Source organism: Pinus tabuliformis, chromosome 2_2 (genome assembly GCF_031772625.1).
Source record: "Pinus tabuliformis cultivar Carrire ecotype Pingquan chromosome 2_2, CPIR1, whole genome shotgun sequence".
NCBI classification, from domain to species: domain Eukaryota; kingdom Viridiplantae; phylum Streptophyta; class Pinopsida; order Pinales; family Pinaceae; genus Pinus; species Pinus tabuliformis.
In genome coordinates, this window is record NC_142300.1 from 227,963,136 (window position 1) to 228,107,314 (window position 144,179).

The following is a 144,179-nucleotide window of genomic DNA, read 5'->3' on the forward strand; positions in this document are numbered from 1 at the left end:
ACTCCAAGGGAAAGAAAACTTTCTGAGGAGGTTCATTCCAAATTACGCTGAACTTGCTAAAGGTTATACACGTCTATTGAAAAAGGAAGTGCCCTTCATTGGGGATCAGGTTGCACAAACTTCCTTTTATGTTTTAAAAGAATCCCTAATGAAAGCATCATTAATGTACACTCCCGATTATCAAAAAGACTTTAGCCAATATCTAGCTGCAGCGGATACAACCATCGCAATGGTTTTAGTTCAAGCAGACAACATATTATTTAAGTAAGAACTTAAATGATACATAAAGCAAATATTCTTATGTTGAAAAGCTAGCGCTCATAGCTGTTCAAGCGATAGAGAGATTTCGACACTATGTCTTCTTTTGAAAAACTATCGTTCTGTCAGATTGCAACCCCATGACTTATATATTGTCGCGACAGTTGCTGGGGGAAAATATTCAAAATGGATAGCGATTCTACAAGAGTTTGATCTGGAATTTGTAAAATCCAAGTCAAATAAAGCCCTGGTTTTCGTAGAATTATTATGCGATCTTCCATCATCATCCAACGATGAAACAACCGAAGAAACTATCGTGGATGAATCTTTATTTCTGATATCTTCAAGCAATCTGTGGTATGGAGATATAATAATTTATTTCCAAACCCAAAAATATAGGCCTAATACCTCCTGCTCTCAAAAAAAATGTATTCGATACCAATCAAAAGACTACATGATCGTAGGTGATACACTTTACCGTCGTGGTGTCGATACAGTTCTACGGAGGTGCATCACCCATGAGGAGGCCGAAAAAGTCCTGAATGATTGTAATTCAAGTGCATGTGGGGGGCATCAATCTGGTTACGCTACGGTGCAAACGTTTTTACGAGTAGGATACTTCTGGCCAACAATGTTCAAAGATTGCATAACCGCAGTCAGAAGTTTCCATGCCTGTCAAATTTTCGATAGAAAAACCAGAAGACCACCCGCACCTCTGCAGCCAATAGTTGTTGTTGGGCCATTTTCCAAATGGGGCATCAATTTCATGACATGTAACCCCACCTCGACCGGGGGGCATGGGTATATCATAGTCGCAGTTGACTATTTTACCAAATGGGCCGAGGTGATGCCTACATTAGATAACACTGGTGAAACAGCTGCCCTTTTCTTTTTTAATCATGTAGTCGCCAGATTTGGCGTTCCACAAGCTATAGTCACAGATCATGGATCACATTTTCGCAATCACATGATGGTCGAATTAGCTGCCAAATTAGGGTTGTCCCACGACAGCTCTACTCCATACTACCCGCAGGCCAACGGACAAGTTGAAGCAATCAACAAGGTCCTGAAGCGCATGCTGCAAAGGATGATTGGAGTCCACAAAAGGAGTTGGCACCTGATCCTGTACTCAGCCTTGTGGGCATACCGAACATCGGTAAGGAATGCGACTGGGTTTACACCTTTCCAACTGGTGTATGGCCTAGAAGTAATCTTACCAGTTCAATGTGAAATCTCGTCCCTAAAACTCGCAATTGACCTTCTCCCCGGAACATCAGAAGAGGAGGCTCGTTTCTTGGAACTAATCCAATTGGATGAAACCCGTCGTGAGGCCTCTTTGGCTAACGAAACCCATAAGAAACGAGTCAAGGCGCAGTTCGACAAGAATGTCAAACCCCGTGTCTTCTCATAAGGATACTTGGTCTTGCTTTATGACCAAGAATCCGATAAATTGGGAGCAGGTAAATTCAAGTCTTTATGGATGGGCCCCTATAATGTTAAGCGAGTGTTAGCAAAAGGAGCCTACGAGTTAATGGACTATGATGGGATTCCATTGGCACAACCTCGTAATGGGTTGTACCTTAAGCGTTACTATGCATGATTCGGTGTGGTAACCTATATGCTTCTGTTACATTTTTGTTTTCGCTAAAGTATTTGTTTTGGTCAAGTAAGTCCGCTTTTTACATTTGTCGTGGATGTCAAACCTATTGGAATCTTTTTCTGGATATGTCGACGGAGCAAGTCGTAGTTTGCGGAACCTATCTTCTGCGGTCTAGGCCATTTTCGATCCAAGCGGTGATTTAGTAAGTTTAAGAGGGGTATGTATTGGTCGATCAATGAATAACATCGCCGAATATAGCGCGTTGATATAACTTCTCTCTGATGCCATCACACATGGAATATGCCAACTGGTCGTCAGGCTAGACTCACAACTCATCATACTACAGCTCACTGGTATCTACTCTGTCTGAAATCCGACTATCTATTGCATGTTCGTAGGGGTCAAGATTTTGGAAAGGCAATTTGATTTTATTCAATATCAGCATATTTCCAGAAGCTTAAACACATTAACTGACTCATTGCCAAATTGTGTTAGATATACATTTGCAACATTTATAAAAAGAAGCATCTCATCAATATTTTCATTAGGATCATGTAACTTAACCAAAACAAAACTCCGAAAATCAAATATATATATATATATATATATATATATATATATATATATATACTATTTATGGTTTACACATCATGTTCTGTAACCAAGACAAAATTGGTCAAATGAACCAAAACTCAAAACGATAGGGGGCACCCTAGTCTAATGATGCTAGTGATAACAAGTCACCGCCTGTGCAATCATGTGTAAAAGCCTAGTCCATCAACTTGGCACGCCAGTAGTATGTCGCTGCAACCTCAAAGGCAGCTCGTCAGTCCTCACGTCTGGAATACCAAGAGTGAGGCCCTCAACCTGATCCTGTAATGCTGAAAGAGTCTCAGCCACATCAAGGTCATGAAGGACAGCCCTTCCCACAACCTCTCTTGCTGGAGCGGCAACTAGCACTCTCAGGCGCACTACTGGCCAAACGGGACCAACATCTGCATGAGCATATGAGTTCTGATTAGTCTTGAAAAAATAAAGCACAAATACACTATAAAATGAAAAACGATAAACAGAAATATGGTCAATAATTTACCAATGGCACCCCACTATTTGCCAGCCGGCAGTACCAAATCCGGGTCACCCCGCAAGTCCATACCAACATATGGATACTCGGAATAAACCATCTCCTGACGATCGAACCACCCGAAGAAGGTATCAGAAAAGGAAATCTGAGACTGAACAGCATGCCTAGACGTATGGTCGACCCATCTCTGCATACGTGGTTCAGTCGGTGGAGGTAAACCAAGTGCAATATATTGTGGCTGCATCAGTGGTATCTTTTCCAAGGCAAAGGTAGTCAAAATAGAACTGTATCCAAAGTTCTTCAATCTCCCGCTTTTCACCTTGGTCAATTGTTCTTTCATCACAAGGAGTACTGCGTCACACTAGTTGAACACCTTATGTTCGAGACATTCCAAGCAGGGAAAATTTTAAGAACCCCCCCTAAATTTATAAATATAATAAATGGGCGAATCTGCATGGTATATAGGAAAAATTGAAGGCGATTTTATCAGTAATATAATGTGTATATATAATTTTTTGGCGAATCTCTCACCAGGCATGGCGAATATTTTACTCAATTATAAAATATTGTAAGATCTTGGTGATTCTTTCACTAAATAATAAAACTTTTTAAAGTCCTAGTGAATCTTACCATAGGCTACATGTTGGTTTAATTCCCCCATTTAAATATGATACATTCCAGGTGAATACCATGGGTCAATACCATGTGCCATTTTTATTTTTATTAATTCTAATATTAGTGTTAATAATGGTTTTTTGCATGGTATTAATAACAATCTAGTCCATGGTATTTGTCCCATAGTATTTTGGCCATAGGTTTCACCTCAATATAACCCATTTTTTGAGTGTTCGCAAATATAAGGTGACTTATGGAGTAAATATAAAAAAATGTTTTATTTGTTTACCATACCTCTCGTTTATTTATATTTTTATTAATTTACCATACCTCTTTTACAAATATGGTATTTGGCCCATAGGATTCACTTAAATAAAACCTCTTTCTTGAGCCTTCATAAATAGAACGAGGGTTATGGAGTAAATATACAAAGAGGTTTTATTTATTTACGATACGTCTAGTTTATTTATATTTTTATTTATTTACCATATCGTTTGAGTAAGTATAAAAAGACGTTTTATTTATTTACCATACCTCCACTTTACTTATATTTTTATTTGTTTACACCATTACATGTATATAAGGTGACTTATGGAGTAAATATAAATTTTTTTTTATTTATTTACCATACCTCTCATTTATTTATATTTTTATTAATTTACCATACCTCTTTTATAAATATGGTATTTGGCCCATAGGATTCACTTAAACAAAACCTATTCTTGAAAATGGGCGAATGGATTCACTTAAATAAAACCTATTCTTGAAAATGGGCGAATGGAAGGTTGTAAGTCCTAATTTCAAGGGCTAAATTTACCTTTTTTACCCTCTCCCTTAAAATAAGGTGGCCTATTTGAGGTGATTTGTAAAAATGTACTATGATACAAAATATTCGCCCACTAAAAATTTAAAACCCCTTAATTTCACCAAAGGGCGAACATTCGCCCCTAAAATTATCCTTGATTTCAAGGCATACTGCATATAACATCGGTTGGCCACATGAAGAGCCGCACCACCAGCCATCCTACCAAAAGTGAACAGAATGATCCTCAAAGACCTGTCACTGATATCTCGGATGATGATCTTGCCATCTTTACTCAGCTGAGATCCCTCTTTGCAATACCTGCGAACATAATCTCTCATAGATTAACCCCCATGGGCCGAACCTGAAAAAGAGATAGGGTCACCCCGCCTCGATAAGTCGGTCAAAAAATAGATGTCCACTACAGTCAAGGGGACAGATTTGCCCCTAATCTAGAACAACTGGTTGGTAGGATCCCAAGCATCGAGCAAATACTACAGCAAATTGATTTGTTGTCTCATGCTAGAAATGCGGAAGAACTTCAACAGGCCACAGTTCCGTGATGCATTTACTGTAACCAGATCATGTAAAGAAAGCATGTCATCTTCTTCATGCTCACATTCTTGCAATGTAATGGTCATTTTGCTCCAATAAATCTCTAAAAACAAACAAGAGAAGTGTTAGATCCTGATTTGGTGAGAAACAAGAAAAAATTTCCATTAAAAATTGTGCATAAATCTCCTTCCTTGCGCTCATCGCACCTAGAGTAGTGTTCTGGGTGTGTTTCATGTCAATTGGCCAGTGGATAGGCTAACATCCAACGCACCTTTCGATGCATAAAGGGTGCGATGGAGCCAGGGCGAGTTTTTCAAACCCCAGAGGCTGAGAAAAACTAGAAATCAGGCTCAGAATGCAAAATGGAAAGGATGAAATAAAAGATCTCAGGTTTAGCTAATATCTGGTCCAGACGGCGCCGAAAATCGTCCACAGAATCTCCTAGAATCAGCTGGTGAAAAATCAAAGGGGGAAAGCACCTGCAAAGCTCCAACAAGCTAAAGTTCAAATGAAATGGTAAAATGAGAGGTAAAAGCACTTTTAAATTACTTTTACATAATTCGAGTAAAATATTAGTGTCCTAACTCATTTTTCAAAGATATATTATTCATTTCTAACTAGTTTGATGAAGCAATTGAGCATGCAGTACAATCTTTGAAAGAACAAAGCTATTAATGGTAAGTTCAAGAAATGACTATTATATCGAGCAGTTTTAACGCAGACTTCATGCTCGTTAAAAAATAAACATAAGCAATGAGCAAATGTTTCCCCCAACATTTAATATCAATAAAAAATGAACCAATTTCTGGTAAATAACCATCGTGAATGTAGTACTTTAGCCTTTAAAGCCTTGGTCATGTTCTCATCATCACCTCCACCCTGTATTGGCCGATCATTCACCTCCATTTGATTGCTTACCCCTTTTGAGGAATAGCTGCGAAGAGTTATCCTGTTAGACATCCTTGTAACACTTCCATGATTGGAAAATTCCAAACCTTACCTGGAATCAGCTACTACCCGAATTTATCACTTGTTCCTCAAAGACAAGTCTCCTTTAAGCTCTTTTCAACTGACTCATAAAATATGAAAAGATTGCTAAGCCATTGGCCTCTCCAGCTCGTTAAAGTGACCGGAAGTGTTATCCCTCCTTTAGATTTTAATCTTTTTGGACTTGCAGGATTATTACACAAAAAGATCGAGCACTTGTTTTGTTCGGCTCGTTAAAAGTATCGAAAATTCATCCCTTCTGTATTGTTTTATACTTTTTCACACATAAGGGATTAGATGACGAAAAAGGATTTTTGGAGTTTCCTTTACATCCCTCTAAAATTGAAAATGGATCGAGTTATCTTTGTCATCAAACTCGTTAAAACCTAATAGCAACAAACTTGTCCATAGCAGACAAGAATGAGTTTCACTATCGTTAGGCTTGTTAAAACATAGCGATGGGTTTGCCCGAAGGGCAAATTATAGAACATGAATATGTTATCCTCCTCAAGCTTGACAAAAATAAAGAGGTACTGGTCAGCAATGACTAGGGAAAAATTGGGAAGAAAGCTTGAAAAACATTGTTGGTAGCAAGTCGCTCTTGAACATGACACTTTCACTCCACATCCAAGTCGGGTTGGGTTGTTTCATTCACCGGTCACATCACCATGATCACATCACACCATCATCATTTGGTGTTAATGCTACCCATCCATCATGTCAATGTCGCTGATATGTTCAAGAGAAGTCACTCAGAGAATTCACCTGTGTCTCACCCGCTGCAATACATTTACGCTCGATTCTTTCATGACCGCCACCATGAACCTTATATCACCATACCCTTTTCACCTCCATTAAAATCATTTGCTGCATTCCGTGTCATTGATGTGGGATTCATTAAGGCCCTCCTATGACGGATCGCTTCTTGTCGACATCAGCCCATTATCCAAGAAGTCAATCTAGGAACACCCATTTTAGTACTTTGAAGCTTGCATGCCTCAATGGCAAGTTTCTCACTTCTGGCGACAGGTTTACATCAATGACCTTTGACCGAAAGATTTTTCATGGTGTTCGATGCCAAGTCCCTTATTCACACCACGTGAATTGTACTGCGGTACCTTGAGGATCATTATCATTATCGGTTATTCCTCTTGCGCCTGTTAACAGCTTACATCATTGGCTAGTAATCAGGCGATGTCTTTCCATGTTCGACTTCAGAACATCTCTCACATGGATCGACTTGTACTTTGAGTGAAGATCGAATGAGATTGAAGATCCCGGATCTAGTTTCATCCATCCGAGCTGCGATATATATTCAGGAAATAAAGACATCAAATGTACATCGTTGCTGCACAGATAATCATCCAATCTAAGGGATGATGACTCTACCAGAATCATCAGTCTAAACTCAGACGATTGTCTGTCCTATGTACATGAAAACAAATTTATAAAGCTGAGCATGGGAATCCCCGCCTTAGCTAGATCATGAAAATATTATGAAGATAATGTATTTTATTGTATCTTACTTCAGGTCTCCTTCCAACTTGAAAGAACTTCGGATCCTCATGATAAAGCATTTCACCCGACATCAAAAAGATTAATGACCTCATGCTTTAGGAGGCAACTGTTATAGACATTTTTGGGCATTGCAACCCCAAGCATAAAATGTCCATAAACCAAGGGCTCCTAAGTCCCTAAAATTGTTGTTCCAACCCCTAAAAGAACAAGGTTAACTGATTACAACGTCTCCCCGAAGTTCTCCATGAAAAACTACTCAGAACTAGTCAAAACTGGATCATTTCACTTGCTCCATAGGCAAAGTGCGTTGCCTCTCACCTAAATACACATAGTGGGTGCGTTGCATTTCAAAAATCCCTTCTATGGGGTGCGATGGGCGAGAAGAGACAAATGACAGTGTCAATCCGCGAGGTGGAGAAGCATGGAATCTTCCAGAAACTTCTCCTATGACACTTGCCTCTCTGAATTCGACCAAGGATGAGTAAGACATCATCAATCTCCAAGTAGAAGCAAGAACTATCAGAGGGAAGACACTAATCAAATCACAAGCTGACTCATCTCCCTTGCAAACATCTATATATGGATCCCTCATCCCAGAGATCATGAGGCTGGAATTTTGCATCTTGTAAGGAATTGTTGTTGGTTTCTTGAGGTAACATCATAGTGTTGGGTGATCTAAGCTTTTCATGAGGTGAAGAAGGGCTTACTTGCTAAGAGGATGATGCTGGGTCAAAACAACTAGTTGTAACTCTCTTGGCTCTTTCTTGATTATCAATAAAGCTATTCAAGTTTTCCTCCATACTCTTGTGTGATTTATGTTTTATGCATTTGTATGGTCAATTTACATCTGATCCTAGATTGTTTATGATAATAGATCCATGTTCTCATATAGTGTTATGCTGCTTTGGTTTTGTAGATACTTTGTGAAGCTGGGTATACAAGAAAGAAAGTATCAAAGGACTATCAGAAGAGAGAGGAATCGAGCAAGGAACCAAGCACAAGACAGAGTTTGGTCTCCCTTGTTCTTCTCTCATATATATTTTAGAAAGGAAAATGGAACTAGTTTTACATTGTTTGTTTCTAAGGTAGCTACCAGCCTTAGTGGGATTAACAGTTCTGCATAGACACTTTTCCCTGTAACACATTCCAAAAGAGACACTAGAAACCTGCTATTTGAAGGAAAACATAAATCACAAATCAGAGGTATTTTCACAAAGGATGCCTTTTCTATAATGAATATATGTATTGTGTTTCAATTCAACAACAATGGATAGATTCCCTTATTTCGTGGTTCTAATAATTTTTAAATGCAATAGATAATACTGACATCTATCTCAATGTACCGAACACCCCATTCCTCATAAGAAAAGGTCTCCATAACTAGGGACTTGAACAAGATGGTAGCAAGCAAAAGATAATGGCACATCCTTAATTTTCACCAAGAACAATCCTACCACTGATCTATCACATAACAGTGGTTATGCAACCATTTTTAGTTCCCTAGAAGCCTAAAGCCATAGTGATTCCTAATTACAAAAACACAAAATAATCACTCAATTAATGTGTTGTAGGTATACTTTAATTTGAAGCAAGATAGTCATGTAATATTTCCTACCATGCGATATGAATTCAAAATTTTAAATATAGAATCATGAATAGGGAAAGAATATACCATAACGCCATTTTACCCAGTCTGAGAATTTGTAACTAGCTTGGATACCATGTGTAAGGGTTCTACAAATTCATTTCCAACATAGAAGAGAATTTTTACGTAGAATATACCAAAATAAATACAATTACATACCTATTTCTCCCATCGGATGTGATGGATGTCATTTCTCTAATTCCTCTTCCTTCATTCCCAACCTGATTGATTACTCCCTGCATATCTAGGATCAACCTCTTTGGTTCCCAAATCTAGAGGACTTCAAGATGAACTTCCACTGGCCCTCATGCCCAAAACTCTAAGAAAATCCTAGGTTTCCCAATTTCCAAGTCAAAATAAAGCTGAAGTCGTGTTCGTCAAACTAACATTGATTCCCATCTCAGGAAGCTCTCATCGTGTTCTCCTTCCATTCTCCAACAACCTTCCCTTGAGAAAACACTTGTTCAATCCCCCATATTGGAGAGGTTTCTTCACTGCACCATAACCTCTCCCCACCACCTCTCCATTAACAATTATTTCTAAACTTTGTTAGTTGTCTCCACTTGAGAACACGATGAATGGCTTTGTCAAATCCAAGCTATCATCCACCCTTTGGTTGTTTGGAACATCATAACCATTATTTCATCGCTCACTGTTTGGTTAAATAATTATAACCCTTAATTTCATTGACCTTTGAATTTTTTAGTATTTATAACCATTAATTGATTGGTTGAGTCGCTCCTTTGAATTATTAATGAGTTATTCTAAATAATTATTTATTTAATTAATACATTTACAATTAGTTTTCGTAAATAATTTCAGCAAAATGACTTAATTAATTAATGAATTTATAATTAGGTTTGGTAATTAATAATTTTATTAATTGAATAATAGTTAATATATAAATAACTATTTAATTAATGAGTTTATGATTAGATTCTATAATTAGGTTTGATATTAAATTATAATTTACTATTAGTTAATTTACCTATGCTTAGATATTATTCATAACTAATTAGTATGTATACTAGTGTATTCCATGCAATGCACGCATAGGTATGCTAAATTTATATATTTCTTGCAATTCGAGATGGGTCATTGCAATGTCCCCAATATTTTAAAACATGTGAAAGCTATCATTAATAAATAATTTAAAATAACAAACTTAGATTACTTTCATTATTTCCTTAGACTCCAAGTATTTGAAACCAAGGGATGGATTTCCCTTTCCTAGTTTGAGAATGCATGTGAAATTTATCATTAATTTAATATGGAAGATAGTAAACCAACCCCTTCTCCTCTCTATTTTGGAGTCAAACAAGATGGCACTCATGATACACCAAAAAAATATTGAAATTTTTACATTTAGTTAGTTGGCACTATTTCAAGGTCCAAAATTTGCAGCCAAAGGAAAATAATAAAGTAATAATTAAAACAATCAAATAACAATATGAAATTTTAAAGGGGAAAAGGAAAACTACCTTTTTAAGTCATACTTGCAAATTTTGCGCTTATATATTTACTCAAATTTCAAGTGTATGACTCATTAGATGTAGAGTGAGATTATTACCCAATAAGTACATACTTTGCACACTTTCGATAGATGTAGGAGTTAAAATAGAAATACATGAATCAATATGTTTCTTTTCAAGGAAACACATTATTTTTTGTATTTCTAATTTATCTCACCATTCATCCATAAAAAGTATGTAGAGTGGGTATTCATCTAGGATAATCACATTTTTTCATGTATTTCTATTTTATCTCATTATGGGTCTACCAAAAGTATGTAGTGTGAGTGCTTGTTGGATGTAATATTTGATTTTACACACAATGAGTTCTTACGCTTGAAATTATAATAATATTAATATGAGATAGTTGTTAAGAAATATCTTTTCTTCCATTCCCTTAAAAAATATGTACCATTATGTTTGACATCATCATCTCTAATATTATTGATTCTCTTTAAGTTGATTTCAATAATATATTTTTTTCTTTAAGGGCCATTTTTTTTACCTCCACATTCTCATAGACATGATTCATATCCATCTTGATATTTTCAATGTTGTTGGTCATGTTTCGTAGTATATTCAAAACACCTCATTGCAACCATTGGAGAGAAAAAAAAATGATATTGCAATATAAATAGTATATAGTTTGGTTGGAATGCATCACAACTTAGGAGAGATGTCTTTTTTGGTTGGTTTGACTATTTTTTATTGGGCTAGTGACTAGGATGATCAAAAGTATATTATCAGTTATGTTTAAATTATTTTACTTTTTTATTTTTTTTTTCTTTTCAGTCTGTCACTTTGGCTTTTGAGAAATAAAAAGATGATGTTTTTTCTTAAATAAAACTAGAGTATTGAGAAACATTTAATGCAAGTAAAAAATCATTATAGATCTGATAAATATCATAAAATTTGGATTCCAATAGCAACATTTGAGTGCACTATCGTGTGACAATTAAAGTTCCATCGAGCTCACCAAAGAGCTAATTCAACATCATTGCAACAAAGATATTAAGTTAGACATGTACTGTAACATAAATCTAATTCATGATCACATTCTTGAAATGTTGTTTGGCCTTGCAAATGATCAAGTTACAAACATTTTCATAATCTCTTAAGGGACTAAAGTTTTCAATCATCGACTTATGTTAGGAGTCCATGAAATTTTAATTAATGTGGAATATACTTTAGCTATGAATTTTTTCTATAATTCTACCTTGTAATCCTTCAATCGTGACCCAAGTTTTTCTTAAGAGGGGAGGTTAGGATATTTAGAGACTTAAGAGTTGGGTAAGATCAATGTGGTCACATGCGTCTTAAGATAAATTATATTTCCTTAGTATGCATTTGTAGTTACATAATATAATAGTTATGATATGCTTTATACATAAATGGATATGATTGTTCATATTCTCTTTAAAATTAACAACTATATTGATCCATGGATTAACGTCACATTTGTTCAAGATTTGTTTTTAAAGAGCATAGGGAGTCATTTGGAAAATAATCGATTGTGAAAATGTTATGTGCAATTTTTAATTTTTAATTTTTACATTAATATATTGCCTCAAATAACCACTTTGACTAAGCTTATAAACCATTTCCTCTTTGAAGGTTTTAACTAAATAATATATTAATATATAACAAATTATTTTCTTTATGCAAATAATTTCTTAACTATTTAACTTATATAGCCTATGTAAATATAGCTTATTTATAATATTTAACCTATATAAAGATACTTTATATATAATATATTGAATATAAATTTTAAAAGGAAAATTAAAAGTTCTATTTTAGCATATACACCACATAAGATTATATTCATATCATGAATTGGAGAGGAAAATATGTTTATTAAAGTGTTTGTTGTAACACCCCTATGCCTATGTTCTCTAAACAAATACTAATTTTATACATTGAACTATTATTGGAGTTAATGGAGACGAAAGCCATGATGAGGCTTATGTGACGATGTAATTATTGTATTATTAAATGAGTTAATAAATAAGTTGCCTAGAAATATTTAGGAAAGAGAGCTAGAGTTTAGAAGTCTTCTTCCCAGATTAGAAAAAGTTGTTGTTGGTCAAGTCCAAGATAGACCTTCCCTAAATATCTCCTAAAAATCTCTAGGAGAAATAATTAGAAATAAGTGGATTTAATACGACAAGAGAGAAATATCATACTAAATCACTTAGTTGGGGAAATATACTAATTCAAGGTGGAATAAAGCGTTGTGGTAGAAAAAGTCAATATTTAAAGAAAAAGGAAAGAATCGTTTCCGAAAAAAAATGCCTAAGAAAATAGTTTGGAAAACCCAAAAGTGGGATGCTACCAAAATGTACTGGGAAGAAATGTTATAAAATAAACCACCAAGGAATCAATGGTTCTTGATTTCTAAATGTAAGAAGATATTCTCTTCGAGGAAACGGCCAATAATAGTTAATGGTTCGGTCGAACGTAGTGAACTTTTTTCAGTATTTTTACATTTAATTTACAGTATGAGGTTGAAAATCATAACATTCTATTTATGTTCTGATTATGCATACACAAATATATTAATATTTCTCTTGAGATAAGAGTTAAGAATTATATGTATTTGTTGTAGTAGCTACAACCACCCTCCAAATTTTTTCCTTTGCTTCGTTTTGGAGCCTCCCTCCTCAAAATATTAGCAACCATATTGTATTTCTCAAGTACTTTTGTTTCATTTGATTTTATATTTCACTTAACAACTTGTGTTCACATACTTGTTCTATCGACTAACCGCAAGATGACCCAGCGACTTAGTTCACATCTGGTCTTTGTGTTGTCTAGGAAACTGTGCAATCCTAGAGGGCAGTCTATCTTTCCCTTAGGAATGACATAGAACAACCCAATAGTTGTATTTTCCTCAGGAAAATTGTGTACAGCATGTGAGCAACCTTTCTCCAAAAAATTGCGAAGAGTAGGCAACCCAACCTCGCTATGTTAAAGTGCGTAGACCATCAAGGAAGTGAGTTGAGCCTTAAAACTATGCTGAACCAGAAGATAGCCAACCTTGCTCTAGGAAATTGTGCAGAACTTTTGACACATTCAAGGTCACTCAGCCCATAAACAACACAAAAGCTTCCCTTTAGTGGTTGTCTGTTGCATGTGCCGGTAGGTTTCTCGTTTCCCTCCAGAAAAAAACAATTCTTCCTTGCATGAATGGTAGCTTTTCCTAAAAGAGAAAAAAGAAAAAAGTGGAAAAGCATCCCTATATTTTAGGGATATATTTTTAGCACTTGGTGTTACATCAAAAGCCAATTTAGAAACTTCCTGCCAAGTGTCACTTTTTCCTAGATTTATGGCATGCATGTCATAAACCCTAAATCTAACAAATTTATTTAATGGATGTCCGAGAGCTCATTATTCAAATTCAATCTTGGAGCTTTGGCATTCCCAATGCATTTATGAAATTTCGGCACAAGTTTTCTGAGTAAGTTTTTCTTTTCATGTCTTTTGCTGCTTTTTCTGTTTCTTTTGATTTCTTGGCTTGTGTGAGTGTTTCCTTGTTTTATTGAACAATCGTTGGAGTTTCAATTTATTTTAACTTTTAGAAGTTTTGTTTCAAGTTTTTCATTTCATTTCCTTGGTGTTGCAAGAATCACCCTATTCTTCACTAACTGTCATTGTTGCAACAACTCTCTTCATAAATTTCGTTCTTTTTCCATTTGACTGATTTATGCACTTGCTTGGATTGCAACCATGACTATTCACTTAGATCTGCACCATATTTTTCCTTCGATAGATCTAGGCTACCTTGGCCCAGATCTTACTTCACCCAGCATACACTGCACATTCCCATAAGTCAAGGCTCTACCTTGCCTCTAGGAATTACACAAAGGTTGCTGACAATGGCTCCCATCTGTGCTATATGTAGTTTTGTGAGACAATGCCTAGTCTTATCCAGTGGGATTACACAATGTGTCGTTTTTGCCAGCAAGCCCACTAGACTGAATTGTGCATTAAGCAGTTCTAATCTAGAGTTAGCCTCTTTGCACTACACTCTGTGTAGTTCTAGTTAGCACTAAGCCTCACTGGTAGCTAGGATTGTGCAATGCACAATTCTAGTTGTTAGTCTCCTAACCTCTCAGACTCAATGTTGTGCACCCTTGCCTTGTAGTCACCTAGTTTACTACATGATTGATTCTTGTGTTGCTTTATGTCTTTTTGTTGACATTGGGTTTTCATGAGTGTCTTCTTTGTCTCTAGGTACAACGAGTGTTGTGTAGCTTCTTCGCACTATAGGTAACATGGTCTCCAAGAGAGTTGGATTAAATGACACAATTGAAAGAAGTACTAGAGATGTGGTCAAATAGGTGTTTATGAGCTTTCTCGCTTTTGCACACACACATCTATCCATTGAGAAAGACATCAAAATTACATGGCAAGATATAAACACTATATTCATAGGATATTTTGAGGGGAATCTAGAGGACCATCATGTCTATGTCAACATTCATAAGTCAAGATTGTACAAGGTTGCATGCAGGTATCCCACCTACCCGTGCATAGAAATGATCCACTGGATTGTCTCGCACATTGATCCTGAGATGATGATACTAAGCAATGTCAATGGATTATAGCTTTCCACTTTTATGTTGAATGATTATCAGTATATGTATCATTTTCCAGAGCTGGTGAACAAGATGGATGCACCGTTCTACACTCACATTAGCAGTAAGAACACCAGAGACATCTCGAAGTGTTGGGTAGGGCATCCATCAATGTTCAAGATGACACACACCCATATATAAAAGACAAAGAAACTTGCGAAGTCTTACCAAATCTTTGTCATCTTTGCATGTCACTTGTATGGCAAAGAGAGTACGAAGACCTTCCCACAGAGTTGGGTGGTTCTATTGGATCAACTGGAAAGTGAAGGAAAGCCTTTCAACTAGTATGACATATTGGCTCTTCAGTAGAAGGTGCATGTATTGAATGCCTAGAGTCTACCCAAGGGTCACCAAGAAAAATTATTCATGTCCACCTGCCTACTTTATTAAATCTCTGCCCACCAATAGTTTCCTGGGATGGTTTGGGTATTGAAACCTTCAGAGGATGTTGTGAATATAAATTACAAGTTACTCTCTGAGTGCATCTACCAAGGACTCAAGGCTAGACTAGTTGACCAGTTCATTGCCCCTCTATACACTTTGATCTTTTAACAAGATCTACCTTGCATGTCCCAAGCAACAATGGAGGCATTCTTAAACATTGTAGATTGGCACGCCTCACATGATGGCACCTTCCTCAGGATGTACAACATGGATAAGGCTCTGCATTTGTTTCTAAAGTTTTCCACAAACAAGATGATCATGTAGGAGGTTGCATACCACATCTTGACAGAGTTATCAACTAGACTATACAGGAAGAAGAACACACCATTGCCTATGTTTCCTTTGCAAATTGGCTTGTACGTGATCTGGAGTTTGAAAGAAGATCTGAGGTTGAGGAATTCAAGAAGTTTAAGTTCAACAACAAGAGTTTCGATCTGTACGATTTTCATGCCTTATGCAAGGACCACCATATGAGGGTGTACTATCCTTGGATCCACGGGATGTGTCATTGTACAGAGGAAGACCTTTAGAGATATTTTTATAATTCCTCTAGGCTCAATGAACCGGTCGACATGGAAGTAGAGTGGCTAGTAGCACTCAAGGTAGCAGCACCACAAGGAGGAGAACCACCACAGGGAGCAGCAACCACAATAGCAACAAGCAACAAACTTATTCAAGACAAAGGTAAGAGGAAGATTGTGAAAAGTGCACAGGTGAAACAAAGCTAAAACTTTAAGGAAGATCCACTTGTTGAGAGAGTAGCTTTGGAGATAAAATCAAAGAGGTGACAGTGAGACAAGAAAGGAGCACAAAAAAAAGAGTTAAGAAAACAATGAAAGAGACAGAGAGGAAGTTGCAAGAGGTAGAGGAGAAGCTCAAAGAAGAACATGAGTTGTGCAAAAGAGAGAAGGAAGCGGGACAGGGAGAGGAAAAAGAACAGGAACAGGAGGAAGTGAAAGGTACTCAAATAGTTCAAACTACGTTGATATAGGTTTAACAATCATATCCACCAACAATAGATGATCAAGAGGGTGAGTAGCCACATGAACAAGAAATTTCTCCATAGGATGAACCGATAGTAGAACCGATGGACATGGAGACAGTACAACCAGAACAAGATCATGACATTGACCTCATGCCAAAAGCAACCAAGCTCATCCCATAGACTTCACCAACTCCAATAGTAGAGAAATTCCCAAGTGAACAAGGAGAGACCATTTTCCTTGAGGATGATCCCGGAACAGATGTGTACAACATAGCCTTTGACGATTCACAACACAAAGGTATACATGCACACAGAGCGCACATCCCGAATGAGCATGAATGACGTGCGCACTTTGAAGAATGAGTGCTTGTGTCAGATGTGAGAAGAAATATAGCTACCTTGGCCAATGGTATGAAGGCTTATGCTGAAGCCAAGAGCTCAAGTGTGAAGTTCTTGATAGTAGAAAATGAGCGCATGGCTAGGGAGTTGCAAGAATCCAGGTAGAGAGAGGAACGATCAACAGGGTCCACCAGAGTAGGGATGAAGAAATTGATACTTGCTGAAGTATTGGCTCTTGAGACATTGATGCAGAGACTATATGAGAGGTTCATCACCATGAAAAAGGGATTTGTCCATCTACATGGTAATCAACATCTCTTCATCAAGACAACACGTGCACTTGCAGACATACATGCCGTTGTTTATCTGGTACAAACATTGACAATGAGGTACAAGGGAGCCCCACTTCACTTGCACAAGATGATGAAGCCGTAGGTAGAGTTGGACAAAGAAATCATCAACATTCCAATTTGAAACTATGAGGAACTCCTTCCACTTATCACCAATGTTGAGGCTTCGTATGCACGACTGAAAGTATGACATCCCCTCAATTAGAACAGGCACCGAAGCCAAAGAGAAGAACCAAGTTTGACTAGAGCTTGACACATACTTTGATCAGTTGAGGCACATGGCCACCAGCATAGATTTACAGATCAACGCAAAGAACATGCACATATATGTTGTCGGTCCGTTCGTGCTTAGGACTAAGCTGCACATGTTACAGGATGAGTTGGATAGAGGTTCTGGATTAGTATACTCGGAATCGATGGAGGAAAGAGTTCGTTTCCATAAAGACATCATCAAACAGTACGCAGACAACATTGCACACTACCAATATTGGCATCAGTTCATCCCCAAAGATCATGGAGAGGATGTTGATGAGTTGGTCTTTCTACAACCATCCAAGTTTTAGTGTTGTCTTATATCGCTGACTCAAGCCTAATTTTTTCCCACATGGGTATATGTGGAAAATGTATTATCATTGTAAACATGATGTAAACTGAAATTCAACATGTGATTAGTGGAATGAAAACAATCATATGTAATGTAAATAGTTAAATGTTATGAAGTCAAAAAGTCATGAGGGTAGTTCAAGAGGCACAAAAGGGAATGTCAAGAGTCACCCCACCCTTCTTAATAACTATAATCTCATTACTCATAGAACAAGATTTTGGGAGCCAATATTTTGGCTAGGCATTTCTTAGAGGGGGCTTTGAGAGTATTTTGACGAGCCTTGGCTTCTCAACAGTGTAGAGCGAGTACATCTCTTTGGAGGAGTAGGCGATGTTGATTATAATGTTCCAGTATTGGGGGTAGTGGCTATCAATGGTGTATGTATGGATGGATATTTCATTTATATATATATATATATATATATATATATATATATAACAAACCCTACAGGTCTTCATGCATATGGTGTTATTGTAGTTCTTCTATTATGGTTACTTTAGCAATGTATGTTATCTAACTTACGCATTTGTGCATGAACTATTTTCTATATGATTGTATGAATCTTGTTGATGTCATCTTGTTGGTTTAAATTGTCACTTTGGATTGTGGAATTTTCTGCTTTCAAGCTAGTGAGGTCATTCAACTCGTGTGCTCCTACCAGGATACGTACTATTATAGGCTTCTAAGGGGAACACTTCATTTTCCCCCTTCTGTGTGTTAGAATCCCCATGCATCTCACTTAACTTGCTGCAAGGTCACACACTTGCTTCCAACAAAGAGATCACACTTACCTCTGCACGCTATCGCAGTCAAGGCATTGCTTTACTACCCATTGATGGGAATCCTACTCCAAATGGTCTGAGCTCTAGTTGGGAGTTATTACCGGGAAGATACCCTGACATGTTGGCGAGTCTAGTACGGTCAACATTTCTGGTGCTAGAAGCAAGGCCAAATGAAACGTTGGGTACTCAAACTCTGTTTTAAATCTCTACACATCTTTCTTGACTAACATTACATTTCAACCTTTGACATACCTTTTTCATCGACATGATTTGGAAGTGTCAAAGGATCTCTAGAATGAATTCTCATGTAATTTATATGATGGTGAACGTATAGTAGCCTTTCTTAGTCATGACATTTCCTTCATGGGTTTTTATGAAAGAAATGAAATCCATGAGGATCGCATTTCTTGCACGCTATTCACATTCATGTCACATATCACAATGGTGTGTCACATTGCCCGCAACATCTATTGACTATTTTGGTAAATTGATCAGAGAGGTGGCATGTGATTTCTATTGGTACAATCATGGATCACTCAATAACAAAAATATGAATTTATGAAAAGCACATGATGAATCCATTGAGAAATTTCACAAATACTTTCGTAATATTTCATTTCAAATTCCCGAAGATGAAATTGATTGGAATTTTATCAATGAAATATTCCAGTATCTTCTTCATATATCTAAAAATATGCATATCTTAGAATCATTCGAGCCCCTGATAGAATACCTCCGTGTTAGAGCTACTAAATGTCATACGAACAAGGTTGTTGTAACAAGTGACCCTCCTTATTCTTAGAAAATATCTCTAGCTCTGCAGTGCGAGGTGGGAGAAGGTGCATGCGCATCTATTGATGTGTCACATCCTCCCACCCCACCTTCTCTATATATCTACGAAAATTTTGCTTTCAAACCTACTGTTTGTCATGATGTCTTGTTTTCTAAACCTCCATCCTCTTGTTTTCTTGATCCTCTGAATTTGACTATTTTGTGTTCTCCTATTCCACACTCCACATCTATTGTTCATGAGGATCAAGTTGTCGATGGAGTTGGTGTTGACTAGCCAACCTGCACTATCCTTTATGATGAGTATGTGTGGGGATATGAAGAAGAACATGCAATGAAGGATGACCTCCTTCTGTCCACACCTCATCTGCTATTTCCTAACTTATTTTATGATTCTACTATTGGTGATTTTTCTTGTGAGAATCTGTCCCCAGATGTTTTTACTTTTGATCATTCATAAAACACATCGAATGTTAGTTTTTCATTTTGTTGGAGAGAGGACACATATTTCTTTGCAAATCCTCCCAGTCTATTATATTTTATTTCCATAAATGCAGAGGGTGAACATTATTGTTTCTCATCAATCCCCTTATATGATTTGTCATATCATGAGGATGTCGATGAACATATAAAATTTTCTTATCATAGCTGTCATGATCTCTTTAATCCTTGATTCCATCACAATGTTGATTCATTCACTATTGATATTTCTAAGCCACCAGTCTTTGATGATATATCGGGTGATGAAGTGGAAACCCCTCGATATTTTGAGGCACTTCAACCCAAGCTGATGCTTATGTGAAGTGTTTGTTGTCTTAATGTCAGTTCAACTTTCGATTAGAAATCTGCTAAAACACCCCAAGCTCCTAATCACTCTCTTTACATTGAACACCAATCGTGTTCACATATTTCACATCCTCCACCTGAATCACAATATCCCATCACTCATGATGTGGAGGAATCATACACAATGTGTACTCTTGTGAAATGTAATTTGTCTTCCTATTTCATGTCTACTTGTTTGTCATGGTCAAAAGAGTGTTCGTTCTTGTCATCTATGCACAATGTGTTGCATCACTATGATATGTACGCATAATGGTTATCCTTCCCTTTTACTCGTTTCTTTTGTGTGAAAACTTTTAATCTCAAATCATGTTGGTATTCACTATTTTATCTTTATTGTTTGTTGGTTTACATCCTTATCTTTCTTTTTAACTATACCTTCACCAACATGGGACAACCAATGCACTGGTGGCTACATTGAAAATATCACTTCACATGAATAGGCTGATGGACTATTTATTTTAGGAGGAGTAGTGTTTTCTTTTGTTTTTCATTTTTTGCATGTTTGTTTTCTTTCTTGTTTGTGTTTCTTGCTTGCTTACTTACTTGGTGAGATTTATTTTACTTCTGCTCTTTTCTTATGTGTTTGTTCGCTTGTTATTCACCCATAGCTTTAGTTTCAAATGAAACAATGTGTGGTTCTTGAGACAAAAAAGGTGAATTACAAGAGGACTTGTACAACTATCAACACTTGCTTATCTATTGTCCTCTCTCTTTATGAAGAGATTGCTTTCCTCGGTCGATGATACCCTGAAGGAAAAATTGTTTTCTCCAGAGTGAGTCTTGGTGAAAACACAACACTTTAGGTTTTAACTAGTACCACCTACTCTTATCAATTTTTGGGTTAACCCTTCTCCACTTAATCAAGTAGAGTGAGGTGAGGGTGAAAACATTAACAAGTATGTTAAAGGTATATATAACATACTTCTCTGAAGAGAAAACCTCTTCTGCTCTCAATAAGTTGGGATCCCTCCTCCACCTCATGAAAAATAAATAAGTGCCTATGCATAGTGCTTTCAAAATGAAAAAAGAAAAAAAATAAGGATAAAGAAGAGAAATGATTCCTATGTAGATAAGTGATGCAACTAACTCCACTGGGTTACTGACTAGGCCCACTGGAAGCAGAGAAATGCTTGTGCCCTTGCATGACTTTGTTGAGGTATTGTCGAGGCTTGATCACAATAGAGGAAAACCAGAGATGAAACTAAGGCTCTAACATTTATATTGCTTGTGCACCAATATACCGCTCATCCCCAATCGAAACAACTTAGTTGACTTGGCTTGGTGCGTGTGTTGATCGATCAAGAGAACGACAAGGACTATACATTTAAGTCAAGATTAGTGTTGAAGCAATGATGATCAAAGAATCGAACAATACTTCCAGAGGAGCTAGACTCGCTTTACACGAAACAAGGTCCATATAGAGACATGGAGTTCAACCAGTGTGTCTCAAATGTTGTAGTGGCTACAACCACCCTCCACATTTTTTCCTTCTCTTCATTTGGGAGCCTCCCTCATTGAAATCTCAGTAGCCATTTTCTACTAATGAGATATTTGTGTTTCATTTGATTTTATCTTTCACTTAACATCTTGTAGCAATGTTCTCATTATGTCAACTAACCACAAGCAGAACCAACAACTTGGTTCAAATTAAGTCTTTGTGCTATTTGGGAAACTACACAATCCTAGAGGGCATTATGTCTTGCCCTCAAGAACTGTGTACAATAACATTTTTCTTTCCCTGAGGAAAACGATGCAGAGCAGGCCAACAACCTTTCCCCTAGAAATTGCACAGAGTAATCGGTCCATCCTTGCTCTAGAAGGCTACATACACTATCCTAACAGTGATATGAGGTTCAAAAATAGTCTGACCCAACAAGTAGCCAACCTTTATTTGGGAAATTACGCAGAACGTTTGAGCCAGTTGGGGCCACTCAGCCAAAAAATAATGCAAAAGCTTCGCTTCAGTGGTTTTTGTTGGTATTATGATGCATGTGTTTTCCTTAATACATAAAGTATATGGTAACTAGATGAATCCACAAGTAAATTTAGAGGTGACAAAGTAATGGAAGAAAATAAAAAAATGATGGGACAAAGGTTTACAGTTCGTAATTAGAAGTTTGATAAAGGTGAATATTTGAAGATCTATATGCAGGGTCGTTAACGCCAGGTCACATATCCATGCAGGTGCAAAGAAGAAAAGTTTTTATATTGTTTCACACTAATTTAAGAATACCAAGGGTCCTTACCATTATATTGTCCCACAATATTAAGGGCAGTAACGATTACTTGATCCTTCCAAGAATACCACAAGAACTATTGTATTTTTGACTCATGGTATTGGCTAAGGCTCTAATTATATAAGGAGGTGAAGATAAAAGTGCTAAGTGTGCATGTGAAAGGGTTTTTGATGAATACTTCAATATGAAGTATATTTGAATTATAAGGACCATAGTTGACACATAGACCTGAAATAATTATGCACCAATGACTAAAATGGTGGATCGGGATCATGAGACCTGGAATGAATTTCCATTGTATAATATGCTCATGGATTGAATAGATATAATTATTAACACATGGTTTTAACACTAAATATTATGATCTAGGTATTTTTGAAGTTCTGAAGAGTTGCGCAATTTTAGGTAAAAGTTTCCAAATCTATACACAGGCTTGCCTCGGTTAAGTCGCATATACATGCGGGTTCGTTTCTTCAATGTCAGGTACATAAAGGAAATGTTTATATTCATAAACGAATGATAAACCTGATAAGTGCTATTGTATCTCTGTTGTCTTTCAGTGATGTCCTCATGTTGATCTAGGTTGAGTGATAATGTATGAAGTAGAATTGATTGAATGATGAGTTAAATTTGGTTACATGTTGATTGGTTGAAAATATTATTGATGCTGCTAACTGTATGAGGGTTCTGTAAGCTAACCAAATATTTCAGAATAACTCTGGCCCACTCTGTGTCTGATTTAGAATTACAAGTTTTTAGTATATTGAGATCTGTGTGGAGGTTTCTCTACCAAAAAGCACCTATACATGTAGGTTGCCTTAAGTGAAGTAGAGTATACATGTTGGCATATGAATGATCATTGTTGTAGTTGATTTCTATGTTTTGATGCATTATTATGAGTTTATTTATGTGTTTTGGTTATAGTGATCTCATTGTTTTGTTTGAATTAAGTTGGTGTTTTCTTCAGTTGATCTACAAGTTGCGATGTATTAAAGCAGGAGGATCCTGTGTGAAAATGTAAGAAACATGGTCCACGGATGTTGCTAAGGGTTGGACCCATCAATGCCGAAGTTGAAGCTTCCTGCCAGTAGTAACTGGTAATCATATTAGGGGGTTATAGCTCCCTTCCATTAGGATCTAGAGTACGATTGAAGGTTGTACCCTTCAGTAGGTGGGTGCCTGCGTACTGGCATGAGTTGACACAAGTACAAGAATGTAAGAATTTTTTGATATTAATAAGTTTGAAGGCTAAGACGATAAAAACTGTGGTTTTCTCCCACACTGAATTTCCACCTTAAATCTGGGTGTTCATGTGTGTTTCTTATGTATGATACTTTATTATTTTCTTACTACACCTTCTCACCTCTTATAAAATGCCCTATAATTCTATTACATTATGGTTTAAGATTAATACATAAACAATTAGTTGTTTTACAAGTTTACTAAGCATACGCTATTTTCTTTTACAATAGTCATGTACATATGTGAGTTGGGTTCAGTAAAGTCATGTATATATTTCAAAAAAGAAAATTATTATTGTGAGTTCTTAAAACACTGATTCACCCTGCTCTCAATATTTTTCCCAACAATTAGTATCAGATAAGGTCCTTCAAAAAGAGATTGATTGCTTAAAGGATGATCTCCCAAGATGAGAAATCAAGAAATAACGACATCTATTAGACTACCACTCTTCAATGGAAATAATTTAATATTCTAGACAAGAAGAACTAGATCCTTTGTTTCGCCCCTTAGAGAAGATGTTTCAGAAATTGTGGAAGGAAGTTACTAATATCTAGCTATAGTTCCCGAAGATGTAGCATAAGAGAATATGTATGAAACAAATGCCAAAGTTTTCAATACATTATTGGGAAGCCTGATAGAATCAAAATTTGTCAAAGTTATCTAGTTAAACATAGGAAAAAAAGTATGGTACAAACTCATTCAAAACTATGAACGGGATACCAAGGTAAAAAGTGCTAAACCCCAAACTCTCAGAATGTGTAGTGATGAAAGTATTGCTAGTTTCTTTCAAAGTATAGATGAGATTGTAAATCTCATGAGAAATTTGGAACCTTGAGTTTGCACCAGTACAAGAATGTAATAATTTTTTGATCTTAATAAGTTTAAAGACTAAGACGACAACAACGGTGGTTTTCTTGTTAGAAAATTATATATTAAAGAGAAATGGGACACATAAAATATATTGTAGAAATATAAAAATTGAAAAAACATAAAACAAGAGAGACACAGATATGCGTGTTTCACCCAATTTGGGCTATGTCCACGGAGAAATAGCCAGTCCTTCCCTTGATATTATCCAGAACACTGAAGAGATACAACCTATAATAGGTCCACTATAATTCCCTCTTCACTCTCACACAATCTCCTATCTCTTTCTCACTCAGAATATAGATCTACATAGACGCAATACAATTCCCTCATATATAGCGAGCGGTTGTGTTCTTGGGCAGAAGCCCTAAATTAAAGATAACTTCTATCATTAGATCTCCACCTAATTAATGACCCATATTGACGATGAAATTAGAACATTTTACAAGGCAATTTTACATCTATTTTTAGCTTTAGGGGCACTACCCCTAATCTCCCGCCAGGAGGGGGTTTCCAAATATCATAGTCGCCCCCCCTTGGACCCCCTTATAGCACAAATATTATGGGCAATGTTGCCACCACATTATGAACTAGGGTCCAATGAGGTGAAACCCCTGAATAAAAAGTATAATCAGGCTCCAGGCCCAACAATCTCCCACTTGGAGACTGATTATAACAACTCCATGGCTGCTTCAGTTGCTGGACAATGGCTCCACTTTGGACCTGGTTGTTTCTCATCTTCATCCTCATACTTGAATGCCGATTGAAAAAGAGAAATATCATTGTTTCTCCCTCATTACAACTTTTGTTAACATATATGAAGGATTCTGGCTATTGTGTATCTTTTCTAGCTTCAACTGTCCATCTTCCAACACTGACCATATGGAACGTGTCTTGAGATGTATATGTTTATTCTTGGAATTAAATGAAAAGTTCTTTGCAAGATGTATGGCACTCTGGTTGTCACTGTATAACTTGCCCAACTCCTACTTCTTACCCAATTCATCTAGAAACCTTTGTAACCAAATCATTTCTTTACTAGCCTCTATAGTAGCAAAATACTCTGCTTCCGTTGTTGAGAGTGCAACAACACTTTGTAGTTTTGAAACCCAACTGACAAATGCTTCACATACAGTGAACACATACCCTGTGGTGCTCCTCCTGTTTTCTCTATCACGCGCCATATCTGCATCAACATATCCCTGTAGAGAAATGTTTGAACCACCAAAGCATAATTCTTGATTTATGGTACCTCTCAAATACCTGAGAATCTAGTTCGCCACCGTCTAATGTTCTTTTCTTGGATTTTTCATGTACCTTCTTACAACTCCCATTGAGTGTGAAATATCAATCCTTGTGCACAACATTGCATACATTAAGCTTCCAACTGCTGATGCATATGGAACTTTAGACATATCATCCATTTCTTCTTGATTCTTGGGACACAACTCCTTACTTTTGAACACATTTCTTTTGAGAAATTTTATTTCCTACATGTTAGAACCTACGACAAGCATGTCATCTACATACAATAACAATATAATATACCTGCCATCATTTTTCCTTTTGAGATAAACATAATGATCAAAGTGATATCTAGTATAACCTTGTCCAGACATAAACCTATCAAATTTTATAAACGGCTTCCTTGGAGCCTATTTTAAGCCATACAAGATCTTCTTCAACCTGCACACTAGTTTCTCTTTCCCTTTTACCTCATACCCTTGTGGCTACTGCATATATCTCTCTTCCTTCAAACCCCCATGGAGAAAGGTTGTTTTTACATCAACCTGCTCAAGATGCAAACCTTCAGCTATTACTAGAATTAAAATAATTCTGATTGAAGTCATCTTAACAAGACAAAATATCTCATCAAATTCTATACCCTTTTTCTGTCCAAACCCCTTCACCATAAGTCTAGCTTTATACATTTTTCTACCTCCATCTTCTTCCTTCAACTTGTAAACCCATTTATTTTGCAATGTTATTTTACTTGCAGGCAACTTGACTAAGTCCCAAGTCTGGTTATGTGCTAAGGAGTCCATCTCTTCTTTCATAGCTTTCTCCCACTTCTTCTTGATTTCTACCTACACCTCTTCTTCATAACATTATGGTTTGCCAGAATCAGTCAACACTACATAATATAATGAAGTACAGTATCGTTCAAGGGGTTTACTTATCCTGGTAGATCTTCTCACACCACTTTTATGTGTTTGAGGTGCTTTTTGTTGTTGTTGTTGTGGTTGTTGTTCTGGTCCTTGATCATTATGATTTTTACGTACCATCACTTTTTCTGTAATCTCATCAAGCACTGTGTATTCTCTGTTTTCTTTTTCCTATTTCTTTTCCTATAGCTAATCCTTACAAAAAACCTTTTCATTGAACATGAAATCTCTATTTCTAATGATTTTGTCTTTTTCATAATCATAAAAGAGATAACCAAAAGAATTAACACCATATCCAATAAAGGTACATTTCTTTGATTTTTCCTCAAGCTTTTTTCTATTTTCTTCATTAATATGGACAAAGGCTTCACAACCAAAAGAATTTAAAAATGAGTAGTTTAGCTTCTTACCTGTCCATGCCTCCTTTGGAATACCACCATTCAAGAAACTTGAAGGCCCTCTCTCTATTAGATAAACAATAATATCTACAACATCTACCAAAAATAGTAAACACAATCCTGCATGCAATCTCATGCACCTTGCACGCTCCATAATTGTCCTGTTCATCCTTTCAGACACACTATTTTCTTGTAGTGTTCATGGAGCTGTCTTCTCTTTGTGAATTCCATTCTCTGAACAGTACCTATCAAAGTCTTTGTTGTAATATTCACATCCATTGTCTCATCTGAGACACTTAAACCTTTTTCCTGTCTTATTTTCAACCAAAGATTTCCATTTCTTGAAATTTTCAAATACATCAGATTTATTTCAAATACAATACATGCTAGTTTTTCGAGTTGCATCATCAATAAAAGTAAGATAATAACAAGAGCCAACGAGAGATGATACCTGAATAGGCCCCCATGCATCTATGTGCACAAGCTCTAATTTTACGCTCTTCTTTTCTTTCCCAACTCTAAGGAATTTAACTCTCTTATGTTTTCCATAAACAAAATTCTCACAGATTTTAAATCAACATGCTTCAAACCTGGAAAAAAAATTCTTGAGTGAAGAACCTACATCCCCTTCTCACTCATGTGGCCAAGCCTAAGATTCCACATTGCCGTATCTTCTCTTGTAGAGGTTAAAGCATTAATAGAATGAGAAATACCATTGCATAGATACAATGTACCAATGTTTTCTCCTTTTTCTATTACTAGGGATCCTTTAGTGACCTTCCAGGTTTTATCTGTAAAAGTAGTTACACAGCCTTCACCTCCCAACTATCCTATTGAAATTAGATTTTTTTTCATATCCTCAACATGCCCCACCTCCTTCAATAGCCATTGATTTCCATTTCACTATTCTATGAAAACTATACCCATTAAAATGATTTTAAAGGGTTTATTGTCACCCAATCGAACATGTCCAAAATCTCCTTGAGCATAATCATGAAAATGTTTCTGTTACACTAAAAAATGTCACCATGACTATTTACAGTTAGTATGGCTCTATCAATAGTCATGCTATCCTCTTAGGCAAGTCTTATGCCTCTTCTCTCCATGTCAAACTCCAAAAAGAGAGAAAGTCTTTATAAATGTATTTATCTCTGGGTACGCAGGTTCTCTCAACCTTACCTGCGGGTACGCACCCAATGTTCACAAAAGCTGCGTACTTGTACGCTCTGTATGTAAAGGGGCAGGTGTGTACCCCTGTAAAGGTCAAAATGCGCAAGTTTCATCTTTAAAAAGTTACTTGTGGTCATTTCTAGAGCATTCTAGAAGGTTGTTCGACGTGTATTGAGCGCCTCCAGATGGTTCATGTACCCCTACCAAAGAGGAACTTATCCCATCAATGAGGGAGCTATCCCATCCAAAGAGGGGATTATCCCATTGATGGTGGACCTGAATAACATCCTCTAGACCACTATAAATACAGGCATTGGGCCAGAAGGAGGGGAGGTTGGAAGCTAAACATTTCTAAGGGTAGATGTTGCTGGAATTAGGACTCCCATTTAGAAGCTTGTGAGGAGAGATTGCCATCTTTGCTTGTTCTATTTGGAAGTGGGTGAGCTTTGTCAAAGTAAAGGAGAACTCTTGATGGACCCTGGGAGGGACTTGCACAACACCAAGGCTCAGGTTGTAATTTTTCCTTTTGTTTCCTATTAATGCAAATGAGTCCATTCTTCTCAATAACTTGTTATTTATGAGTTGTTTCATGTACTCCTTGGTCTATGTGTTAAATATGTTTTATTTTATGAGATTATCAAGTGCTATTTAATCATTTGATTGTTAGTGGATGCAGGTTTCAAAGTGAAGGAGGAGCTCATCCGGATCAGCGAAGCTGGACTGCTACAACAGCATGGGACTACAGGTAGGATCTAAACACTTGATTTCTCGTATAGTAAATGCATGTTTAGAGAAGGATTGCTCTTATTTGTCTTGTTTGTCACTAGAGAGTCTTAGGCTCCTAGGGAGGTTGGTTGTGTCCGCACTATCGACTCTTTCCGCCTAATAAAATGGCGACTCCACTGGGGACTCCATTGATGTGAAAGTCTTTTCCTTTGTATGCAACTTTGATCTGAGAAAAGTCATTTATTTTCTGGTTTTTGGCTCTGTGACTTTGCATTTGGGTGGATTAGCTTAGGGTTAGATTGAATTTAGTTTTTCTTGTCTTTTTCAGTAGTACGCACCCTCTGAGTATTGCACAGTGCGTACTTGTACGCACTGTTGCTGTGTGCACAGAGCGGGCCCGCACCTGTCTTAACGGGTTGCCTGCGTACCCTGCTAAAAATTAAGAAATTTCCATTTTTTGCATTTTTTCTCTTGGATTTTACTTTTTATTAGTTTTTACTGCCCAGATCCATTAGTCTCTTGTGAAAGATCTTCACCTGAACTTGTTTCGATAGCATTGAGTGTTTTAGTGGATTTCATAGAAGTTTAAGCCCTAGGGTTTGATTTTTGAGTAGGTCTTGTAGTGACTTTGGCGGTAGAAGTTGTCAAGCCTTAGATATCTCTGGTTTTGTCAGCATTCTTAGAAGTCAGACCTGTCATAAAATTTACCTGTGAGAGAAACTTACTTTTGAGTGGTCTCTTTGGCAAATTTCGAAGTGCTTGTTGATTGAGTATTGAATTCCATTTTACAAAAAGAACAAAAAGATTTGAGTTTTGTTTTGACTGGTCTTTTGATTCTGCATTAGCTGGTCCTTGACTTGACTGTGGTCAAGTAAAACAACTTAGAATCATCCTTGTAGGCTTTTGCCTCGTTAGGTTTGCTTAGAGTAAATTTCATTTTGATTTGCTTGTGAGTCAAGTTTTCATAGATTTTATAGATTTTGAGATTGATTTTCGTTAAAATAGATTTATATGCTTTATTAAATAAGGGAAAATACAAAAAAATCTCCTTTGAAAAGTTTTGTTTCAAGTAGCTTTGAAGAGTTTTGAAAGAAAAAGAGTTTTTCGTGCACGTAAGGAGTGGTCATGTTTGTATGCTTGGAAAGATAAAGAGAATTGTTTCTTTGATTGTCTTTACTAAGAAAGTTGTTTTCTATAAAATTTGCATCTCTCAACTCTCTTAGTTAGGAATTTCATTGAAAGAGAAAAGTAGCGTAAATCATCTTAGGTGCATCTTTGTAGTGGTTTGAGTCGAGTCTACACACCATTGGTTTCACTTCCGCTACCCTTTTTCTTTAAGAAAAACCATAAAATTAACACTTAAAGTAAAATCAACGTAGTAACTTTTATTTACTAGGGCTCTGAAACACCAATTTAGATCAGGCTAGTGTCTTGGAGTAGGAGAGTAATTAACTCTCCAAGACAACAAAACCAAACAAGTAGCTTATCTTGTGATAGGATAAATCCAATTATCTCATTTGTACTCTGGGAAAGCTCCTCTTAAAGGAGAAGCACGAGCTCGTGTCCGAACCAGTGAGGGGATCAATCCCCCCTCGTTGGGAACGATGCCAGACACGCACGTATTACAAACGGTACACCTCAGATTAACCATTGTCGAGGAGCCAGGGGTTACTTGTCGGTAAACCTTGGATTATTGTCAAGGAACCGGCAAGGGGATTGAGCTTGATAATCTGCCCTTGCGTGCTGTCGAAGTGTAGACTGTTCCCCCAGGTGCATTTGTTGCGGTTGGTAACCTTAGTGACCATTATCTTTAGGATTCTACCGAGGTGACGGTGGAGGGAAGATCCCACTGTACCTGGAGCAGACGTCGGCTAGACTCACTTGGATTTTCCGGGGGGTTCACTTCACTTGAGACGGTTAACGTGGAGGAACTTGTGCCGGTCTATTCATTAAGCAGGTTGCCGGGGTAACTGTTCCACCCGCCACTTCTGTACTGAATCCGGCGATGTTGGGTTTCATCTCCAACTAGCGTTTTCGGTCTGGAAGGCTACTGTTTGTGCTTGGTTTGACGCCCTAGATTCTTTAGGAGTGTGATTCAAATTTGTTTGGTTCTTTAGAGACTTTAGGTGGTTTCATTTGAGATTTTACTTTGTTTTCGTGTGTAGTAGTTAAAAGTTTTTAGCTGTGGCGGAATTACCGAGACAGTCCCGTAGACTTCGGGGCCAGTCTCCTGAAGTTGTTTCTGTGGCCGAATTGTTGAGAAGATCTCGTAGACTTAGGGGTGAACCTCCTCGAGACGACCCCAGTAATCTAGAAGGTTTGAAGGTCCTTGTAACTCCTCCTAGTGGCAGTAGAGTAGGTTCACCTGAAGAAGGAGAATCTTCCTTGGTAGTCCATTCAGATTACCAAGGTCTAGAGACAGGTTATAATCCCAAAGCTGTTACAGTTTCTGAGCTTGTTGGTATTTTTTCGTCTACTAGTGATACAGGCGAAGAACCTGAAATATCTGAATGTGTTACTCCGACTTCTAGTGTTCCAGATTCACCAAGAGTAGAACGAGTTATCACCGAAAATCTTCCTACTGGTCTGATTGCTATCGAAGAACTTGCTCCAGAGGAAGAAATAGGCGTCTCTAACCTTGAAGATCAACTTACTATTGAGCTCAGGGAGCGTGAATTTATCTTTTACAGTCCTCCTAGAAGTACTACTTGGTACCTTTCGTTAACCAATTATTTAGACAACTCAGGGGTAGGTTTTTCTACACCTCGTACTCCTTTCCCACCTAGAGGTGTTTATACTCCTGTAAATATGTCTGGTCACTCGTCCGTGTTTACTCAAACTCCTGAATCTTTCTTACACGGCGATCCTTCTGTTCCCACCGGGTATCAATCACTTTCTGGTACCTTTGCGGGGGCATCTCCTCAACCCATTGATCATGGGTTATTAGCTGGAAACAATGGTAATATACCATTGGGTGTAGGAGACATTTACATGATGTCAGGTTCAGTTCCCGTTTCCCAACCTCAAGGTGGCCAATTACCGCCTGGGGGGCATCCTCAGTTAACGCCTGGGGGGCAACCTCAAGGTACACAAATTGTGTTTGGGGGGCAACCTCAAGGTCAGTATGTACCTATGGTGCAATACATGCCTCAAGGTCAACCCCAGCCTCAATATGTACCCCAGGGTCAACCTCAGTATCAATATTTACCTCAAGGGTATCAACCCCAAGGGTATCAACCCCAAGGGTATCAACCTCAAGGGTATCAACCTCAAGGTCAAGGTCAACCCTAGTATCCGTATTTACCTCAAGGTTATCAACCTCAAGGTCAATACTCGAGTCAAGGTTATCAACCACCTCAAGGTCAGTCATATGTTCAAGGTATGGGAACTGCACCTTTCAATTATCAATCCTATCCTCAATCCGGTTATGGATATCAGTATCCTCAACCTGTTATGGGTCAATACCCCGGAATGTTAGTATGGGATCCATCACAGGGTCAACAGGTGTTGCAGCCAAGTATACAGTTGGTACCTCAAGCTGGACAACCCGTAGTTTCTGGTCCACCCCAGCAACCGCAACCTATCCAGTCAAATGTTCAAACTTCTGTAACTTCGGTAGTTACTCAGCCGCCAATTGCACCTAGAACTCCATCTCAAACGACTGCTACAACTACCGCTACATCTGCCACACTTACTTCTGGAATATCGACAGCTCTGGTTTCTACTGTCTCTGCAACCACTCCTCAGACATCTTTACCGTTGTCTGGATCTACGATTCAAACCACGGTCCAGATGCCTACAGGTCAGCCTGGTATAAGTACGGTTGTCACTACTCAACCTCAATTTGTTCATCAACCGTACCAGGGTCAGTACCAACATGGGCAGGCTGTCCAACAGCCGGTTTACCAGTATCAACCGTATCCTGAGTACACTTATCAACAACCTCAACAACCCCAGTACGGTCCGGTTAATCCTGGGTTTCCAGGAGGATATAATATCCCTAATGCGACTCCTGTTCCTAGTTATCCTGGATATCCTCCTCCTGGGACTGGTCTTGTGACCCAGAGTTTTAGAGATCCTAACCGGCAGTTACCATTTATCGCAACTTTGGATTTACCAGAATTGACGCGCCTAACGAACGATCCAATTCAATATCTTCCGTTCTGGCCGCCAATGCCAAATAAGTTGCCCAGTGATATACCCAAGTTCGAAGGTAAGTCTGGAGAGGATCCGTCCAATCATGTGATGACTTACCATCTCTGGTGTGCTTCAAATTCTATCTCGGATGATTCGATCCGCTTACGTCTTTTCCAGCGTACACTCATTGGTCTTGTGGCCCAGTGGTACATTGAGTTACCACGGGCCTCTTTTTACAATTTCAGCCAGTTAGCTACCTCGTTCTTAACTCACTTTCAGCTGCCGGTCAGATACGATAACGACACGAAGTTATTAACTTCACTAAAACAATCGACGTCCACGTATATTTCTGATCACATTCATGAGTGGAGACGTCGAAGAAGGCTAGTGAAATTTTTTATTCCGGACCAAATCTTAGCTGAATGGTTTGTTAAATCATTATTACCGAAGATTACTGAAGATGTAGCTAAGGCCAGAGTAGTTACTGAGGAGCAAGTCATTGCTCAGGCGCAGTACCTTGACTTAGTTTATACTCAGTCGGGTACGTTACACGAGAAGATTCCAGATCTTCCAAAATCGAATCAAATCGTTGCTGCTCCTTCAGGATCTCATGCCGCTGATGGTATGATTGGTATCGGGAATACAAAGAGCAAGAAGAATTCCTCCAAGACTTCTACTACTCCTATAATCACTTTGCCTGATTCCCCGACAGGAGAGTCTTCTCCTAAACTTTCCGCCGATATTCACGCTGTAGAATCATCTACGGCCAAATCAAAAAACGGTGGAAAGAAGAAAGGAAAGAAGAAGGCTAAAGCAGACAAGGCTCTGAAGGAGAAAACGGAAAAGTCGGAAACCAATGACGAAAAGCGCAAACCTCGATATCCTTGTCTTATTTGTGAAGAGGATCATTTTACAAGAGATTGCCCTCATCAGGCCGAGGTTGTGAAAATAGTCAAAGGTTCTCCCACTCCTGCTGTGTTGAAAAATCCATTTCCAGAGCAGGAGAATAAGATGATAGGTTCTTCCTCGACTGCCAGTGAAGAACCCATTTTGATGATGTCTCATGTGAGGATTGCGACTCGATCGCAAGATTATCGTAGTAAGAATCCTGTTGATGGTGAAGAAGCAGAATCTTCTCATTCTAATCCATCAACCTCAGCTCCTGGTTCCGATCCACTACAAATCGAAAAACCTAACCTGGACTTAGTAATTAAACCGCCCGCCAAGGGTGTACTTCGAAGGTCTGCTTTCAATCCACATGCGAGAGCGGCCCAGAATTACAACATTCTTGAGGACTTAGCTGTTTCACCCTCAGCAATGTCGGCTTTAGAAGTGCTGCAATCATGCCCAGCACAACGAAAATTACTTTTGTCGGCTATCGGAGCTGTTGATGTTCAGGACTTGAACCTGATAATCTTCGATCTAGAAAATAGTACACCGCGCCTACCCCATCAAATGGCTTTCCAAATTCCAGTGATAGTAAAAAACAAGCCTATTCATCGGACTGTGATTGATGACGGAGCTTCTACGTGTATTATGTCGATTCAATGTTGGATATCGCTTGGTTCTCCTTCGTTGAACCAATCCCCGACCATCCTTAAGGCCTTTGATGGCCATGGGTTCCGTCCGTTTGGTATTCTAGAGGAATTGCCTATAGGGGTAGAAGGTAAAACCGTTAGTCTGGATGTGGAGGTGGTTGATGCCCCTCTAGACTACAACCTTCTTTTGGGTCGAAGTTGGTCATATGTTATGACACCGGTCGTTTCATCGGTCTTCAGAATAATTAATTTTCCACATAACGGTAAGATCGTGATGATTGATCAGCTGACATACTTTTCATCCGACCCAGCCTCTTCAGAGAGTATCCAGCATGTCGGTAAGATGACAATCCCTTATAGGGACGTTGGCGTAGGTTTAGTTAAAGATTCTGGTTTACTGGGAAATTTTCCTTTCCCTCCAATCAACGCCGACCCTTCATTTGCATCAATTCATATGATTACATTAGAAAACATTATTTATGATGATCCTTGGATCATCGCATCTGAATCTGAGATAGACTCATTCGGTGATGCTATGCCTTTGAGTCCATATGAAATTGCTTATGAAGCCGTCATGTCTTCTACCGACTCGCGTTCAACCGAGATCGACCAAATGAATGTGGTCAGTGAAGAATCACTTTTCACATCAACCTTAGAACGGATAGCGTTTCCCGAAGTCGTGTCATCTGACGAACAACTTCGCGAAATCCTAAGTGTAGACGATCTACCATGGGAAGATCTCCATCACAGATCTTCGTTTTTACCTAAGGAGGATGCTTTTGAAAATGATTTTTCATCTATCTTTACCGGTGAATATGTCAAAGATGCTCAGAATCCAACGAAACATTCTGATTCAGAGTTGAATTTAGGGAATATTTCTCGCACTATTCACATTGATATTTCAGTGAAGCTCGGAATTGAGGAAAACATTCATATATGTGCCTCATGTACAGAAAATGAAATTCGAACTTACAAGGCCCTATTCCAAGAATTCCGAGATGTGTTTGCCTGGTCTTACGAGGAAATGCCAGGAATCGACCCTGCCATTATTGTTCACGAAATAAAGACCTATCTGGATGCTAAACCCGTCCGGAATCGGTTGCGTCAGATTCACCCTCGGAAAGTGGCTGCGATTAAAGCAGAAGTCGAGAAGCTTTTGAAAGCAGGTTTCATTTATCCAATCCCGTTAACGGATTGGGTATCGAATATTGTTCCGGTCAACAAGAAACAAGGAACAATAAGAATCTGTATCGACTATAGGGATATAAATCGAGCTTGTCCAAAAGACAACTATCCTACGCCTTATATCGATCAAATTATTGATGATTGTGCCGGAAGTGAAATGTTTTCCTTCGTGGATGGTTTTTCGGGCTATAATCAAATCAATATTCTACCTGCCGACCAACCAAAAATGGCATTGATTTGTCCATGGGGGACATTTTCTTATTGCAAATTACCTTTTGGACTTAAGAATGTCGGGGCCACTTTTCAACGGGCAATGTCTTACGCATTTCATGACATCAAGCACATTGTGCAACCGTACCTCGATTATTTGCCTGCTCATTCTTTATGTCGAGCTGATCACCTTGTCCACTTACGAGCAATCTTTATGAGGTGTCGGCATTATCGAATTCGGTTGAATCCCCACAAGTGTGTGTTCTGTATAGAGACGGGTCGATTGCTGGGATTTGTTGTTTCAAAAGCCGGCATTCGCGTCGATCCCTCGAAGGTCAAAGCTATCATCAAATTGCCTCCTCCTTCGAGTTTGCGCCAACTCCAAAGTTTGCAAGGGAAAGCGAACTTTTTACGCCGATTCATTCCAAATTACGCCGAGGTCACTAAAGGTTTTACACGATTGTTGAAACAGAACGCTCAATTCTTTTGGGATGAGATTGCCCAACAATATTTTGATGCACTTAAGCATGCGTTGACCCATGCACCGTTGCTGCATCCTCCCAACTACAACCAGGACTACTTCTTATACCTCGCAGCTTCGCATTCCACCATTGGAATGGTGTTAGTTCAAGAAGATGAATTCGGAGCGGAACATGTGATATATTATCTTAGTAGGACATTAAACCCCACTGAGCTAAAATATTCGCATGTGGAGAAGTTGGCCCTGGCAGCCGTTCAAGCTGTCCAGCGTTTTCGTCACTACATTCTTCTCCGTAAAACTACAGTCATTTCGGATTGCAACCCTATGATCTATATTTTGACAAAACAACTGCTAGGGGGCAAGTACTCTAAATGGATCGTTATCCTGCAAGAGTTCGACTTGGAGTTTGAGAAGTCCAAGTCTAAGAAATCCTTAGTTTTTGCGGAATTGATGTGTGATTTCCCGCGTGCTGACACAGAAATTGTGGCAGAGGAGTCCATTGCGGACGAATCTTTGTTTCTTATCAGTACTTTAGATCCGTGGTACGGGGATATAATCATCTATCTCCAAACCCAAACCTTTCGGCCTGAAGCTTCAAGGTCGGAACGTCGAAAAATTCGGTTTCAATCCTAGCAATACAAGATTATTGGAGATACACTTTATCGCCGGGGGGCAGACTTAGTTTTTCGACGTTGTTTAACTCACGAAGAGGCTGAGAGGGTTTTGAATGATTGTCACTCTGGAGCATGTGGCGGTCATATGTCTAGGTATGCCACAGCTCAGAAGGTGTTGCGCGCTGGCTATTTCTGGCCGTCCATGTTTAAAGATTGTATCATTGCGGTCCGGAAGTGCCACAACTGTCAAGTGTTTGATCGCAAGATGCGCGCACCACCTGCTCCTCTCCATCCTATAATTGTCGTTGGTCCTTTCGCCAAATGGGGTATCGATTTTATTACTTGTAACCCTCACTCGGCCGGGGGGCATGCGTATATCATCCTCGCGGTTGATTATTTTACTAAATGGGCCGAGGCGATGCCTACATTCGACGCAAGCGGCAAAACAACTGCAATTTTCGTATTCAATCATATTATAACTAGGTTTGGTGTCCCACAAGCAATCATCACTGACCATGGGAGCCATTTTCGAAACATCATGATGACTAAGCTTACAAGCCAGCTTGGTTTGCACCACGATAGCTCTACTCCTTATTATCCGCAAGCCAATGGTTTGGTTGAGTCTATCAACAAAGTTCTGGTTATCATGATCTGACGAACCATTGGTATTCATCGGTCGAATTGGCACAACATGTTATTTTCAGCACTATGGGCATACCGAACCTCAGTGAAAACTTCAACAGGGTTCACTCCTTTCCAGCTAGTTTATGGCTTGGAAGTTGTGTTACCCATTGAATGCGAAATCCCATCACTTCAAATGGCTGTCGAATTACTCCCAGCCACTTCCGAAGAGGAGAAACGTTTATTATACTTAGCTTAGTTAGATGAGACTCGACGTGACGCTGCATTGGCAATCGAGACTCACGCGAACCGAATGAAAGCTTAGTATGATAGAAATGTGACTCCTCAAAGTTTTTCGGAGGGAGACCTAGTGCTATTATATGATCAAGCTAACGATAAGCTAGGTGCTGGAAAATTCGTTCCTATGTGGCATGGACCCTACATTGTAAAGTGAAAGCTAGCAAAAGGGGCCTATGAGCTAGTAGATTTTGATGGGGACTCTTTAGGTAAACCCAGAAATGGACTTTACCTTAAGAGGTATTATGCTTAAATGATGGGTATGGAGAATGTTAGATAGGTTAGGTTTTCTTTCTAGCTAGTATGTTTGTTAGTTTAGATAGTGTGCTTAGCTTAGAAAGTGTGTTTTTCGTCGTTATTCTGGCTTATCTTGGTTTTACTCTTGATATTGTAGATGTCGACGCCTCTCCAAACATACATTGGATTTGCTGATGGTGCTTGTCGTAGTACACGGAATATCTCTTCCGCAGCTTGGGTTATCTATTCGCCCTCTTACGAGTTAGTTTCTATGCATGGGGTAAGCCTCGGTCAAACGACGAACAACATTGCAGAAGACAGTGCAGTGGTTGAATTATTATTTGAATCTATTTCATTTGGAATTCGACGTTTGATAGTGAGGTTAGATTCTGAACTTGTTGTATTACAGCTTAATAGAGTATATGCCATTAGAAATCCTGTGTTATTAAGGTTGCTTTTGAGAGTGCGTCCCTTGGAACGTGAATTTGATTACATTGAATATCAGCATATTCCAAGGTCATTAAATACATTAGCAGATGCAATTGCTTCTCGAATGTTGGACAGACATTTACGATAATCATGCAAGTAAATTTAAAAACATTTCATCACATATGTTAAACAAGATAAGCCGGTAATAATGATATATATATAGATAGGAGTGTGTCAAAAAATATACATCGTCTTCGATCATAGGTTGAAAAACACCTTATGATCGTCAAAAATGATAAGTACAAAAAACCAAAAATGTCATATGTGTCTACAAAAGTGACTAGCCAATCATTGGTGGTGCTCTCTATACGAGACCACTGCCCGCGCTACCCTACACAAGAACCTCCTAAAAGGTCCTGGGACTGTGACCACATAGCGCTGAAGTCGAATAGGAATATCATCTATGGTGGTCTCTGGTATATCCGCCGTCAGACGCTCTAGATCCTGTTCCAGCTCGGCTAAGGTCTCTGTGGCCGCATCCTGTGGGGCTGGTGCTGGTACAGCTGGTACTCTCCTCTCAAAAGCCCAGAGGTTGTCTGGACGCTGTGGACCTACATCTGCATTTTGAAAATTTGTGCTGTCAGTTTGAGGCGATATATATAAAAACAAAAAAGATATATATAATTTGAAAACTTGTGAAAAATGAAATACCTCTGTCATCCCACTGTTCTCCCTGTGGAAGAACCATGTCCAGATCATTCCGAAAATTCATTCCGGCATAAGGAAAGTCCTGAATAGCAAAGACCTGGCTCTCTAGCCAGTGAAAGTAACCATCAGGAAATCAAACAACTGCTGCGCCCTCATCAGGATGCCGGGCCATTACCGCAACCCATCTCGTCAGCTTAGGCTCCCGAGGCGCCCCAACTGGAACTGTAAGATGCTGGGGAACCAGCATTGGAACTCTCTCTAGAGCAAAGCTGACAACTATAGGCCCATATCCAAAGTACTTCAGTTGTCCTCTCTTTGCTCTGGTTAGTTGGCCCTTCAAATTAGCCAACACAGCATCACACCAGTTGAAAATGGTGCCATGGTAACAGTCTATAGCCATCCGCATTTGGGACCCGGTGGCTTGGTGCAAAGCGGCCGCGCCGCAAAGTCTGGTAACAGTAAAGGCTATCACCATAAGTTCAGGTCGGGATATGTACTTGATTTCTATCCCCTTCTCATGGTTTTGGTTGTTTCACCACTCTAGTCGGAGACTAGCAAGGGATTGGCCACTCGGCCTAGTCCCGAATAGAGAAAGTTGCTCGCCCCTGTTAGGCAAGCCAGTGAGAAAATATATATCGGAGGGCTCTATCTCGAGCTGGTGCTCTCTGATGTAGAAAAATTGCTCCTGAATGTTCCACCTTTCGACCAGCCTCTCAAGAAAAGGCCCTTGGCCCCTCATGCCAGCTATGGCCCAGTATTTGTACAGTCCGCAGGTGTTTAATGCATCAATGGAAGGTTGGTAACCTATCGCGGCCAAATCAACATCCTCATGCTCTCTTTCACGCCAATCAAGCATGGTGTGCTCCCTGCACATCATAAAACATCAGTTAGAATCCATAGAATTTAAAAATTTTGGTTTATTTTGGAGGTATAAGGATTTCAATTTGTGTTTTGCGGGGTACGCACCCCGGCCTTTAGGGACAGAGCGCCGGTACGCAGGTTCCCTTAAGGCCGGGTGCGTACACCCCGTAATTTTCCCATTGGGAAAATATCGGGGTACGCAGGTCAGCAGTGCATGACCTGCGTACCCCGAGGGGCGCATTTTGAAACCCCAATGCCCCCAAAAAATCAAATAAAAACTTAAAACTAGATTCTAAACGGATGAAAAACAAGAGAGGGGTGTTGTAGAATACCTGGTGAAACGACGTTCGATTCTGACGGTCGGATTCTCCGCAATCTTCACGGGAAGTTTCTTGTCAAAAGCCCTTTTCTCAACCTCAACAGTAAAATGGTAAAAATGACATGGTAAGAAGTCTTTTTATAGGTTTTTTGGATAAATAAATGCTAGATTTGTTTATTTTTCACCATGAAAGGACATTTTCGATGAATTTTTGCCCATCTTAAACAGGTATGAGTAATGTGTTGTTTCTGTGCAGGACAAAGGGACTTTAGGGTAAATTATCATTTTTCATGTCAGAGTCATCTTTTAAGATCTTTTCTGACTCCTAAAATATGGAAAGATTGCCGATCGTTTCTTTTACACTCGTTAAAATGGAATTAAAAGACGGTCCCCTTATAGCTCTTTTCTGACCGTAAAATCAGGAAAAGATTGCCGAGTTTTTGTTGTTTCAAACTCGATACGGAAATAAAACGACGTGTTCTTGATCGCTTTTTACTTTTCAGGTCAGAGACACTAATCATGAAAGTACTCCTTGGTCGCAAGATCAAGCGGTTCTCCCAGGTATTATTTTATACTTTTTCGGGCTTGGGGGACACAAATTTACGAAAAAGTTCAACCTGGAGTCTTCTTAAGTTTTCCAGACTCTCTAAAATTGAAAAACGTTGAGTTTCTCCTATACTGGGCTCGTTAAAAATTTCATAGTAAAGGACCTGTTCAATTACAAACAGGAACGAACCACTCCTTCCTAGGGTTCGAATCAAAACTAGGTTGGACTCATCTGAAGGATGAGCTTATAATCAAGAATATGTTATCTTCCTCAAGCTTGTTAAAAATAAAGAGGTACTTGCCAAAAATGGTGGGGGAAAAGAGAGAAGAATGAGCCTATTTGTTATCTTTTGTCTTAGAAGAAACTTTATTACCACTCTTGGACACGACACTTTTCATTCACCTGGGTTGGGAAATCCTTTACCTCACAGTTGATCAAACCACTTTGAAAATCTTCAACCGGGTTCCGGGGATTAACTTTGAGTCATTTATCACCAAGCCATCTGTCGTGTCGTTATGTGTTCAAGAGGTCTGCAAGCAAAACTTTCATCTGCAAAATACTTGTCATCCATTTGACCATCCCTGAGTCAGTCCTTACAACAACATTTCTTCAACTTGAACAAATGATTTCGTGTTGTGGGCTTGCCTGCAACGGGTCGCTTTCTATCGACATCAACACATTATCTAGAGAGATGACTTAGAAATCATCAGTACCTTGAAGTCTGCATGCATCAATGGCAGGTTTCTTGCCTTTGATGTCAGTTTACATCATTGACTTTCGATCAAAGGATTCCGTGAAATGTTCGACATCAACTCATTCATTCACATCTCATGGATTGTACTGGGTACTTTGAGAACCATTGACATTACTGGTGGTCTCTCTCACACTTGTTAATAATTTACAACATCGACTGGTAATCAAGTGGTTTCTACCATGTTCGACATCAACTCATTTATTCGCATGGTTAGAATCGTACCAATTCGGGAAGCAGAAATGAAGACCCTGGATCTAGTTTCCACCATCCAGGCTGCGAGGAGTTTTGTATTCATTATCTACGTAGACTAATCATAAACAGATGGCTGCGCCCATAGTGTTTCTACAAAAGTCTATGATTATGATGTACTACAAGATCACTCCTGTATCAGAGTAGTTAGTCTATTAGTTAAAGTTTTGATCTGAGTATGGGAATGCCTACCTCAGTGATGATATAATCTTATACATGTATTTTGTGTTGAAAATTGCAGGTTCTGACCAGGCTCTCCACGAGATAATCCTTGAAATGATAAAGCGCTTCACCCTTCCTAGATAATACAAAACCCTATTCTATTACAGGCTTCACACTTTAGGGGGCAATCTGTTACACTAAAAAATGTCACCATGACTATTTACAGTTAGTATGGCTCTATCAACAATCATGCTATCCTCTTAGGCAAGTCTTATGCCTCTGCTCTCCATGTCAAACTCCAAAAAGAGAGAAAGTCTTTATAAATGTATTTATCTCTGGGTACGCAGGTTCTCTCAACCTTACCTGCAGGTACACACCCAATGTTCACAAAAGCTGCGTACTTGTACGCTCTGTATGTAAAGGGGCAGGTGTGTACCCCTGTAAAGGTAAAAATGTGCAAGTTTCATCTTTAAAAAGTTACTTGTGGTCATTTCTAGAGCATTCTAGAAGGTTGTTCGACGTGTATTGAGCGCCTCCAGATGGTTCATGTACCCCTACCAAAGAGGAACTTATCCCATCAATGAGGGAGCTATCCCATCCAAAGAGAGGATTATCCCATTGATGGTGGACCTGAATAACTTCCTCTAGACCACTATAAATACAGGCATTGGGCCAGAAGGAGGGGAGGTTGGAAGCTAAACATTTCTAAGGGTAGATGCTGCTGGAATTAGGACTCCCATTTAGAAGCTTGTGAGGAGAGATTGCCATCTTTGCTTGTTCTATTTGGAAGTGGGTGAGCTTTGTCAAAGTAAAGGAGAACCCTTGATGGACCCTGGGAGGGACTTGCACAACACCAAGGCTCAGGTTGTAATTGTTCCTTTTGTTTCCTATTAATGCAAATGAGTCCATTCTTCTCAATAACTTTTTATTTATGAGTTGTTTCATGTACTCCTTGGTCTATGTGTTAAATATGTTTTATTTTATGAGATTATCAAGTGCTATTTAATCGTTTGATTGTTAGTGGATGCAGGTTTCAAAGTGAAGGAGGAGCTCATCCGGATCAGCGAAGCTGGACTGCTACAACAGCGTGGGACTAGAGGTAGGATCTAAACACTTGATTTCTCGTATATTAAATGCATGTTTAGAGAAGGATTGCTCTTATTTGTCTTGTTTGTCACTAGAGAGCCTTAGGCTCCTAGGGAGGTTGGTTGTGTCCGCACTATCGACTCTTTCTGCCTGACAGTTTCCTATCAGGTGTGGCATGGAATGAGGCCCCTGAATCTACCACCAAAGCATCAATAATATTTTCTAATGAAAGAATCAAAGCATCTTGCAACACATCACCTGTCACATTCACTTCATGATTGATTTCTTGCTATGGATATCCTTCTTTCCCTTCGGAGACTTGTAGTATTTCTTCAGGTGTCCTTTCATCCCACATTTCCATCACAATATCCTCGATCTAGAGTTGGATTTTCCTTTCATTGACTTACTGCAATATCCTAGGCTATTTCCTCTTTCCATTTTTCTTACCCTAGTATCTGTAGTTAAAGCATTACCTAATGTCTCACCAGATCTTTTTAGTTGCATTTCCTTGCCAAGGATTTCACTGACAACACCATCAAACTTTAAAGTACTAGATCCAGAGACAAAGTTACTAATGGCCATAACTAAACCAATCCAACTTTCTAGAAATGATCAAAGAAGTAACAAAGCCCTAACTTCATCATCAAAAGTTACCCCTACAGAACTTAACTGATTGGAAACTATATTAAATTCATTTAAATGATCAGCAACAGATCCAGGTTATGACATCTTCATATTATATAAACATGTTAGGGTCCCACCCTAACCCCCTTATTTATGTCATGGGATCACATCATAGTCAAGAGTCAATAAAGCCCATATTAATATTTGTAAGGGTTAACCCGCAATTAATGACGGGACCACAGTTAGTTGCAAATGGGTAGTAGTATTAGATAGATGGTATTAATAAAACCCGCGGTATTGGCCCGTGGTATTGCATGTATGAGTCATATATAAAGGATAGATACTCCCTGCGAGGAGTATCGTGTCTTGTTTTTATAATCGAGCTCTGCTCTATTGGAGGTTTCCCCCTCGAAGAGGCCTGTGAACATTTCTCTCTGAATAATAAAATCATTGCTATTCTGTGTTCTGGGTATCTTTTCTTCGCATATTCTATGTTCTGGGTATCTTTTCTTCGCATATTCTGTGTTTGGGTATTACTTTGCAGGTTAAGAGCATAACAAGTGGTATCAGAGCACTTTCCAGGGCTCGGTGGGATCTCCAATTTTTAGCAATTTTTTTTTTAGCTAGAGGCGTGTTCCGGCGTCTTTAAACCACGGGATCTGTCATTAAGCGCATAAACCTGTGGATTTGGGGAGGCATGCACGCAGGAAATACAAGAGGTGGTCACGTCTGTTGGACTCCCTTGTAACCCCTGTGGGTACCCCTTCAATTAGTAGCGCATTAGACAGAACCGCGCACGGACTGTCTTCCACGTACCCTCTGGCTATATAGGAAGCCCCCTAGGCTCCCTTGAAACCTCGCCATAGATAAACCTTCGGTCGTCTTGTGGCTACAGTACACCGAGAACAACACTCGGAGAGATTACTCGCCCGTACGATAGGGTAGTCGGGTTGTACGGCTAAGGGTACGGTCGATCCTCCTTAGTTAGAGCCCTAAAACATTGGGCCGAGTACTACTGTCAGACCCTTATGTATATTGCGATCTGTAGCACCTGACACTCCTCAAGACCATAGTTCCCTTTCTATCGGGGGATCACACATCATCTATTCCAGATCCGTGGGTGCAAAGAAGTGCAGCAGCAACAGACATCAGTCCGGCAGCTCCATCAGATCAGTAGCAGCAGTTGTTCCACCATTCAGATCTCTCTGTTCCACCAGATCGGAGTAGTTGTGAAGGGTTCCTGTACCTGGATCTACTTTTCGAAGGACTTTTGGCAGCATTGAAATTTTGAGGATTTGGCGACTGCAGTATTGATCAGGAAGGAGTAAAACTCCGTTAGGAGTTTTCCAAAAAAAAAAAAAAACTTCCTGGGCGCTTATTGGTGACCTAGCCCATCAGAATCAGGACGACGAGCTGAGCAAGGTGGTACCATTAAATTTCTTAGTAAAAAATTTTTAGGCGGTCCCAATTTTTCATCAGGTTGGTGTATGGTAGAAACTCGCGCTCAAGCGATGGCCAATGAAAGGATGGACAAAATTGAAGACCAGGTGAACTCCATCCAATTTACGGTGCACGAAATACAACATGAGATTAAAGGAATAAGTATCCAGATACAGAATGCATTCTCGAAGGGAAAGGAGCCAGCCCACGAGGAGGTGAATAATGGCAATGAATACCATGAGGGTGAGTCTAGCCACTCACCCCATGTCTGGCACACCCATCCACCACCCAATCAGCGACCTCCCAAGTTGGATATGCATAAATTTGACGGTTCTCACACGTCCGCATGGCTAGCACAAATGGAGGAGTATTTCCAATTGAATCATATCATAGATGAGGGGACTAAGATTATGGTGGGCACCATGTACTTGGACAATGAACGATGGCAATGGGGGGAATGGCATCAATGTTGCAATGGACATTTTCAAAATTGGGCCCAATTTGCCAAAGCTCTTCGAAATCACTTTGAACAGGAAGACTCTTTTTTGGGGCGTCTCACTAAGCTCCGATAGACGGGTACAGTGGATGAATATATTACCACTTTTGAAGCCTTAGCCTTCCGCACTAAGGGTCTCACAGATGAGTTCTACATGGAATGCTTTATCAGCGGTCTGAAAGAAGCCATCAAAGCTCACGTTCTACTCCACCACCCTCCCACGTGGACGGAGGCTTGCCAGGTAGCTCGTAAGGTGGAATGCGCATTAACAGCCCAATCCAACCGCCTCAAATTCCCCACTAAAGGTGGTCCCCCACAGGCTCCCAACACGACTCAGACACTTAATATTCAAAAGGTGTCACCTGCGGAAATGGCCGAAAGAAGGAAGCAAGGACTATGTTACTACTGTGATGAAAAATATTCCCTGGGTCATAGATGCAAGGAGCCCAAGTTTTTTCAAATAGATGCCACTCATTACAGCTCCACCGAGGAAGATCCACCACTTGAGGAACCATAGACGATCAAAGAAGATAACCAAAAGGAGATTGTATCTGACGAACCAGTTATTTCACTAAATGCATTGGCAGGAATTTCTTCCCCTCAAACTCTCAAAATCAGGGGTTTTCTTAAACATCGGCCAGTAGTAGTCTTGATTGGTAGTGGAAGTACCCATAATTTCATCCATCAAAAGATCGCTGAAGCAGCGCATTGTTTTGTCTAGGCAGTTTCTAACTTCCAATTCCAAATTGCAGATGGGGGCACAATGAAATGTGAAGGCCGCTGTGAAAATGTCAAACTTCAAATCGGGGATTATCAGTTGAAAACCCACATGTTTGCAATACACATGGGGGGTTGCGACATTGTCCTAGGCGCGGAATGGCTCCGCACTCTGGGGCAAATCACAATTGATTTCCAGGAGTTATATATGAGTTTTAAGCAGAACAACTCCACACATACCCTCCGTGGACTACAGGCGGGAGCCCCCTCTATCATCAACTCGCATAGGATGGAAAAATTGTTAAAAAAGGGCCATCATGGAGTGGTAGCTCAATTTAGTGCCATCCAGGTAGTCGAAACCATGTCTCTGCCAATTCATCCTGAGATGAAACAGATTTTAAATAAACATCGGACGGTCTTTGATAAGCCTCATGAGCTTCCACCCTCGTGAGGGGAGCATGATCATAGCATCACATTGGTTCCAGGGGTCCAACCCCCAAATGTGCGGCCATACAGATATCCGTTCACCCAAAAGAATGAAATAGAAAAAATCATCAAGGAATTGTTGGAAGCAGGTGTCATTCGTCCCAGCATTAGTCCTTATTCATCCCCAGTGGTCATGGTCCTCAAGAAAGATGGGGAGTGGCGGATGTGTCCCGACTTCAGGGCCCTCAATAAGTTGACAGTCAAAGATAAATTTCCCATCCCGGTGGTTGACGATTTGCTGGACGAACTCAATGGGGCTCAATTCTTCACTAAGTTGGATCTTCGCTCAGGCTACCACCAAATTCGCATGAGGGAAGTTGACATTCCCAAGACGGCTTTCAGAACTCATGAAGGCCATTATGAGTTCCTGGTCATGCCATTTCGTCTCTGTAATGCCCCCTCTACTTTTTAGACCATTATGAATCACCTCCTCAAACCATATCTCAGAAAATTTTTCCTTGTCTTCTTCGATGACATCCTCATCTATAGTGGCACTTGGGCGGCACATCTTCAGCATGTAGATCTACTCTTGCAACTGCTCCGTCAGCATAAATTATTTGTCAAGATGTCTAAGTGTTCGTTTGGCATGGAAGAAGTTGAGTATTTGGGCCACATTGTGGGGCCTGAAGGTGTCAAGGTGGACCCCAAAAAGATCCAGGCAATGCAAGAATGGCCTCAACCTAAGACCTTGAAGAGCTTGAGAGGATTTTGGGTCTAACAGGCTATTATCGTAAATTTTTCCGCAACTATGGCCGCATAGCAAAGCCCCTCACTCAACTCCTAAAGAAAAATTCCTTCTTCTGGAATGAGGAAGCACAACACGCATTTACCGCTCTCAAAAACGCCATGTGTTCCACTCCCGTCTTAGCACTACCTGACTTCACCAAATCCTTTGTCATTGAATGTGATGCTTCGGGTACAGGTATTGGAGCGGTCTTAATGCAGGAAGGGTGACCATTGGCCTTCACCAGCCAACAACTCAGTGGGAGGAATCTGGGCCAATCTACCTACGAGAAGGAAATGATGGCCATCTTACATGCACTCGAGACCTGGCGACCTTACTTATTGGGGCGACGTTTCCAAATCCACACAAATCATAACAGTCTTAAATATTTTTTGGAGCAATGCTTATCCTCCCCACAACAAAATAAATGGTTAGCCAAAATGCTGGGATATGATTATGAGATCATTTACAAGAAAGGGAAAGACAACAGTGTAGTAGATGCATTGTCGTGCCAATTTGAGGAGGAAAGTACTCTGCTCGGAATTTCCCTCCCCATTCCAGACTGGATTGAAGAGGCTCGCAGGGAATGGTTTTCACACCCTGGGCTCTCCCAACTCATTTCTCAATTGCAGGTAGATCCTAATTCCAGCAAGGGCTACTCGTGGCAGAATGATATTCTTCGCTACAAGGACAGAGTCGTAATATCACCAACATCCGCCCTCAAAAGTCGCATTTTGGCAGAATTGCACTCATCTCCCGTTGCAGGACATTCAGGCTTTCAGAAGACGTATGCTCACACCAGAAGATCATTTTTTTGGACCGGCATGAAAAAGGACATCCTTACTTTCGTAGCAGAATGTGATGTCTGTCAATGCCACAAAGGGGAGACCATCAACACACCAGGCACATTACAACCATTGCCCATTCTGGCATCAATTTGGACGGAGGTTTCCATGGATTTCATTACAGGTCTTCCAAAGTCTGGGAACAAGTCAGTCATCATGGTGGTTGTGGACCGACTATCGAAGTATGCTCATTTATGTGCCCTACCCCAACCGTTTACACCAACTTTGGTTGCTCAAACTTTCATGGATCAGATATTCAAATTGCATGGCATGCCCACTTCTATTGTGTCCGACCGCGACCCGATCTTCACCAGTAATTTTTGGCAGGAACTCTTCAGAATACAAGGCACTCAACTCAAACTCAGTACTTCATATCATCCGCAAACAAATGGTCAAACCGAAGCTGTCAACAAATGTTTAGAAACCTACCTTAGGTGTTTCACTTCAGAGAAGCAACACCTTTGGGTACAGTCGTTACCTCTGGCGGAATGGTGGTATAAGACCAACTATCATGCCACCACCAAAATTACTCCCTATGAAGCAGTCTATGGTCAACTTCTGCCTTCCCCTACTTCTTATCTCATGCAGTGGTCCAAAGTACAAGCCGTGGATCAACTCCTACAACACCGCGCAACCATGCTCGCCCATCTTCGCAAGAATCTTCATCAAGCTCAGAATCACATGAAGCAACAGGCCGACCAACATCGCTCAGAGCGCCAATTTCAAGAAGGGGATCAGGTCTTTTTGAGGCTGCAACCATATAAGCAAACATCACTCAAAGACAAGGGTTGTCGAAAGCTCTCTCCAACATTCTACAGACCATACCAAGTACTTCAGCGCATTGGAGAAGTGGCTTACAAGTTGGCTTTGCCACCTACAACAAAAATCCACCCAGTTTTCCATGTATCGTGCCTCAAGAAAGTGATTGGGAACAATTGCCGAGTTCAAACCAGTCTACCCGAATTGGACGAAGAAGGGTCAATCTGGCTTCAACCCGAACAGGTTCTAGACACAAGGGACAAGCACCTGTGCAGCCGCATGATTAAGGAAGTCCTCATCAAATGGAAAGACACCTCTCCAGAAGATGCAACTTGGGAACCACCTACGATTCTTCAGCAGTTTCCGCAGCTTCAGCCTTGAGGACAAGGCTAGTCTTAAGGGGGAGGGCATGTTAGGGTCCCACCCTAACCCCCTTATTTATGTCATGGAATCACGTCATAGTCAAGAGTCAATAAAGCCCATATTAATATTTGTAAGTGTTAACCCGCAATTAATTACGGGACCACAGTTAGTTGCAAATGGGCAGTAGTATTAGATAGATGGTATTAATAAAACCTGCGGTATTGTCCCATGGTATTGCATGTATGAGTCATATATAAAGGATAGGGACTCCCTGCGAGGAGTATCGTGTCTTGTTTTTGTAATCGAGCTCTGCTCTATTGGAGGTTGCCCCCTCGAAGAGGCCTGTGAACATTTCTCTCTGAATAATAAAATCATTGCTATTCTGTGTTCTTGGTATCTTTTCTTTGCATATTTTATGTTCTAGGTATCTTTTCTTCGCATATTCTGTGTTTGGGTATTACTTTGCAGGTTAAGAGCATAACAAACACTTCATAATCAATACCTTATTTTAGGTTGAGGGTTTTTCATATAGTTTGGCCAATGCCGACATTAAACCCTCTATAGTCATTTCCTTTGAAATATTAAAGGCTATCGACGCTGCTAGGCACAACCGTATTGTTCAATGTGCCTTTCTCTCAAGAATATCTCATTCTGATTCTGTCGTACCAGCTTCTTTGTCTTTCCGCTCACTGGTTGGTACAGATCTTTCTAGTACAAATAATATTCCATCTACATCTTCCATAGCTGGTAGTTTTGGACGTTGAATTTTTTGACCCTAAACCTACCATCTTCCGCCATTGTTCCCACTCGAACCAGGAGTCGTTCTCTCCTGCAAATTTATCAACCAAACAGACCTTCGGCTCTGATACCAGTTGTTATAAAATTATATATTATAGAGAAATGGGACAAAAAAATTATATTACAGAAATATAAACACAGAAAACACAAAAAACAAGAGACACACAGATATACTTGGTTCACCCACTTTGGGCTATGTCAATGGAGAAACAACCAGTCCTTCCTTTTATATTATCCAACAAACTGAGCATATACAACCTACAAAAGATCCATTATAATTCCCTCTTTGCTCTCACAAAATCTCCTTTCCCTTTCTCACTCAAAATATAGATCTACATAGACATAATACAATTCCCTCATATATAGTGAGGCGTTGCCTTCTAGGGAAAAAACCATAAATTAAACATAACTTCCACCGTCAGATCTTTGCCTAATGAACAACCCAGATTGACTATGAAATTACAACATTTTACAAGGCAATTTTACATCTATTTTTATCTTCGGGGGTGCTTCCCCTGATCCCCCGCTGGGGGGGGGGGCTGCTAAAGATTCCAGCCGCCCCTTCTTGGACCCATCTTACAGTGCAAATATTACACGTAGCATTTTTGCCACATTATGAACTAGGGTCCAATGTGGTGATACCTTTGAATAAAGAATATAATCGGGCTCCACACCCAACAATATGGAGGCTTATCTACCAAAAATCGCTTATACATGTAGTTTTCCTTCAGTGAAGTAGCATATAGATGTTGGCATATGCATGATCAGTATTGCAGTTGATTCTATGTGTTGATGCAATATTATGAGTTCAGTTATGTGTTTTTCTTATAGTGATCTCATTGTTCTGTTTGAATTAAGTTGGTATTTTCTTCAGTTTACCTACAAGTTGTGATGTATTAAAGCATGAGGATCTAGTGTGAAAATTTATGAAACATGGTCCACGAATGTTGCTAAGGGTTGGATCCTACAATGCTGAAGTTGAAGCTTCCTACGAGTAGTAACTACTAATTAGATTAGGGGATTAGAGTTTCCTTCCAGTAGGAGCTATAGAACGAGTGAAGGTTTTAGCCCTCAGTAGGTGGGTGCCTACATACTAGCATGAGTCTGCACGAGTACAAGAACGTAAGAATTTTTTGATATTAATAAGTTTGAATACTAATACAAAAACAATGGTTATTTTCTCCCACACTAGGTTTTCACCTTAAATCTGGGTGTTCATGTGTGTTGCTTATGTGTGATACTTTATTATTTTCTTATTGCACCTTCTTGTTGCTTATCAAATGCCTGATAAATATATTACATTACGATTTAAGTTTAATAGATAAATAATTAGTTGTTTTACAAGTTTACTAAGAATACAGTAGTTCCTTTTACAACAATGACATACATATGTGAGTTGGGTTTAGTAAAGTCACGTACATATTTCAGAAAAGAAAATTATTATTGTGAGTTATTAAAACACTGATTCATCCCACTATCGGTATTTTTCCCAACAATTTCTATCAGAGTAGGTGCTTCAAAATAAGCTTGATTACTTAAAGGAAGATCTTCCAAGATGAGAAATCAAGATGGAATGACATCTATGAGACCACCACTCGTCAATATAAATAATTTAGTATATTGGAAGAGAAGAACCAGATCCTATCTTTAGGCCCTTGGAGCATATGTTCGGGAAATTGTGGAAGGAATTTATCAATATCTAGTTGCAGTTCCCACAGATGCAGTAGAAGAGAAGGCGTATGAAACCAATGCAAAAGTTGTCAATGCATTATTCAGAAGTATGACACAATCCAAATTTGTCAAAGTTATCTAGTTAAAAAAAAACAAAAAAATATGGAACAAAATCATTCGAAGCTATGAAGGCGATACCAAGGTAAAAGGTGCTAAACTCCAAACTCTTAGAATTCAATACGAAATTCTCATAATGCATAGTGATGAAAGTATTGCTAGTTTCTTTCTACATATAGAGGACATTGTAATTCTCATGAAAATTTTGGGTGAAGAAATAAATGACACCAATTTAGTAGAGAAAATATTTAGATCTTTGACTCCTAAATTCGAGTCAAAAGTATCCTCCATTGAGGAGAAGTAGGATATGTAGACTCTTACTATGGTTCAACTTCACGATATCTTGGCCGCTTTAGAAATTGTGAAAGGAGGTCCCTCAAAAGTCATAGAAGCCACATTTAAAGAATTTTCAAAAGGTAAAGAAAAGGAGGAACACAAGTAATTAGGATATATATCATAAGGAAATGCAGATCTTACCCTTCATGCATACACAAATGCAGATTGAGCTGGAAATATTAATGACTCAAAAAGCACTAGTGGAGGTGCATTTTATATGGGGTGTTGATTGATACCTTGGTTTTGAAAGAAACAAAGTTACATTGCCTTATTTACATTGGAAGGAAAATATATTGTTGTTGCATCTTTTTGCACACAAGTTCTCTGGATGATGCAAACATTAAAAGATATACAAATTAAATATTCTCTACCCATCTACATCCTTTTCTATAATACAAGTGCTATTAGTATTTCAAAAAATCTTGTTATGCACTTCAATACCAAGCATATTTAATTAAGTATCACTTTCTATGAGAACAAGTGCTTGAGAAAAATGTTAAATTGGAGTATGTTCCCTCTAAAGTACAAGTTGTTGATATATTTACTAAAGCTCTTCCGAGAGAAGGATTGGAATATCGCAGACAGAAAATAGGAATTTTCTTTGCCTTATTTTGTGGTTAATCTAGTCTACTTAGTCTACAAGTGAAAGTTTAGAAGGTTTCTTTCTGTATGTGGGTTTCATGAATTATAGTTTCGCATATACGCGATTTTCTTTCTAGTCAGTCACATATGATTTTCTCTAATACAAAAACACCGGGACAGACTCAAGATCAACCTCTGACATGCTACTGACAACTATGATTTGATTTTTCTTTGTCTGGTGTTGATGGGTACAATTTGTTGATATGGTATTGAGTTATGCTTTTCTCATTGATATTTATTTGATTGATGAATATTTTTTGATGAATGAGTTGTTAACAATGAACAAGTAGCAGAGGTTCACAGGGAGCATTAGTCTTGCAGAATATAATGGAATGTTGGCATTATGGTTGTTGAATTATGCTACCATTAACATCTTTTGGTCTTAGTTATTAATGATGTCATATATGTCATTTGATGTAAAGGTCATGTGGATACCTATGATGTAATAATTGTCATACTGAGTCATGGATGGACATTTGTGGTTATGTCAAATATGTAATCCCACCTGGTTGGGTGGTAGTGTCAAAAATGTAATTCTACTTGGTTGGGTGGTTGAGTCAAATATGTATCCCCACATGATTGGGTGACTGATGTGAGTATGATTTCTTTATGATAGGAAGGTCATACTCAATTGAGTTACAGAGTCATGTTCTTCATTTGAAAACATTTCTAAAGATTCAACATGTGCTTAGGGGGAGCCTGGACATTACAATGGAAATTTGATCCAAAAGGGGAGATTTGGTCCACCCTTTTCCCTTGATGACAAAGTGGGAGAGTATTTTGGTATTTGAATAGTAGTTATTTGATGTATCTAATAGGTTTCTATAGGTTTAGGTGACCAACACAGACATGGTTTCCATTAAGTCCAAAGGGGGAAATTGTTGGCATTATGATGCATGTGTTGTCCTTGATGGTAACTAACTTGTACGAGAAAAAGTATATGGTAACTATATGAATCCATAGGTTAGCTCAAAGGTGACAAAGTGATGGAACAAAATAAAAGAATGACAGGACAAAGGTTTATAGATCAGAATCAAATGTTTGATAAAGGTGAATATTTGAAGATCTATACATGGGATTGTCAATGCCAAGTCGTGTATAAAAATAAGCACAAAGAATAAAAGTGGCATAGATGTTTCCACACTAATTTAAGAATACCAAGGGTACTTACTATGGCATTAGCCCACAATATTGACTGAAGTAATGGTTACTTGATCCCGTCCAAGATTACCACCAACACTAGTGTAGTTTTGACTCATGGTATTGGCTAAGGCTCTAACTATATATGGAGGGGAAGATCAAAGTTCTAAGTGTGCATGTGAAATCATTTTTCATGAATACTTCAATCTGAAGTATATTTTCATTCTAAAGGCCATAGTTGATAGATATATCTGAAATAATTATGCACCGATGAATATAATGATGGATCAGGATCATGAGACCTGTAATCACTTTCCATTGTATGATCTGCTCATGGATTGACTAGATATAAGTATTGAACCATGTTTTTATCTATGAATATTATGATATGGATATTTCTGAAGCTCTAAAGAGCTGTGCAATTTTAGGTCAAAATTTGTAGAACTGTAAGCAGGTTGGTCTCGATTAAGTCACGTATACAGGTGTGTTCGTTTCTTCAAAGTCACGTACATAAAGGAAGGGTTTCTATTCATAAATGAATGATCATCCTGATCAATGTTGTTGTATCTATTCTCTTTGTCAATGATGTCCTCTTGTTGATCTGGGTTGAGTGATAATGTTTGAAGTAGAACTGATTGAGTGATGAAGTTGAATTTGGTTAGATGTTGATTGGTTGAAAATATTATTGATGTAGCTAACTCTATGAGGGTTTTTAAGCTAACATAATATTTTAAAATAACTTTGGTCAAATCTGTGTCTGATTCAAAATTACAATTTTTTACTATATTGAGATTTGTATGTAGGTTTCTCTACATAAACGTGTGTATACACGCAGTTGCCTTAAGCGAATTACCATATACATGTTGGCATATGAATGATCAGGGTTGTAGTTGATTATGTGTGTTGATGCATTATTCTAAGTTGAGTTATGTGTTTTGGTTATAGTGATCTCACTATTCTGTTTGAACTAAGTTGGTGTTTGCTTCAGTTGATCGACAAGTTCTGAAGAAAAAAAATAAAATTAAAAAACCCATTACATAAATTCTCATTTAAAAAAAATAAAAATTTAAAAAATAATTAATTAATTTACATTTTAACTAAAAAAATAAAGATTACCAAATTAAACAATTAAAATTATTACTGATATGAACATAAAAATAAAAATTAATAATTAAACAATTTAATTACATAATTAAATATTTCCAACTCAATTTAAATTATTTTATTTTATTTTATTGAATAGCATATAATAAAATCAAAAGCCAATAATTACAAAAATAAGCTTCGCAAGGTCGGCTTCCATTCCCTGTGCATCTCCTAACCCTATTTATTCAAACCCAATGAGATCTGTCCTACACAATTACTGATCTATCCTGATGATGAGCCACGATGGATGGCTCAAAACGTCGATACAAACAATCATGGATGCGAGAACTCTAGAAGAAAACAACGCACAAAGTTCTGATGTATTAAAGCAGGAGGATCTAGTGTGAATATTTATGAAATTTGGTCAATGGATAAATTAACTACTAATAGTCATATATATGCAAATTTTAGTCATTGTTTGAAACCAATTAATGACCAGAGAAATATGACTAAATTTGGGTCATGTTATAAGATAGTGCAAATTAGCTATTAATAGTCATATATATGCAAAAATTTAGTCATCCTTTGGAATCACAAATTTACAATTTGTAGCAATCATTTTTTTTGTACTTTCATAGTTAATATATAAACGACTAATTTAGTAGTTTATATTCATTTCATTTACTTTCATTAATAATCATTATAAATGACTAATTTAGTCGTATATTAATTTTATTTTTGTTCATCATTAATGAATATAAACTACGAAATTAGTAGTTTTAGATTGATTTTATGTGTTCATTATTAATCAACATAAATTAATTAGTATGATTTTGCAAATAATTTAAAAAATGCCATACAATGTGCATGTTCATCTAATATGAAAACACACAGTTTCATATGTTAATTCAAATAATAAACAATATCAGTTCCATCTATAAATAATTTCAACGACACAAATTATATTATATTAAATGTTAAAGTATTACAATATGAGTTTCTAACTTGATTTTGTTTGAACTACAATTTACACATGAAATGATGTTTCACCACTTCAAAATATTATCAGTAGGTTGTTAAGGCATTACAGGTGAATTCACCAACTCTAAAGACTTGACCATCAGTCTTTATGTGTGAGTCTTATGTGTGATATCGAATATAAGAATATCACTTAATTGGTTCTCTTCTCTATCTCTTTTTGCATTTGTCACTCGAGTGTTAATGCTCTTAGCCTCTTTCTTCAATTCCGGCTTCTTAGCATCAATACTAAGTTCATTTTCTTAAAACAAAAGAAGATTCAATGTAGAGTGTAAGACAAGAAATACAATGAACAGTAAAATATAAACTAAACTAGACTATAAAGATTTTATACGACATATACCTCAACATCAGTAATGTCTAATCTATTTTCCCCATACAAGCAAGAGACTCGAACATGTTTCCTTTAGTTTGGTGACTGTGGCCACTATAATGTGGCCAGATGACATGTATAAACAGAGAAAATAAAATGCCACGATATAAAATAACACCTCAGTGACTTAGTATTTAACCTTCAGGGAAATCTTAGGCAAAAGCGTGCCAACTAAGTTACATGATAAAAAGTTCAAGCTATAGGTAACTTGTGAAAACAAATAATCTAATATGTGATGTTTAATCCTTGTCATTTTATTTTCAACAACATTTCATTTTGTAATGCATGAACTTGGTCAAGTATATAAACAATGTGTGCTCAAATAACAACATGAATGTAAAATTTTTTGATAGTCATGAAAATATTTTAAAGAAAAATAATTATAAGGATTCCAATCAATATTGTGTAATACTAATTTCATGTTCAAGCTTTGGTTGTTGTTTAAATTGACATGATACCAAGTATTTTCAATTTCATAGTTAAAAGGCAATACAAAATCATAAGAAATGTTTAAAATACAATCAAGCAATAAAGAGAGGATATCATGGAATGGATAATGCTGTTGGAAATAATATTGAGAGGGGGGTGAATCAGTATTATTAGATCAATAAATTAATTTCAAAAACTGATTTCTATATGCTACAACAGCTTAGTGAACTAGCATGTATACGCAACTATACTTAATGTAACCAATGTATATGCAGAGATCTTTTGATTTACCCAGATTAGCATGCATTGAACTTTCACCAGTATGTCAAGAATTCATTAGACAATGCAGTAAAAGTATAATAATTCATCACACATAAGAAACACACAAGAACTCTGAGATATAATGTCGAAACTCAATGTGGGTGAAAACCACCTGCTACTATCGTCTCTGTCTTCTTTTAATAATAAGAAAAATCAATTTACAATTTTTGTATTGGTTCAGTCTTATACCAGTACGCAGGCTTCTACCTGCAGAAGGCTACAACCTTCTCTCATTCTCCAGCTTCTACTGGAAGGAAGCTACAAACCCCTAGCTCTTGTAATAGTTGATATGTTTACTAGTACATAGGTGTCAGCCTACAGAAGGCTACAACCTTCTCTTTTCTTCAAGGGACCACGTTTCATAAATTTTCAGATTGGATCCATCAATAACATCATTCCATCATTAAATATATTTGCATCAACCAACCTCCTTTTGAACCAACCACAACCAAATAAATCAATCACTTTGACAACCCATCAATCTAATATTTCATAATGTTGTCACCAGAATACAATAACCAAAACCCAAGCCAGAACCTAGAACACTGCAATAGCAAACAGAAGAAACTAAAACATATTTTATAAGGTATACACTACTTCCATATGTCGAACCTACCTACATACATGCTTTCCTTAAAGCGAACTAGCATACAGATCTGCAAATCAAATTTATGATGTATACATTGCTTTGATATGCAGAACTAGCATGTATGCACCCCTTTTCTAAAGTGAACCTGTGTAAAGATCCGTAAATGATGATTGAAACATTAAAACTATTCCAGACTTCAGTCATACCCAAATAATCATATTTATAGACTACAACATGCGCTAGTTATTCAGATACATGATCAAACCACATAAAGATAATTCACTTCAAGCCTTAAGATCTTGATACATCATTAGCTCTTATCCTTCATCAAACGCTAAGGTTCATCCTTATATTAGATCAAGTCCAACACCATAAGCTAATAACATGCATATTAGATCTCTCACATCATTAGATATTCGATACTTGCACACTTGGCCTAATGATCTTCTACTCCTTTTATAGTTTTTATTCCCTTCTCAATACCATGGACCAATACCTTGGACCAAATACCTAGGGTCAATACCTCGGACGCGACACCATGGAGCAACACCATGGATCAAAATAACATGGACCAAATACTTCGGACCAAATGCTTAGCTTTCTAAGGTATACACTCTTTTCCTTTTTTGAAAGTACGTGTGTACGTATACAAGACTTGTATACAGTGAACCCACGTGTATACATGGCTTGGCCAATGGTGAACTTATGTATACCTCTCTTTCTTCATTCTGTGAAGTCTGATCTATAACTCTGTGTTCTTAACCTACTGTATTGTGATCTGTCATTTGAGTGAGTTTCCATCAAGGAAAACACCTGTGTCATAATGTCAACAATCTCCCCCTTTGGACTTGATGGCAACACCAAGTCACTCTCCCCTTTTGTCATCAAGGGAAAATGGTCATTCTCCCTCCAGGTACCTGCTGAATTCTCTAATATGCTGAACTGTGCTAATTGAGCTCCTATGATCGCGTCCATGCTCCCCCTGAGCACAAGCAAGGTCTACAAAAAGATAACATGACTCTATACATACATCACCAATGACTTTCCTATCACCGAAGACTGATACATACATCCATCTCCCAATCAAATGCGAATATACTAAATTTGACTCATCCACCAACCAAGCGGGGATATACCAATTTATTATACAAGAGACATTGCATCATCCATCCCATGCATAATGGGGTTACAACTTAGGTCTTTTCATGACCTTTACATTAAATGATAGACATGACATATATAACAGAGACCAAATATCTTAAACAAGACCATGAAGTCATTAGCAACCACCATCAACATCTAGACCAACAAACCATGTTCTCCCCCTAAACATGTTCCACATGAATCAAGAAATTGCAAAAATGCATTATTAGAAGCATATGCTCCCCCTGAACCTGTGTCAGATGTTCACTGTCAGATCTAATCATTTCATATATTAGAAGAGTTATCAAGGCATCATCATCAATCATATATACATCAAGTTATCAACAACTTACGATAGCCAACATATTTCCACATGTCATCAATAGCTCCCTCCCAGTAGGAGGTGAAGAACGAGTGAAGGTTGTAGCGTTTAACATGTGGGTGTCGGTGTACAGGCATGATTCTGCACCAGTACAAGAATGTAAAGATTTCTTTGATATTAATAAGTTTGAATACTGCGACGACAACAACGGTGGTTTTCTCCCACATTGCATTTCCACCTTAGATCCTAGTCTCATATGTGTTTCTTATGTGTGATACTTTATTTTGTTCTTATTGTAGCTTCTTACTACTTATCAAATGCGTCATAAATATCTTACATTGTTGGTTTAATTTTAGCAGATAAAGAATTAGTTGTTTTACAAGTTTATTAAGCATATGGTAGTTTCTTTTACAAGAGTCACGCACATATGTGAGTTGGGTTCAGTAAATTTCCATACATATTTTAGAAAACAAAATTATTATTGTGAGTTTTTAAAATAGTGATTCACCCCCCTTCTCAGTATTTTTCCCAATAGTTTTCAATTGCATGTGCTGGTAGGTTTCTCAGTCCCCTCTAGATCAGTGCAGCTCTTCCTGGCATGCATGATAACTTTTACTGACAAAGAAAAAATAAAAAAGAGGAATAGAATCGCTAGATTTTAGGGATCTATTTTTAGCACTGGGAGTTACATGCAAAAGTAATTTAGAAAATTCCCGCCAGGTGTCACTTTTTCCTAGATTTATGGCATGTGCATCATAAATGCTAAACATAAAAGATATATTTAATGGACGCCCTAGAGCTCATTCTTCACATTTGATCTTGGAGATATGGCATTCACGAGGCATCTAGGAACCTTCGGCACAATTTTTTCAAGGAAGTTTTTCTTTTCATGTCTTTTGCCACTTTTTTTATCACTTTTGATTTCTTGGCTTGTGTGGTTGTTGCTTTTGTTGTTTTATTGAATGACCATTAGTTCTTCAATGTATTTTAACATGTAGAAGTGTTGTTTCAAGTTTTTCATTGCATTTCCTTAGTGTCACATGCATGAACCTATTTTTTCACTAAGAATCATCGTTGTGGTGACTCTCTTCATAAGCTTCATTATGTTTCCATTTGACTGATTCTTGCAGTTGCTTGGATTGCATGCATGTCTATTCACTCAGATATGAACCATATTTTCACACTCATTCATTCCTTCTCTTTCTTAGGTTTCCCTTAGGTAGATCTAGGTTGTCTTGGCCCAGATCGTTCTTCTCCCGACATGCAATACGCATTCATAGAAGTCAAGGCTATTCCTTGCTTCCATGAATTGCATAGAGGATGTCTCACACGGGCTCCCAACTATGCTCTACGTAGTTCAGGGAGACAATTCAAGTCCTACCCACTGGGACTATGCAATGAAAAGTTCCAACCAACAACCCATCTACATTGAAATGTGCATTGTGTAGTTCAAGTCCATAGCTAGCCTATTTGGACTATGCTCTTTTTTGTAGTTCCAGTCAACAGCAGGTCTCACTAGCAGCTGGGATTGTGCAATACAGAGTTCCAGCTGACAGTCGCCCAGCCTCTCTGAGTCAATGCTGCACAATCCTGCCTAGGAGTCACCTATTTTATTGCAAGACTGATTCATGAATTGCTTTATGTCTTTTAGTTAACATTGGCTTGTTGTGAGTGTCTTGTCTATCTCCAGGTACAATAGGTGTTGAGTAGCTTCTTCGCGATACAGGTAACATGGCTTCAATGAGAGTTGGATCAAAGGACACAGTTGAAAGAAATATAAGTGATGTGGTTGAACAAGTGTCTATGAGATTTTCCGCTTATGCAGGCACATATTTTTCATTGAGAAAGACATAAAGATCACATGGCAATACATCAACACTATATTCGTAGACAATTTTGAGCAGAATCTGAAGGACTGTCATGTCTATGTAGCCATTCATAAGTCAATATTGTAGAAGTTTCCATGCAAATATCCCACCTTCCCATGCTCAAGCATGATCTAGTATATTGTCTCACACATTGGTCCTGAGATGATTATACTAAGCAGTGTAAGTGGTGTAGAAATTTCCACCTTTACGAATGAATATTATCAGCATATGTATCATTTTCCACAACTACTGAATAGGATGGATGCACCATTATACACTCCCAACAACAGTGTGAACACTAGAGACATATTGAAGTGTTGGGTAAGGAAGCCATCAAATTGAAGGATGACACCCAACTAAATATACAAGACAAAGACACTCCGGAATTTTGACCAACTCCTGGTCATCTTTGCATGTCACCTGCATGGCCAAGAGAGTATGAAGACCTTCCCACAGAGTTGGGTGGTTCTAGTGGATCAAATAGAAAGTGAAGTAAAGTATTTAAATTAGTCTAACATGTTGGCTCTTTAGCTGAAAGTGCATGTATTGAATGTTGGGAGTCCAACTAAGGGTTAGCAAGAAATATTCTTCATGTCTCCCTACCTACTCAATGCAATCTATGTTCATCAACATTTTCCTGGCATGGGTTCGGGATGGGCACCTTCAGAGAATGTTGTCAACATATATTGCAAGTTTCTCTCATAGTGCATCTACCTAGGAGTCATGGTTAGACTATTTGACCACATTGTTGCCCCTTTGTAAATGATGATCTTTGAACAATATCTGCCTTGCATATCCCGGGAAGCAATGGAGGCGTTGTTGAACATTGTCGATTGGTGCACCACACCCAATCACACCTCGATGAGGATGTACAATGTAGAGAAGGCTCTACATTTGTTTTCAATTTTTCCCATGGACAAGCTAGTCATGCAGAAGGTTTCATACCACATCTCGAAAGGGTTATCAGTGAGACTTAGACAGGAAAAAGAAGGCACCATAGCCTACACATCCTTTGAAAATTGGTTTGTATGTGATTCAGAATTTGAAATAAGTGGATGTCGAGGTCGAGTACTCTAAAGATTTTAAGTTACACACCAAGAGTTTCAATCCGTATGATCCACATGGCTTATGCAGGGACCACTGTACAATGGTGTACTATCCTTGAATCCATGGGGCATGTCATTCACTAGAGGAAGACCCATGGAGATATTAGTATAAATTCTCTAGGTTCACTGAACTGGTCAGCATGGTAGTAGGGTGTCTAGTAGCACTCAAGGCAACAAGACCATAGGGAGAAGAAAGCATAGCAACAGCAAGAAACAAACCTACATAAGAGAAAGGAAAGAGGAAGATTTCTGAAACTATAGAGGCTAAGCAAGCTACAAGTTTAAGGAAGATTGACTCGTTGAGAGTGCATCTTCAGAGATAGAAGAAAAGAGGTGCCAACACAACAGGAGAGGAGTTCATAAAAGAGGATATAAGAAAAGACTAAAAGAGACAGAGAGGAAGTTGCAAGAAGAATAGAAGAATATCAAAGAAAAACAAGAGCTACGCAGAATAGAGAGAAGGAAGTGTAGCACATATAACAACAACAATAGAAACAAGAATAGGAACAGGAGGAAGTGTAAGGCACTTACACAATGCAAACTGCACCAATACAGGTTGAAGACTCAGATCCACCAGTAGTAGATGATGAATAGGGTCAGTAGCCATAAGAATAAGAACTTGCTCAGCAGGATGAAGTGATAGTATAACTGATGGACATAGAGATGGTACAACCGGAATAGGATCATGACACTGAACTCATGCCAAAAGCAGTCGAGGTCACCCCATAGGCTTCATCATTTCTATAAACATAGCAAGTCCCAAGTGAACAAGGAGAGATTGTTCTCGTTGTGGATGATATAGGAACAAATGTGTACATCATAGCCTTTGAGGAGTCACAACACAAAGTTGTACAGGAATGTAGAGCGCACATACTGGATGAGCATGCATCACCTTATCACTTTGAGGAATAGGTGATTATGTTAGATGTGTGAAGACATCCAACTACCCTGGCTGATGTTAAGAAGGCTTATGCTGAAGCCATGATCTATAGCGTGAAGTTCTTGATAGTAGAAATTGAGCGCATGACTAAGGAATTAAAAGCATGCAGGCATTGTCAAGAACAATCAACAAGATCTGCCAGAGCATAGATGAAGAAATTGATACTTGTTAAAGTGTTAGCTCTTGAGAAAGTCATGCAGAGACTGTATGACAGGGTCATCACAATGCACAAGGCAATTTTCCGTCTACATGGTGATTAGTAGCGCTCCATCAAGATAACACACACACTCACATACATTTATGTCATTTTTGATATTGTACAAATGTGGAAAATGAGGTACAAGGGAGCCCTGCTTCACTTGCACAAGTTGATGAAGCCGTAGGTAGAGTTGCACAAAGCACACATCCGGATTCAGATCCGAAACTAGAGGAACTCCCATCACTCATCATCAATGTTGAGGCTTTGTTTGCATTGTTGTTTAGGGGTTTTGATGTCATGGTGAGAAAGTATGACACCTCTTCAATCAGAACACTCACCAAAGCCAAAGGGAAGAACCAAGTCTCACTGGAGCTTAACACGTACTTTGATGAATTGATGCACATGACCACCAATGAAGATTTTTAGATCAATGCAGAGAACATTTAGAGATTTTTCGTCGATCTAGCCATGCCGAGGAATAAGCTACACATGTTACAGGATGAGTTGGACAGAGCATCCAGATCAATATACCTGGAAGCTTGGCATCTATTCGTCACTGAAGATCATGAACATGATGTTGATGAGTTAGTCTTTCCATAGTTGTTCGAGTCTTAGTGTTGTCTTATCTGGCTGACTCAAGCCTATTTTTGTCCCACATGGCTTTATGTGGAGAATGTATTATTCTTGTAAACATGATTTAAAGTGAAATTCCAAGTGTCATTAGTGGAATGAAAACAATCATATGTAGTATAAAGAGTTATATTTAATGAAGTTGAAGAGTCAAGAGAATAGTCCAAGAGTAACAAAGGGGAATGTCAAGGGTCACCCTGTAGTTTTTTATAAATATAATCTCATAAATCATAGGATAGGCTTTTGCGAGCCAAGATTTTGGCTAGGCATTACTTAGTGGGGGCTTCAAGAGTATTGTGATGAGCCTTGGCTTCTCCATGGTGTAGAGCATGTAAATCTATTTGGAGGAGCAGTCAGTGTTGACTGTAGTGGTCCATTATTGGGGCTAGTGGTTGTCAATGGTGTATGTATGGATGGAACTTTCAATTTTATATATATATATATATATATATATATATATATATATATATAAAATAGAGCTAGCTCATCTTCATGCATATTTTGTTATTGTAGTTCAACTATTCTAGTTACTTTAGAAATGTATGTTTTTTAACTTACACACTTGTGTATAAACTATTTTGTATATGATTGTACAAATCTTGTTGAAGTCATGTTGTTGGCTTAACCTGTCACTTTGGATTGTGGCCTATTTTTCTTTATATCTTGTGATGTCATTCGGCTCGTGTGTTCCTTTCAGGTTGCTTACTATTACAATATTCTAAGGGGCACACTTCCTTTTCCCCTGCTTGTGTTATAATCCCCATGCATCTCACTTGACTTGTTACAAGGTCGCACACTTGCTTCTGACAACGATATCACACTTACCTCTGCATGCTATCACAGTCAAGGGCATTCATTTACTACCCATTGCTGGGACTCCTACTCCAAATGGTCTAAGGTCTAGTTTGGACTTCTTATCGGGGAGATCCCCTCACATGTTGGCAGGTCCAACACTGTCAAATATATTTGAAATTGGATATATATATATATATATATATATATATATATATATATATATATATATATATATATATATATATATATATATATATATATATATATATATATATGTATATATATATATAACCTAGTGATATTTAATGGGTCTGGAACGAATAGATGGAAAGGAATAAAATAGTTAATGGTATCACAACTAAAGTGTGCATGCACATATCAAATTTGTATAAATCTATTGTGTATTCAAATCAGAATTGAAGATGGAATATGTATGCATTAAAGAGTTATAGCTAATGAACTATTCCATGTATAAACTAACAGGAGTAATGGATTGTTTTTAACTCATATGAAAGGATTTACTTCGGATAAAGAAGTATTTAGAAATAGAAGTATTAGATATAATTGTATACATTAACATTGTAATATAATTTTGAATAATATGAAAGGAATGAAGGTGTGCATAGAATGAAAGTAAGGACCAAGAGCTAAATTCTCATAAGAAGATTTCATGAAACTATATTTATTTTTATGATGGGGTTATTTCTATTGGAAAAATGATTAGTGTGAACAAGTGTGCTACAACTAGAAAAACAAAGAATTATAACAAGTTAGTAGCTAATTCATGAAACTAGTTAATGTCAGAATTTCACTCAAGATCTATGAATGGAATATGTATATAGAAGATGGAACCATTTATTTGTATAAAGGAAACCTATATAACTACATGAAATTATTATTCATTAATCTATTATACGGTTATATTTGTAAATCGTAGCTAGATAAGCCAATAAAGCAAAGAGTACTCTATATTTCATGTATTCCTTTTACTGAATTACATCGAGAATAAATTCAAGTAGTCATACATCCTTCATAATTAAAGAGGCATATTAAAAGTAAAAATATAAGAGAAATGAAATGAATTTAGGAAACTCATGATAACAAGGTTGAATAGTACAAATTAGATCTCAAATTCTATTATTGGATTTTTTTAGATACTAAAGTAGATGTATGAAAGAACATGACAATATTGAGAGAGACCTTGAGTTCATAATAACTAGTTCCTATATATAAATGCTACCAATAATGTAATAGATGAGTATATAATGTTTTACATGCATTGCACAAGAATTAGCACATGTACTAGAAGAAACAAAAAACTATAAAAATAACAAACAAATTATGAATGTGTTAATTGAGAACTTAGAAAATAAACAAAATCGTGTTCATTACAGTTAATGGGTCAAGGTCAAAATCTCAATCATAACAAATAAGTTACAATCAAGATGTTTTTGGTCAAAATAGAAAACCCTTATAGGATTGAATACAATCTAGTAATAACCTATTTAGAAGAAACTTTGTATAGGGTTCTAAAACCATGCTTCCAAATTATCATGATTGAATCTTAGGCATATGAAAGTGGGGAATGAAAGTAGACAAACCGGGATACACTAAAGTAAACATCAAGGTGTTGAAAAAAAGAATAATCCAGAAGCTTTTTGATAACTTTTCTTTTCTTAATACTCAACTCCATACTTCGGAGCAAAATATTATTTCTCAGGTTTTGCACACGAGGGTGTTTTAATAAACAAAAATAAAAGAGTTGAGATAAATTTAGGGAATATGTTCATAGTCCATATATCTACAATGAGTAAGGTCACCCCGTTATCTCAACACTAGATGAAGAGGAAAGAAAACCCATTCATAGCATAAATATTTCAAGGATAAATTGAAATTAAATGAGAAAGGAAAGTGATGCTAAAAACCCTACATAAGATATGGAGGCATCAAATGAAAAAAACCACTTACCACAATCTAGAACCCATACCAAAAAATAAAAAATAAATAGAGTCATAATTCCCGGTAGAGAAGAATTTGAAAAACCCAAAGTACCTATACTTTAGTTGTCTTGCTTAAACTCATGGTCACCTTGACCACCATCCTTGAAATGAAACATTTGAAGTGTCAATAAACGGATTAGTTCATTGGAAAATAATGGGACATGACAAATAGATCATCACCATACAAAAATTTGACATACTTGCTCTAGTAAGGATGATCTAAATGAAATCCTAAGGCTCCCATCATTCAATAATAATAAATTATAGTTTAAGAGAGGAAAATTCACCATAGAATCCCTAGAGATGAAAAACCATGTTAGTTTTTCAAACTCTAGTGTTAAAAAAATACTCAAAATAGTGGTGAGAGGAATAAGGAGAGGCAATTAGAGTAACTCTAATTAATTGCCACCCTCAGATCATTCTGAAAATATCTCCACCATTGCATAAAAGTGGGTACAACTGGTCATGTGGGTTGACCTCAGGTAGCTTCCATAAGGAGTGACAAGTGTGCCACCGTGGGCCAACCTTAGTCAATTATCTTACATGCAAGCTAAGATTCGCCATAAATGTCGAAGAGTGGAGCTATACATATTCGATGGGCATACGTGAAGTCTTGCATTTAGAGAACAATTAACCATGTATGAACCACTGATAAAATAAGCAAAATTGCCATTTATTTGAAATGTATGAATAGGTTATGTGGGAGTCTGAATTTATTACAACTTGAAAACTTTACAAAATGAAAAGGGACTCCCAAAAAACTACCACATAATATAAATTGGACAAATGCATCCCAATGAAATATATAAATACATATGTCGGATAGGCACCATAGATAGAGTGGTTTTGACATACGTCAACATAAGGATTATTACAACTCATATGTATAAGTTAAAAATGTGGAGAGTTTAGTATGTAATACAAATTATTATGATTCAAAAACCTTAGTTCTAATAGTTATAGTAGATATATATGTAAATGAGTAACCATATAAGCGCAAATTTAGTTCTATGGTTATGTATATACACAAGACATTTCATATGTCACCTTGGAAAAATATAAGTAAGCTAAAGCACTTTGATAAAATATCATATATAATTCTGAGAGACCGAAGGGTCAGTAAAGAGAGCAAGGTTTCTTTATAATTTAAAAATGGAAGTGATAACATCGTCTCTTACATGCCAAGGGAGAAAGCTTATTAGTGCATCATAGTAGAAAATAAATAATACTTTAATTATAATCATATGGATTCTAGAGTCCCTAATGAACTCATGAAATATTGAAGAAACAATCTCATTGTAAAAATTAGATAAAATTTCATTATTCTTATAAGGAAGCAGAAAAAAAAAAATTGTATATAAAACTAGGTATGTTACATAGGATATCAGAGTTGTAAGTTAAATATGTAGGCCTATTGGTGAACCCCCAGTTGTCAGATAAGAATGAGCATCATCTAAATCAGATCTATGTGCGAATGGAATATGAACAACCTAGTTATGGGAAGGAGTGCAAAACTCGAACCAACTAATAATAAAATAATTCGAGAATGGGTTGAGGAGGAGATATACCAGAAATATGATATTTCTATTGTTACAAAAAAGGGGTGAGATGCATTAGTAGGAAGAATTATGTATGACTAGTTAAAATCAATTGTACTAGGAATTCAAGTGTAGGTATTCTACAAACACCCTTAGTAGGGTGGGATACGCTAAGAAAAGTAAATTGAGGAGAGTTGTGAAGAAAATTACTCATGGATGAGTTGTGCCAAAAGGAGAAATGTCCCTAGTTTAAATTTAGGAATAATAAGAAGACAATAAAAAAAATTATATTTGTATATATATCCCTTTTAGATTTAAATAGATGTAATATGGGAATTGAGATTTTCCAAAGAAAATAGATTACTGAATGAATTAAACCTGAATTGTAAACAAGCTGGATAAAGAAGGGTTATAAATAAGTTTGTTACAACTTAAGTATCTAGTAGTGTGTAAGCTAGAAATGCCTTAAGGACTACTATTATATACAATATTGTAGGAAATTGTTCTATCTGATGTAAAAGATAGATATGCATACAGTCACAATCTATCTCTCAACTATTTTGTTATATAAAACACTCTATGGGATTTCAAATGTTATTATCATTATATAAGGTTTGTATGCCTTAGAATCAACGAATTGATACGAGAAACATAATATTTTATAAATCCAAGACCGATACAAAGAAATGATGTGGGGAATAAATCTCCCGAAACAAAAACATAAATGTATAATTGTTTTATAACACTGAGTTCTAAAAGTGTTACAAAATTTATATATGATATTAAAACAAGTAAGTTGCTACATAATACTGTTTATATGAAGTAAGTGGTAACATAAAAAGGATAACAAAAAATACAGTACAAGATACACAACCTGTGTCGAACAAGCACCTAGTAATTACAATAGGTAAGTTTAAAGATCAACATTTCATACATTAATAGGTTGTGCACCATAAACTATAGAGTAATAGATGGTTACAAACTACACAGAGTAATTAAATATTCAAGAGGAATGTGGTTCCTTGATAATAATCTCAAATGTGCTTAATTTATTAAGGATAGAATTAAGTGTATAATGGCAAAAGAATGTCAAAAATAAGCTAAAATAGACAAGTATGTATTTATAATTGTATGACGGTAAGAGGTAAAATTGCATGTAATCAGGAGGTGTACTACAATTTTATTCAATAAGAAGATACAATGGAAGGGAAACCAAGTAGTTTGCCTCATTTCGAAAAATAAGTGCGGGAAAGTCTTATAGGCTAAGAAGCGGGAGTCAAGTGATGCGAGAACCTTATAACAAAATTGTCCATACGAAGAAATTCAAAATAAATTATGGGTATAATAGGAGGAATCTTCTAGTAGAAATTGGAATAATGTGATAAGGACATATCCATGAGTAAATGTAAATAAATTAAAGTGGGTGTATGAGAAATAATATAACGATTCAAGAACTTAAATTATGAATGGAGAATACTAGGTATTCTTAGGTATAAATTATCTCCAAATGGAGTTGTGAATGCACGCTCTTGAGATTAAAATGGGTATGAAACCATATAAGAAAGGTTTTTGGCCCTGGGAACTAGGATTATGCAGTGCATACATAAAATATAAGATGTTGTGAGGTATATAAATATTGACCATAAATGGCTTAAAAGAAGGATTCAGAGCTAGAATCTTATAAATACAGTGTAACACAATATAAGAAGTACTAAAAAAGCAGTTTTCTTAAGAATACTCAATATTAATATTGGCACCACTGAAACACATTTATCGAGGAAATAGATGTTAACAACATAACCGAAGCACAAGTGGGATATATGTTAGATCCCTATGGCTCAAAATTCCAACTATTGTGAATGTCTGAGACATTCTTGTTCTGTAGGACTTATAAAGTTTATGAAAGATCTGATAAAAATGTTACCAAGGGAATAGGTAAATAGTTTTGTCACCTCCTCAATTGAAGATTCTTAGAAATTTGTTCCCTTGAGGACTATAAATTTTAAGTTAAGATAATTGAATACCCTCAATAATGGGAGCACAAGTTGGGACTCACGAATGTTCCAAGCAAGGGAACATAGAAATATATATATATATATATATATATATATATATATATATATATATATATATATATATATATATATATATATATATATTAAAATCCTTAAGAGGATATTCCAATGGCCTTGAAAGGGGAAAATAAATTTTACTTGAAAACATGAAGAATTAAATCATCCTCAAATAGACATGGAATATAAGGTAAGGAAATTGTAATCAAGAGAATTGGTTGACAACTTGAGCGTTGAAAATATGGACTGTGTAGAATATCATTGTAAATTCCATCACGAAAGTAAAAAAGTATGTAAACTAATTCGAGACTATTAAGTTCACAATAATAGTAATAACAAGATTCAACTTCCCAAGAACTACGAAACACATATGTACTCAGAGGTAGTGCAGAAAATATAAAGAAACCACCAAATGTTACATATAAATGGATAAGTGTAAAAGTGATCAAAGCCAAATTCAGGTGTGGAAATATGAAAACCCAAGCAAAATTACAATAGAAACTAATAAGGGTAAAGAAATCCTTGATTGTCATTGATATTAAGAAAAGGAGGACCTCAAATTTGTATGGGAATAGAGATAAGTATTGTTGCTTCATTAGAAACTTCACAATTTTTATTTTTATTAAACCGAAATGACCAAGGTGGTCCATTGGAAATGATGCATGTAGATAAATGAAGAATATTTATTTAAATTACTTTAGAAACCTAACAAAGGATTAAAAAAATAAAATCAAGAGAGTGAGTTAAAGGAAAGTAGTGGATAAGGTGTAAAAGGGGAAATGAGTGTTAAGGATCTATAAAGTATTATTATTTGTGTTGGTATTGTGAGTTCCTTATATCTTCTCCTCATAATTTTGTGGGCTTATGGAAAAGTATTGAAAAGAATGGTAAAACAAATAGGATGGACTTGATTAAGTTCAATTAGGAGTGGAATGTATAACAATATAAAATAGAATGCTACAAGTAGCCCTTTAATTTTTAATGCCTTTGTGTAAGTGATATGAGAGGAATTCGGCAATTCCGTATTTTTAATTTCACATTAAGTGGCACCACTTCACTAGCACATCTATGAATAAATATACCAAATAAATTATTGTATTGTCGTGAGGTTATATGAATGTTGTTGACCTTTTGGGGGTGCATGTTTGTAGCTTTGTTGGGTGTAGGTTGAGGATCCTTTGGTTGGATGAAAAAAGAAAAATAAAAAGAATATATTTAACATGTATGAAAACATGCAAGGAAATGAGAGAAAAATGAATATAAGAGTATGTTTTACCTTGAGACTGAAACATCAATCAAAATAAAGTGAAACAGAAGAAACTTAAAACGAGAGAGATTGTTGTAGGAAGGAATGAAGAAATACAGGAGGTAGTTCTCTCCCATATTATGAAAATATATAATTAAGAAAAAAATAAGCACAATGTTTATTAAAAGGGGAGGAATATGTAACATCCCTATGACTATGATTTTTAATCAATTACTATTTGTGGACATTGAATTATTATTGGGTTTAATGGTGATGTAAGACATCATGAGACTTATGTGATGATGTAATTAATCTATTATTATTTTAATTAATAAATATATTTCTTGGAAATATTCGAGAGAGAGAACTAGATTTTAGAAGACTTCTTTCTAGCTTAGAAAACAGTGTTGGTGGTCAAGTCTAAGATGGACCTTCCCTAAAAATCTTCTAAAAAACCATACGAGAAATAATTAGAAATAAATGGATTCCATATGATTGGAGAGAAAGATCATAATAAATCACTTAGTTGGAGAAATATATTAAGTGATGATGGAATAAAGAACCGCATGAGAGAAAGGAAGGATTTAAGAAAAAAGGAAATATCATTTTCCAAAAGAAAAATAAAACATAAAGGCCTGGAAAAAGGGTTGGAAAACCCAAAGGTAGGATGTTCCTAATCTGCTGGGAAGAAATGTTATAAGATAAACCACCAAGGAATCAATGTTTGTTGATTCGTGAGGATAAGAATATCTTGGCCTGTGAAGGAATTTTAAAGGCAATTCATGGTTACTAGTGGAACATGCACGAATTCTTTGATATTCCCCAAGAAATTCTTTATGGTTAGTTGATTTATTTTTTATGTCCACGCATGGGTAGTGAAATTTTTTTAGTATTGTTACATTTAAATTATAGTATGAGGATGAAAATCATAGCATTCTATTTATGTTTTCATTATGCATGTGAACACATATATTAGTCTGTCTCCTGCGATAACAATTAAGAACTATATGTATACAAAATTTGATATATATGTGTGTGTGTGTGTATAACGAAATAGGAGAAGTGTAATATCTCAGGAAAATGGCTCTGTGATTGGCATTACTGTCTCTAAGTCCATTACAAGATGAGGGCTAGGGTTTGCCTTTGCACTATTCACACTAGAAGGACTTTCACCAGACACTAATTTGTAAAGCTCTCAGAATGTGGTGAATGTTAAAACAATGAGGGGATTAATGATTCACACAATGACGTGTTGTTTTCAATACTATATTCATAGACATGAGTCAGTCTGTCTCACGGTTGAGAACTCGAGTGAAGTTTTTTATTTTTTGAAGAATTATCTATATAGTGACAGAGTTTAAATTCATTGTGGAGGAAGAGTCGGTAGACTACTCAGAGGATACCTCCATGAAAATTTCCATCGGGAAAATCCCTACACATCAGCATCAGGGAATGGCGATGGAATTGACATATGGATCCCAAAATATGGGAATATTTTCTTTGTTATCAAATATACTGGATGGGCATCCCATTCCAACTCCATTCCTCCCTCGATTGGTAGATTTTACACGGGGTAGAACTGAGCATGAAGACGACACACTCCATGAAAACCCTAATGCAGGACGGAAGTGACACCTCTGGAGAAACTAGTCAACTCAGATGGTTTTTCAATAGAAGCCCTAAAATTCATTGAGACCTATTTTAACCCTATCAATCCATATCATATTGCCGAATTTCAAAGGACTGGGGGCACATCACAGACTAGTCAGGTTGGTGAACAGTTAAAGGAAAATGTGTTAGTCTTCTATTTGAAGACAATTCTTGAAGATGGTGCTCCCATCACACTAAAATATCGGTGACCATCAGAAATACGTCCACACCCACAAGCCCTAGTGGTGGGGAAGGGGTTCCTTAGGCTATGGGCACATACAATGGATTAGGTCTCAGAACTATATACCGACTCTAAAAATGCATAGTGATGGTGTCCCAGATGAGGAGAAACTACAAGACGAAGGTATAGGTAATTCTCGAGACAAGGATGGGGTTCGAAAGAAGAATTCCAAAAAAATATTCCCTATGTTCAAGGATAAAATTAAGGCTCTTATTCTAGGATAGGGCATCAGAATCGATGATATAATGGGCACAATTGGGAGCATTTGGTGCTACAAAACGAGGGAGTTTGTGGAACACTATGTCTCAGCTCAACAAGGGCAGAGAAAATTCGAACATGGGCCAACTTGCAACTGTCACTATTTCAGGTACCGTTACTCTTTCACCCCCTCATGCTTGCAGCATTGTATCTTTGGTTTTTTCATATATTTCCTCTTCTCTTGTTTCCTCTACTACTATCTATAATATTCCATTAAATAATTTTTGCGTTTTGTCCTACCTAGTCAATAATATCCCTATTTATTTCTTGCAACCATCACCTATCTTACCTACTCCAACTAACACCTCTTTGGGGGTCTAACAAGGGGCATAGATACAACCTTTGATCCATGGAAAAATCTTATATTTGACCTGTATCTATTTTTGTCCATGGGTTTGGTTTGGGCCCTCTCTACTGCTCTAGGGTTCCCAAAATCAGTCGTGCGAGACAATCACATATATTTAAATCCATGAATAGGGCTTAACCTGAAATTGTTGTTGGTACACAATTATGACTGGAAGGGGTTCATAGAGAAAGTAATTCCCCATCTTTGGTTCACCAATGAAGTGGCTCTATTATAACTATAAAGGTTTAGATAACCGCTACAAGAAGATAACACTCAAACACCTAATCTTGTTAGATGGTCTTGATATCATATTTCTTAAAGAAACACTGGGTTCCTGATCCGTTAATCAAAAAGGTATTATAAAATTTATGTGAGTTTGTTTAGGTTACTTAGTGCAATGGATCGAAAAGGTTGCAAATAACATAAACACATAAGAAAATAGAAAACACATTCAAACACATCAACACACCAAAATTTAATAAAGTAGTTCACCAAACTTCCTAGATATATCTCTAGGTCCTTCAACTTCCAGTGATGATAGCTTTATTTTGTCTTCAAAATGCTGTTACAGGTATGAACTAAAAAAACAAAGACCCAAATGAGAAAATTCACCTCACCATTGCATTCAGCTTGAAATTTTGAGTCGAAAAAGTATAAAATTGACCATATTTTGCCATTGTGACCTCGAGACCCATTGGAATGATCCAAAACTGCCTTTGTCCCTACAGACCCACTCTCTACTATCAAAAATCACCTCGGCCTACTCAAAACTGCCTTGGTCTGCATGCTAGTGTTATGTTGGGTTCAACACCTACAATTGTTTAATACAAATTTTGTTCGGCTTTGTTTCAAGCCTGAAAATATTACATGTTGGTTATTCGAATGCATTGATGTCATTGCATATATATGTTTTTTGTGGGTTGAGGGTTCAAAACCCCTGCCTAACCATTACACTGTTTGTTATGTGGTTACAACGTATATACTATGTGATATGTGTTGTTCCATCGGTTGATACCTTAATTATATGGTATTATATACCATATATAGTTGTAACTTGCTGTGAATATGGGATATTACAATATGTTTCGAACTATATGATAACGATAATTCCAAAGTTCTGGCTGTCATTGGGCCGACCGCGACTGTCCAGCCTTTTTCTCGTGAAAACCTTGATACACAATAAATACAGCTTGATAACTTCCGTTACCAAGACCTATCGTAGCTCATCCGGTGAGCTGGTTTTGGTGAAAATGTAGCCATTCTGGGAGGCCAACGGCTCAATCCCCCCTGATGCCAAAATTTTTGGAAATAAAGCCACATTAGGCAAAATCTGGGTTGTCACATGTCAACACCAGATTGGCCCATATCAACCAATCACAATCTGCCATGTCACCTCCTCTGGTGACATCATCCAAGACTTGTGGCTCATTCCTAGGTTGACACATGTCCCTGCTGACATAGGCATTGACTTGGTTGACCGTTGACTTTGACCATTGCCTTTTTTGACCTTTTTCCCTAATTCTCTATAAACTTTGACTGGCTCTAACTTCTCCATCTAGACTTGGATTTACGCATCCTTCGCACCATAGGAATCATATCCATATGCATTTAAAGACTTTGATCTAGAGGAAAAGATAGATTCATTTTAGATAACTCCTCGCCACTAGAAGCTTTTGGAACACCAAAAGTTGGTTTTAGCTATCGAGTATGTGAGGATAAACTTCCTTCACTTTTCCAATCTCTATCCATTATGCTTACTTGGATTTTTACATTTCAGTCCAACTCGAAGATGCTCAACATTTCCTCATCACAAAGTCCTTATCCTCCTATCAAGAACTATATCCTCCTGTAGCTCAATGAGATACTCAGGCAAAAGATCCTCAATGGAAGGTAGATGACCTTGATCTTCAAGATTTTCAATCAATGAAGGCTCATACAATCATAAGTTTTCAACATTTATGATGGAATAGATATGCACATAAGCTGGTAGATCTAGGTGGAAAGCATTTTCACCAATTTTATCAAGTATTTTGAAAGGACCATATCTAATTGGTCTCAACATTTTACCTTCCCCTTCTAGTCTTTCTTTTATGATGTACAACTAGACTTGATCACCAACTTGAAAACTATCCTCAACTTGATTCTTGTCATGCCAGACTTTATACTTTGATTGACTTCTTTCCAGTTGTTCCTGTACTGTCTGGTGAAATTCCTAGATTTGTTTAATGAACCTGGTTTGTTTTTCCACATCACTGTGTCCAAAAACTACTATGTCTTTACCAAAGACAAAATCCAAGGGAGACTTTGGTATAAAACCAAAACATGTCTCAAAAGGAGATCTCTTAGTACAAGAATGTTTTGCACTGTTGTAAGCATGCTATAGATAACACAAATGCTCATCCCAAAGTTTTGGATGCTTGTTGCAATATCCTCAAAGCAACTATATCACTGTCCTATTGACCACTTCTATTTGGCCATCTATTTGCAGATGAAATGCCGTTTTCTTATTTAACTTTGTGTCCATTAACTCCCATAGATTTGACTAAAATTTCCGATAAATTGAGAATCTCGATTGGATATAATAGAAGTGGGTAACCTAGAATGAAACCATACATTTTGAGAGAACAACTTTGTAGTTTGTTCAACTATGACCTGCTTATTACATGGTGTCAAAATACACATCTTAATGAACCTATCCACAACTACATACAAATAATCATGACCCTTACTAGACTTTGGAAATCCCCCAACAAAATCCATGGAAACACTTTCCCAAGGAAGAGAAGGAATTGGAAGTGGAGTATACAAGCCTAGTTTTGTATTACTTGGCTTGCTTGTAGCACACATAGTACATCTGTTAATATATCTAGAAACTGTCTCATTCATTTGTGGCCAATACCATAACCTTTGTAATTGTGCAACTGTTTTACTTACATTAAAATGACTTGATATGAGAGAAGTATGTGCTTATCGAATTATATTAACTCTTTCAGTTTGTGGAATGCATAAATTTCCCAAATGATATAAGATTTTTTCCTTTATGAAATAATCTAATTCTTCTACCTTCTTGCCATGACTTAAAGTCGCATATACATACTTAAAATCTGTGTCTTGGGCATATTGTTCAATGTAACTTTCTTGAATTACTGGATTATGCTTAAGTATTGTGGATGCATTTATAATTGCTCTTGATAACATGTCTGCAACCTTATTATGTATGTCCTTCTTATATCTAATAATAATATGAAATCGTTGTAGAAATCTCATCCACCGATAGTGTCTTGATTGTTGCAATTTAGTTTGTGTGTGTAAATATTGAAGTGGTTGATTATTTGTGTGTATGATTGTTTCTTTACCAATTATCTAATGTTTCTACTTTTTAAGACTCTGAAATAATGCATATAATTCCTTATCATATGTAGGACAGTTAACTACTACTGATGTGAATGTCTCAAAATGAAAGCATATAGGCTTTCTGTGTTGCATCAACGCTGCCCCATGGCATAGTAACTTGCATTTGTCTCGTTCTAAAATGGATGCTGAAGATCTGACAGTGCTATTACTGGCGGTGTACTGATCCTTTCTTTCAATGTGTCGAAGGCTTTCTGTTGCTTGCGTCCCCACTAAAACACTTGTTTCACACTTGTCAAAGCATGTAAAGGAGCAGCAATCAAAGAAAAGTTAGCAATAAACTTTCTCCAATATTGTGTTTCCTCTAAGAAACTTCTATCTTTTGTAGAATTATTGGGGTTAGGCCAATTTACAATGACTTCAAACTTATAGGGATCTATCTTCAATTCACCGCCCCCTACAATATAACCCGAATAATTCAAAGCTGTTCTACCAAATTCACATTTTTGACAGTTTTACATAGAGATTTTCTCTTTTCAAAACATCTAAAATCTTCCTTACATGCTTTACATGTTCATCCCATGTTCTATTGAAAACAATAATATCATCTAAATATAATATTACAAAATCATCAATGAATGGCCTAAATACATCATTCATGACTTGCAAGAATGTAGGTAGAGCGTTAGTTAAGCCAAAAGGCATAACCATCTATTCATAGAGTCCTTTCTTTGTTTTGAAAGTAGTCTTCCATAAATATTGTTCTGCAACTCTAATCTAATGGTAGCCACTTCGCAAGTCCAATTTAGAGAATTAAACTGCATATTTTAACTGATCTAACAAATCATCAATACGAGGATCATGATAGCAATTCTTTATTGTGATTTTATTTAATTCTCTAAAAACAATGCACATTCCCCATGAACCATCTTTCATTCGCACTAAAACAATAGGTGATCTGCACAGTGGTGTGATTGGTCGAATAAACCCTTGATCAAACAACTTCTGTACCTACTTCTTTATCTTTGCATTATCTAGAGCTGATAACCTATACATTCCAATGTTAGGTAGTGGAGCATCTTGCTCCAAATGAATCTCCTGTTCTATCTCTCACTTGGGTGGAATCCCTTTAGGCTCTTGAAATAGAATATCATAATCGGAAAAAACTTTAACTATATATGCTTTCTATTTAGCATTACAGCCTTAAAAGGCATCGGATTTATCAATATCCTTTGCTTTTACAATCATAAGTAAAAATTATTTACCTAAATTTACAATTCCTTTCACATGTCTTGAATTTATGAGAAAGAAATTATCTTTGAGTTTATGAGCCCTTACAACATATTCAATACCATCCTTAGTGAGTTGATACTTGTTTTTAGTTTGATAGAAGATAACATTACTATCGTATACAAGTATGGAATCCCTAATACAATTCCACATATGTCCAATGGGATTATGTCTAACTAAACTTCATCTACAAACTTTGACCCCATAGAAAAACGAAGTTTACATTGTTTCGTCACATGTAGCTTAGTTTTATCACACACCCAACCTAATGGATATGGCTTTTTATGAGGTTTTGTTTCTGGACCAAACTTCTTTACAGTTGCTTCAGAAATCAAATTAACTTGTGACCCACTATCAAATAAAGTATCAATTTTAGTATGCCTGGAAATGACTCTAATATGAAATAGGCCATTTCTTTTCCTCTCATCACTATCATTATCAACATAATGCGAAGAAGTACTTGTAGATGCTTTAGAATATTCACCTTTTATACCTGTAGTTGTAATTGTTGTGTCGTCAGCTAAATCTAATCCCAAGTCCTTTTGAATAGCAGCAGCATTCCTCCGCTCTTTACTCCAAAACTTCTTAGGCTTCAATTCTAGATGCAATGACCAGCATTGTGCCTCATCACGTCCTTCCTTCTTACAATGACTGCATGAAGGTTTATCTTTCTTCACAATTTATTTTTTTCTTCTACTTCCATTTAAGTTTCTTCTTGCCTTTATTCTTGCTTTCAATAGGTTTGGATGATTTTCCAACATCTTGAGTTACATTTTTACCTCTAGCTTCTAGATGAGTTGCTTGAACCAATACATCATCTAATATAGTTGGATTAAACATAAGTTTGGTATGCCTCAGATAACTATGAAGACCACCTATGTATTTCAACAAATGTCTCTGGTGAGTCCAATGATATGCCTAATGTTAAAGCTCTCTTACAAAATTCCTGAGTATAAATTTGAACACTTTGACCTTTTAATTGATGTAGTGTTTGACAACTCATCATCGCTTGTTCCATGTAATCCAAAGGATAAAATTTCTTTTTAATAGCAGAAACAAATTCATTCCAAGTTGAAACGATTTGACCATGCTTTTGGAGATCTGCTTGTGTCTTGCCTTTCCACCATACAAGTGTGGTTCCTCCAAGTGGAAGCCTAGCAAGATGGAACTTCCTCCTTTCTGAAATAAATTTCTTCACCCTACAATACCGCTCAATGTTTCTTATCCAATTATCAATATTTTTAGCGTTAAGTTCTCCATCATAAATTGGAAATTCAAATTTTACATCTAATTTGATCAAAGAGGATTTCTTCTTTTTCCTCTTAGAAGGACTAGATTTATGAGAAGAAGACGATGATGATGACGATGATGATGATGATGATGATGGTGATGATGTAGGAGATGGTGGAGGAAGCATTCATCCCATTCCCTTATCTTCTTGATCTTTAGGTGATGAAGTGCCTTCATCTTTGTTCTTCTTAAACTCGTAATACATATCTTCCACCATTTCACATATCATCATGAAACTATCCAAGAATTGAGATTCTGACCCAAGTGGAGTTTCATCTGCCATCCTTCAATGTGAAAATACCCTTCCAATCTCTGGATTCACCTAAACAAATTCACATTCACCTCGTTTGAGCCTCAACCTAGTAAGCATTCAAATCTTCACACAAACTCCTTAAACCTTAAAAACCTCAAGCTCTAATAACACTTGATCTGTTAATGAAAAAGGTATTCCAAAGTTTATGTGAAGCTGTTTATGTTACTTATTCCAATGGATCGAAAAGGTTACAAATAACATAAACACATAAGCAAATAGAAAAAAGATTCAAACACATCAGCACAACAAAATTTAATAAAGGATTTCACTAGACTTCTTGGCTATGTCTCCTAGTCCTTTAGCTTCTAGTGCCAACCACTTTATTTTTCCTTCAAAATGTTGTTATAGGTACGAACTCAAAAACAAAGACTCAAATGAGAAAATGGACCTCATCATTGCGTTCAACTCGAAATTTTGAGTCAAACAAGTATAAACTTGACCATATTTGGCCATTGTGATCTCCAGACCCCTTGGAATGATCCAAAACTACCTTTGTCCCTACATAACCACTCTCTACTGTTAAAAATGACCTCGGCCTACTCAAAACTTCCTCAGTATGTGGACTGGTGGTATGGTAGGTTTGACAGTTGCAACTGTTTAATAAAAATTTTGTCTGGCTTTGTATCAAGCCTGAACATATGACATGTTGGTTATCGGAATGTGTTGAAGTCGTTGCATATATATGGTTTTGGTGGGTCGAGGGTTCAAAACCACCGCCTAACCATTCCACCATTTGTTATGTGGTTACAACGTATATACTATGTGATATGTGTTGTTCCGTTGGTTGATACCTTAATTACATGGTATTATATACGATATATATTTGTAACTTGCAAGGAATGTGGGATATTACAATATGTTTTGAACTATATGATAACGATAATTCGAAAGGTCTGGCGTTGTGTGGTGGACCCTGACCATCTGGCCTTTTTCCAGCGAAAACCCAGATACACAATAAAAACCTGTGGTAGCACATCTGGTGAGTTAGTTCTAGTGAAAACGTAGCCATTCCAGGAGGTCAAGGGTTTGATCCTCCCTGATCCAAAAATTTTTGGAAATGAGGCCACATTGGGCAAAATCTGAGCTGTCACGTGTCAGCACCAGATTGGGCGATATCAACCAATCACAATCTTCCACGTCACCTCCTCTGCTGACATCATCCAGTACTCATGGCTCATTCCTAGGTTGAAACGTGTCCCTGCTGACATAGGCATTGACCTAGTTGACCATTGACTATTGACCTTTGACTTTTTGACATTTTGCCCTAATTCTCCATAGACTTTGACTGGCTCTAGCATCTCCATCCAGACTCAGATTTATGTGCCATTCACACCGTTTTAATCGTGTCGACGAGCACTTAGACTTGATCCCACTTTCCTATGAATTTGAAAATTTCTATCTGGAGGGAAAACTGGATCCATTTTGGATTAGTTTCTACTCTGATGTTGAACATACGCTCGATGGTTTAATTAAGAATTGAGATTTCTTTGTTGTTGACATGAGGGGTCAATCTAGGGGGTGGAAATTGGTATCAGTTGTAAATAAGTGAAGACCATTATCTTCAAAATAACAACAAGAAATGATAAAAATAGAATTTAGAATATTCCAATTTTAATTTATTCTTGAATTAAAATTGTGAATTAAATTCGAATTTAGTCTCACCAACTGCTTGGAAATAATTAATTAACTCATTATGGATTAATTAGTTGAAGTATTTTTGTAGTCATGCAAGAGTTATCCCTTAAATTAAGGAGATTATCCCTTAATTAAGGAGATAAGTTTGAGTTGTATTTGAGTTGTAATTAGTTAGCTCAGTTTACTGAGTTAAGTCTAGTTAAATTAGTTCCAAACTGTTTGAAGAACTAACTATGAGTTATCATTAAGTTAATGCATGCATGCATCCAACTAGTGTACTCTAGATAACTGAATATTCTCTCATCGGTAACTCATGCATTCCTATTCAGAGAAAGACGTAGTTGAGCTAAATGTCAAGGATAGGTTACTATCAATTGCATGACTTTAACTATAAAGGAAGCTCATCCATGTAGAAGGAACAAGGTTCCTTGAGGATTGTGCAGTTTTCCAGGGTGTGAGATCAGTGTGAGTGATCAGCGTTACACTTGGTAATAGGAGGATCACCCAAGAGAAATTGCACAAGGAAGGAGGAGCTTGGAGGGCAGAGGAGAAGACTTGTGAGAAGCCAAGTTTTCCTGTGAGCATCCATGAGGATTGTACTAAGAGTTGGCTAGCTATAAGAGCTAACGCTTTGTGTAATTTTGATGTATTTCCACCTTGTATGATAATACAGATAGTGGGGTTTTTCGCTGAGGCTTTCCCTTGAGTCTTATTTAGTGTTTCATGTGCATTGATTCTTCTTCTAGTTATATGTGTTCAGCTCCGATTCAGCTCAATCTTTAAGCTTCCACAAGTTTGATAGTAGAAGTAGATTATAGTATTTTGTTTTGGTATATTGCATTATCGAGTTAATCTACAGTCATATTTTCTACATAGATCTGAGAGGTAGATTTGTAGAGAATTTCTAGGAAATTTATACACATTAACGTATGGGGACATCACAACTATGCTTCAGCTGACCTTTTTTTCCAAAGAATTCAAATTTCAAATAAGACATGTTAATAAATATGGACCTTCACAAAATTGAGTCTCCTTTTGGAATGACCTTATGGGAAAACATTTCATGAACAATGATAGATTTAGTATTGGGGGGGATCTTAATTTCTCTATTGGAAGGGAGGAATGCTGGGGAAATAATGCTAATGTGCATTCACTCTCAGATTACTTCTCCCACTTACTTGAATCCCACCATATTGGACCTTGGGGTCAATATAATCATTACCCTATCTATATCTAGATAGCAAGTCACTTCAATATGCTTAGATCCCCCTTCAAATTTATTTTTTACATGGCTTAAAGGGGAGGAATTCAGGAATTTGGTTTTTTAGAATTGGCGCCCTATCAAATTAGGTATGATAGATCGATTTCCTCACAATTTAACGAGAATATATGTAATTTGAAGAGAAAAACATTGGAGTGGCTAAAAGGAATAATACAGAGATATCTAGAAGCTCTAAATAAAATTGAAACCAAATTGGAACAGTTGGAAAAGCCCACAGGAGGGGGATATTCATTAGTTAAATAAAAAATACACATTATGCAATTGGAAATGAGAAGAAGGAGACTAGTGGAAGGAAAAGAAGAATTTGGGAGGCTTAAAAGTAGTGTGATATATCTATAGGCATGGGATGAAACTACTAAAGTTTTTCAACAATGTGTGAAGGGAAGGAAATGCATTAATATTATCTGGCCCCTCAATGATGTTGCTGGAAATAGGGGATCAAAATTTAGATATCTGGCCAAAATGGGAGTTCAACACTTCCAATTCCTCTACTCAGCTTCTAGGGAGGATTCTGTAGGTGAAATCATGAATATTTCCCAAGCCTTCCCTAAATTTTCTAATGAGGAGGATAATGAAGACTTATTGTAGCCTGCATCTACTAGGGAGTTGGAGTTTGTCTTACAATGGTTCAAAGCGTCTAAAAGTACGAGACATGATGGGTGGCTTGTAGAATTCCACCTCAGTTTCTATGATATACTTGGTCCTGATATATTGAAAGTAGTGGAGTAATGTTAGACTTCTGGACAAATGTATGAAGAATTGAAATATACCTTCATGGCACTTATTACAAAGTTATATGACCTGACTACATTTGATGACTACAAAATGATCTTGTTATGTAATGTCATATAGAAGATCATAGTAAAAAGCAAAGGCAATAGAATCAAGTTGATCCTATATCACCACATACCTTCCTAGAGAACCGTTAGATACATGAAGCTATTGAAGTGGCTTGGTAAGGGCTTCATGTTTTAAAGAAAAAAAAGTTGACGAGCATGATTCTTAAAATAAAACTTTCAAAAGAATTAGACATAGCAAGTTGGTCTACATCCAATTGATGCTTACCCATCTAGGTTTCAACATATTGTTTATTAACTAGATTATGTGATGTATCACATCTGCATCATTTGTAGTCCTGATCAATGGAGATGCTACAAATTTCTTCTACACTAAAAGGGGGATTCTTTAAGGCTACCCACTATCCCCCTTATTATTCCTACTGATTGTGAAGGTTTTCAGCAGACTATTATCCAAAGTGAAATGTTGAATATCTCTTAGGGGGACACCTATTGCACGATAAATCCTCCTGTCACATCTATTGTTTTTTGATGATGTGCTAATCTTCATGGATGTATCGTGTAGTGACTCGGCAAAATTCAAGTCTATCCTGGAATTATTCTACAAGGAAACAAGTATGACACCAAATAATTTGAAATATACCCTCACAATTAATGAATGTTCAGAGCTTGAAAAAACATTTTCTCGTAGTATTTTTCCCTTACAAATTAAGGTCCTTGACGAAGGCATCAAATATAAGGGGTTTTAGCTGAAACCAAATTACTATAAAAATGGTGATTAGATGTGGCTTGTGGAAAATTTTTAGAAGAGAATAAATATTGGTGCCACAAGTCATTTTCTAGAGTTGGAAAACTGGTGTTTATCAAATCATTATAGGATGCTACGCCTCTCTTTTGGATGACTTTATCTTCGATCCCTAAAGGCATATTGAATATCATTCAGAGGTATTGTTGTGGTTTCCTTTCGCATGGCATGAAGGAAGGACAAATATTTGCATGGGTTAGACGGAAAATAATTTCTCTTCCCAAAAAATGGGGCGGCTAGCGCATAAAAGTCCTATTTTGTTTCCAACAATCCCTCACTACCAAGGTAGGATGGAGAATAATCATGACTCACAATCAATGGAAATAAGTTGTGACCAAGAAGTACATACATACCCTATCTACAAAATAGTTGATTCAATTACAGAATAAACAAAGACCTAACATCTCTACTATTTGGAAAGCAATCCTAAAATCCTTCAATAATATAACTTCAGGTCTTTCCTGGTGAGTTGGCCCAGGAAGTCATGTCCATGTTGGAATTGACCCACGGTATAGATTTGGTAATAAACATATCATCCCCCCAGACATGGTTTCCTTCTTGTCTTCACAGAGGATCAAATATCTAAATGAGATTGTGTACCTAGAACATACTATTATATGAGGTCAGTGTTGGCTTTCTTCCAGAGCTTTACAAATCCCATATCAATGGAACCAAAATTGGGATAACTGCACAAAGACATTGGCTAAATCTAACATCATAATATTAGATAGGGAAGATGAGTTAATATGGGTTCACCCTAAGCATGGCCCATATTCACCCAAATCTGGCTATTTATTCATCATTGCCTCAATGGAACCTAATATACAACATTAGTGTTGGAGGCACCTTTGGAAATTGAAGAGTTTATCCAAGGAAAGAATGATACTATGGTGCATACTAGAGAATAAATTACCTACTGATGATCATCTAAAAAATTGATCCTTTCATGGCCCTTCTTGGTGTGTTTTATGTAGAGATTCTGAGTAATTTGTAGAACACTTATTTTTAACTTTTCAATTGGCCCATCAGATATGGATATTGTTGTATCAAGGTCTATCTATAAACATTGGATGGCAAGGGGAAAATATCTCTCAGGCTTGGTAGAGATGGTGGAACAACGCAACACCAAAAAGGGTTTGGAATATACCTTTAATTACATGCTAGGGCATATGGATAAGGTGGAACTGGAATATTTTCGAAGACAATATCTTCTCTCCTAAATTAACAGCAAAAACAATTCTAGCAATATATAAACTCCGTCCCGATGAAGTGCATAATCATGGACCTCACACCATCACTACAAAGACTACTAATCACTCACATCCCTGGGCATAATTTGATGGTTCTTCGCAACAAGGAAGATGTGGAGGTGGAATTGTTCTACACATAAATGACTCTCATCATGTTGAAATTAAAGCATGCCTCAGTTAGGGCACAAATAATTATGCATAATTGTTTAGTTTAAAGCTACTCTTCTTACTCTATTGAAAAGAGTTGTCAGAAACTACTGGTTTTTGGTGACTCAATGTTGATAGTTGATTGATTTAATCATATTTTGACATTTCACATACACACACACAATAAAAGGCATTCTGGATGAAGTTTTGTTTCTAAAATCGCATTTTGATTCTGTTTCATGTCAACATATTTACAAGGAGCGAAACACTCTTTGAGACAGGCTATCCAAAGAGGTCTCACAACAAGCATTTGATGTATGGGATGTGGCATAACATCGGCTGACAAGTCATTATCGGTATTATCATTTCCCTTTCACTGAGGCTATATTGGATATATCAGCGACATAGAGACATATTTTTCATTTTTTCTTACTCGTGAACATTGGATATGGAATATTCATAGTGACATCATTTTGGCTCTTTTCTTATATGACTCATCACATATCGATACTTGGCACATTACAGATGTATATCAGCTCATCAGTACACTTCATGGAATTTTATTTTATCATATTTTTATCTTTATATGTATATCTTTCTCAATACATTTTGATAGAAATTATGAGGATTATAAATATAATCAACAATCATTTTGGGCTTGATATTTTCTCATACAACATCTAATTTTCATAACCATGTTAATGAAAATTAAGGTTTTTCCTAGAGGGTAATATATATATATATATATATATATATATATATATATATATATATATATATATATATATATAGATGAAGAAAATAGTTAATGGTATCATAACTAAAGTACACATGCATGTATCTAATCTGTAAAAATCTATTGTGTATTCAAATCGAAATTGAAGATGGAATTAGCCAATGAAATATCCAATATAAATTAACTTTAGTAATGGATTTTTGTTAACTCACATGAAAGGATTTACCTCAAAGAAATAAGTATGAAAAAATTGAAGGATTAGGGATAATTGTATTCATTAACATTGTAATCTAATCTTGTATAATAGGAAAGGAATGAAGGCGTGTGTAGAATGAAAGTAAGGATCAAGAGCTAAAGTATCATAAGAAGATTTCATGAAACCTTATTTATTTCTATGATGGGGTTATTTCTACTGGAAAATTGATTACTGTGAACAAGTATACTACAATTCGAAAACAAAAGAATTACAACAGGTTAGTAGTTAATTCATCAAACTAGATTATGTCGTAATTTCATGCAAGATCTATGAAGGGAATATGTATATCTAAGATGGAACCATCAACTTCTGAAAATGAAACCTAGAGAATTCCATTAACTTATTCCTTAGTTTATTACATTGTTTTGTTTGTAAAGCATAGCTAGTTAAGTCAATAAACCAAAGAGAAATTTTATATTTCATGTATTTCTTCTACTAAATTATATGTAGTATAGATTCCAATAGTCTTACATTCTTCATAATTATTCATGTATACTAAGAGAAAAGATATAAGGGAAATGAAATGAAGTTATGAAATTGATGATAATAAGGCTAAATAGTACACAATAGATATAAAATTATATTATTGGATTGTTTTCGATACTAAAGAAAAAGTGTATTAAACTACACACAATCTAGAAAGTGTTTGGAACAAGAACATTGTCCTATACTGAGCTAACCTTTAGGACAATAAAGGTAAGTGTACTACCAATCAAATTGATATAAGTTATATTATGGTAGAATGAGTTGTTAATGGTATATTTAAACCTTTCATCATTTATAGAATGCCCATTTTTCTACAGAAATAAAAGGCACAACAGAAAATAATACATTGATTATACTAATAGGGTAATTTCATTATGTCTATAACTAATATTGATATTAAAATAAAGTAGCGCGTGTGATGGCCAATTTCACAAATCAAGCAAGAGCTCAAATTTAGAAGTATATTCTTTTTCATAGTGATATATATATATATATATATATATATATATATATATATAGAGAGAGAGAGAGAGAGAGAGAGAGAGAGAGATAATGTGAGCCAAAAATGGACAAGGTAGAAATGAAAAAATTCCTAGGGGAAAGAATATTCGTGGGGCAAGTACAATTCAACCATGTAAATTTTATGTGTAAATGGTTAAGTATTTTATGAAAAAGTTTTGAACATAAAAGATAATGTGAATTCATATAATACATTTAACATCATAAGGAAAACAAATTTCAAATAACTTTTACAAATTAATAGAAAACTCCATTATAACTGATGCATACCTAGATTAGGAGAAGCATGAAAGAACATGGTGAGATCGAGAGACAAATTGAGTTCATGATAACCAATTCATATATAGAAATGTTAGCAATAATGTAATAAATGAGTATACAATATTTTACATGCATTGTACTAGAATGAGCACATGTTCTCTAAGAGAGAAGAAACTATAAAAATAACAAACGAATAATTAAGGTGTTAAGGGAGAACATAGAAAATAAATAAAATCCCATTCGTTATAGTTTATGGGTCAATGCCAAAATGTGGTCATAACAAAGAAGTTACAACCATGGTGTTTTTGGTCAAAACAAGAAAACCCTTGTAGGATTGAATACAATCCAACAATAAACTATTTAGAAGAAAATTTTTATAAGGTTCTGAAACCCCTTTTCTGAATCATTATGGTTCAAGCTCAAGCATATGAAAGTGGGGAATGAAAGTAGGCCAACCTGGAGACACTGAAGTAAACATCAAGGTGTTGAAAAAAAGAAAGATCCATAGACAATTGATACTTTTTCCTTTGGTTTACCCCAAAGATTTAGCTACGAGTAAAATATTGTTGCTTAGTTTTTTCACACCAGGGGTTTTTAATAAACAAGAAGAAAAGAGTTGACATAAAATGCAGGGAATTTGTTTGTAGTCCATATACCTCCAATTAGTGAGGTCACACCTTTATTTCAACATTGTATGTAGAGGAAAGAAAAGAATTTACTAATAGTATAAACATTCCAAGTATAAATCGAAAGGGATTGACAAAAGAAAGTGACAATAAAAGCCCCTAGATAATATATGGAGGCATTAAATGAAGAAAACACACACCCCAATCTTTAAATGATACCAAAATAAAAATAAAAAGAATAGAGTGACAATTACCTACATATAAGCATTTAAAAAACCCGAAGTTCCTGTACTAGAGTTCTCTGGTTTAAATTCATAGTTGTCTTTACCAAAATCCCTAAAAGGAAACATTCAAAGTCTTAATAAAAAAACTAATTCATAGGAAAAGAAAGGCACACGATGAATAGATCATCACCATATAAAATTTTGACATACTTGCACCAATAAGGAGGACCTAAATGAAGTCCTAAGGATGTCATCATTCAATAATATCAAGTTATAGTTTAAGAGAGTAAAATTCACCATGGAATGCCTAAAGAAGAAAAACCCTACTACTTTATCAAATCACAACAAAAGAAAAATAACAAAAATAATGGTGAGAGGAATAGGGAGAGTCGATTAGACAAACACTAATCGATATCCACACTCATATCATTCTAAAAATATATCCACCATTGCAATAAAATTGAGTACGACTGGCCACGCGAGCTTAGCTCGAGTAGCCTCGATAAGGAGTGACAATCATGCCAGCCTGGGACAACCTTAGTCAATTATCCTACACGCAAGCTAAGATTCACCATAGATGTGAAAGAGTGAGATTATACATAGTCTATGGGTATATGTGAAGGATTTCATTTAGATAACAGTTAGCCATGTATGAACCACAAATAAAATAAACCAAAATCCCATTTATTAGTCCCTACCTTTGGCACTGCAAGGACTCTAGCTATCACTAGAGTGCTGACTATCAATTAATCATTTCTTTGACCAAACATTTCTTCTTACCAAAATTTAACCAAAGTTTCCACCTAAAATTTGGCTTCACCAAAATTTTAACTAGATTTTTGAATTCAACCTCTTACTGGAGACCTCACATATCCCGAGGCAACATTAAATATCGAAAGATTTTCTATCCAATGTATGAAAGCAAAAAGAAAGTGCAGGAAGGTACTTAACTTTGGTTAAAGTTTGATCTCTTGTCTATTAATTGATATAAACTTCAACCAAAACTTTAACAAAAGTTTGATGTCCTATCTATTAATTGATATAAAAGTGAGGAAAATTTAACCAAATTTTCATATTAAATGGTGTCCCACTGTTAAGTGTAAGTCTTGCATGTTCTCCTTCTTTCATGTTGGTGGTGGCCCTTTGACATGCCAGCTGCGATGAGAGACAAGAATTGTCTCCAATCCGCTTCACTAGTGGTCGCTCATCCACCTACTTCACCTTCCCACTTGCTTCTAATCCACTTCTTTTCTTTATGTTTTGATAGGACTACAACGAATCATATAATGTTCATATTCCATTGCTTTATTTTATGGTTTCATTTGATATTTCAATAGGAGTGTAAGAAATAAAAGAACCACCGATGACCATGTACCAAAGAATGATTGCTCCGAAGAAAAATGATACCAGAGAAGAAATAAGACCCTATCAAACTGTTTAACAGAAGCAAAACTGGTAAGTTATCATAGTTCATAAACTTTGAAACATAAACTGATAAGTAAATGAACAAAATTTATAAATTCTGAGAAATTGATAAGTAAATTCTGCACAGATTAATTGTTAAGTTAGGAATAGTTCATATATTTTCCTTCTAGTCTATATACATAACTCCTTTGTACAATAATTCATTGATAAAAATATATTAGAGAAAAAATTGGTGAGTTAAGAATAATTCATGTGTTTTCCTTCTCATCTATAGATATAATTCATTGATTCGAAGACATTAGATAATTGTGAATTAATACATGCAAATTGAGACAAATACATGCAAAAACAAGAAAAATATAATGGCAGATATAAACATGTGAAATATTGAGAAAAACACAAGCACAAACTAGCAAAAATTCAAGGGAAGCCAGTGACCAAATTATATATCACACAATTTTTTTATCCCTGTAATTTTCAGTTTGAAATTTACAAGAAAGGTGAATCCTCAAAACATCACTTTCCTTTTTATCATTTCAATATTTGATGCAAACCATATATGCATATTTTTCATTTGAATTGCACTGCATGTCATGGAAGTTTTGTTGTATTCTACTAGTGAAAACATGAGGTAAGTCAGTGACCAAATTATATATAAGAAAGGTGAACCCTCAAAACTTCACTTCGGTCTTTTTCATCTCATATGTATTTGATACAAACCATTTATGCATCTTTTTCATTTGAATTTCATTGCATACCATGGAATGTTTGTTGTATTATGAGAATTTCCCATCAGAGAATGAGGCAAGAAAGCCAAAAATTGGAATTTGAGCACTAGGAATTGATTCAAAATAAGGTAAAAGAGACAACTAACCAATGTGAGGATAATGAGCATGAGAAGCAAGGCATCGATCCCCAAGGAAGAGCCTCCAATCTTATGTATTGTTGAGGCATCCATTCAAGTTACTATTAGATCAGCAGAGCTCTCTCCCATCAACACTCATATATAGGGTAACCATGATATATAGATTGTTACCATCAATAACACCATCAAAATAGTGTGCTAAGTTTTCCGGATTGACCACCTAAGAAAATTTCGTTTCAGTCTCCTTGTCAATCTCAACCTCACAAGAAAAAATCTAAGGGAGGAGTATTATGAAAAATATCAACATCAACAACACCAATGACTAGATGGGAGAAGGGCCTCTTGAATCTACGTAGGTTGAGATGAACAATAAAACAACTCAAACCCTAATCAAAACCCAACACTAAAAATTCTGGAGGCAGATTGAATTAGAACTTATCCATAAAATAAATATCCATTCGCCAAGTCTTTTTGGTTGGATTTTGAGCGCTCTACAAATGTTGTTGTAGCAGAGTGGGTGATTGATTTTGGAGAGCCAACGCAATTGAAGCCACAAATACAAGAGTCAAATTTTGGTCTCCAATATATGGATGGAAAAAACATAACATTCAAAAGATAAAGGCAAATGAGCTCATCTTCTTTAGCTAGGTCTCCCCTATCTATTATTTCAATTACCAGAAGAACATGGTTGAGTAGCTTCCAACATTAAAAGGTGTCCACCAAATTTTGAGATTCCATAAATGGAATCTAGATCTTGATCATGACCTTGGGCTCACGGCTAAAACTACAGGCTAGACGTACACTACAAAAGACTTCCTAAAAAATTAATGAAAGAAATGAAACCACTAGGAAAGTATTACAAGAGCTAGTAGAAAAACCTACAAACAAACAATTTTCTCTTGCACTTCCCATAAGGGTACATAGGTTGCATGTTATGGACTCATGTGGTGCAATCATCCTAGGCATGTTATCCAAAATATTCTTTAACTTTTTTTTACAAAAAAAAATATGCTTTTACCTTTTTATATATTTTATTTCAATTCTTATTTATATACTTATATATTTATTGTTTTATTTAAATAAATACCTAAATAAAATCAGATGTAAATTTATATAAAACAATATATATATATACAAAGTAATTGAAAATAAAATATACCAACTTATTGCGTGCAAGAGAGGCGTCTATTCCACTATCCTTCAAGTTATTGGCAAAATTTCAATTTTGTATTTGCATCTTTGCTATATCTCTTAATGTTTAAATGGTGTAAACTCTTTGTCCATTTTCACTATTATGTGATCTTGTTATTCCAATAGAACTAGTAATTGAAATAAAATAGTATTTAAATCTCCTCTTTTAACCTGATTGTATAGGCATTTATCCGAAAACAGTATTTGAATAAAAATTGATCCGAAAATAGTATTCTAATCTCTTCTCTTTTAACCTGATTGTATAGGCATTGGTACAAAAGCAAAGTTGAATATAGTTTCTGCAAAGTTAAATATAGTTTTTGCAATGCTGACACGTTCTCTAGAGGTTAAATATAGTTTCTGCAATGCTTGCACGTTATCTAAGTTCCTAAGAGCATGTTCTTCCAAAGGGCAACGGAGAATATCTCTTTTGCAATGTTGGTCCTTAATATGTTTATGGGATTTGTTATTTATTTGAGAATATGGTTGGGGTTGTATGTTGTGTGCTATTTTGGGTTTGTTAATTTGGAGATTTTTTTAAAGTTGAGAGAAATACTAGCATAGACACGCTAAAAGTTGCTGTATGAATTAACTGAATTCAAACGGTCATAATTTTTTTTAAAACATCAAATTATTGTACAAGGACAAAGTAACTTAAAATACTATTTACATAAAAAAAAATTGTAATTTCAAATTACATAGAAATTATTTTATAATAAAAAAAATAACTTAAAATACTATTTAGATAAAGAATGTAATTTCAAATTACATGCAAGGGGATTTGTACCCAAAATTAACTAAAAAAATGCAACGCAATATCAACTGATGGTACATCTTCTGCTGAGCGAATTTAGTAAGCATATTGGGCGAGTCAGGAAGGAGAATGCCTGCTTCAGTTTATGGGAGTACAGAAGGAGGACCCATGGGAAATAAATGTAATATTCTTTTGTTGTATTTTGTTGTGACGAGGTTGTTATGGCATTTTAAAAGTATAAACGACATATTCCCTTTTATGGAGTATATTCTTAAGCACATTAGAGTGGTTTGCTTGGTTCATGTTTTTTTTTTTTTTTTTTTCATTCTCACCAAGAATATGAGAAATAGGAAATTAAGTTAGAGAGCATTGCAATTGTTATAGTATAAAATTGGATTTTGATCCTGCATAGCAGATAATGAAGTTTATTTTATTTCTTTTTTCCACTCTTGACTTGCAAGAACCTTGTTCTAAATGTCTCTATAATATTGAACATGGTTTTGAAGCAACAAGGGGAAGTAATTGTAGCATTGGCCACAATTGTTTATTTAAAAGATGATAAAACATTTGTTTACATAAATATTATAAATCAAATATAGTGAGAATATGAGAATGAAGAGGTACAAAGATTGTTGCTGCTATCATTAATTTTTGTTGGTTAAGGAATTACATTGTTTTATGTATTATATTTTTTTTGAAACTAATATTGTTGTTTTGGTTTGTGATTTGTTTTTCAAATTACTATCACTAAAGGTACTACTTGAACTAAAGATATTACTTGAACTACATGCAAATTTTTGTATTATTGCAATTTTTATTAAAGCTTTTGGTTTCTAATATTTTGATATTAGAATCTCTATTGTATTCAGCAATTGCAAGATTATGATTTGCTTCTTGTTAACCAATTCAAGTTGCTTGGCCAACAACAATATCATCAGTAATTGCAGGATTATGATGTGCTCCTTTAACCAATTCAAGTTGCTTGGCCAACAACAATATCATTGGTCATAAAAGGAAAAAAAACAGTGTTGTATTTGGTCAACTCCTGTATTATTGCAATTTTTATTAACGTTTTTCAATTTTGCTAATTTGTTATTAGCACCCATATCTTATTTAGTAATTGAAATCTTATGATTTGTTCCTTGTTAACCAATGAAAATGACCAACAACACTAATATCGCTTCACATGAAAGAAAAAAAACAATGTTATGTGTGGTGAATCAGCTTTTCTTTAGGTGTAAAATACAACACAGATTATATTTACACAAATACTTTGACTTTGTAAGATAAAAATAAAGATATTTAAAATGATTTTCATTAATTAATCTCTATTGAATCTCCAAAATGACTATTTTTATTATTACTTAGAAACTCTCCCTATTAACTTCATTTATGATAGTGTGACACCAAAAAAGAGTACAATATTTTGAGAACTTTTTGCAGACCACAAAGTGCAATGGGTTAATTGTGGAACACCCTTTTTAGTAGAAGATACACATTTTGTTTTTTTAATAATTATTTAGATGTTAGTGAATATACTTTAAAACTTGATTATGGTTTTTTTTTTCTATGACACAAAGTGTTTGAACAAGAGCACAAGTTTAACTTGCAGATTAAATTGAATAATAGAAATTTAAATTTGTTTAAGATGAAATTATTTATTATCATCATTAAATTAATTTCCTAAAAAAACTAATGAATTTGAAAATATTATCTCCATAATAATTAAGAAAAAATACAGTTAAAAAAAAAAAACTATAAACATTAAAAAAAACATAAATATGCAAGATTTTTTTTATTTATTTAGATTATAAACTAATTCCTAATCTCTATCAGACCTTTTCTTTCTGCACATTATCACACCTTCTCTTTCTACATATTATGCATATTCAAACAAAAAATAAAAAATAAAAATAAAATTACAAAATTCTTATTAAATATAATTTTATGTATAAAATTTCTCTTAACAGTTCATAGCCTCTATCTTTATTTTACCTATTTAAATAAAAAAACAAAATTACAAAAATCTTACTGAGTATAAGTATATGCATAAAATTTCCATTCACTAGAATAATATATTGAGATATATAAAAGCTATTTATTATTGAGTAAAAAATAAGTAGCTAGCTATTGGTTAAATAAAACACATAAACACTTCTCAGCAATTACATTGATAATTTCAAAACATAATTATGAATTTATTTTCTAGTGGGCATTAAATTTGATTATCTTCCATAAAGATATTAACATATATTATTAATAAAAATTGATAAATCTAGAAAATTATTACTAATTCAAATATATTAACATATATTATTAATAAAAAATTATAAATCCAAAAAATTATTACTAATTCAAATATAAATTGAATACCATCGATTAAGATTTTTAGTGCACTACTCTAATGCCAACAAAAATGTTTTACACCTATCTGCAAGCATCCCACATTAACTTTCCTATCCGGCATGGACTACCACTGCGTGCAGTTCTTATCTGAAATGTATGAATAAGTTACGTGGGGTATAGCCCTTCCACATTCATTACAACCCGACAACTATCGAAATTGCAAAGGGACTCCCAAAAAAACTGCCACCTCATATAAATTGGAGAAATGCATCAAAATGAAATATATAAATACGTATATGGGAGCGGCACACTAGATATAGTGGTTATTACAAAGGGCAACGTAAGGCTTATTACCACTCATGTGTATAAGTTAAAAATGTGGAGAAAGCTAATACAAAACATTAGGATTCAAAAACCTTTGATTTAATAGCTGTACGAAATATATACATAAATCAGTAACCTTATCAGCCTAGCTTCAGCGCTATGGTTACGTATATGGACAAGTCGTTTCATAGTTCACCTTGGAAAAATATAAGTAAGCTAAAACGCTTGGATAAAATGTCATTATAAGTAAGCTAAAACCCTGGGATAAAATGTCATATATCATTGTGAAAGACCGAAGGGTCAGTAAAGAGAGCAAGGAGTCTTTATAATTTAAAAATGACAGCGATAACATCATCTAGCTTACACGTCAGAGGAGAAAACTTATTAGTGCGTTGCTAGTACAAAATGAATAATACGTTAATTATACCGAGATGTACTCTCGAGTTTCTAACCGCTGTGGGTGGTGGTGGTGGTTATATCACCTTAATTAAATTAGTGATTTTACATCAAGGAGTGTCTTAACAAAGCATCTGATCACTCTCTATCCAAAACCAAAAACACAAAATGCCATTATTTTTATAAGGAGAAAGAATATTAAAAAAATTGATATAACAAAGCACTCCATCACCATCTATCCAAAGCACCCGATCACCGTCTATCCAAAGACCAAAGACACAAAATACCATTCTATCCAAGACCCAGTAGAAAAAATGTCATTAATTTTACAAGGAAGAATAAAAAATAAATTGATATATAAAACTAGGTAAGTTACATTTGATTTCATGTTTATTAAAGTGTTTGTTTTATTATATTAGGTATACTTTTCATTTGATAAATTTTTTATTATAAATTTTTTATTTATTTTATGAGAAAAAATGTATTTTAATAAAAAAAAAAAATTTAATACTAAAATCTATAAAGATATATAATTTTTTATTTTATTTTTTTAATTTGAACCTGTAACTTATTAATAAGAAACACATGGTTCATAATTTTTAAATTTATTAAAATTATGGTGATTTTGGAATATTTCTCTTCATTTTTTTCAAATAAAATAAATAAAAATACATAAAATTATAAATACTCTCATATCTTTCTTAAACTTTGATAAACCAACCTTAGTTTTAGATAAATCAAACATTACTTATCACCCTGTCACATACCCCGTAACCTCGCATGTAAAAGTAGGGAGTTAGAATTTTTCTTTACAAATTACCACAAGTAAATAACCAATTCATTACTCCACAATCATCATTACCATTAAACATAGTGTTCATTAACACATCAAATAAATTGCCATCAAGACAATAAGTTTCATAACCATGGCATGACCTTTAACCATCACTGTAATAACATAAACTGTGTAATGAATCCATGCATTCATTTCTTGATATCCTTAACCATGTTAGATAAGCATGTACTAAAACATTATGGTTGCCACATCAATTAAAGAACCATCATCATTAAGGACCATCATCATCAACAGACACATAAGGCAATCACATCATTCACACCATAGAACACGGATATACCCTGGAAACCCCGTAGGGTGAAAACCAGCAAACGTTTAATCTTATTATTAAACGCTCGTGAGGGTTTTCACCCCTCACTCAATGGCCTATAAGGGATTCCATCCTTTAACCATTGTCTTAAAGTCTTTACAATGAATTTTCATTAAGCTGTCACATAACTAGCTGAAGCTAATACAATTTACATGTATTCCATTATTTACATACCACCACATGTAACATTCCTTGTGGCATAAATGTTCTAGCAATGGACATTACTGCAGCTTGATCTCATCTGCATGGACGAATAATCCTTTTCCTGCCATTGTTAAACATTACTTTAATTTGGCACCAACCGCCATCTTTTCCTGTCAATGCTGTTGACACATTCTTGGCAACAAGATTAGTTACATTATCAATAATCCATTAAATAACCTCTAAAAAAATGATCTCTATCATCTTCTCATGAGCAAGCATCACGTACCACTACTAGTACATCTATTCCAGTACATTCTAATTCCATTTTTCACACATATCTCTCTCTCTAAGAGATCTAACCATTACTTTACAAGTTCATGCTTCTTTTAAAACATATAACACAATTGTCAAGATTTTACCATAGTTTTGCTAACCTACAAAGAACACATCTCCATAACACGATGACTGTTCTTTGAGCCCTTAGCTAATCCTAATATCCCTCTTTTAGTATATGCAGTGGACATAGTCTTTTAATGATACAAGCATGAACTAATTTAAGTATTCTTTAACCAAGAAACAGATAAATTAACCCATCCTTTACCATATACATTACCACATGCATAGCCTATTCTCTTTACAAAGAGAACATATAATAATGATCATTCTTCTAACGCATGCACAAAAATTCTTTCTGAAGAATGCAGTTACCTATCTTTAGATCTGGGCGTGAGTATTTCCTTGTGGAGGATTAGGAAAGGGCAGGAAGAATGCGAGACAAACCATTCATCGCTGCATTCCAAATGGGAACGATGATTATAATTCGACAGCACTCTCACCTTTTCTCCTTCCGCAATTCGGTCAGGAAAATCAGACGATTTCGTCGGCTAAATCAACGATGTGACGGCATAGTCACAGGATTCAAATTCGAAATCGGTTATAACGCTGTTTGCTTTTGTGATGATGCCGCAAGACTGAAACGGACATTACCATGCCTCTTTTCCTTGAATCCTTTACTGTTCCATCTTTCAGTTAACAGAAGATGATGTTTCATCTTTAAGTGAGCACAAAATTTACGGAATATGTGCATAAATGTAAACCACATGACAGAGGCACAATGCAAACATAGAGACCACACAAAAAATACAGACAAACCGTTGGCGCGGGCGTTGGCTCTAATGCAGCGCTGTAACGATAACGAGCAGTGTTTTCAATCGCTCTTCTGTCCGGAGAGAAAGAGGAAACAGTGGATAAGTCTACATCGGCCCGGTCTCTGAAGCATGGAAGCCATTTGAGAGACGAGGTGAGTCCGATCCCAACGACCAGGGCACCTGGTAGGGATGTTACACTGTTACCGTGACCCCCCCATGATCAGTCCAATCGAATAATTAAATAACCGCAACACACTGTGTACCGCATCAGATTCGTTAACAGAAATAACGGAGAAACCTGCCCATATTTGTTTAGAAAAGGGAAAATCGCTTTACCCATCCCCCCCCTCATGAGATGGAATCGCCTCCCTTTAAGAGCTGGGACCTGATTCTATAATTTGATTCCTCAGGTCGAGTTCGTTGGAGAAGGTGCACGGGAAAACCGAAAATCCATAACTGCCCTCCACCTCTGCATATTCGATCTCATCCCATCAAGAATTAGTTCCGAATGTTAAGGATCAGTTCCGAAAATAGCTATTCATAACTGATAATTATGATTAGTTACGTGAGGGATATGACATACTCCCCCCCTTAACAAGAACACCGTCCTCGGTGTTCATCTTTCACCGGAACTGATATTTTACTCATTGTATAATCATCTAAACCACACAAAATGTGATCTTTTCCTTTTAAAATCAACGATTTCATCCCAAGGAAAGACGACAAACAAAATAGTAATGATATAGTCATAAGAAATATCATTAGTTATAAGAATCAATAAACATAAGCATTCGTAATTGCAAAAATATGTAACTTCTAATCGCCACCACTTGGCTCTTATTCATTCATGATAACAATTCTCTGTGTAAACTTACCATTACTTACCATCTATTTTTGAAAACCATGACTACTTTCATGTAAGCATTTAATAGTGGTTGGAAAACTCTTCATTCCTCCACGGTAAGTAATTCCTGTAATATATGACTAACAATTTCAATTGCATTAGCCACTATATTTTGAGTCAAATGAAATACGTTTGACTAGCAATCAATTGTGCAATGCTAAATGATTTCTAAATCACAGTACTTAAAAGTACTTAAAGAGCACTAACACTAATCAACCAATGATAAATCACTGCTCACGTGCACACTGCATGAACTTTCATTAAAGACATCCATAATGTACTTCTAGAAGTACCAAAAGAGCACCTAGCTCTCTAACCATCAAAACTGTCAATCACTGCATCCAGCAAAAATTGTCTTAGCTCCCACTAAGATGTTCATAAAATTAATAATACAATAAAGGAATTAAAATTTCCAATTACTCCTTATTGAACATTAAACTCATTTCCTGTTAAAAGTGCATAACACATCTCACACAACTATATATAGAATTCATCTTTAACATATCATATAGCTGATTCGTTAATTTCTTTAGCTATGAGTACCATAAAGGCTATAGAATTTCCCAACCCATGGGACGGGTTTCCACAACCATATCGAGTCATTTTAACATCCAGACAGTTTCTTCGATAGAGACCTTACCAGGTCTAACATAGAATTCCACTGGCCAACCAGCTCAAGAATTCTAGGGAGAGGAGATCTGGGCAGACAAGTGCCATCAACCCTTCCGGGCAGGTAGCTGCCATCAACCGAACTCTGGGCAGACAAGTACCATCAACCCCTCCGGGCAGGTAATTGCCATCAACCCAACTCCGGGCAGACAAGTACCATCAACCACTCCGGGCAGGTACTGCCATCAACCCAAGCACTTGCAGGTCCTACTCGACCGCAATTACACTGGTCTCACCAGTAAACGCTATCTGATCCTAACCAGACATAGCGTACACAAGAAAATTCTTTTCCTCTTATGCCATCTGATCCTAACCAGACATAGCATGAATATTTTCTCTTTTAATCTCAAAGTAATTTACGCAATGTACCATATAATCATTATCATTACAAAATAAACATGCATGTACACCATGAATTTACACTTATCCCTCATCATGGGTCCACAGCATCAAGATTGATGGGAAACATATCCATCATACACGTTGTATGCATGCAAATTTTCCAAATAACATAATTCATGCATATCATATAACATCATTCTTTCTCATTTATAATTGCATTTCATATTGCAACAATTTATGTGATGAGTTTTCTTGTTGCCGTTAAGCTACCACTACTTAATCCCATCAACAACGTTAGTTATAAATATGCATCAGTTAACACGTACTCCATTTCCAAGAATGTTCATGCATACAATATTGTCATGTATAAAAGCATATGCAAATACTCATTAATGTATAAATGTCAACAACCGTTGAGTTAACAATCTAAGCATTTCCAATTTTGCCATAGTCTGTTGTTCCAATTCAAATCATCATTAATGGAGTATTATCTCACGTTTACTATGGCTAGCTTGGGTCATGCATTGTTAATGTAATTAAACATAATCTCTCTAACATACAAAGATCATAACTCTATATCATAATGACTAATCTTTGTGCATACCATTGCTTATCATATAAGCCTTTCACTAGCATACTACCATCATCACATACAACAAACCACACACCTCTTTCTTAAAGGAAGTCATTTTAATCCTCATTTCTCTATCCTCAGATGTGAGGGTTTCTCAAGATTCCCTTTCCAGAAATTATTAAAGATATCTATCTTTAGGCATAAAAATCAAGATACAAAAACAAAGTTTACTTATCCTTTATGTATCAAAATCAAGCAATCGACACAGCTCATCCAACAAGACAATCTCTCCAAGAGATTATTATTTTCAAAGAAGCTAGCATGACCACTTTCTCTAAGTACACACCGACTTACAATTTCAAAGTCACAATAGCTACTCATATGCAACATGTGTTCTCTAACACAATTACCTTACTTCAATAGTTCTTTTCATGAAACAAGTAAGGATTTTGGTTCTTGTATGATCACTATTCTAATGTGTCTTTAAGGAAATAACCTCTACTTTTATTTTCAAGAAAAATTCTCATAAAATCCTGCATCTTCATACATGAAGCATGCATACTCTTAGGATGAGACTATGTTTATGTATATATGTAATATACTCTTTCCTCAAGAAGTTACTTTGGCCATATTTAACAAGAGACAAGCATTTCACATACAAGACTCACGTGGAGTCTTCCCAATAGGAACTACTTATTTGCTTTATTTAGAAAGCATACAAAATAGTCAATCTTTAATTTCATGCTTTAACACATTTTCTTTACCAAGAAAATCTAGAAAATAACCATTCTTTCATTGCATGCATTCAAATACTTCCTCTGCTAAGAAATCATATAAACATTCATATGTATTCTTCAAGAAAGTGAGCAAGATATTTATCTTATCCTTGGATCAACATGCATAACTAACAAATTAAACCACCCTTACCGGAAGAAATTGCTCTACTTACGCAATTAGAAACATAATCTCCTAAGTGTCACACATGCACCAGAGTTACCACTTGATGCTAGATGCAACAAATATCATAACACTACTATGTATCCATTTTAGAATAATGAATTCAAGGAGACATTACGAAAATCATTAATAGCAACACACTATAGTTATCATTTTCCAATTCCTTAAGCATGGTCAAGGGAATACTCATATGCACATTGAGCGCTATCTAGTCAATCCCAGACTTAGCGATTTCTTTTTCCCATCTCCGTCTGTCCCAACAACACGATCTTCTTCCTTCTCCTTGCTTCCTTTTCCTTTGGAAGCATCTATGGTTGGGGAAGGTAATTAAAGTTTACTGACAACTGTATTAACACAGGTAGTCTATTTATGAATAATTATCGCATGTAATCAAACCAATTAACCTCACACTGAATGCAACATGCATAAGAAATCCATCATTCCCATAGTAGAGATAAATGCAACCATCATTAAATCGAGGCTCCAATGGTTTTTATCTCCCAACAAGTAATGATTAATATAAGCATATACCATGCTAATGGATTTCAATTAATTAGAGGGTAATCATCATTAAATCTATTAAGACATAAGCATATACTATTCATCATGCATTCTCATGGTGAATAAAATTAAGGACTCTTTTCATGCACAACTGGACTATAGCGCCGAGAGGGTAAAAATCTTCATACACACATTCCATACATGCGACATCAATCAACCTTCACTTGTTTACCACTATTGTAACAATCTTAGTCAAATTAAATTATTGCATATAAGTTCTATGGGTTAGTCATACAACACTAACCAATCTCAACTACCAATCGTCTTCATGCATCCATGACAAGTCTTCATGCATCCATGACAAGACTGAATCAAAATTAGTTATGACACTCCTGAATCAAAATTAGTTATGACACTCAAGTCTCGCTGCTTGACTCATTGCATGTTTTTCAATATCTAAAGGGGTTCTTCTAATGTCCTTTTTAAAACAATTTTTCCATCCTATCCAAGGATGTTCCCCCTAATTTTATATTCATGCATTGGCTCATTATGTTTTGTTCGTTGTAATTTCAATCTAGTTCAATATATGCATTGTTGTTATTGCCATATGTGCAAATCAAAAGTTGGTAGTTGATTGTCATTTCCTCAATGAGTGTTCAATTTTGTTTGTAAGTGCGACAAAAGTTTCATTGTCTTTTATCCTCATCAGGAATCCAACGTTATGAACGTAGTTATGCAACAACTTATTACTTACTTCTCAAAGAAGTTATAAACATGAATCACACCCATCATGCCAAAAGTAGTGTACGACATAAATGAATATGCGACTGATTAAACTCATACCTGAGTTAATGCCTACTGATGGCGTACCTCAATATCCTTTCCGCTTACCAATTCCCAAAGGCGCCAGTACTGCAACCTTTAGCTCTGATACCACTTGTCACATACCCCGGTAACCTCGCATGTAAAAGTAGGGAGTTAGAATTTTTCTTTACAAATTACCACAAGTAAATAACCAATTCATTACTCCACAATCATCATTACCATTAAACATAGTGTTCATTAACACATCAAATAAATTGCCATCAAGACAATAAGTTTCATAACCATGGCATGACCTTTAACCATCACTGTAATAACATAAACTGTGTAATGAATCCATGCATTCATTTCTTGATATCCTTAACCATGTTAGATAAGCATGTACTAAAACATTATGGTTGTCACATCAATTAAAGAACCATCATCATTAAGGACCATCATCATCAACAGACACATAAGGCAATCACATCATTCACACCATAGAACACGGATATACCCTGGAAACCCCGTAGCGTGAAAACCAGCAAACGTTTAATCTTATTATTAAACGCTCGTGAGGGTTTTCACCCCTCACTCAATGGCCTATAAGGGATTCCATCCCTTAACCATTGTCTTAATGTCTTTACAATGAATTTTCATTAAGCTGTCACATAACTAGCTGAAGCTAATACAATTTACATGTATTCCATTATTTACATACCGCCACATGTAACATTCCTTGTGGCATAAATGTTCTAGCAATGGACATTACTGCAGCTTGATCTCATCTGCATGGACGAATAATCCTTTTCCTGCCATTGTTAAACATTACTTTCCTTTGGCACCAACCGCCATCTTTTCCTGTCAATGCTGTTGACACATTCTTGGCAACAAGATTAGTTACATTATCAATAATCCATTAAACAACCTCTAAAAAAATGATCTTTATCATCTTCTCATGAGCAAGCATCACGTACCACTACTAGTACATCTATTCCAGTACATTCTAATTCCATTTTTCACACATATCTCTCTCTCTAAGAGATCTAACCATTACTTTACAAGTTCATGCTTCTTTTAAAACATATAACACAATGGTCAAGATTTTACCATAGTTTTGCTAACCTACAAAGAACACATCTCCATAACACGATGACTGTTCTTTGAGCCATTAGCTAATCCTAATATCCCTCTTTTAGTATATGCAATGGACATAGTCTTTTAATGATACAAGCATGAACTAATTAAGTATTCTTTAACCAAGAAACAGATAAATTAACCCATCCTTTACCATATACATTACCACATGCATAACCTATTCTCTTTACAAAGAGAACATATAAAATTGATCATTCTTCTAACACATGCACAAAAATTCTTTCTGAAGAATACAGTTACCTATCTTTAGATCTGGGCGTGAGTATTTCCTTGTGGAGGATTAGGAAAGGGCAGGAAGAATGCGAGACAAACCATTCATCGCTGCATTCCAAATGGGAACGATGATTATAATTCGACAGCACTCTCACCTTTTCTCCTTCCGCAATTCGGCCAGGAAAATCAGACGATTTCGTTGGCTAAATCAACGATGTGACAGCATAGTCACAGGATTCAAATTCGAAATCGGTTATAACGTTGTTTGCTTTTGTGATGATGCCGCAAGACTGAAACGGACATTACCATGCCTCTTTTCCTTGAATCCTTTACTGTTCCATCTTTCAGTCAACAGAAGATGATGTTTCATCTTTAAGTGAGCACAAAATTTACGGAATATGTGCATAAATGTAAACCACATGACAGAGGCACAATGCAAACATAGAGACCACACAAAAAATACAGACAAACCGTTGGCGCGGGCGTTGGCTCTAATGCAGTGCTGTAACGATAACGAGCAGTGTTTTCAATCGCTCTTCTGTCCGGAGAGAAAGAGGAAACAGTGGATAAGTCTACATCGGCCCGGTCTCTGAAGCATGGAAGCCATTTGAGAGATGAGGTGAGTCCGATCCCAACGACCAGGGCACCTGGTAGGGATGTTACACTGTTACCGTGACCCCCCCATGATCAGTCCAATCGAATAATTAAATAACCGCAACACACGGTGTACCGCAGCAGATTCGTTAACTGAAATAACGGAGAAACCTGCCCATATTTGTTTAGAAAAGGGAAAATCGCTTTACCCATCCCCCCCCTCATGAGATGGAATCGCCTCCCTTTAAGAGCTGGGACCTGATTCTATAATTCGATTCCTCAGGTCGAGTTCGTTGGAGAAGGTGTATGGGAAAACCGAAAATCCATAACTGCCCTCCACCTCTGCATATTCGATCTCATCCCATCAAGAATTAGTTCCGAATGTTAAGGATCAGTTCCGAAAATAGCTATTCATAACTGATAATTATGATTAGTTACGTGAGGGATATGACACACCCACAATTAAATATTAAATACAAATAATGCCTCTAAAAAAACGTGAATTGTGAGCTCTTTTAATTATCATATTCACATTTAGGTTAGAAATTAAGAAATTGAACTTTATTTTTATATATTGTTAATGATATATTAGAACATATTAGATGGAGTTTTCAATTATTCTCAAAACACAATATAAATATATTACAGAAAAGTTGTAGCTAGGTTTATTAGCAATAAAGTATTAAAAAAAGAGTTAGGAGTAAAATTTGCAATAAAAACAGACCATATATATTGAGAAGAGAATTCAAGTCATATTTTTTTGGGATTTCAATAAGTTGTTATTGTTAAATATTATTAAAAAAATTCTAAAACAAGTAGTTTTTTAAGTTAATGAATAACATAGTTGTTGTTAGTTGCATCTTGTTTAATTTTGGTAGAATGAGATTCTTGCATGTGGATGTCGGTATCTTCTCTCATTTAATATTGTGAGCTTTTAATAACATTGAAAACCATGTTTATTAATATGGAACCTTTAACTTTCAAAACTTGAATTTACATGTTGTGATGTATGAGAAGGCACGTGACCAATTTTTTTTTTTCTATGTATTAATGTTCATTCTTATGATCGTAGTGGCTAGTAGTAAAATTGATGTTGTAATAGTATTTATAAATTCCTCATGCTTGCAAAGTTCTCTATATGTTTAGTAAAGTTTTATGTATGTCATGTTTGGGAGCTTTGTATCTTGCGAATCATGTTAGCTTAAGAGGAAGTCGCCAATATTGAAAACTGAAGTTCCTTAAAAATAGATTATAAACTTAAGAGAATTACCAATATAGGGAGAAGATTGCACTAAAAGTAATAATGGGGTGAATAGAAACAACTAGACCACATAATTTGAAACATCCCAAATAAATGAAACCTCCAAGTTGTGAGAATCCAAAATAAATCTCAGACCCTAAACACCCAACACTAGCATCAAGCATACAATTAGAGCAAAAAAAAACAAAATTTATGTCTAATTAATAGAGGAATACCATGGTGGAGTGTTGTATGTGCAGCGATGTAGGCTTTGCAGAGCATCTGTTTCAGTGTAGCAAATTCTGATTCCGCTTCCAGCACAAGTAGCACTACCCAAAGTTTTCAGCATTGCAATGTTTAAGATTTGTATTAATGACATGTACAGATTCCTGTTTCGTTCAATAATGATACTGTTTTGATCATGAATTTGCAGATATTACAGCAGAGGATATTTCTATGAAGATCATATTGAATTCTGTGATTGGTGTTTAGTGGAATCTGATAAATCGACCGCCTTTACTGCTAATTTGCATTCTAACACCCAATATAAGCCGCCCATAATAAAGAAAGTCGATGGAAAAAGATCAAATGGCTCCAATTCTATTAGAAGCAGATCAACGCATGCCTTCACTGTCAAACCAAAAGGAGATGAAGGTAGAATTATGGTTAAATGTAATGATCGAAATCCTAACGCGACATTAGGATTGATAAGAACTCTCAGTAAAACAAATATGAAAAATACTCCCGGAAGAAATAAACGAAGATTAAAGCTCCTCCACGAAATCCTATGTTAGATATAAGTTTCCTAAAACTAGAAAGTGTGATGTCTTTCTATTTCGGATTGTAAAATGCGCTCCTGATATTCCAGGAAAGACTTGCATCCTTGTATCCTTAGTAAGCGCGACCAGTTGTGTCATGCCCCTACACCTGCGGTAGTCTTCCAACCGCTTATAGCGAGGTGCGGCACCACCGAACACTTTCTTTTCACCGATACTAATGTTCATGGACTACGCCTAATTCACTTTTCCTTACTTTGTTTGTGTTTCGCAACCAAGTAATATTATGTTTATCCTTTAAACTAATGAACACGCATACTCATTCATTATACACAGAAATTATAAAAGATCACAACAATTGCACAGTATAAAGGGAGGGGCAACTCCCTGAACAATGAGTTTGTCCAACAATATATAATAATCAATCTTTCTTTAATAGTACAATTGTCACAAGTATGCTTGGCAAACTCCAAGCCTATACTTAGTCTTTTTTTACAACACAGGCAAAACAACCTTTGCAACACTTGTGCACATCTTGCACGGTGGGAGGGTGCTCACCTGAGACACCAAGACCCCCTCCTCAAGCCTTACACAAATCTGCACCTTTATCGACCTCCAGGCACACCTTGCCCAACCTTCGCTCTTCATAAAGTGCGTGCCAATTTCTGCACAAGATCACCATTAAGCGCATGAGTTATGCGCTGATCCTTGCCTCTAATGTGCACTCTTAGCTCTGCACCTTTTTGCGAAGTCCTTGATCGAAAGTTAATGTTGCAAATGTGCTCCAACGTAGCACATATATACGCTCCATGGCATGTGGGTGGGCTGCCCAGCCAACCGCCCCACAATGCCATGCACACCCCTCTTGGATGCCATCTTAAGTCGGCCTTGCCCTTTATTGTATGTCGGGCATACTCCATCGCATAGTGCTCCAATCGTGGGTATAACCCAACGCTTGTCGCATTTGTTACTTGTTGCAAGTTCGTCAGATATCTGTTTGTTTCGTCACACTCAACTTGCAGAATCATCGCATTGTCATGCAGCTCGCACCCACCCGTGCACCACGCGCCCGCCGTGTGTGTTCACCCGCGCGCCCGCCTGCGCGCTCGCCAGTGCGCCCGCCGTGTGCGCTCGCCTGCACGCTTGCCGGCGCCCCCGCCATGTGCGCTCACCCACGCCTAGTCGAGTCATCAACTCGCGGACCTTACATCCTCCTCCACCTGAAATCATTGTCGTCCTCGACAACATACCATCCTGGTAGCCATCCACCAAGATCATCACTATCCATGATGTCAACTCCTCCACATAAGGCAAACATCCCTGCAACATATGTAGAACTTCATCTCCATCATGTCTCCACCTTAGTGACCAAATGCGACCAAGCTCACCATACCAAGGTATACACCTCATCGAAATGTCCTCCTCTAGATATCATCTCGATCCATGATCATCGACCCTTCTGCCATAATCTCCACTACAACATCCTGTGTCAACCTCATCATGTGTCACTACTCTATGTAGTCTCTTGTCAGATGCCAACACATTTGTATCATGTGTTACCATGTCTCAGCTAATGCCAACATATCTCTGCACATTGGTACCCCTCATGACTCAAACTAGTCAGGTGATCAATCCAACCATACGCCCAAATCATAATAATTCACATCCTTATGCCACCACAAGTATTTCCCTGACTTCTGCTACCTCTCAGACTCATCAAGAATCTATCAATCCATGCTCAGGTCCATGGAAACTCCATCCCATCTGCAACATGTTCAAGCCATGGTCTTGTTGCACAAGAGTGTACAACCTCTCCACTAGCTCCTACATCTCCACAACAACACCTGCACAACATCCTTTGCTTCGGCATTCCCCATAGAATGTCCATGAATGACACCTCTACACATGCACCTGCTTCATGTCCCTACACAACTGTCATGCTCCATATCTCCAACCTGATGTCCATGACTCTAGTTGTCCATGATATCCAACCCATGTAGACCCCATCCCAACATTTGGTCATCTACACCCAAGTCTGCATCCGTCATAAAGAAGCCTCCTTAAAGGACCCTTGCAAAGTTGGTGTGGTTCCTTCTTATCAAGGCCTCCACACCAACCTTCCTCCAAGGTTGTCTATAGAGAAAGGAGGGCCAAGAAGTTTCCTCCCTGACTCTCATCCACCCATGTGTCAGATTGATGTTGTGTCCTCAAGTATCTGTGCACAACGTCAATCTCCTCACATGTACATCCAAGCTCCCCTAGCTTGTCCTTTGTCAACTGAAAGTCATATATGCCCATAGCATACATGCAAAAGTCCACTATCCCAGCAGGATCTCTACCTACATAATCCTCATCAACCACTGCCTTTGCAGTAGTACTCAACCTCCCTTCATTTGCAACTCCATTGTGAATATCATTAGTAGAAGATGATCCCAATAAGTGTCTCCATGTTCGTGAGGTTGTCTTCTCACTTCCATCAACATTATTTCTAGCTCTTGCAACGAAGTCAGTCAACTTCCTTTCCTTAGTTATTTGAGTCACACTCCTAAGTCCTCTTTGCTCCACATCCTCATGATTCACATTCGGATCTTTGGGATAAAAAACCATACAAGTCATCCTTGGTCTATACCCTAAGCAACTCCTTCTATTCATCGGTACCATCATGGTTCTTCCTTCAGCGGTGATCAAGAGAATGTCCTGGTCCACCATTGGTATGGCTTGTGCAAGCTCCAAAAAATCTAGCCCCAACACCATAGAATGATCATCCATGTCCACAACCCTCAAGTCCAACTTTCCAAACCACGATCCTACTTTCACCTAAGTGTCCTTCAACACACCATCAACAGCTCTAATGGTAGAGTTGACTGCATTGAAAGCACTCCATTCCCTCTCCATCTTTGCTTTCTTCCCAAAAGACTTTGTTGCCTTCCTGCTTAAGAAGATATGAGTAGCCCCGGTATCTACCAAAGCTGCAAATCTCTTGCCCTTCAAGGTTACCTGCACAAAACTTAGCTTCAGGGAATCACCTCCTTCTGTTGGCTTTGTCTTGTGCCTTACATCAGCAACCTTCTTCAAGAATTTGGCCTCAGAAGTGTCAATTGGCTCATGTTCCATCTTGACATTCCTCCTAAGGTACTTCACCTCCCTGCTTGGCTCTTCTAAGCAACTCGATCCTGGTCTATCTTGACTTCCTTCAAGCTTGCCCTTAATCACATCTTGCTCAAGTGCACCAACCAAGTGTCCACTGACCAAGTTCATAGAACTAAACTTCCGAATGTCCTCTGGGTGATCTCGGTAGTGAGTTCCCAACTTGTCAATGTAGTCGAGCTCTTCCTGCTCAATCATAACAACCTTCTTACCGAGAATCTTCTTCTTTATCTCCTCCTCAACTTGCTTGATTTCGGCTTCCACCCTGGCACTTTCCTTCCTCAACTGGGCTCTTTCATCAAAATGCTCTTGAAGATCAAGACCACCCTACTGGATCTCCTCATCAAGTTCCTTGAGTTCAACATCTGTCGTACTTTTGTATTGGCTCTTGAGTTCTCCAAGTTACCTCCTTAGTTCCGAACAACTCTCCCAAATCTTCATGTTCTCAGCTTTCATCGAAACCCAATTAGAACTCCATTGACTCATTTGTTCCAACACTTTGTATCGGAAAGCTTTAACTGCACTATGGCTAGATTCACCTATCATAGGTTCCTCTGTTGAGATTGAAACAAGATGATGGAGCTTAGTGAAAAGAGTCGCCTTCACTAAGTGGGCCCGCAGGCAAATTATGGCGCAAGTTCTATTTTTGATCCCAACAGGGATGATCACAGTATGGGTGATCACAGTATGAGTGATCACAGTATGGGTGATCACAGTATGAGTGATCACAGTGTGGGTGACCACAGTGTGGGTGACCATAGTGTGGGTGATCACAGTATGAGTGATCAAAGTCTATTTTTAGACTGGCTGTCAAAAATAGAAAAGTCAAATATTATTCTCTCATAATAATATTTGGACTATAAACTTGATCTTATTCTCTGGGAGCACTTCAGGTTGAGCTACATATGTGGCCCATGCAGCTGTCAGAAGGAAGTACACTTTTCTTATGAGTCAGTTGAGTTGTTGCATGCATGACTTCAGTTAGAACTCAATCATTTGAGTGTGGTGGACTTGATGGAGTTGTGTTCAGTTTGACTTGGTTAAACTAGTTGTAGTTAGTATAACTGCAAATAGACTAACGATGAGTTGTTAAACTAGTTATTAACTCATAATACAACTATAGAATACATTAGTTAGCTCAGTTGCATGTCAGTGCATGTTCAATTCAGCAGGGACACGTGTTAGAGAATCAGATTGCTATTAGTTGTGACTATAGTTGTGCATCAGATCTTGCACAATCAAGGGATTGAGTTTGCCAATGAGTTTGCTCATGTATTTGCCCAGTATTGTAGCCTGTTCTCACGTCCAACACAATGTGAGTGATTCTTTGGAGGTGAAATACGAGTTCGGTAAACCATTCTCATTCGTTCTTGAGCAGGTATTGAGCAGTGGAGGCAGGCAAGCAGTGGAATAGATTTGGAGATCAGATCTTAGTTGTATTGTGTGTAACAGGTGGAGCTGGTACTGGATTGCTTGTGATAAGAATTGTACTTTGTAATGTTACATGTTCTCAATCATTAATATACAGATAGTGTGGGGTTTTTATCGAGATGCTTTCCCCAGGTTACATACTGTGTTAATGTGTGAATGTTCTTGATGTTTTATTGTTATTGATGCTGCTATATTGATGATCAACGTAGAGGAGCTTATGTATTGTGTATGTATTCCGCAATAGTACATGATGAGGATAATCTCCATTGAATATGTGTTAAATTATTCAAAATTTCTACATGGTGTCGGAGCTGTTGATCATCAGATCTACTATTCAGGAAGTGTTTACATTCTATTTCTTCAGGCAGAGTCTGTAATCGGGCCAGGTAGCCTCTGGATTCATCCTTCCTTTGGAAGGTGAGATATCCGGTGAATGCCCATACAATCAATCTCTGTACGAGAAATATTGTGTTCTCACTAATCTTAGATCCGAGGCGGTTCAGTTGGTTGCTGGTGGAATTCGAATTCACAACAGTGTTTTCTTGGTGACAACGCAGCAATGCCTTTCAACGGATTGCGATTGGAGTAGGCTCTTGAGGGTAGCTCAAACTATATTGCATGGAAGGACATTATGGAGGTAGTATTGGATGATAACGGGCTGAAGGAGTTCATAAAGACAGATGTCCCAAAGCCTACTGATGCTACTCAAGCTGACGCTTGGCAAAAGAAGACCGCAAAATGTCGAAGGATTCTGTTGGAGGGTGTGAAGGATCACATTGTGTCCAGCCTCCATGGAAAGGCTACTCCATATTTTATGTGGAAATCATTAATAGAATTATTCTAAAGCAAGAGCGATCAGAGGAAGCTGGCGCTCAAAGATAAACTCAGAAACATCAAATGCGAGAAGGGTGACAGTATACCCAAGTATCTCACGAAGTTCACTCAGTGTCGAGATGAGTTGGGAAGTGTGGGGGTTACTATCGATGATGAGGACTTGGTGAGCTTGGCTCTCCTTGGTCTTCCTAAGAGTTGGCATTCCTATCAGGACTCTGTCAATGGTCGGGAGAAATTTCCAGGATGGGAAAGACTATGGTCAGATCTTGTGCAGGAGAAGATCAGGCGGAGTACCAGGGACGGATCTTCGTCAAAGGGAGCTGATGAAGAGAATTGTGCTTTGGCTGCCAAAGAAAAGAAAGGGAAGAGCAAGAAAGCTTCTAAGTCTAGTGCGAAAGGTAAGAAGTAGGATATGTCCAAGGTGAAGTGTTTTCACTGTCACCAGCACGGACACTATGCCACTAATTGTCCGCAGAAGAAGAAGAAAAAGTAGGGTGTTGGATCTTCAGCAGGAGAGGCTCTAGCCTCACAGTTAGAGCTTGATTTTTCATTGATCGCATGCTTGGTTTCAAGCGTGATGGGATTGGTGTGGTTCTTGGATAGTGGTGCATCTTTTCACATGACGGGAGATAGAGATTTGTTCTCTGATCTGGAGGACAAAGATATTGGAGTGCACATCGATATGGGCGATGATGGTAGATACAGTGTGACAGGTATCGGTACCATTTCCTTTGAGAGGGAGTTCGGTAAACGCTTCGTATTGAAGGAATTCATGCATGTTCCAGGATTGAAGAAGAATCTTATCTCAGTGGCGATGTTAGAAGACAAGGGGTATGATGTTGTTTTCAGCGAGGGAAAGACTTTCCTACGCAGCAAGACAACTGGTGAGACCCTGAAGATAGGGGTTCGAGTGAGGAACCTTTATCGGTTGCGTGTAGATGGATGCACAGCAATGGCGGGCAAGGCCGAAGGATTGGTGAGCTGAGATGATGGTGAATTGTGGCACAGGAGATTGGGTCACCTTCACCATGGAGCCTTGAAGATACTGTAGCAGATCACTACAGGGCTTCCTAAAGGCACACTTGTGCAGTCAGATCAGTGCAAGGGGTGTACTTTGTGGAAGTTTGTGAAAGCCACCTTTCACGAGAAGGATAGTCGCACCACGACGATCCTTGAGAGAATTCACACAGACGTGTGTGGACCTTTCTCAATTGCTTCGAATGTAAAACACAGGTATTATGTGAATTTTGTTGATGATTTCTCTCCTAAGTGTTGGATCTTCTTCATGCAGAAGAAGAGCGAGACATATTCAAAGTTTTGTGAATTCAAAGAAATGGTCGAGAAGGAGTCGGGGAAGAAGGTGAAGGATCTTAGGAGCGATAATGGTGGTGAAAACATCTCGGACGAGTTCAAGGATTTCTGCAAGGCAGAAGGGATTCATAGAGAGCTCATAGCTCCCCATAACCCACAGCAGAACGGGGTAGCTGAGCGGAAAAACAGAACGGTTGTGGGTGCTGCACGGGCAATGTTACATGATCAGGGCCAACCCCTTCACTTGTGGGCAGAAGCATGCAATACAACAGTTTATGTGCAGAACCGTTGTCCTCATAGGATACTTGGCATGAGTACACCCGAGGAGACTTATTCTGGTAAGAAGCCTGATCTTTCTCATCTGAGGATTTTTTGTGCTAACGTTTACATGCATGTGATGAAGGATGCCAGGAAGAAGCTGGAACTAACCACAGAGGTTGGGATATTTGTGGGGTACACTGATACGCCCCACAACTATCGTGTGTATTTGCCAGACAGTGGTAAAACTGTTGTGCGACGGGATATAAAATTTCAGGAGGAGAAAGCCATGAAGTGTTCGCTTGAGAGGGAGCTACACTTGCATGCAGATGAGGAGCTATTATTTCCTAAGGATGAGCTTCAGGATGTGGATCAGCCACAGGATGAGGTTCATGGAGTGGAAGATACCACTCATGCAGCGCCAACCATCAGAGGGCGAAAGCGCTTGACAGAAGCTGAGCGACTGGCTCAAGATGCAGAGAAAGTTGTAGGACCACCTACAGCCCAACGCAGGCAGAGACAGTCACTTGATCGACACACTGGATACATGGCTCTAATGAACAAGTGTGTTGTGACTGAGCCATCCTCTTTTGAGGAAGTTGTGGAGGATCCCGCATGGGTAGACGCCATGGTGGAAGAGTATGATTCTATTGTCAGAAACAGTGCATGGGAGATTATTCCTAGATCGGAAGGGAAATCAGTGGTGGGTTCGAGATGGATCTACAAGGTCAAGTAGGCAACTGACGGGAGTGTGGAGAAGTACAAGGCAATATTTGTCGCCCGAGGCTTTTCACAGATAGAGGGGATCGATTATGACGATACCTTTGCACCTGTCGCAAGGTATTCTTCCATATGGATGATTCTTTCTCTCTCAGCGCAGATGGGATGGCACATTCATCAGATGCATCTGAAGACTGTGTTCCTCAACAGAGTCATTGAGGAGGAGGTGTACATTGAGCAGCCCGAAGGCTTTGAGGTCTTCAGCAGCGAGTCGCATGTGCGCAGGCTCAAGAGGGTGTTGTATGGGTTGAAGCAAGCATCACGTGCTTGGTACACATGGATAGATAGCTATTTCACAGGACCTAGATTCACCAAGAGCGAGGCGGATCCTAACCTATGCCAGATTGTGGTGGAGGGTAAGTTGCTTATCATTGTACTGTATGTTGATGATTTGATTCTAACGGGTGATGAGCTGTTGATATTGTCATGCAAGAAGGATATTGCTACATAGTTTGAGATGAAGGACTTGGGCCTCCTTCACTATTTCCTAGGATTGGAAATATGGCAGTGCAATGGCGAACTGTTTGTTTCTTAGGGCAAGTATGCTCGGGAGATACTGGAGAAGTTGAACATGCATGGCTACAAGCCTGTTGATACTCCTCTTCCTGGAGGTTGGAGGAAGGAGGATGCCACTTCGGGAGAAGAAGTGGATGCCACTGTTTATCGAAAGTTGGTGGGGTCGCTGATGTATTTGGTCAATACACGACCTGATATATGCTATGCAGTTAACCAGCTTTCACAAGCTATGGTTAAGCCTACCAAGCTCTTCTGGAAGGCAGGCAAGCATGTATTGCGCTACATGAGAGGCACATCAGGATATGGATCTTGGTACAGAGAGGAGGATGTAGATTGGGTAGGGAGCTCAAGAGGCCGAGTATATGGCAGCAAGGACATCAGGTACCATCATATCAGAGATTGTGTGCAGCGGAGGATCATGTTGCTTTCATACATTCCAATGGAGGATCAGGATGCTGATATTCTGACGAAGGCTCTCACCAGGAGCAAATTCGAGTACCACCGAGGTAGGATAGGGGTTGCTGATAATCCATATCTTGTCGAGAGCGAGTGTTGAGATTGCAACAAGATGATGGAGCTTACTGAAAAGAGTCGCCTTCACTAAGTGGGCTCGCAGGCAAATTATGGTGCAAGTTCTATTTTTGATCCCAGCAGGAATGATCACAGTATGGGTAATCACAGTATGAGTGATCACAGTATGGGTGATCACAGTATGAGTGATCATAGTGTGGGTGACCACAGTGTGGGTGATCATAGTATGAGTGATCAAAGTCTATTTTTAGACTGGCTGTCAAAAATAGAAAAGTCAAATATTATTGTCTCATAATAATATTTGGACTATAAACTTGATCTTATTCTCTTGGAGCACTTCAGTTTGAGATGCATATGTGGCCCATGCAGCTGTCAGAAGGAAGTACGCTTTTCTTATGAGTCAGTTGAGTTGTTGCATGCATGACTTCAGTTAGAACTCAATCAGTTGAGTTTGGTGGAGTTGATTGTGGAGTTGATGGAGTTGTGTTAAGTTTGACTTGGTTAAACTAGTTGTAGTTAGTCTAACTGAGAATAGACTAATCATGAGTTGTTAAACTAATTATTAAATCATAATAAAACTATAGAATACATCAGTTAACACAATTGCATGTCAGTGCATGTTCATTTCAGCAGGGACAGGTGTTAGAGAATCAGATTGGTATCAGTTGTGCATTAGATCTTGCACAATCAAGGGATTGAGTATTCCAATGAGTTTGCTCATGTATTTGCCCAGTATTGTAGCCTGTGCTCACATCCAACACAGTGTGAGTGATTCTTTGGAGGTGAAATACGAGTCTGGTAAACCATTCTCATTCATTCTTGAGCAGGTATTGAGCAGTGGAGGCAGGTAAGCAGTGGAATAGATTTGGAGATCAAGTCTTAGCTGTATTGTGTGTAACAGGTGGAGCTGACACTGGATTTCTTGTGATAAGCATTGTACTTTGTAATGTTACATGTTCTCAATCATTAATATACAGATAGTGTGGGGTTTTTAGCGAGATTCTTTCCCCAGGATACATATTATGTTAATGTGTGAATGCTCTTGAGGTTTTATTTTTATTGATGCTGATATATTGATTATCAACATAGAGGAGCTTATGTGTATGTATTCCGCAATAGTACATGATGAGGATAATCTCCATTGAATATGTGTTAAATTATTCAAAATTTCTACATCCTCTACCATCTCTGCTTTTTCAGTCTTCTCCATGTTCACCAACTTCCTGCAGCTACGAACCAACCCTTGTTCCACTTGTATGTGAACCAGCTTCCCTCACCTGCAAGTACCTGTCACGAGCAAGCCTGCTCACCGGCTTCAAACCGAAGCTCTGATACCACCTTCAGTTCGGTGAAGGTGTGTAGCAGCTTCCACCTTCAATACCCTGAACCTGTTCACGAGCTCTGATACCACCTGTCACACCCCTACACCTGCAGTAGTCTTCCAACCGCTTATAGCGAGGTACGGCACCACCGACCACCTTCTTGTCACCAATACTAATGTTCATGGACAACGCCTAATTCACTTTTCATTACTTAGTTTATGTTTCACAACCAAGTAATATTATGTTTATCCTTTATACTAATGAACACCCATACTTATTCATTATCCACAACAATTATAAAAGAGAACAAAAATTGCACAATATAAAGGGAGGGGTAGCTCCCTGAACAATGAGTCTGCCCAATAATATATAATAATAATTCTTTCTTTAATAATACAATCGTCAAAAGTATGCTTGGCAAACTCCAAGCCTATACTTAGTCTTTTTTCACAACACAGGCAAAACAACCTTTACAACACTTGTGCACATCTTGCACGGTGGGAGGGTGCTCACTTGAGACACCAAGACCCCCTCCTCAAGCCTTACACAAATCTGCACCTTTATCAACCTCCGGCACACCTTACCCAACCTTCACCCTTCAAAAAGTGTGTGCCAATTTCTGCACAAGATCACCCTTAAGCGCATGAGTTATGCGCTCATCCTTGCCTCTAATGCACACTCTTAGCTCTGCACCTTTCTGCGAAGTCCTTGATCGAAAGTTGTTGTTGCAAATGTGCTCCAGCGTAGCACATATATACACTCCATGACATGTGGGTGGGCTGCCCAGCCGACCGCCCCACAATGCCATACACACCCCTCTTGGACGCCATGTTAAGTCGACCTTGCCCTTTATTGTATGTCGGCCATAATCCATCGCATAGCGCTCCAACCATGGGTATAACCCAACGCTCATCGCATTTGTTACTGTCACAAGTTCGTCGCACTCAACTTCTAGAATCGTCGCATCGTCGTGCAGCTCGCGCCCACCCATGCACCGCGCGCCCGACGTGTGCGTTCACCCGCGCGCCTGCCCTTTGTGCCCGCCGTGTGCGCTCACCCGCGTGCCCGCCATGTGCACTCACCCGCGCTCCTGCCCGCGCGCCCTCCGTGTGTGCTCACCTGCGTCCGGTTGAGTCATCAACCCGCGGAACTTACAGGTTGGATCTTAATCTTGCAATGAACAAGGCTCTATTTGCTATTGCAGTTCTTTGCACCTTCTATGTATATTATTTTTTTTCGTGTTTATGGAAGATTTGTCGAATAATATACTAATTCATTACTTCCTTTCAAAATTTTATGTTTGATATCAATCATAGTTACTAAATTCACCCAAATCAAAGCAAACAAATCGTAAATTCATCATTACGTCGATTCGAATGGCGAATTATTCGTTGAAATTCAATTCGCCCAGGGTGTTCCCATTCGAGTAGGTCCTAAAAAAAACCAATACTGATAACTTCATATTGTTTTATAAGGACTTCTCGGACATTCTGGTCCGACATTATTTTATAAGGAGTGTTTCAGTGCTCGACTTTCTAGTTGGACAAGAAACCATTAGTTATGCTTTGGCTTTGGGTATGCCACTGCATTGTTCAGGTATGGAAAAAAAACTGGCATCTCAATTTGGTTTTCATTACATTTAATATGACAACATTGTTGGTTTTCTTTACATTTAATATGATAACATTGTGCACTGTATGATGGGGGTTAAGTACACGGTAGCTAATTTTGGGCTATATGGAAATATGGCGGAATAAGTGCATTTTTTAGAATTCTAGTGAAGACTTCATGTTTGTATATGAGCGCACTATATCATATCTCTCTACGATTATTCCTTTTGATACTTGCACTTATAAAACACATCACAAGCAAATCGACCCCAGCTGGAGTATCCAGTAGAGTATCAAGTATGCTTAACATGATTGACTGGAATGTTGGAAGCTGCACAAATACCAAGGCTGAAGCAATGGCCTTGGTCTTTTATGGTTTACTAACTTCCTCAATATTCTTGATATGCATATTTTTGGGGACTCTAAGATTATTATTCGTCAGGTAAATGGTTGTGCTAATATCAACAATCCACTGCTCCTTGGATGGTTATGGAGAATTGGAAATCTATGGACTTAGTTAAAAAATTCAACAATTATGCACATAGGCAGAGAACATAACCAAGTAGCTGATGAACTTTCAAAGAGGGGCCTACAAGGTAATCTTGGTGATATGCACATTGAAATAATTTTGGGACACAATGTTCTAGATGTTGGGGAATTTCCTTTCCCTCGGTAATTTCTGTTTTTCTTTTTTTTTGTATTATTTTGTGTGCATTTTCTTTTTCTGAATTTGGTGGCCACCTAGATTGTAAGGAAAGATATGCGGAGGTATCCTGATACACAATGTATATTCTCATGGGCTGCATTGTTGGTAGAATTACCTCTATCTATCTTCTTCTAAATATTGCGAGCCATTCTGCTTGGACATATGTGTTCATATGATGTATTTAGTGTTGTATTGGTTTTTCGGCTTGGGAAGCATGTTTTTCTTTCCCAAATGCCTTTTGTTGGTTGTAACTGGATTGGAATATAGGATTTCTATATCTGTATTTTTATCTTATTATGATAATACATTATGCTTTTTCTTACTAAAAGAAAAAAAATGTGAAGGGATAGTTTTGTCTAGAATTGGCCACCATAGAAAGTTAAAGCTATATAGATAAATGTGTGTATTGAAATAGAAATAATAGGAAAATTTTGAAAACTTTTCTAATTTTTTTCACTTTTTTCTTTTATTTTGACAAATTCTAAAATAATAAATTTAGATTAGTTATTTTTGTAATTTAGAATAGTTATATTTGTATTTATTATTAGTTAAGAATTTTGTGAAAATAAGAACTGAAAAACTAAGTTAAATTTTAATTTTTAGAGAAAAGAAAAAATGTGGATTTTCCTTTTCTTTTTGTCCCATTGTATCTATAATGTTATTATATTATCTAAAATTTTTAGAGATTATTTAAAATATAAAATGAATTATAAAAACAATTATGAAAGTAAATCATTGTTAAAAGAAACAAAATATCTATATATATATATAAAAGATGGATATTTTAGAATTTTTTCTCATGTCCTATTGAATTCAAACCCTAAATTTAAACTTGATCATTATAATATGAGAGACTTTCTCTTTATTTCCTCCAAAAGTGGAATAAAGAAATTGTCTCTCCAAAAACCGGAGATCCTTCCTTCTCAAATATGCCATGTCATCCACCAGAAGTCTCCCAGCTACGTTAAGGTTGTCTAGTTGAAATTTGGAATCTTGCTCCACTTGTCAATGACCTTGAGACATTTAGAGACATCCCTAAATTATGAGTATATACTAGTATATGTTATATGTGATTTATGGGTTATTGCATATATCTATCGAAATTATTACTTTTTTGTCTTAAAAAAAAAATATTATAATTATAATCATTTGCTAGCGAAAGATTCCCAGGCCTTCCATAAAATAAGGTGTTTTATGAGTTGGCTCCTCTGTGCTACCCGATTTTTGGTATGAGAGAGAGCTGGAAGATTGGAAGAGAGTTCTTGAGGAAGATCTAGTAAGAGATTTGTGTGTAGGCCAATTGAGTGAGCATAAGAGAATCTGCAACGTGTACCCGTGTGGAAAAGCCTATATACCCTGGAGTATGTTGAGTCTGTGGAAGTTGTAGACATGTGGACGTGTCCCTCTAGGGGTACTCGCTAGGGGCAACCAATAAATTCCATGCTATTGGGTATTTAATGTCTCTAAGACAATATCGGATAGTACCGAATGCCATGCTAACCATACATAAAATCCTCAAACCATGCTATGCATCCGGAGGCGCATCTGACATGTGACACGCTGAGCATGCATGACACAGAACGTTTTCCGATGGTTCCATTTTTCGAGCAGGCCGAACCTGGAATTAATGATGCAATAAATATTTCTTGCGTACAAACAACTGCATCCAATACAATATGGATGACAGACCATCGATACAATGTACACGCTCCTTTTGAATTTTAAGTTTGAATTTTCCAGCCCGCTCGAAATTTGAATTTTGAATTTATATTTACCGCTCAGCGAATGTTTTCTTGCAGTTCGAACGCACTCTTTTCCATACCCAGCGGTCACCATGCGCTCTGCTATGCTGCGAAGCTCCTGCTCGGCACCGAGCGACATCATGTCGATTTCGCAAATTCCGTCGACGTTAGAATTCCGACCTCGACTGCCACTGCCGCTGCAGCTGCTCCCGTCCTCGTCTATCGTCCCGTCGTCCGACAAGCCATCTTCCAGGGCAGCGCCAAGTTCGGCTTGACATTCACTGTCAAAATTCGATGAAATTCCATCTGTATGCAGACCATCGACATCTCCACGAGGCGCTGCGCGCGTACCAGCGTGGCGAGCTGCTGTCCGTTACCACTTTCTTCTCTTCCGGCGTGGAACAGCAGCGGCTTCTGGGACTTCAAATCTCTCCCAGAGATCACTCTATGAGCTGAGGCCAAATCCGCCTGCTATGTATTGGCCTATGTATTTATCTTACACGATTTTACAAATAAAATTTACCATTCTTTGTCGTACTTTCATAAGAACTGCAAACTTACCATACTTGAATTTACTATTTTTTAACAACTGCATTATTACATCGAACCCTATAGAATGGACGAATTTGCGAATTACATTTGCCAATCCGGCCGAACTCAGTAATTATTTTTTAAAGCTGTAAACACGATATTTTAACGCTGTAAACTTGAAAATTGTCAAGGAACCTGGATGCTGCTAATAACTACTATATCAACCACTTACTCACTGCCAGTGTCGTTTAAATCTCTGAGTCATTAAACCATTTTTCTTGGTTTTTCCTCTCATATCTTTGTGTGCTTTGCTTCAGCGACAACCCCAACACAAAAGCTATTAATCTCAAAATTCTCACCAGACTGCAAGTTCCCAGCATGGATATTTTCATGTTTGGCTGCAATTCATTCTTATCCACAGTTCCCCGGGACTAACCCACATTCAAAAATATCGATGCTCGCACAACGGCGATGAGCATTATGGGGTTACTTGGCTCCGGAGACGAACCTCTCACAGCAAATCCTTCTGTATAAGCATGTGTGATGTCCACACCCTTATTTATCCTTTGTGGAGGATGAGAACTAGCAATACAAATGGCATTGCAAAGTCCAGAATTGGAGTCATGTTCACCATAGTTTTTCAATCATAGTCTCATAATATTACAGGAAGTAGTTCAATCCTCTTCAATGTAGTGTATTAGCATGAACTTTGAAGAGAGACAGGTTTCAATGAGGACGCAATCTTCCTTTAATAAAAAACATAGGTTTGCAAGATATTTCTTTGTCATGATTTTCATAGTTATATTATGGTTATGACATTCCCGTCGGGTTTTTTTTCAAAATATCTGATTATAGGAATGTTTGAATGATTTTTTGTGATGGTGAAAATAGATTCAACACTATCAAAACCTCCAACGTCACCCCAAATCATGAAATTTAATAGCTATAACCCAAATTTACCAAATGTTTTGCTAGATTTAACAAAAATTATGGAGAATTTCCACTATTTTCCTCGACAAATTTGTGGCCTCTTTAAACTACTCTATAAAAATTAACAAAATGATAAAAATTTAGCAGATTTTTTTATCGTAAACATATTAAAATTATAAAGAATTAGACACTTTTACCTTAAAATTATATATAGAAAATTTACAAACCATTTTGAAATATAATTATTATTTATAATAAATAAAAATATATTATTTATATTTTCAATATAAAGTAAAATACTTTTAAATAACATATATATTATACAATAATATAAAGTTAAATTAGCATAATATTTATTAAGTTTTAGATTTAAATTACAATAATATAAAGTTAAATTAATATAATATTTATTAAGTTTTAGATTTAAATTTTAGTGGGAAGCAATGGATTGTGAAAATAGTTGGGTTGAGAGGCGCATTCTATAGTCTAAAATGTGGGTGATGTGTAAGTATGTAAAGACTCCAATAAAAAACATTTAATTCATGTCAGTGTAAAGAAAATGAAAATAATTATTTTATGCATTAAAATATAAAGGTAATATATGTTACAAATTATTTAGATATTTAAAATGAAACAAGTTAAGTATTAGATAAATTTAATTTTGTTTTTATTAAAAAAAATCAAAACCTTGTTGCACTTAGAGGGATTTGATCTCGAAGCATGATAGATCCTGAATTAGATGGATCTAGACAGAGTTATAGAAAAAAAAAATTATTTTAACTAATAAATAAGATATATATTTTTAATTAAAATGGGCAATATATGGGTGATTTTTTATTATATATAATACACTTTTAAATACATAAATAAATTTAACATCATAAAATTTCCATAAAACGCTAGAACTTTATAAATTAAACAACTTAAATTTATTATTCTTAAAAAAATCTACAAACCAAAAAAACACACTAATAAGGAAAAAAAACATTCAATATATTAGTTTAAAAAAATCTACGAGCCAAAAATACACACTAATAAGGAAAAAAACATTCAATGTACTAGTTAAACTACAATATATTTAGCTAATAACAACTTATTAAAGTACAATATAGTTAGCAAATAACAACTTATTAGCCCATTAAATATTTAAAAAAACCTACAAACCAAAAAACACACTAATAAGGAAAAAATCATTGAATGTATTAGTTTAAAAAAATCTACAAACCAAAAATACAGACTAATAAGGAAAAAAACATTCAAAGAACTAGTTAAACTACAATATATTTAGCAAATAACAACTTGTTATCCCATTAATTATTAAAGCCAAGCTTAATTTATTTCAGAAAACCAAAACGGGAAAAGGAGAAAGAAAATGAAATGAAAATGTTCGGTTAGTGTCCGCTAACATGGCCTCGCAAGGTTTGAAGACAACACTAACAATGGCGCTCTTATTCGGTGAGAAACTCCTGTGAAACATTCCCTTACTTGTGCTCGTACTCGATGGGATGTCTAACTCCTGAGTTCGTCTGTGTTCAATGTTCAAGTAAAGATTTCGGAGGTTTGTTATGTTCCTAATGGACTCTGGGAGCGCCCGCAGAGTAGAGCACCCTCGCAGTTGATTCTGCGGAGGTCAGTCAAGTTTCCAACGGAGTCTGCAGAGTGGAGCACTACTACAACTCGAGCTCCACTACAAGTTGATACTGCGGAGGTTCGATTTATTTGTGACAAATAGCAGGCCAGACACTGTTGCGAAAGTAAGCCAAGCCACGCATTTCAACTTTCTGAAAGATAATAATGCAGATTTTTTAAAATTCCGTACTGTGCCCCGTCCCATATTTCATGTCAATTTTTGAAATTTCCGGCACGCCTGGCTGAGTTTGAAGTAGGATGGGAAGGTGGCATTCAATGCAGGTCTAATCCCCTACATATAGTTAGGGCATTAACTTCGGGTCTCACTTACTAAACCATGTTTATTTTAGTGTTTGTAATATTTATATTTGGTTTACCATATTAGTCCCACGGTTGAAGGACACATTTTGACAAATATTGTATCACCATGAAAATAAATCATGTTTATTTTGGTATTTGTAATATTTATATTTGGGTTTACGAATGTTGGGTTTATAATATTAGTCCCTTGGGTTTAATATTATTCCCTTGGGTTCATAATCCCTTGGGGTTTTAGTATTAATCCCTTGGGTTTATTATTCATTTGGGTTTATAATATGAAACCCTTGGGCTTATTATTCCCTTAGGTATATAATATCAATCATGGTCAACCATGGTTGAATGTCACATTGTGACAATGATTGTCTCACCATGAAAACAAATCATGTTTATTTTAGCATTTGCAATATTTATATTTGGGTATACGAATGTTGGGTTTATAATATTAGTCCCTTGGGTTTAATATTATTCCCTTGGGTTCATAATTGCTTGGGTTTTAGTATTACCCAAGGTTTATTATAATACATTTGGGTTTATAATATCAAACCCTTGGGTTTATTATTCCCTTAGGTTTATAATATCAATCATGGTCAACCATTTTCAATCATAGCCAACCATGGTCAACCATGTTTGAATGTCGCATTGTGATAGGATTGTCTCGCCATCAAAATAAACCATGTTTATTTTAGTGTTTGTAGAATTTATATTTGGGTTTACCAATGTTGGGTTTATAATATTAGTCTCATGGGTTTAATATTATTCCCTTGGGTTCATAATCCCTTGGGGTTTTAGTATTAATCCCTTAGTTTTATTATTCCTTTGGGTTTATAATATCAATTCCTTGGGTTTATTATTCCCTTAGGTTTATAATATCGATCATGGTCAACCATTGTCAATCATAGCCAACCATGGTCAACCATGGTTGAATGTCACATTGTGACAAGGATTGTCTCAAAATGAAAATAAATCATGTTTAGTTTAGTCTTTATAATATTTATATTTGGGTTTACGAATGTTAATATTATTCCCTTGGGTTCATAATCCCTTGGGGTTTTAGTATTAATCCCTTGGGTTTATTATTCATTTGAGTTTATAATATCAATCCCTTGGGTTTATTATTCCCTTAGGTTTATAATATCAATCATGGTCAACCATTGTCAATCATAGCCAACCATGGTCAACCATGGTTGAATGTCGCATTATGACAAGGATTGTCTCACCATCAAAATAAACCATGTTTATTGTAGTGTTTGTGGTATTTATATTTGGGTTTATAATATTAGTCCCATGGTTGAATGTCGCATTTTGACAAAGATTGTCTCACCATGAAAATAAACCATGTTTATTTTAGTGTTTGTAATATTTATATTTGGGTTTTACCATATTAGTCTCATGGTTGAATGTGGCATTTTGACAAATATTGTCTCACCATGAAAATAAATCATGTTTATTTTAGTCTTTGTAAGATTTATATTTGGGTTTACGAATGTTGGGATTATAATATTACTCCCTTCAGTTTAATATTATTCCCCTGGGTTCATAATCCCTTGGGTTTTTTTTGTTAATCCCTTGGGTTTATTATTCATTTGGTTTGTAATATCAATCCCTTGGGGTTTTAGTATTAATCCATTGGGTTTATTATTCATTTGGGTTTATAATATCAATCCCTTAAGTTTATTATTCCCTTAGGCTTATGATATCAAGCATGGTCAACCATGGTTGAATCTGACATTGTGACAAGGATTGTCTCACCACGAAAATAAATCATGTTTATTTTAGTTTTTGTAATATTTATATTTGGGTTTATAATGAATGTTGGGTTTATAATATTAGTCCTTCAAGTTTAATACTATTCCCTTGGGTTCATAATCCCTTAGGGTTTTAGTATTAATCCCTTGGCTTTATTATTCATTTGGGTTTGTAATATCAATCCCTTGCGTTTATTATTCACTTAAGTTTATAATATCAATCATGGTAAACCATTGTCAATTATAGCAAACCATGGTCAACCATGTTTGAATTTCACATTGTGACAAGGATTGTCTCACCATCAAAATAAACCATGTTTATTTTAGTGTTTGTAGTATTTATATTTGGGTTTACCAATTTTGGGTTTATAATATTAGTCCATGGGTTTAATATTATTCCCTTGGGTTCATAATCCCTTGGAGTTTTAGTATTAATCCCTTAGTTTTATTATTTCTTTGGGTTTATAATATCAATCCCTTGGGTTTATTATTCCCTTAGGTTTATAATATCGATCATGGTCAACCATTGTATATCATAGCCAACCATGGTTGAATGCCACATTGTGACAAGGATTGTCTCACCATGAAAATAAACCATGTTTATTTTAGTCTTTCTAATATTTATATTAGGGTTTACTAATGTTGGGTTTATAATATTAGTCCCTTGGGTTTAATATTATTTCCTTGGGTTCATAATCCCTTGGGGTTTTAGTATTAATCCTTCGGGTTTATTCTTAACTTGGGCTTATAATATCAAGCATGGTCAGCTTTATTAATCTCTTGTGTTTGTAATATCAATCCCTTGCACTTCTTAATCCCTTAGGTTTTTAATATTCATCCGTTGGGTTCACTAATTCCTTGGATTTATAATACTAAACGGTTGGGTTTATTAGTTCCTTGGATTTTTAATATTAATCCCTTTTGTTTAATATTATTCCCTCGGGTTCATAATTCCTTGGGATTTTAATATTAATCCCTTGGTTAATAATAATATAATATTATTATTATAATAATAATATAATAAATATATTATATTATACCCTAAGGGAGTTTAGTATTAATCCCTTGGGTAATTATTATTATAATATAATATTATATTATAATACGGGGAGACATGTCCAGTGGGGCAAATTCGGGACTCACGAAACTAACAAGAGGTTAAATTGACAAAACATACCAACCTCACATGCAACCTTTGACCTTTGACCTTCCTTTTCTCCGAACTTCCATTAGTTTCATAAATAAATTGCCAAAAATTTCATTTTTCCTTTTCAAAGCCTTTTCCATTGTCTTTACCAATTTCCTTAGCCATAATAAACCAAATGAACACCCACACTAGGATGTCTTTCTCAACATTCAACTTGGAATACGTGTCCCATGACCTTAGTTATTATTTTTCATTTATTAACTTTATTACATGGAATTTTTCCTTTATTAACGCCCACCCCCCCCGGCTAAGCCCTTGAACATTAGGCACGTTGTCATACTAGCGCTACGGGACTAAGGGTCGGGCTCACAACCCACCCTTCAGAGATCTTCTTGTAGTGTTCCTGCCACATTTTTTACAGTACCTTGCCATTTGGAAATTACCCTCAAGGAAAGTACCTTGGCATCCATCCTTTCTTCCTCCCTTATTCTTTGCCCCAATCCTTCTTATTCCCTTCTTGTTTGTCTCCATCCTCCTCCCGTGGGATAATCTCTATATAATTCATGGTCTTTATACAAATATATAACATCTTCTACACATGGTCCTTCTCTTTTAAACTTTTGATCTGGAAATGAGCAAGGAACATTCAAAATCAAATATCTATTTTATATCATTTATAATTGTGAATCTAAAGCATTGAGATAACAACATTAAATTTTAATAATGACATAAAGCCACAAAAGGATGTAGTACAATACTTTTTTTCTTTGGAAAACCATTGTAGCCACCAACAATTGTATTAAATATTGGGTCTAAAGGCATGGGGGAGACATGGATAATTTTTCGACTTTCTTTTCAATATCTCTTGGGATCCAACAACCCATTCCATAGATAAATAGGATCTAATGGATCTTCTCTTTAAGAATTATTAAGCTTCATGTAGTAAGTTGAGTAGCTCCTTCCAATGATGGTTTTGCAAGGGTTTGCTTCTAATGACCTCCCAAGGTATTTATGGATATGCTATGTATCTTGAGTGGGGACTACATTGTCATTTAAATATCATTCTTGCTTCACCATCACATTTTCCAATCAACATTATCATATATTATTGCATTGTGTAGTACGCTTTAAGATCCATGACTTGTAAACACAAATTATAATTTTCTCCTATGGTGGACAAAATGGTAGCAATACATAAATTATGATACAAGTGAAATAATTAAAAATGCATTCCAAACAATGTACAAGATAATCCTATGTTTCGAAAATCGTATTGGAGACTAATACAAAATCCTTAAAAAATACCTTTCTACAAGAGATGCCCTTTGGAAGTATCATTTTTATATACCATGGAGCATAAGACAATAGATAGGGATTATCATTCTTTGTCAACTAGAAGTTTTGGATGCTTGGAAAATTAACTCAATTAAAAAATATTCCTTTCTAGAAGATCTTCCTACATATTGCTTAATGTTGGTGCATACGAAGGGATCCTTCCCAACGATAAAATAAAGCAAGGTAACACTAGGGAACTATATAATGACTTTGCAATTGGTGCAAATATATCATATATAATATTTTCAAGCATAGTTTCCACATATTTCTTCACAATCATCATCATGTTATCATGTTTGGCAATAATGAAACAAACAATTTGACAAATCCTACGAACCCTTCTGCAAAATTTTAGAATGGCAGTCTTTCCTACACTAGAAAAAAGGAAGCCCTCTTTGCTAAGCAATTCAATTTCACTTCCAATAAAATGATAAACATAGTTAGAGACCATAAACCACCTTGTAGAAATGATTATTTATCTTCCTAAGAGGAAAATTAGCAAGGATAAAGGACACTATATTATTTATTTAACAATCAGCTTCTCAACCCCTAGAGTAAAATTAGCAAGGAAGAAAAGACACTAGATTATTTATTTAACAATCAACTTTTCAACCCTTAGATTAAAGAGGATCCTTCTCAAATTGTCTTCATAATTGAAAAAGTATTGAACATAAGCACTAAATATCCCACTTTATCAACTCTTGCAGAATTAATAAGTAGCATTGGATTTTCATCCCAATTCTTAATGCAACATTCCTTTGATTACTCCTTCCTCCTCATCATTAGTTTGAAACTTTTTGAGTGAAAGCTTCACCTTAACATGTTTCACCAAGCCAAAATAGAGAACAAAACCTACCCAAAAAACCCTAATAGTCATTACTTCCAAATACCATTTTCTTTATACATGCACTTCAACCATTATTATGAAATGTAGGTGTGTTAAGTAAACCAACTATCATCACTCATAGATTCTAAAGGAATTGGGCCACCATATCAATCACCACGTTTTAAATATTGCATAATTGATCACCCAAATTTATAGTAATCTTGAGAACTTCTAAGGATAGCTAGAATTACAAGCTAACATATAGGCATTCACTTCAAGTAATGTAATCCTCCTCTTCAATATAGGTAGCAAAAGTTGCTAGAATTCATTACTCTTACTATGAGCCAAAAATGATAGTCAAGGTCATAGAAAATATGGAAGTAATGCAACGTGACAAAAAGAAACAAATTCTAGACAATGCAACAATAACATCACACCAAATGAGATAAATGTATACAAATGAATGTGAAAATTGATTTATTTGCTTGAAATTCTTATTTTTCCTTGTCTTTAATATATGAATCTCTTATATTAATTTCTCTTGAGAATATATTTTCTTTATCGTATAGATTTAATACTCAAAATTTTGACTAGATTGTTTCTAGTTGAAGTTGGAAAAATGTTGCTCAAGAGTAGAATTTGAAGATTAGACTTGCAAAAGCAACAAAAGTCTATTTCATGTACACTTTCCTTGCAGCGTAAAAATATCATCCAAACATCTTTGCAACATGACTCATAGCTTTCCACAAATATATCGTGGAGCATACCATATAAATGCAAGCTAGAATATTGATCTCAATTCGAATGGGCTAGACCAAGCAATTTTGTCAAGTCATAATTGAAGTTCCAATCAAGTACTTATCCCAAATGACATACTATTATCTCTTGATGTACCTCCTCATCCTTTTACCTTGATTTATGCCTAAAGATGTCATTCTTAAAATGGGAAAATTTGGAAAACGCAGTTCCTATAGTTTGTAAATAAAAATTGCTTAAGAGTCAAAACCAAAATTCCATAAAAAAATTATTGGAGTTTTGTAGGTTTTGATGCATATGTGTTCAATCATATGCTTCCATAATCCATATTATATTCCTCATCTATTGCACTATCTTGAAGTCAATTATTTGCCTCTATATATCAAATATCAAACATTTCATTGGCTTGTGTGATGCACATAATTGATTTTACAAACTAATCACGACAAAATTTTGCAACAATGTTAGATGTCTTCCTCATTAAGCTAAAATATGAAGGAAAACTTACATCATTCCAATAATGGCATGAGGACTCTATTGAGAAATGTAGCTTGAGGAAGAAATTTTTGCATAGGTTGAATGTCACAATATGTAGGAAGTAGTTCAAGAAATGTCTTTAGTGACCACTTAGAAAAAGTGGAAAATTACTCCATTTTGTAATTGCACTTCATGAATAAAAGAAAAAGTGAAAGCTTTTATGCTTTGAAGCCAAATAGTATTAGAAATCTAAATGAAATGTTCTAGAAGCTCAAGAACATTTATGAATTGGATTAACATTTAACCTCAACTATATATCTCAAGATTAAGATAGGTGGCAACTAAGATTGAGGAGATTAGTTGCTAAGATTCAAGGCATTAGTTATATTATTTCAAAATCATAAATAGGACAAGATAGGAGAGGTCAATCTCGTAATAAAAGAGAGAAAGAAAGATAACATAGGACAAAGTGCATTCAAGGAGAAAGGAATAGATTGTTGAATTTACTAGCCAATACAATAGAACTACACAACTATAGCAATATTTTTCATATATGTCATACTTTGTCTTTAATGATTGCTCAAGTGTGCTTCAGTGTTGATAGAAGAGGAAGAGTAAAAAATGGCATGAAGGAGCAATTCATACTAATGTATCATATTTTTTTAACTTTTTCCTTTCTTACATGAGGTGTACACTTCAAATCTAGGGGATTTAATGACCATACAATTGCTAGTTAAAGGTAGGTTGTAAAGGTCACATTATCGGCTTTTCCGAAGGAATGGAAATATGATTCAGTGGAGAAATAACTCTATGTGTTTTTTATTTCATTCATTATTCATTTTTCAACTAGTGTGACATTAATTGAATGTTCAAAAAATTATTTTTTTGTTAAATACATTTTTTTTTACTTATCTAATGAAAGAGCACTAAAACAACAATCAACTAGGATCGAAAAATTTACATGGTATCAAAGCTTTTCTCTTACTGATATTCTCAATGGTTTATAGCGATCAATTAATTGCCAAAAAGAACTAGTAGTTAGAGGGTTTCAATTTTTATTTTAAGGATTAATTTTTAGATCTGGGAATTTATGCATTAGATCTCAAAAATGGCCTAATCTAGCATCAAATTTGAGGATAGATTAGATGGAAACTCAAATTTATTGTCATACAAAGTGAGTGTTACAATTTATTAGAAGAGAATGATCAGTGTGATATTGTCAAGGATGTTATGCTTAGCCTACAGATTTGTGGTAGTGGTAAGCTCATAAGTAAGCGAAGGCAAAGAGGAAGATTATGAATACCATAAAGGATCATTTGATTCCTCATATATTAAAAAAGAAAACAATAAAGGAGATGTTTGATGCCCTAGTTGGCATCTACCATAGTGATAACATAAATAAGTAAGCAAAGGTGAAGAGGAAGATTATGAATACCATAAAGGACCATTTGATTCCTCGTATATTAAAAAAGAAAACAATAAAGGAGATGTTTGATGCCCTAGTTGGCCTCTACCATAGTGAGAACATAAATAGGTAGATGATATTGCAAAATGAACTCATACCCCTAGAGATTACTATACCATATTAACCAATTATATTAGCAAGGTCATTTAGATTCGTGATCAACTTGCAATAGTTGGGGATAATCTTACAAATTAAAAGTTGGTGTACATGGAATTGAATGGATTACAACTTCACAAGAACCATTTATCTAAGATGTTTCTACGCACGACAACGTTCCTGACTTTGAAAGGTTGTGGGAGGATTGTATTTAAGAGGAGACTCTGATGCAGTTAAAAACCAACGATAAGTGTGATGACAAGATCCCAACCACATTTGGTCAAATAATTAAAGGAAAAATTAAATGACTCAACAAGGATAAAGGAAAGAGTAACAAGTCAAACTCAAAGCCAGGAAAGGACATGAATCAAATCAAGTGTTTCACTTGCCATAAGCATAACCATTATACATCATAGTGTCTAGATAAGGAGAGTAAAGGGAAGCAATAACAAAAACAGGTAGCAACTTTTACAAAAAACTTGTATGAACAAGTTTCTACCAAGTTTGACAATGATTTCACAATGGTATCGTTATTTTCTAGCAATATGGTTACTAAAAATGCATGGAATGTGGACAATGAGGCATATTCATTGGGGATTTCTCAATGGCATCTTTTCTTTCTACGAACATGGTTCCTGAAAATGCATAGGACAACCTAAGGTGAATTTTGTTTAAACAATGGCTATCTAATTGATGTATCTTGATATTTTTCTATTCTAAGGTAATACTAATGCGTGTATGTGTGTGGGCCTCGCACCTCATTTTTGTCTTTTTAATTAAATTGATTAATTAAGAAAAACATAGTATAAACATGTGGCAATATAAATTATGTTTTTCTTTAGATATTTAGTATTAACAAGTCATGATCTTGCAACAAAATATATTTACAATAAAAAATCTACCAAATAAAATGAGAGTGAATCTATATATATAAAACTAACTCAAATTAATTAATTTATTAATAATAATAAATTATAATTTAATTAATTTTTATGATTTTTTGATCTAGATAAATAATATGAGAGGGATATTTATGCACATTTATTTATACTAATTTAATTAAACATTAAAAATGAGATGGATATTTATGCGCATTTATTTATACTGATTTAATTAAAAATTAAAAGTAAATTGAGAAAATTTAAACAAATTCAACCTCAATAACATTTAACCACAAAAAAAATTATTTTTATAAAAGAAATAAAAACCAAACTAATGCTAAAATAACTAGGCAACCAAAAATCCTCCCAAAACATTCTCAATTATTTTTATAAAAAAATAAAAACCAAACTAATGCTAAAATAACTAGCAATAACTAGGCAACCAAAAATCCTCCCAAAACATTCTCACTGCACGCTTACATGCGATAGGAAAGAGATCCTTAAAGACTTCGAGTCTAAAATGCCAAGGAAGTCACAAACAATTAAAATATATCTACAGATTTCACAATGCAGCGATTAGCATTTATGATTGTTGATATTTGGATTGGAACGATGGTATTGCAGTTTAAGCAAGACAAAGATAACATTGCCACTATGACGGGAATGTCATAACCATAATATAACTATGAAGATCATGACAAAGAAATATCTTGCAAACCTATGTTGTTTATTAAAGGAAGATTGCGTCCTCATTGAAACCTATCTCTCTTCAAAGTTCATGCTAATACACTACATTGAAGAGGATTGAACTACTGATCCTGTAATATTATGAGACTGTGATTGAAAAACTATGGTGAACATGACTCTGATTCTGGACTTTGCAATGCCATTTGTATTGCTGGTTCTCATCCTCCACAAAGGATAAATAGGAGTGTGGACATCACACATGCTTATACAGAAGGATTTGTTGTGAGAGGTTCGTCTCTGGAGCCAAGTAACCCCATAATGCTCATCGTCGTTGTGCGAGCATCAATATTTTTGAATGTGGATTAGTCCCGGGGAACTGTTGATAAGAATGAATTGCAGCCAAACATGAAATTATTCATGCTGGGAACTTGCAGTTCGGTGAGAATTTTGAGATTAATAGCTTTTGTGTTGGGGTTGTCGCTGAAGCAAAGCACACAAAGATATGAGAGGAAAAACCAAGAAAAATGGTTTAATGACTCAGAGATTTAAACGGCACTGGCAGCGAGTCAGTGGTTGATATAGTAGTTATTAGCAGCATCCAGGTTCCTTAACAATTTTCAGGTTTACAACGTTAAAATATCGTGTTTACAACTTTAAAAAATAATTACTGAGTTCGACCGGATTGGCAAATGTAATTTGCAAATTCATCCATTCTATAGGGTTCGATGTAATAATGCAGTTGTTAAAAAATAGTAAATTCCAGTATGGTAAGTTTGCAGTTCATATGAAAGTACGACAAATAATGGTAAATTTTATTTGTAAAATCGTGTAAAATAAATCCATAGGTCAATACATAGTAGGCGGATTTGGCCTCAGCTCAGAGAGTGATCTCTCATAGAGTTATCTCTGGGAGAGATTTGAAGTCCCAGAAGCCACTGTTGTTCCACATCGGAAGAGAAGAAAGTGGTAACGGACAGCAGCTCGCCACGCCGGTACATGCACAACGCCTCGTGGAAATGTCGATGGTTTGAATACATATGGAATTTCATCGAATTTTGACAATGAATGTCAAGCCGAACTTGGGGCTGCCCTGGAAGATGGCTTGTCAGACGACGGGATGATAGACGAGGACAGGAGCAGCTGCAGTGGCAGTGGCAGTCGAGGTCGGAATTCTAACGTCGACGGAATTTGCAAAATCGACATGATGTGGCTCGGTGGCGAGAAGGCACTTCGCAGCATAGCAGAGCGCATGGTGACTGCTGGGTATGGAAAAGAGTGCATTCGAACTGCAAGAAAACATTAGCTGAGCGGTAAATATAAATTCAGAATTCAAATTTCAAGCGGGCTGGCAAATTCAAACTTAAAATTCAAAATGAGCGTGTACATTGTATCGATGGTCTGTCGTCCGTATTGTATTGGATGCAGTTGTTTGTAGGCAAGAAATATTTATTGCATCATTAATTCCAGGTTCGGCCTGCTCAGAAAAATGGAACCATCGGAAAACATGGTGTGTCATGCATGCTCAGCTCGTCACATCTCAGATGCGCCTCCAGATGCATAGCATGGTTTGAGGTTTTTATGTATGGTTAGCATGGCATCCGGTCCTGTCAGATATTGTCTTAGAGACATTAAATACCCAATAGCATGGGATTTATTGGTTGCTCTCGCTAGGGCAACATCTGTAGTGATCATGACATCATGTGAAAGAATCGAGAAGGCCGGAGCCCCAGGCATCGTTGTAGCCTCTGAAGCAAAATGGTTGCTCGTTGACTTAGAAGCTGTAATTTGCGGATGTAGAGTGACACTGTGTGGCGAAGAGTCCCAACACAGTTTTTGGTTTGGCCTTTGGAGGAATCAAACCCCAGATTATAGGATGCAATATTGTTGCTCTAGAAATCAATGAGACGTAACTGTCGGCTCCTTAGACTTCATGGATCTTACATTCTTATTATATCCAGCTGCTCTTTGAAACTCGTTCGTAGTAGTGAGCACTCTCCTCCAAAAAATTACGTGGTCCTCGTATTGTTGAGGTAGTAAGAAGCATGAAGTTGAAGCACGATGGAATACTAGACCATGTATCAAAGACTATTTAAGATCTTGTGAAGACTCCGCTCCTAAAAGACTCTTCCTGATAGCATCTGACTGCCGTCCCACTTCATGTTGTGAGCAGGATTTTCCTACCTGCAAGGGATTTTCCGTGTTGTAAAGCAAATTCTTTGGGCGTCTTTGAAAATCTACCCAAAATCCTTTGAAAGTTGATTTTTTTTCGTTTACTATGAAAAATTGGATTATTGGTATTTGAAGAGGTTGATACTTTGATGACTTTTCCAAACATATTAAATATTTTTATGATCCATTTGAGTTTAAATAAAAACAAAAATAAAAATGAAAAAGCAACCAATTACTTGTGTAAATGACAACAAATAGGGTTTCCACATCTTGAGGAAATAGAATTGGTCAAAATCTTTAAGAAGCATACAAACAACATTATATGGAATGGAGATGGTATAAAGAAAAGTAGTTGACATTAGTGACATTAATATTCTAGAAGAGTCTTTAGAAAAAGAATTTGATGTTGAGGAAAAGACTCCAAAAAATGAAAATGATGAAGATAATAATAGGATTGAGCAACGTAGGTCGAAGTCTTTAGAAGAAGAAGCTAATGTTGAGGAACAAACTCAAAAAAAAACTTGACTTCGCTTAATTTCTCCATAATGCCACAATTCTCTCTATGTGAAATTATACAAAGACACACTCTTTTGAGAAATTATCACTACTTTTGAATGTGTAAAGGCGTTGGAAATGCAAATAAAGGTCTCGCTAATATACAGGTCAAATTCACATTTCGAATCCTAGAGTTGACTTGAAGTGAGGGGAAATCATGATGATGGATGTTTGAACAACATCCATGCACGAAAATGTTAAAAAGTGATGTTTGTATTAATAAAATAAATGCACTGGTCAGCTCTACCAAAGAGAGTTTAAACCAGGAGATTATGGCTCCACAGAATGCTCTACATTGTCCATGTACGTCACACATTATATAGCAATCATAGATTTAGGGAAGTTAGAACCATAACCTAAGAAATAGAAACTAATTCCTATCCTGAGGTCTCATGAACCAACTCACTATTCTAAGATATTCTCCATTATCTCTAACACTCCCACTTAATGGAGAAGGGGTTCACAACTATTCCTAACATCTTCCTAAACTTTTCAAACTTAATCATGTCAAGGGGCTTAGTGAAAATGTCTACAACATTATCACATGTATTACAATATATTAGATGGATTTCTTTTGATTGCACTTTCTCCTTGACAAAGTGGAATTGTGTATCAATGTGTTTAGTGTTCTTGTGAAACACCAGATTATTACCAGGTTTGATTGAACTCTGGTTGCATATCTGATTGTTGTTGCATCTTTTTGTTCTTCCCCGACATGTTGGAGAAGTCTCCGCAGCCAAACTGCCTCACACGCTGCTGCACACATAGCTTGATATTGTACTTCCACTGAATACAAGGAAACTGTGTTATGTTTTTTTCTGCTCCATGTAATCACCTCAATTCCAATGGTGAATGCATAGCCTATTATGGATCTACGGTCATCTACATTTCCAGCCCAGTCAGAATTTGTAAATGCTGTCAATCTAACGTCAGAGGAATTAGTATAAATAATACCATAGTCTAAAATACCTTCTAGATACCTAAAAACACATTTTGCTACATTCCAATGACTCTCAAGTGGCTTGGACATGTATTGACTTAGCACATTGACTACATAAGCAAAATTTGGTCTAGTAGTGGTCAGATAGATTAGGCTCCCAACCAGTTGTCTATAAAGTGTCGCATCTTCCTCTTTAGAACCATCTTCACTTTGTAGTTTGATGTTCTGCTATATTAGTACTGTTACAAACTTACACTTATTCATCCTAAATCTTTCTAGTAGAATTTTCACATACTTACCCTGGGACATAAATGTTTGTCCTGAACCTCTACAGATCTCAAGACCCAAACAAAATCTTAATTCACCAAGGTCTTTCATTTCAAACACTTGTGACATTTGTTGCTTGATTTCTTTGATTAGAGCAATAGTATCACCTGTAATATTTAAATCGTCTACATACAAATAAATCAACACTATACGCCCTTGTTCATCTTTCATGGTATACAGATTACGATCTCTTTTACTTCTGTTGCAGCCAAGTTAGAGAAAAAAATGAATTAATGTTTTCATACCAGGACCTGGGTGCTTGCTTTAGTCCATAAAGATCTTTCCTTAATCTACATACTAAATGTTCTTTCCCTTTCTAGACAAACCCCTCAGGTTGCTATAAATAAACCTCTTGTTTTAGTTCTCCATTTAAAAATGCAGACTTTACATCTAGTTGGTGAATCATCCAATGTTTCTTAGTAGCTAAAGCAATCAACATTCTAATGGTATTTAGTTTAGCTATAGGGGCAAAGGTTTCTTCATAGTCAATGTCTTCTTTTTGTGAATAACCCTTTGCTACCGATCTAACTTTAAATTTATCTATGGTTCCATATGCATTAATATTTTGTTTGTACAACCATTTACAACCTATGGTTTGTTTCCCTCTAGGTACTTCAGCCAGATCCCAAGTGTTGTTCCTAATTATAGATTCATATTCCTATTCCATCTTTGTATTCCATTAACTATATTCATTTGCTTCCTTATAACTAGAAGGTTTAACAACATTCATCATACTAGTTATAAAATCATTTTCCCTATATCTTGTTGGTAAATGAGCTTTCCTACCTGATCTGTCAAGTGGTGGTGTAGCTCCAAACCTTGTTTGATCATAATTTTCCTTTCCTTCCTGCTGCTATTGTTGCTGTTGTATCTGCTACTATTGCTATTGTTGTTTTTGTATCTGTTGTTGTTGCTACTATATCTGTTGCTTCTCCTCTTCTGCCTTTGTCTGTTGACCCTAATTGTTTCCTATTTCTTCACTTTCTTCCACCAAGAATGGAATATCCCATTCCTCATTGCACATATCAGATTCTTCATGATCATGCTCATGGAATATGACACCTCTACTAACGAAAATCTTCTGAGTAGAGAGATTAAAGAATCTATAAGTTTTATATTGTGAACAATACCCTATAAAAGAACATTTGATGGCTTTTGAATATAGTTTTCTTCTATCTTCCTTTGGAATATGGGAAAATTATTTATACCCAAACACTCTTAAATGTTTTACTACAGGTTTAAATCCATATAATGCTTCATAAGGAGTTTTAAACTCAAGACTCTTTCTGGGACTACTATTTTTCAAATAAATTGCAGTATTCAATGCTTCAGCCCAAAAACCATTCGAAAGATCCTTACCTTTCAACATGCTCCTAGAACATTCCACCAATGTTTCGTTCTTTATTTCTGTTACTCCATTCTGCTGAGGAGTATGGGGTACTTTGAATTTCTGTAATATCCCATGGTCTTTACAATACTTGATAAGCTCATCCTTCCTATATTCTCCCCCTTAATCGGAGTGAAGAATTTTTATATGCTTCCCCGCTTTCCTTTCAATCATGTTTCTGAACTGCTTAAAGTATTCAAATGTGTCACTTTTCTTACTTAAAAAATATACCCAAGAAAACTTTGTGCGGTTACCAATAAACAGTAAAAACTACAGTGCACCTCCTAATGATTTTGTTTCCGTGGGTCCACAATGATCTGTGTGCACTAATTCAAGTATGTCTCTCTATTTCTTCTCCACTCGAACAGGGAATTCCTCTCTATGCATATTTCCTAATGGACAAGAATCACAATCATTATGTACTTGTTTTAACACAGGAAGATCTCCTACCATTTCCTTTTTCTAAAGTAACAACAAATCAGTGTAGTTGATATGACCAAATCTCTGATGCCACAGCTCTTCTATAGTCGAACTCGTTGCTTTCAAAAATCAAGTTGGTGCTGGTCTTACATCCAATTTGTACAGACCTCCTATTTGAATTCTTGTATCAATAGTCTTCATGCCATCTAACAGATCTTTAATATAACGGTTAGAATTAAAAAATTCAACTTTAATATCTTGATCTGTAATCATGGAAATAAAAATCAAGTTCTTTGTTACACCAGGCACGTACATGACATTATGAATTTGTCTTACAATACCATTAGGTAAAATGACAAAAAAAATTCCACACCCTTTGATCTGATGACTTATATCATCACTTAGGTAGATTTGTGCTCCCTCGTTGATTTCTTTAAAATCTTCAAACCGTTTCTTGTTCCCTGTCATATTGTTGATTCTCCCAAATCTACATACCAGATGTCTACATAAACATTATGATCAAAGTCTGCCATGAACAATCTAAAGTTCTGCTCATGATTATCATTCGCGAGATGACCTGCATTTCGTTTCTACCTCTATCATTGTTCATGATATATCTTCTTCCTACACTCCTTAGCTATATGACCAAGTTTTCCACAATAAAAACATTTAATTACAAAGTTGTTTCTATTCGGATGCATACCGTGAGTCTGACTTGGTCTTTTCTGTGAGTTTCCTTCATTTTGTAGTTGTGAATTTCCTTTTCCTTTGAAGAATTTCTTCTTCACCATCAACAAAAGATCGACACTCTGGGGCTTTAGAGTTGATCTTCTTTCTTCTTCTTGCATCAGTATTCCTATCAGTTCTTCAAACTTCAAGATTTTCTCTCTTGCAATTATCCTAGTGATAAACATTTGGTAGTCATTGGTCACACCATTCATGGTAATGGTTACTAGATCTATATCTACAACTGTATCACTAATGTTTGCCAATTTGATCTTCATATCTTTTATCCTCACTATAAATACAACATTTTTTTCATTCTCCTCCATATTCAGGGGTAAGATCTTTCTCTTCAGGAACAAAAGACGATTTGTATTCCCGATCTCATACAAATCCTTCAAAATTCCCCAAATTTCGCTTGTAGATTTACATTCTCTGATATGTTGTATGATGCAATCTTTCACTAACATCTTCAGTAATGTCTTTGCTTTATCTTCTCCTTCTCCCAATCTGGGATCGATGCTGATCTAGCTACTGGCTTCTATTCATCCCCATCTGCAACTGTCCAAGCACTCTGCATTTCTAGCAGAGTCTACATCTTGAATTTCCAATTTGCATAATTGTAGCCATCGAGCTTGTTATGCTCATTCAGGTATGTTTCGGTCATTTGATTGTTCATCTTGGCGATTTAAAAATATTTGAGAGGAAAAAAAAAAGTTAGAATTACCCCAGATCTATATGAAAAATCGTGTTTCTGATAAACAGTCTCTAATACTATATGATCCTGTAGTACACATGAAAACCACGGTGGCTTCCTTCACAGCCTCTACCATGGCTTCCACCACGACCTCCTCTCGACAGATCTCGGCCTCCATGCAGCATGTTCTCGGTAGACGCTGCCAAGACACAACCTTCTTTTTTTGTTTGCACAATCAGTGTGATTTAGCACCACAGATTTGCGAAGATCGGTGTGATTGTTCATGAAGGTCAGAAAAATGAAAATGAGCACAAGACTCACAGTGGGATTGGCATGATTGTCCCTCCAAACCATGTGACGATTTCACCTCATTCGTGCCTTTCAAATCATCCACTCATCATTCAAGTTCCTCCGTCCTATAGCTCTAATACCATGTTCAAATGTCATGTTTGTATTAATAAAAGAAACCCACTGGTCAGCTCTACGGAAGAGAATCTGAACCAGGAGAGCCTGGCTTTGCAGAGCACTCTACATTGTCCATGTACATCAAACATTATATAGAAATAATAGATTTAGGGAAGTAAGAACCATAACCTAAGAAATAGAAACTAATTCATGTCCTGAGGTCTGGTGAACGAACTCACTATTCTAAGATATTCTCCATTATCTCTAACAGAAAATCAAGAGGGTAATAATGATACTGAATAACATTAAATAGTAGGCTTATTTGGTGCAAAAGTGATAAGAGAATTATAATAATGATCATGAGTGGAGTGTATAGTGAAGGTGGAGTAAGGGTGTAGGAAATTTTATGCATACAAATTAAAATGTGCATGGAGCCTTTTTGTTTGATAACTTTCCACATTTTCAATAAAATAGAATAACATAAAAGTTGATTTGTCACGTCAAGTTCACCTTAATGGAACCTTGATGCATGAAAAATTTCATGAACACTTTGTTCGATAACTTTCCACATTTTCAATAAAATAGAATAACATAAAAGTTGATTTATCAGTTCAAGTTCACCTTAATGAAACCTTGATGCATGATGAATTTGATGAACACGATTACTATGAGGAACTAAACCTAAAACACCTATATACTAAGTTCAACCAAAATTTAGTGCTTATTCTAGGAGGGACCCATCCTAATGCTTAGATTTGATCATTGAGTAAAATTTAAAATAAAAATTATTGATGCTACCAGTGAAGGCTCATAGAGCGATGGAATAAATATATTAAACTTTCTT